Raw genomic sequence first — 131,276 nt, 5'->3', positions numbered from 1 at the left:
AGGTCGCTGTTACTGATTCCCATTTTGTTGAATCCCCACAAAAATGTTGAATGAATATAGCTCCTGCACAAATCAATAGTTGTGAACCTAGAGGTGCTCAGGTGGTTTCAAAGCAAATTACAAATATTCGTTTTGAGTGGTGGTCAACGTTTTTGTTGTGGAATTTTCTTACTAACAGTAAGAAAAACTCACTCAACACATCAGGTAGTGAAAGACCCCCTGCTCTGCAATTTCAAGTTCAAGTTTGGTGATGCATCCACAGTATATTTTCAAATCTTTTTTTTTTTTTTTTTTACAACATCGGGAATACATCCAGATGCAAGGCAAGTGTAATTAGACAGATGTACCATGAAATTATACCAATGAGCAATGAAAGTTTAATCTAAAAAAATAAGTGTGAGTCAGTCCTTCCTGAGGGCAGAAGACTTGTTGCAAAGTTGGAGAAATTTCTGTCACATTGGTAACATTAAAGTCCCCTTCCCACTCTTCTTACTAGAAGTCTGGTGAGTTCCCAGGAGGGCTGGTTATTGGCAAATCCCTCCTCACATGAATTTTCTTCCACTTTATATTATTGAATTTAGTCTAATTCACATTGCTTCTCTTCTCAAGGGAAATCATAGCCCCCTGAGTGATGTTCTGGCCCTTTTCTATCTTGAAAGCATTTCCCAGCATTGCCACTAGCAAATTTTATTAGCAGACACATCCTTTTCTAATCACAGATATTAATGTAAGAAACGTGGTGGGCATCATGCAGTGGGCAAGAAGTGTTGCATGGGGATCAAAACCACTTTATCCATAGCCCAAAAACTAAAATCCAATATTTATTTTCAGTAGCATCAAATATGTTGAACATGAAGGCGAAAACATGATTGTTAGTAGAACTGAGGATCTCAAAAGTAGAATAACTCCTTCTGTGGAAGAAGCAAACCCCTAGTGATCTCAGTAAAGTAAATCGGATACACTTCATCCCAGAACTGCAATAAATGAGTAGATGACTGGGAAGAGAAAGATAAAGCCATTGTGGAAGGGTTAAAAATTAATGCACACTATGGCCAGTGCACTACTCTGACTTCAATAAAGCACTAGGACTGATATTTGAAGTAAGGAAAAGCCAGGAAAATGAAGTCTATATTTTCTTTAACAGGAACTAATTTTCTAGACAATAGATAAATATGACTGGCCAAACATCAGTCACAGAATAGCATGGAAATATTGGAATATATTTCAAACATTTTGCAGGAGCTCTCTTCTACTGTTGCCGATGCCCAGATCACCCAAAGCAAGCAGGTTCCACAAACATATAATAAAGCATGAAAAGGAAGTGACCCAAACATAATGCAATCTCAAATGGTGTTTGCAGATTTTCCAGCAATCACAGGGTAGTAAATAAGAAAAAAGAGAAAGATAATCAGGATAGCAGAGCCATTCTCTTCACTAGCCGTTTTCTAGCCTGTGATACTTCATGAGGACAAACTGGGTTTTGTTACATGGCAGACTGGGCAATTGCATTCCCATGAAGCTGTCGGAATTACTTGTGTTTTATTCCATCCACACTTGTAAGATTGAATGGGGAATCTTGCCCTCTACCTCTAAAAGAGTTTATATTACATCTGCAACCTACCCAATAAATCTTTATATGTTTGTCATGAAAACAGGATTCATCATCTGTATGTGAAGTTCACTATTTTTCCATGCGCTGTTCTTGTGGAAGAAAACATATATGATGTACTATCATTTTTGTTGGTTGTTAGCATCAAACCTTGACCAAGTAAAATATTATCAGGGAAGAGAGTAAAGGGGCATCAGCTGTGAATTAGTGACGACTGTTAAATATCACAATCTCTGTAACTTCCTAGCCCTCAAACAGTAATCTACAGCATCTGCTTTTACTATCTATCACTACTGTACTTCTCTTCAGTATCTTTCCCTTGCTGAAATACTTCTAGCTGCTCAGTGAAAATTAATCTCCACACCAAGGAGGTCTTGGTGGTCATTCTAGGGACTTGATGCCTCAAGTAAGAAAATTACTTTCGTACTGTTCTTTAAAAAGATATGTGTTAGTGTTTTGGAATGGATCTTTGACGGAGTCGACGGGAGACAAGCACATCCGATGATGATCAACAAGTCTCAATTTATTGATATGATAGGCATGCTTCTATAATAGCTTCAGTGCCCCAAGGAGGTATTTGGGACCGTTCCAGATCATCAGGTCTATGGATAATTCTGGATCTCGCTGATGGACCTGCCCTTGCGTAATGCAGTCCATTATTTTCTGAAGAGTGTGCTGTTGTTCCGGATTGCTCCTTCACTAGATCATGAGCACGCAGGAGACTCTCCTATTTTAAAGGCCATTGCTTAACCCACACTGGAGAGCTGGTTTTCCAGGTAATGGGAATCGGGAAAGTCCAGGCAACGGCCACTACCCCAAAGGGTGCTCATTGGTTAGCACCACTCCCAATTGGGCCAGAATGTCCTGCCCTATAAGGCACTGCACGGTAGGTGGCAATTGGACTACTGAGAAAGTAGCTGTTAATTGTTTTCCATCGATGTTCACCTTGATAGGAGGGGAACGACTGGCCAGGGTTAAACCCCCAACCCCGGTCACTGTGGTGGCAGCTGGTTGTAAAGGCCAATGTGGAGGCCAGCAATTAGAACTAATAATGCTGGAATCAGCCCCAGTGTCCAAAAGGCCTGAAAATGACCTCTTTTGTCCTTGATATTCCACCTCCACCTTTTTCTTGGGCCTTTCATTAAGATTTAAAGTCAGTAAACTCAGGCCACCAGTGGATCTGAAACCTTCTTCTCCCCTCTCTTGTTCCCTTATAGGCTTTATCCCTTTTGTCATTTGCTCCAACGGTGCCAATTGAGCACCTGTCCCTTATTAATTTGAATGGGTGGAAAAGGAGTATGCACCATAACCATAATTTCTCCGGTAAAGTCCACATCAATAACAGCAGGTAACACAAATAATCCAATCATAGAGGCAGACGATCGTCCTAATAGCAGTGCACCCACCGCTCGACCTTGTATAACAATAGGTCCTTTAATTCCTGTTGGGATCTTTTGTGGGTGCAATGTCATTAGCGTGATTCCCGCTGCTGCTGCCAAGTCCAGTCCGAGGCTCCCTGTGGTGGCAGGTTGGGGGCAGGGAAGATCGGTTGAGCTGCAGCGGCGACTTGTGTCTGAGCGCGGCCACTGCGATTCGCGCTCCTGCCGGAGTTTCCCGACCTCCGCCGACAAGCGCCCGTATTGTGAGTATCCGAAAGGCACTTTCGGCAACATATCCCTGTAGCCTGGCATTCTCGGCGCATGTGACCCGTGCCTCCGCATCTGTAGCATCGCGTACGGGTTCCCGATGGAGCCGAATCAGCTGCAGCTGACGCTTGAAGGGGTTCGAGAGCAGCTAACACCTGATTTTGTGAAGCCTTTGCCTGTTCCTGTAATCCCAGCCCCAGCTGCTTAATAGCATCTACTAAAAATGCTTGTAACCCTACCGGACCTTTTTGAGTGATGTTAGAGGTACAATTATACATTACACAAGCATCCATTATTACTGACCTATTTCGCTGGAACCTATCTTGGACTTGTCTGTAATGACACAAACATAACCTCTTCCTGTCATTTTTAGCTCAACAGGTCCTCCCCATTCGCCTGAGTCCCAGTCTTTGTATAGTACTTTGATACCTTGCTGGTCCTGGTTATTCAGTCCTGACTCTAGCGATCGGTGATGGATTACAATAGGAGGACTAGTCCTATTTCCAGTTAAATGTAAAGAGTTCAAGACGTAAGTCGCCTTTGCAATTCTTTCACTAGGAGGTAACATTTCTCCCCCCCCCCCCCTTTTTTTTTTTTTCAGTTTGGGGAGCTTTACTTTTAAAAGGTACTAATTGTGCTATTAGACCAAATGCCTGACCATCAAGTCATCTATGAGCTTTTCTCTGAGTAATGGCTTTTTCAATTTTGCCCAAAGTTTGTTGTGCATCACTCATAAAAGTACGAGGTGCTGTTAAAGCCATGTCCTCCCTTAAGAAGATCAAATAATGGACTTAGTTCTGCATTAGTTATACACAAATAAGGTTTAACTCGATTGATTGTTTCCAGGAGCTTTTGTAAATTGTTTTAACTACTATTTGCAATTTGGCTTGCTGGGGTTCAATTGTGGCATTCAAAATTTTCCACTTAAAATATTTCCAGGTTTGAATTTTTTCAGGTGCGACTTGAAGGCCTATTTTCTCTAATACAATCTTTGAAATGGTATTAATTGAGTAACACAACTGCTTTGGGTGATATACACAGGAAAGGAATATAAACCATAGCTTGTATTTGTCCAGTAAAAGCAGAATTAATAACACCAGGTTACACAAAAAGACTTTGCAAAGTGACACTCGAATGACCTACTAACCAAAGCACTTAAACCGTTACCAATAAGACCAAAAGCTTGGAGCGAAACTTTGTGAGCGTTTCAATCCCTTATTATTGAGGAGGCTGTGGAGAAGATCCAAGCAGGAGCATTAACTGTCGTCACATGTCTCCGCTGCATGCTGGGTTGCTGGTTTCCTTGGTTCTTTAATGTTAACGGTTTACCCCCTAGCTTCTTTTATCTGTTTTTACCTGTATGGGAATTCTCAAGGCTGCAAATGCATTAACTTTTCTATTCCTTTGCAGTTTTTCACTCTCAGAGGATACTCCTTTTGGACTCTTAAATCATGTCTTCATTAATATCTGGCTGAAATTCCCTTTACGGTTGTCTGCACTAGGACCCAGTAGTTGCTGATCTGATAAGGAACACTGGAATGCAGAGTGTTCTTCATAAACTGTTACTCCTCTACAGAGAGATAGAGACTCCCAAGCTGAAACAAAACAAAAAACCTTACAGGAGTAAGAGGGAGGAGATGGCGGGGGGGAAACTCACACACAGCCACAGGGCTGGGGTTTTTTCCATTTTTTGGTTTGTTTGTTTGTTTGTTTGTTTTGCCGTTTTATCATCCTGTAGTGTAGCCTCCCACAACACATCTCCGAACTCTCGCCACTCTGTCAGCTCATGTACGGTATGCGGATTTATGAATAAGCCCTTGGCATGCCCATATACTAAAAACCCCGGTAACTCCTTCTGCAAACCTATTCCCTTAACCTGCCGCTTTTCCAGGAAAGCGGTAAATAAATAATATGCTGCTTGCCTTTCCATACCTAATTTGTCAGCGCTGTTGCAGCCCCTCAAGGTCTCAGCAGCACGTATCGGCCAGGCCCGTCTATACGGTCACCCAGAGCACGGCGCGTCCTCAGGCTCGTCTATACGGTCACCTTACTTGTATTCGCACTTATTGCCATCCCGGCTGCTTCGGGACCCGACCCTGTCACCCTGTCGTCGCTCGTCCGTGGTTCAATGCCTGCGTTTTGCTCCGGCACATCGGGGGTCACCATTTGACGGAGTCGTCCGTGGTGTCCGGTCGGTCGGGGTCACCATTTGACAGAGTCGACGGGAGACAAGCACATCCGATGATGATCAACAAGTCTCAATTTTGATACGATAGGCATGCTTTTATAACAGCAGTAATAAGGCTCATACATATTGCAAAAGTAAGGCTCATCATTGGTCCGATACAGAATGTCAGCCCTGCCTCTATTGCTACATTCCTAGGATGTTTGTGGTTTTTCTAGGTCTTGTTTTTACACCCTGTTATTGCCTAACTTCTTGCTCAAGGAGGCTGTGGCCTTGTACAAGGCTGCTATTATTTCACCAGCTGTATTTTCTCATGTCCCTTCTCCTCAAGCCACGTCTCTACAAAAAACTCTCCACAGATCTTCTTAATGTCCTTTTTTCTAAATTATAAACTTAGCTTACCTATTTTTCTGCACTTCACAGATCAGGATTTTTACAAAAGGGATTTATCATTTTCTTACTAGCAGTGTTTGAGTTTGTTTCTTGTCAGTTCTAGCTCGTATTTAAAAGAAAAGTAGAAAGACATAGGTAAAACAAATCGCTTAGGCATACAAGAAGGTGCATTGCTTTGCTTTGTGACTGTAGACAGCTGGGCAGAAGGCTCCTAATTAAACTCATCCATATTGTTAATCTCCATCAGTGTGGCCAGTAAAGCAAAAAGTGCAGAAAAATTGCAAAAGGTAGTACTACCCCAATGCAGTACTCACAGAGGTGTTAGGCAAGTGGGGACTTTGCAGAGGCTTAATAAGGGAGAAATGAAAGGGGAAAAAAGCACTGACGGAAGAGGAATGGGAATTATCATTGCATTTTTGAGACAGGGAAGATGGCAAATTAGAATAAGCTTCCTCAGCCAGACAGAAAGGCTGCTGTTAGCGTGGGTAATAGGATTGAAAGATTAGTAACCATGCCAGTATGCCCTGGGTAGACAGTAGTACTGGAGACAGGTCTTCTGTCTCATGTGCAGGGGTTGAAGTGAATTTCTATAATTCCAGCGAACGACACAGTTCAAGAAAATTCATTACCATGGCCACCTCTTCTTATTAATTTCTCTTGTTTAAAAATTACTATCAGTAGAAATAATGATCATAACATATGGGTTATGTTAGGCACCAAAAAAATTTTGTATGGTACCTACATTTCCTCCCTCGATACATTTTCAAAGGCCTTGGTCTTGGTTATCAGTCCTAGGAAGAGGTAGGAACTAGCATGATACGATACTCCTGATTAGCAGTTGTTGAAAATTTTAGTTCTGATTTTTTCCACTACCACTTAGCTATGCCTACTGTGAATCAATAAAGAAGACATGAAGTGTAAGGGGTTTGATCTGCATCCTGGTTAAGTACACCTAAAAAGGCCTTTAGGCATTGAAAGAAACCTGCTTAATTTCCCTTCTACTGCTATATCAATTTCTTCAACACATTTTCAGTGGGTTTAGATGACTTTTATTTACAGCAGATTTACCAGCAACATGATTCAAACACTTGTTTACTTCTTAATATTTCTTTTTTGTGCTGGCCTGTGTGGGCCAAAAGTCAACTTCTACCAAAAAGTTTGAAAGTACTGATCTCACAAGCATGAATCTAAGCAATTGGTTAAGTGTGGCTTATTTGGAGTGCTTGCTCTCCCACTTTGAGATTTGGGGTTTTTTCATTTCATTTTACATTTGTGTCTGGTAGAATGAGGAGAAAAGAACAGACAGAACAGCACTGGTTGTTAGCAGAAAAATCCTGAATTTTCATTTCTGCACTGTAAGAAGGCATCTTGAGCCTTTACAGCTTTATTGTTCCCCTAAAGGAAGGTCTTCCCTGAGAGGAAGGAAGCACTGTGGAGGGTAGTTTGGGGATACGTACTGGATGCACTGCTCCTGTCACTGAGACCTAGAGTTGAATCCAGACTCTTAGCACTAAGGACGATACGAATAACCCAGCAGTGGCTGATAATATTTGTGGGTCTAAGAAGCTGAAAAGCAGAAGGAAAAAGTCTCATTGATTTTCTGCGGGTGAAATGGAAATCAGCTGAGCCATGACAGAAGCAGAGAATGGTTTGTCTGCCAGAACACAGAGCTTGACAAAGGCAGAGGAAAAAACAGGGAAGATCATGGCTTGGAAACCAAGCTAGTGGAGCTGCAACAGCATATCAAAAGCAGGACAAATATGAAAGACAACAGCCCCAGAGCTCTGAAATACTCATGAGTCAGTGTTGTCTTTATAGTGTAAGTCCTCTCCTAGTCAGTCTGTCTCTGAAGGGCCCTCTCTTCAGGCTGAATACAGAAGAAAGCCACAAGTGCATGAACCTTTGGCTGCTCTGCTGCAGTGATCACCTGAGAGGTTCAGCTAAACCACACCAGCTCTGAGGGGTTTTGTGCTGAGGGCCATCCATGGCCGCTGAATCTTTACATGTGCCTGACACTTACTTCCTGTTACGTTCTTCTGCAATGTCACTATTTCTTTGCAGACATTTAGGGAAGTTTATATTTAGTCTAGAATCACACAGAATCACAGAATCACAAGGTTGGAAAGGACCCATTGGATCATCGAGTCCAACCATTCCTAACACTCCCTAAACCATGTCCCTAAGCACTTCATCCACCCGTTCCTTAAACACCTCCAGGGAAGGTGACTCGACCACCTCCCTGGGCAGCCTGTTCCAGTACCCAATGACGCTTACAGTGAAGAATTTTTTTCTGATATCCAACCTGAACCTCCCCTGACGGAGCTTCAGGCCATTCCCTCTTGTCCTGTCCTCTGTCACTTGGGAGAAGAGGCCAGCTCCCTCCTCTCCACAACCTCCTTTCAGGTAGTTGTAGAGAGTAATAAGGTCTCCCCTCAGCCTCCTCTTCTCCAGGCTAAACAACCTCAGCTCTCTCAGCCGCTCCTTGTAAGACTTGTTCTCCAGCCCCCTCACCAGCTTTGTTGCTCTTCTCTGGACACGCTTCAGAGCCTCAACATCCTTCTTGTGGTGAGGGGTCCAGAACTGAACACAGTATTCGAGGTGCGGTCTCACCAGTGCTGAGTACAGAGGGAGAATAACCTCCCTGGACCTGCTGGTGACCCCATTTCTGATACAAGCCAAGATGCCGTTGGCCTTCTTGGCCACCTGGGCACACTGCTGGCTCATGTTCAGTCTGCTGTCAACCAGCACCCCCAGGTCCTTTTCTTCCGTGCAGCTCTCCAGCCATTCTTCCCCCAGTCTGTAGCGCTGCATAGGGTTGTTGTGCCCCAAGTGCAGGACCCGGCATTTGGCCTTGTTAAACCTTATCCCATTGGTCTCGGCCCAGCAGTCCAGCCTGTTCAGATCCCTTTGCAGAGCCTCCCTACCCTCCAGCAGATCGACACTTCCTCCCAGCTTAGTGTCATCTGCAAACTTGCTGAGGGTGCACTCAACGCCTTCATCCAGGTCATTGATAAAGACATTGAACAGAGCTGGACCCAGTACTGAGCCCTGAGGAACTCCACTTGTGACTGGCCTCCAGCTGGAGTTAACTCCATTGACCACCACTCTCTGGGCCCGGCCATCCAACCAGTTTTCAACCCAGGAGAGTGTACGCCTGCCCAGGCCAGAGGCTGACAGTTTCTGAAGCAGAATGCTGTGAGAAACTGTGTCAAAGGCTTTACTGAAGTCCAAGAAGACTACATCCACAGCCTTTCCCCCATCCAGTAGTCGAGTCACTTTGTCATAGAAGGTGATCAGGTTAGTTTGGCAAGATCTGCCTTTTGTAAACCCATGTTGACTGGGCCTGATCACCCGGTTCTCTTGCATGTGCTTCATGATAGCACTCAAGATTACCTGTTCCATGACTTTCCCTGGCACTGAGGTGAGACTGACAGGCCTGTAGTTCCCCAGATCCTCTCTGCAACCCTTCTTATATATGGGCACAACATCAGCCAGCCTCCAGTCTAGTGGAACTTCCCCAGTCAGCCAGGACCGCTGGAAGATGATGGATAGGGGTTTGGAAAGGACATCCGCCAGCTCCTTCAATACTCTTGGGTGGATCCCATCCGGCCCCATAGACTTGTGGGCGTCTAGCTGGGCAAGCAAGTCTCTAACCGCCTCCTCTTGGATCACGGGAGCCTCAATCTGCCCCTCTAACTCTTGGATTTGTAAACAGAAGGAACAACTTTCTTTGCTATTAAAGACTGAGGCGAAGAAGGCATTAAGTACCTCAGCCTTGTCCTTATCCCCTGTCACTGTTATTCCTTCTGCATCCAATAGAGACTGGATATTCTCCCTCGTCCTCCTTTTCCTGTTAATGTACTTGTAGAAAGACTTTTTGTTGTCTTTCACAGACTTAGCGAGTTTTAATTCTAGTTGGGCCTTGGCCCTCCTGATTTTTTCCCTGCATGATCTCACTTCGTCCCTGTAGTCCACCCAAGATGCCCGTCCTTTCCTCCAAAGCACATAGAGCTTCTTCTTATTATTGTCGCATCTTGAGATCTCCCTGCTCCACCAAGCTGGCTTTTCCCCCCGCCGGCTCCTTTTCCGGAACACAGGGATGGCCTGCTCTTGAGCTGCTAGGGATCTTTTTGAAAGTGATGATCTGGTTGGAACAGTAAAGCTTTCTTTTGAGAGGGAGAAACCTTCACAGTTCCCCAGTTTTTCTGTGTGTGATCAGGAGAGGTTTTTATTATCTTAAGTGCTCCTGTAAGGCAGGTGTATTTGGTTTTATGGAATGAAACTAATTAGTCATATCTTTTTCCAATGATAGCTGCATTATTTCTGCAAAACTTAACCTGTATTAGTGCTTAGGATTCATGCAAATAATACAAGAATGGTAGAAAAAAAAAGAAAAAACAGTATTTTTCCTATCCCTTAGTCTCTATAATACAATCAGGGCTACCATGTACAAATGTAACATACCCGGGGTAAAGCAGGACTCTACTGCATCTATCTCTTCATTGATCAGTAAATGAATATTGGGTGAGTAAATGATGCACAACTGTTGTTCAGCAGTGGTGCAACATTGCCACCATGTGTTCTGCACTAAGAATTGGGGGTTTTGTTTTGCAATGTAGATACAGCTACTGCAATGAATTCTTACTCCTGTTTCCTAAACTGAATCATACATTTGCTCTCACTCCTTTAATCTTTCTTGTCCAAGAGAAAAACACTTTTTCGTTAATGATCTTTTTCTCTTCCTTTTCTAGCTTTCCTTTAAACTCTGTCCATCGTCCACTAGTCTCTCAAGAGATTCAGTCAGCTGGCAGTATACTTGGGAATCTCTTGGGGCACAACTTGAGTTAGGAATTAATGATCCCAGGCCTAAGTGGAAAATTCAAGAACTCAAATAAAACTGGGGCAGGGGGAGTGTCTAAGAATGCTGTTGCCTCTGATATTTTTGCTGAAACTGTCAAGCAGCATCTTTCCTAGAATAACCAAATGGAAATCACATTCTAGTTACAGTGGGAATGATCAGCCATACATGATTGCCTTTATGCATCAACGATGTTTTCAATCATCTTTGACACACTCTTCCATCTTTCAGAAGGGTTAGGTCTTGGCTAACAGTAATGCTGATCCCAGCACTAAAAGAGTTCCCAAACTCTCTGTCTTTGCTGTTCAACAAGATGAGAATATATTTTTTTTCTCTTGACAAAGAAGGATAAACATTGAAAATAGAACCTTCATGAAATCAAAATATAGTAATGCAAATGCATATTGTATTTTTCACTTTGGAGAACATAAAAAGTACATGAATGTATGGCATCTGTGATTATATGAAAGGCAATTTAAATAATAAAAAAACAAAAACATTTTTTTGGTGTAATCCCTATTGATGGGCATGTAGAAAGCTACATTGGACCATTCATGTCACAGAGGCAAAAATGTCTTCATATCAGCAGTGTGGAAAACAAATGCATTTGATTTTTCAGACACTGACTGTCCTCAGTCAATTAAGCCTGATCATCACAGTCAGGGTCACTGAAGCTGCAGTCCCTAGATAGTCCAAAAGACTGGCAGCAACCAGTTGGGACCAGGGAAGGGCAGGTACTGAGTCAGACTATTCTATGTATTGGTTCCCTCAGTGTGCCGTGTGCAGATTTGAAACCTGTCCTTGAGAATGTCAGTTTTTACTGAATTAAGTAGTGCAAACTGCGCCTAATGCTAGGCAATTCCTGCAGCCATTCTGTACACCATCAGGAAACAAATCAAGAAGGTTCTTAATATTATTTTCTTACAGCAATGTAATATAATATCTTTCATGATACAAGAACACACGTTATTTGTGGAAAAAAAAAAAAAAGAAAAAAAAGAAAAGAAATAATGTGCTGTTTCCTATTTGGAATGTTTGAATTAATAGTGTCATTTCAAAATCCTGTTCTTAGCAAATACAACAAACAGTTTCCAGCTTGAGGCAAAAATTGGTTTAAGAAGCAGCTAGTGCAGCAGCTACTGTAGATACTACTACAAATTTGTTATCAATAGGTCATAGCTGCACAAGAGTTTGAGGATCATCTGTCAGTACATGACAGAGAATCACTTCTACTCTTTTCTGTCCAGGACCAACAGAAAATAGATCTGAAGTCTGAATATTCTCATAGTAGGGGGCACTGCTATAGCATGCATTAAATTAATTAAAAGGCTTTCCTTCCTGTCAAAGGTATAATCAAGTAAATTTGCTTCCAAGCATAATCAAGAAACTATTCAAGGAAAGCTTAGCAATATGTACTGTCTTTTCCTGTGGAAATTTAACTGATTTTCTATCATTTTCCCCCTCTGGGATTCAAATGAAAATTGTTGTTCTTTTATATGGCATTGGTCTACTTGAACTTTTATAGGTTACCTGAAACTAGGCCAGCAAAGTACTTCTTTTCACCCTTTCTTTGAGAGATTGTATCAATTATCATTAAAAAAAATGACCCAGAGGTCACAGAAAAATCCAGAGTGCTTAAACAATTAACATTTGAAACAGAGAAACTCTACTGCGAGGTAGCAATTAGTCTCCTCCCCTACTGAATACATAAGCAAACATTTTTATGATTGTTAATAAGATGAGGTTGGTTTGAAGAAACACACCTTTTTGTTTCCTCAGTGCTTGTTACAAGAAGTAAAATTCCATCTGGAAGAGAAATGTTAGGGAAGATGAACTGAAAAGCAAAATTGAACACAGAGTTAAACATAAAATGGTAATCAGTCTAGGCATTGTTATTCTCCCCTAGTCATTTCTTTGAGGAGGACAGGGTGAGGCAAAGCTACATATTTTGGAGCAGAAAATAAGTAAATACTACATTCTTCTCTGCAGAGGCTCTTGATAAGCTGCAGCTCCCTGAAAATATCTGAGAGTATTGGTAGCATTACAACAAAAGACAGCAGTGAAAGTCCACGTATTTGTTGATTCTGATAGAGCTATAGTGGCATGGGAATTCAGGAGGAATTTATGGTGACCAAAAGAAGTTGACGGCACTGAATTTTGTTTCAATTTCATATTATTTGGGTAAGATAAATGATTCATAAAAATAACTTAGCTTGGTAAATACCTATTCAAATTGACAAGTGGGCAATGAAATGGTTTCAAAGGCCTATATTATATAATGGTTTATAGCAGAATGAGGCTCCCATGATCCAAGAGGAGGGTGGTTAGAGACTTGCTTGCCCAGCTAGACACCCACAAGTCTATGGAGACGGATGGGATCCACCCAAGAGTATTAAAGGAGCTGGCAGATGTCCTTTCCAAACCCCGTTCCACCATCTTCCAGAGGTCCTGGCTGACTAGGGAAGTTCCACTGCACTGGAGGCTGGCTAATGTTCTGCCCATCTACAAGAAGGGTTGCAGGGAGGATCCGGGGAACTACAGGCCTGTCACTCTGACCTCAGTGCCAGGGAAAGTCATGGAACAGGTGATCTTGAGTGCTATCATGAAGCACATGCAAGAGAACTGGGTGATCAGGCCCAGTCAACATGGGTTCAGGAAAGGCAAGTCTTGCCAAACTAACCTGATTGCTTTCTATGACAAAGTGACTCGACTACTGGATGGGGGAAAGGCTGTGGATGTAGTCTTCTTGGACTTCAGTAGTGAGAAGGACCTCGGGGTGTTGGTTGACAGCCAACTGAACATGAGCCAGCAGTGTGCCCAGGTGGCCAAGAAGGCCAATGGCATCTTGGCTTGTATCAGAAATGGGGTCACCAGCAGGTCCAGGGAGGTTATTCTCTTTCTGTACTCGGCACCTTGAATACTGTGTTCAGTTCTGGGCCCCTCACCACAAGAAGGATGTTGAGACTCTGGAGCATGTCCAGAGAAGAGCAATGAAGCTGATGAGGGAGTTGGAGAACAAGTCTTATGAGAAGTGGCTGAGAGAGCTGAGGTTGTTTAGCCTGGAGAAGAGAAGGCTGAGGGGAGACCTTATTGCTCTCTACAACTACCTGAAAGGAGGTTGTGGAGAGGAGGGAGTTGGCCTCTTCTCCCAAGTGACAGGGGACAGGACAAAGGGGAATGGCCTCAAGCTCTGCCAGGGGAGGTTCAGGCTGGACATCAGGAAAAAATTTTTCACAGAAAGGGTCATTGGGCACTGGACATAATATTGTATTTAATTGCTATACAGTATGGCAGTTAAGACTAACAAAGACAAGGAGAAAACATCGTAGAAGCATGCCCTGCAGATACATTTTTTTGACAGTGGTTTTGGATTCTGGGAAAAAAACAAACTTTACACATTCCAAAGTAGGATCAAATGTGATGTCACTTACTTAGGCAAAGAGATCAAGGCTGAGCTATGAAGTCACGAGCCACAAATCTACATGCTTACACAGTTTTTCTCAAAGCTTTAATGTGGTTCTAATCTAACATTCTGCTCCAAAATTCTCACCTCTAAATTAAGCTACTTTTTTAAGAGCAGGGGGAAAAAAAAGCTATCTTGCTATCTTAATATGCAATTGTAATGCAACTAGACTGTTCAGAAAAGAAGAACATTTAAGTAACACATCTTTTCTCATTTTTGCAAATGCTGGCAATGGTGATTCATACATGGATTGCCAGCCTGTATACAAATCAAGAGTTGCTAGAGACAGTCTGGAAGTAAAACAGCCTGGCTGAATCCTCTTCACAAGACTGAACCATTGTTTTTAACTTTATCAGAATTGAAATCCCAACATGATAACAATCTTAACAAGTAAAATTTTTCAGACTTCAACCATTCATTTTTACATATCTTATTCTCAGAGGGAAAACCTAACTCCTGGCTCATGGAGCTTTTTTGTTCCTATAGCACATTCTCCAATATTTTTTTCATATTTCTTTTAATTGACCTTAGCAAATCAGCTCCACCTATTTCCCTTGTGGTACTTGCAGAATCTAATACATCTGAACTTCAGCAAGCTGTTTTTCCTAAATTTATCATTACTTTACTTTATTGCATTCTTAATTTCACCACTTCCTTTCAGAGCACCCCAAGTTATGTTTTTTTTTCAGTATCATCTTTGAAGCATTACTTCAATCTGTTGTTTCTGGGGCAGCAAGTGAAAAGTATCAAAAGAATATACATTTCAATAATGGAATTTTGGAAAGTACAGGTTTTCAAACAGTACCAGATGAACACTGATTGGAATATTAGTGATCAGAGCCTAATCCTATCAATTAGTAAATGCTCTCACTTGAAGCACATTGTGAAACACACCCCATAATGGTCTTCTACCCTTGGAGGAGAAGCCAATTGAATTTGAATAGTGAGTTTGCCCGCATATTCACACATTCATACATGAGGGTTGGGGGTAGAAGGGCAATGTTATTCAGGCAGCTCTTTTGATAACCAAGATTCTTATATAAATACTACAAATGAATCAAAAGCAAGACATCAAACATTACATTCAGAGCAGAGACAATATTTGGCTGCTCAGCCAACATCTCCTTCTACTAGCTCCCTTCATCCTGCTCTCAGCAGAAAGAAATTTACTGGGCCATTGTTTCTTGTACAGTTTATTTCAATAATGTTCATGTACATCAAATAAAACTGTGGAATTCAGGAAGTTTTTCACGACCAGAAACAAAGACCCTTAAATAGATCACAATTTTGTTGCCTTCTACAACAAATGCTACTCAGCATTTGTTGCCTTCTAGGAAATGCTACTCAGCTAATGTGAGCTGCCAGTATTTTTGACAGTCTGCATTTTGAAATATGTTAGGTACCAGAATCCTTGGTGGGGTGAGCAGCAGAAGTGTAAGCAGCTGACTTAAACAGAGGCAATTCAGAACTACATTTTCATTCAGTAAGCAGGCTGACCATTGTTTGCGTTTTCCTGATTGTTTGCTTCACAATGCCAAGTTTATGCATGAAATGCTAACAGTGCTTTGATGTTTTGTTGCTCAGACACCAGCCTTCCATCTCTTTTTACTTTAAAATTTTATCCAACTCACTGGATTAATGTAGTGTCTGGTCAAGCCTAGGAAAGCTAGTTGCAAATCTGATGTAAGGAAGACAAAACCAGGAAAAATGCAGTTCAACATTTTTCTCTCAAAGAACAAATATGCGATCTGCAGCAAATCTAAATGGCAGACTCAGCATTTTCAAGTAAATAGTAGAATTTGTCCTCTAGCCGTTATTCTGAGAAGTATAAGCAACATAATAAATAGCATGTGCCTGTTTCTATGAATTACACACATCATATTGCATATTACAAGGTTTTATACATATGGACAGAAAAACAGATGAATTCAAGAAAACATATTCAACTTAAGGCTTAATTGCTACAAGTACACACCTGCACTCCAGAAGCAGTGCCACCAGAGTCCTCAACCACAAGAGCCACAAAAGAACAAACTCTGTTGTAACATATGATAGAAAGAGGCTAAAGCCTTAATTTATGGTGTTAGCATTGCCACAAAATACACTGAAGAATCCTACCCAATTTTTAATCGGATTTCAATGGCTCAAGAGATAACTGTGTTGTAAACCCACATGAATTACGAAATCATTACACTAATTTTTCAGCTGGCATTCAAAGGTTCTCAAGAATTGTCTCAAGTCAATAGAATATTTTAGTATTGTTCACCTTCAAGAAAAAAATATAATTTTTCATTTAATTCTCTCATTTTTTGAGTCCTTTTATAGAATACCATTATCTTCCTATAAAGTGCAGTTATTCCAATTTTTACCTTCCATAGGTTCTTTTCATATAGGCAGGCTCCTGTCTTCTTTAGTTTTTGCAGATGGGTACTAAGTGGTTGCTTGAGAAATGTTTGGTTAGAGATTTTTAAAGCGGAGTATCTACTTCCCCAAAGTTTGGGAATATTCAGATCATAGTGAGCTTTAAATATACAGTTTCTACAGACTGAAATTCAATGGAAAGTTAGATTTAGTGATGATGTTCAGATCTATCTTTGCTTATTATTTGAAATGTGTATGTAGATAGATGTACCAAACAACATCACAGAGCACATAAATTCATAGGACATTAATCAGGGGAATTTTATTATCTGTCCTTTTTCGAAGTGCTGTAAATGAGACAAGTATTTCTGCATTTTCATAAAGCATTAAATTTTATTTCCATTTTAACAGTGGGGCACTGCAATGACAAATAAAGTAACCTGTCCATAAAATGGCAATGCGATTTAACACTTGCTTTTCTTCTTGCAAACTGGTCGTAAACAAGCACTGAAATTATCTTCAGTCTAATTCGTTGGCTCATTTCACAGCCCATTCAGCTGTAAGGTTGGGCTTAGAGAACCTTGCCAGCAAAGCACAAGGTGTCACCTCCAACAGCCAGCATTTAAAAATTTAGGAGACTCATCATCTTTTGAGATGTTCTACAACTTAATACCATTTTAGAGGAAACTTTCTATCTTGTTTTCCCAAGGGATGGTCAGACATTTATCACCTGAGAAAACTGACTGGCAAAGGCACTCACCTTTCAGCTAGAAGGCACATCCGTCCAAGTGGAGCCCAAGACACATATGGCACCCCACACCCACCTGTGCTAACTGACACTTCACCACAAGAAAGCACACCACAGTGGGAATGTGCTTCTTCACCATAAGTGCTCAGCTCTGTGGTGCAGGGAGCTCACCTTCTGAGTCACGGGTTTCCTCACTTTGCTGGGTGGCTTTAACACACCAAGGCTGAAGAAGCCTGTGAAGAAGGACAATAAGCCACCTGTTCAGCACAACCCTAGTAAATGAATATAGTCTAAAGAGTCCCTGCCCCAGCCCTCGTCAGTCATCACTTTTCCACTGCACATCTTCAGTGAAAGAAGTGCATGATGGTTGTAACACAGGTCTCTGCTTAACAGAGGTGAATAGCTCCTCTCAGCTAAATTATTCAGCAGGTTGGAGTGTGCATGGAGCCCTGGTACAAGCCTGCTGTTTCAGCTTCTTTGGTCAGCATGACTGAATTGCCTTGCAAGCTCTTCATAAGGCTGTAGAATATTAAGGTATTAACCTAGGTAGGACCAAGCTACCGCTTAGACTCCTGAGTAAAACCGAAGGTAGAGGACAACAAATCGGCCTGCTATCCAAGCAGACACTTTGATACCAAGTGGCTATTGGCTACACCATGACATACATGAAGTTACTGAATAACTAGAAATTTGCTCCTATTTTTATTTCTGCATTTAGTGTTGCATCACTAAGTGACAGAGTCTACCTTTAGAAGAAAGTGTATGTTTTTACAAAGGCTGCCAGTTCTTTTTATAACAATTCCACAATAAATCAAAGTCCATTTCCAATCCTTGCCAAGATGCAAAAGGAAAAAAAAGACTTTAAAGGAGGTGAGAATCTTTGATAGTTATGTACGTAATCAAGTTTCATTATTAGGATCTGAAATGTAAGTAATATCCTTGTTAAAGAAAAAAGCAATGTTCCAAGCACACACCACAAAAGAGACTCCAAAATGACCTGTGTAGAGTTAGTAACTTAACAGTTAAAGATATGGTATTTACATTCCATTTGCATTGGCTGTGCATTTAAATATTTTCCCATAACAATAGCAGATCATATACATAGCTTTATATCCAATAAAGTTAATTCAGGAATTGATTTGACTGTATATTCTTTCAGCAAAGACTGTAAATTGCAGGTCCTGTCTGCTGTGTATGAATATAAATGGCCTCAGTGGAGTTCTGCCAGTTTATAGTATCAGAAAATCAAGGCTAGAGGATCAAAGGGTCTTTTTCATAAGAGCAGAGATTTAGTTTCCATGCTATCTTCCTCAAAAGGTTCTGAATCATCTGATGAGTACTCCCCCTATTACAATTATTTTCTTTCAGGGCCACTGTGTGTATGCAAGCATATACAACAATACCTTTGTGCATTAACAGAAATATATTTAGAACCATAATAACATCTGAGTCAAACAGATTTATCGGCATCTCTTTTCATTTCTTCAATTTTTCTCTTATTCTTTCACAATCATTTTATCAGCAACTAATTATTGTTCCTTTTACAGTCACAAGGAGTAAAGCTGAGCATTAATGTTATCCAAGCTTGCACCACAGCCAGCCAGGGAAACAACTCCAGATCCCTGTTCCAGTTGAAGGACTCCACTCAGCTGGGACTTCACTTCCCATAACTTAGAATCCATCATGACTGTGGAAAGAAACAGCCAACACCCTTCTGGTTACACCGAAGAAGGCAATACAAACAAGCTTACTGACTGATATGGATGCATATCTGTATTGCATTTAGACATCAATGAAGTCAAGTATACAAAGGGATTAGAAAGATGCATCACATAGCCTCCACTTTCAAAGGGTCCACCCAACATCAGAGATTTTGCAGGTGAAAATCCTTGTCAGTGTGGTAGGGAGAAAATCCTGTTTCCTTCTGCTGCAGCCCCTAAGTCAACTCCAAGTAGCACTCAAAGTTTCCCGTTCCATGTATGAGTTTTGCCTTTAATTCTTTTGGAAAGCTGAAAAAAAAGTTTAGAAAAGACCGTAAATCACAGAATCATAGAATCAGAAAGTGGTTTGTGTTGGAAGAACCTTAAAGATCATCTAGTTCCAACATCCCTGACATGGGCAGGGACGCCTTCCACCAGATCAGGTAGCCTAAAGCCCCATCTGACCTGGCCTTGAACACCTCCAAGGATGAGGCTTCCATGATTTCTCTGGGCAACCTGTTTCAGGGCCTCACCACTCTCACAATAAAAAATCTTTTCCTAATATCTAATCTAAATCTACCCTCTTTGAGCTTAAAATTGTTACCCCTCATCCTATCACTACACTCTCTGATAAAGAGGTCCTCCCCGGCTTTCCTAAAGGCCCTCTTTAAAGTACTGAAAGGCTACTATAAGGTCTCCCTGGAGCCTTCTTTTCTCTAGGCTAAACAACTCCAACTCTCTCAACCTATGTTCATATGGGAAGTGCTCCAGCCCTCTGACCATCATTGTGGCCCTCTTCTAGACCCACTGCAACAGATCCATGTCCTTCCTGTGATGGGGGCTTCAGACCTGAACACAGGACTCCAAGTGAGGTCTCACAAAACCAGAACAGAGAGGCAGAATCATCTCCCTCCACCTGCTGATCACACTTCTTATGATGCAGCCCAGTCTGCAGTTGGCTTCCTGGGCTGCAAGCACATGCTGTTGGTTCACATTGAGCTTCTCATCCACCAGCACTCTCATGCCCTTCTCTTCTACTCTTAATCCATTCTCCATCCAGCCTGTATTTGTGATTGGGTTTGCCGCAACACAGGTGCAGGATCTTGCACTTGGCCCTGTTGAACTTCATGAGGTTTACACAGGCCCATATCTCAAGCTTGTCAAGGTCCCTCTGCATGGCATCCCTCCCCTCCAGCATGTCTACCACATCATGCAGTCATCAGCACACTTACTGAGGGTACCTCAAGCCCAAAGAGTTACAAACCGAATTAACTCCAGCTGGAGGCCGGTCACAAGTGGTGTTCCCCACAGCTCAGTGCTGAGTTCAGTCCTGTTCAACATCCTTATCAATGACCTAGATGAAGGCATTGAGTGCACCCTTAGCACGTTTGCAGACGACACTAAGCTGGGGGAACATGTCAATCTGCTGGAGGGTAGGTAGGTTCTCCAAAGGGGTCTGAACAGGCTGGACCAATGGGCTGAGACCAATGGCATGAGGCTTAACAAGGCCAAATGCCGGGTCCAGCACATGGCGCACAATAACTCCCTGCAGTGCTACAGACTAGGGGAAGAGTGGTTAGAAAGCTGCCTGGAGGTGAAGGACCGGGGGGCGTTGATTAACAGCAGACATAAGCTGGCAGTGTGTCCAGGTGGTCAAGAAGGCGGTGAAACAATTCCAGGTAACTAACTCCATGTACATGTATAAAATTTAACATGCACATACTATATGTTCTTAAAAATGACGACTTGTCAATGGTGAAGAGGAAAATATGTGAAAGCTAATCAAATGAAATTTGGGGTTTTTTTGATCATACATAGGTTTACATGGCACAGGGCCCGCTGGCAACAAAACAACTTCAGCTATCTCAAAGCAGGAAAAGGATTCTCGCTCATGAGTTCATTGGGTTCATCGAGAAGGCTTTAAACTACGTTTGAAGGGGAAAGAAGATATAACCAGGCTCACTAGAGATGAGCCTATGGGTGTCATGCCAACTTTGGGGGTCAAATCTATAGCCCAGCTCAAGTGCAACTACACCAATGCACACAGCATGGGCAACAAACAGGAGGAACTGGAAGACAGTGGCAGCAGCATAGACTTGGGCACCATCACAGAAACATGGTGGGATGACTCTCATGACTGGAGTGCTGCAATGGATGTCTATAAGCTCTTCAGAAAGCACAGGCAAGGAAGGAGAGGTGAGAGGCTTTCAACTATGTAGAGCTCAATGACTGTAATGAATTCAACTGGTTATGGGTAAGGATGAGGTGGGGGCCCAATAAGGTAGATATCCTGATGGGAGTCTGTTATAGACCACTCAACCAGGATGAAGAGGTTGATGAAGCATTCTACAAGCGGCTGGCAGAACTCTCACAGTCAGTAGCCCTTGTTCTCATGGGGGACTTCAATTTATCAGACATCTGCTGGAAATACAACACAGCAGGGAGGAAACAGTCTAGGAAGTTCCTGGAGTGTGTGGAAGCTAACCTCCTGACACAGATGGTAAGCAAGTCTACCAGGGGAGGTGCCTCACTTGACCTGCTGTTTACAAAGAGAAAAGGACTGGTGGGAGATGTAGTGGTCAGAAGCTGTCTTTGGCTTAGTGACCATGAAATTACAGAGTTCTCTATTCTTGGTGAAGTCAGGAAGGGGGTCAGCAAAACCACTGCCATGGACTTCTGGAGGGCAGACTTTGGCCTGTTTAGGACACTAGTTGAGAGAGTCCTGAAGGATAACGTTATCAAGGAAGGCTGGATATTCTTAAATAAGGAAGTCTTAAAGAAGCAGAAAGTCTTAGAGGTGCAGGAGCAGGCTGTCCCCATGTACCACAAGATGAACTGCTGGGGAAGACGGCCAGCCTGGCTGAACAGAGAACTTTTGCTCAGGAAAAAATGGAGTTTAACACTTTTGGAAGAAGGGACAGGCCACTCAAGAAGAGCAGAGGGAGCTCATTAGGTCATGTAGAGAGAAAATTAGAAAGGCCCAGCTCAAATTCAATCTGGCCACTGTTGTAAGAGATAACAAAAAAATGTTTTTACAAATACATTGACAACAAAAAGAGAACCAAGGAAAATCTCCATCCTTTATTGGATGCAGGGGGTGAACACTGCTACCAAGTATGAGGAAAAGGATGAGGTGCTTAACCCCTTCTTTCCCTCAGTCTTTAATAGTCAGACCAGGTATCCCCAGGGTATTCAGCCCCCTGAGCTGGAAGACAGGGACAGAGGGCAGAATAAACTCCCCCATAATCCAGGAGGGAGCAGTTAATGACCTGCTCCACTACCTGGACACTCACAAATGGAGCCAGATAGGATCTACCTGAGAATACTTAGGAGAGCTGGCAAAGGAGTTTGCCAAGCCACTGTCCATCATTCTTAGCAGTCCTGGTTAACAGGGGATCTCCCAGACGACTTGAGGCATCCATCTACAAGAAAGGCCAGAAGGAAGATCTGAGGAACTACAGTTCTGTCAGCCTGACCTCAGTACCAGGAAAGATTATGGAGTGGTTCATCTTGAGCGCACTCACCAGGAACGTACAGGACAACCAGGTGATCAGGCCCAGCCACCATGGGTTCATGAAAAGCAGATCCTGCTTAAACAACCTGATCTCCTTCTATGACAGTGACCCACCTAGTGGACGAGAGAAAGGCTGTGGATGTTGTCTGCTTCAACTTTAGTAAAGCTTTGACAGTATCTTCCACAGCTCTCTCTTAAAGAAGCTGGCAGCTCATGGCTTAGACAGGTATACTTTTTGCTGTGTAAAAAACTGTCTTGATGGCCAGCCCCAAAGAGTTGTGGTGAATGGAGCAAAACCCAGACGGCAACCAACAAGTGGAGTTCCCCGGGGCTCAGTGCTGGGGCCAGTCTTGTTTAATATCTTTATCAATGATCTGGATGAGGGGATCAGGTGCTCCCTCCGTAAGTTTGCAGATGATTCCAAGCTAGGTGGTAGAGTTGATCTGCTTGATGGCAGGAAGGCTCTGCAGAGGGATTTAGACAGGCTGGATGGATGGGCAAATATTAACTGTATGAGGTTCAACCAAGCGCCAGGTCTTGCACTTCTGTCACAACAACCCCTCACCTGGGGTAATGTGGCTGGAAAGCTGCCTGTTGGAAAAGGACCCTGGGGTTGCTGGCTTACAGCCACCTGAACATGAGCCAGTGGTGTGCCAACAAGACTGGCCAAGATGGTCAAAAGCACCCTGGCTTGTGTCAGATAGCAAGAGTAGGGAAGTGATCATGGCACTGTACTCAGCACTGGTGAGGCCACACCTTGAATACTGTATTCAGTTTGGGGCACCTCAGTACAAGGAGGACGTTGAGGTGCTTGAGCATGTGCAAAGAAGGTCAGTAAGGAGCAATTTTGTTCGGTATTTTGCAGCAAAGTGTTCCATTATATCTAACAGAACCATATAATGACTATACCAAATGACATGTATGGAGAATAACGTGGCAAGAGAATCATCTGCCTATGAGAGAAGGAACTGAATGGTTGGATGTATCCCTAATGTAAGGGGAAAAAATGATAATGAAATTAATTTAAAATGCACTTAGAGATTCCAAGCCTGATTTGGCCTAAAGATCATTATGAACAAGTTTACTTCTTACAACAGGATTCCAACAGGCCTGGTCTACAGCTTGTCTCTCTCATACCTTTCCAAACAAAACATACAAAATACGTGCCAAATTAATCACTCAACAAGCCCATGAAACCTTTATTTATGACTGATTGTCTGCAGTATAGGAAATTCTGTACACAGTGGTCTCTAAGACTGAAGGCTTCTTACTTTATCTTTGCTACACATACATATGTTAATGAGATTGTCTCCCGTATTTTTCTTTGTACAGTAGTTCTCAATTTCTTCCCCCTAGATTTGCTTCTAGAGATCTTGCAGAACTTAACTTCTTATCCTTGCCATTTATACACATTATCTGTGTTTTCCAGAAGTTGAATCAATAAATATATCTGCTCAGGAATTTTTAGTTGAATGTTTCCCTGGAAAATTCCACTTGGATCTGAAGCACTTAATTCAAAATATCTTGGGCTCAGCAAAACACTTTGCTGAATTAAAAAGAATTCTTTTTTTAAATATATGTTTTCCAAACAAAAGCAGAATCTCCTATACAGTCAACTGCATTAAAAGAAAAAAAAAAAAACAACAGCACAGAATCGTTTTGAGTGAAGATGTTAAAAACAAATTTCTATCAGCAAGGTCCTATATAGATCAGTTTTTCTATACAACATACTTGTAGTTTTATATCACTCTGTTTAAACGCCTATATCACTCTGTTTGAACACCTTGTCTGAGACCACTTCTTCTTCTGTTTTTTGTTAATCTCATTCTTAAATCCCTATTTGAGATTAATACCATTCCTCAAAACAAATGCTACACAGATGTCAGTGCTATGTGATCATATAGTCCACAAAATTACTGATCTAGAAAATTTCCTTTGGACCATGAAAGCACCTCTCTTTGCTTTTACAAACTGCTAAAAAATGGAGCAGCCAACTAGACACGGTCATTTAATCCAGAGCTTGTGGTCTGGTCTATAATCTGTTTACTCAGGCACTCTTCCCATAGTCACCATGTTAATCACCCACTTCAGAAATAATGGAAATAGGCCAAGGACAAAACGTTGGTCAATAAACTTTAGCTAAGGCAGTTATACCAGAAAAAGACTAATAACACAATTCAGTGTTGTGATGTTAAACGAAGCCTCAATAGCAAAACTTCTACAGTAAGCTGAAATTGAATCATAGAATAGTTTGGGTTGGTAAGGACCTTAAAGATCATCCAGTTCCAACCCCCTGCAATGGCTGGGACACGTCCCACTTGATCAGTCTGCCGCAGGCCCCATCCAGTCTGGCCTTGAACACCTCCAGGGAAGGGGCATCCACAACTTCCCTGGGCAATCTGTTCCCCTGCCTTATGACTCTCATCGTGAAGAAATTCCTCCTTATGTCTAGTCTAAATCTGCCTCTCTCCAGTTTATACCCATTGCCCCTAGTCCTATCACTACAAGCCTTTGTAAACAGTCCTTCCCCAGCTTTCTTGTACATCCCTTTCAGGTACTGGAAGATCGCTATGAGGTCTCCTCAGAGCCTTCTCTTCTCTAGGCTGAACAAGCCCAACTCTCTCAGCCTGTCCTCATATGGAAGGTGCTCCAGCCCTCTGATCATCCTTGTAGCCCTCCCCTGGACCTGTTCCAACAGCTCCATATCCTTCTTATGTTGAGGATTCAACATACTGGACACAATACTCCAGATGAGGTCTCACAAGAAAGGAATAGAGGGGCAGAATCATGTCCCTCAACCTGCTGGCCACGCTTCTTTTGATGCAGCCCAGGACATGTTTGGCCTTCTGGGCTGCGAGCACACATTGCTGGCTCATGTCGAGCTTCTCGCTAACTAGCGCCCTAAAGTTCTTCTCTGCAGGACTGCTCTCAATCACATCACTACCTTGTGCACATTCTCCTCTCCCACCCATACTACCCAACCTTTATTCAACTCCAGAGTCTGCTGTATTTCAGTGCTGCTGAGTGTAAGCCATAAGCTGATGCCACAGTTTAGCCACAGCTTGACTGGCAGCTAAAATGAGCAGCTGGGCTCCCAATTCCCTTCCCACCATCCCAGGGAAAACTAAAACTAGAGTAGTTTTAAGGAAGCAATAAAAACAATGAAGAAAATATTACTAATAGGAAATACTATTAATAAGAAAATAATAAAACATATACAAATATATCAAACTGCATGTCCCCCACTCCGCCCTCCCTGCCTCGATGTTTATGTCAGCACAAATGCTGCAGAGCAGACACAAGGAAAAGGCAGGAAGGCACTGGACTCAGTAACTAGGCTCAAGAGCACACGTATCCAGGGTAAGGGGCAAAACCACAGACCAGGTCCTCATTGGACGTTGGCTACTGAAGAAGAGAGCTTCAGCCTTGTGATCTCTCAGTTCATATACTCAGTATGACGTATATGGGATGGAATACTCTGTTGGTCAGGTTTGGGTCACCCGTCCTGTCTGCCCTTCCTCACAGGTGTGGCTCTTTTTCACCTCTTTCACTTATGGCATTTCAGCAGCTTGATGATAGCCTTTGTTTCTATAGGAATAAGTATAAGCAATGGCCTCTGCATACCAGTACCTCGTGCAATCATTTCTAGAGGAAAATATTGTCTGAAAAACATACAGTTAGCTTTCAGAAAATGAAGTTATTTAGATGAGGCTTAGCTAAAGTCAGAAAACTGATTCTACTTTAGCTCAAACTAGAACAGCTGGTATTTGAAATCACCTCCAGTAAAAAAAAAAATATGTCACATCTGACAGCCTTTCAATGCCAATTCCTTTAATGGATGAGGTCACTATTTTTAACTCTGTGCTGAAGGCTTTTTGTAGCAGTTTATGTTTTAATTATTAGGAGTTACACCACATCAATTTTCATCAACTTAAAAAGCTTAGTGGAGACAGGAATATTTAATTCTCTGCATAATTGAAGTAACCCAAAAGACAGAAAAATCTCCAACATCCCCATATTTATTCATTCATGTAATTCAGGACATTTAAGTCTTATAATGATAGGGAAAGAGTTTATAGATTGATTTGTGAGCTGCTAAAAGTTCTTATTTGCATTACTGAAATAACTAGGTAAAAGGCAGCTTCAGGACTAGGTTTGTGCGGGCCAGGAACTGACTCATTACCAAATATAAGCCAGAGAAGCCATAGTGCTATTCTAAATTCCACCATTTTGGTCTTATGGAGCAATTACTCCAGCCTACCCAGCCTGAGCCAATACAGAATTCACACTGCTCAAGGGTGAATTCCCTACAAAGGAAATTTATGGCTGTTACTTATGCCTTGCTTCACCTGGGAAAAAAAACAAAGTAGCTGAGCACTGGGACCTAAAAATATTAAAGGTCACTGATCTATACAAAAATCCTGTTGACTTTACGGGCACATATAGACCTCTTTAGCCATCATGAATGCCTAAGCAAATCAGTGTAGAAACATATAAAAAGGATGGAAATGCTTCCTTTCTGGCTGAAGGGCACACAAACAAGTTTGGGCAAGCACCATCTTCCCACTTCTGTGTTTTTATAAGGACATGTAGGAGGTATGGTGAAAGGCAACCTCAGGCTCCAAGGCACTTTGGCAGAACAAACAAAAACATCTTGATGATGTCATTTATTGGCAACATACATAAAAACACTAAATAAGAATACAATGAAGAGCTAGATATATTTGCTAAAAATGTAATTTCAACAGGACTGCACAGAATGCCTTTCACTCAGTCTTCAGCTCCTACTGACTTGATATTTGCCCAGGTTTTCTTCTCTCCAGACAATTCTATAATGGCCATCAGCTCAGCTTCAGAGAACTTAAGGGCCAGTGCCACATTGTCATAATCAAATTCTTCATCAAGTGAAAATAGTTGAACATCATACCCTAGTAGCTGTAATGAGGAAAAACAGATACATAAATAATATTGCTGCGAGTGGTGATAAGGAAGCTCAAAATATAAACTTATAATTAATATTTAACTAAACTATTTCTTCTGACTCTAGTACTATCAGCTGATTAAGATCTTTTTAAGTAAAAGAATAAATTCAATTATTCAATTTGACCTGATTTCAGCCATTTAATGTGCCCCATTTGTACCGCACTGTATATGAATATCATTAGCTAATTTTGCTCAAGGCAAGGAATCTAAAAAAACTCCCTTGCACACATTTGTTACATTCCTGCCACTTATAGTGGCAGGGTTATGGTAAATTTCAAAGACAATGGCAGTTATGGTAAATTTCATGGCAGTTATGGTAAATTTCAAAGACAATTCCATATCCTAAAAATTTGTGTTGATATCACATAAAGCTTCGGTGTACATGAGTATGATACTAATGTAACAAGCTTCCCAGAATACAGTTTCAGCAAAGGAAATTCCTGGAATGAGCAAAATGACAACATAATAAATTTTAAGATTCTAATAATTTCTTTTCACTATTTCAGAGATATGGATTTGACTAGTTTGGATTTCCTCCATGCTGAACATAAAGTCTTACTGCATTTGCCAATATTTGCTATGTTGACATAGCATATATCATTTCTGTATTGCTTCTCATTCAAGTATCTTAGAATAAAAGCTCTGCCTATAAAAGAAAATCATGAAAACAACTAACTATAGCAGGCTGCATGCTGATAAGGGACTGCAGGAGGTCATGACACAAAAGGTTTATGGTAAGCAGTTACATAAAATTCATTCCAGAGCTATACAGGAGCTACCCTCACCATGTTTCCTCACTGCCCAAACTGTACAGGAATGCTCCCTGTCCTTTCAGAATACAAAATGTCTAGAAATTTCAACCATGACAAACAGCACAAGGGCTTAAAATAATATATTCTTAAATACATCAGACTTCTGATGAATCCTCAATGAAGCCAATGACTACTGATGTATTTGAAGTTAAGAATACTCATTTGTTTTGCTGAAAAGGAGGAAGAACACTCAGCATCTTATGGTCACTGCTCAGTTTAGAAGGCACAATATCCCACACAATTTCTGGTAACTTTTTGTAAGAAGCTGTATTTACACAGCTAATGCCATCTAATAAGTCAGAGAAGCAGTAGCTGGATTCATCTCCAGTGTCCGGGCACCTGACAGACATCACAGCAAGTACCTTGCAAGTATCTACATTTTTTATTAACAAACTGTAATACTGCCTGATTGATCAGGAAATATTTTTTGTGATTTTGTATAAAATTATCTGTATTGCTTAATGCCCTAGAGACCTGGCTTACACTGGCTTCAATAGATGCTGGAGCACATAACTCGTCCTAGATGCAGCACTGTAGAATATGGGCATTTATAAATGAGAAAAACAAATGTTGTAGATAGATTTGGTCTAGAAAATAGTATTCATTCTGCACGCAAACATTATTTGCTTATGTCCACAGACCATCCAAGGTAAACCATCATTAACTTTTATAAACAGCACATTCAAGAAATGCTTATATGAGACAAAGCCTGCACACAAGCTCTCTGCCCCATTAAGGATGAGGTCAACTCCTTGCCCTCCTCACCATATTCCTGTCTAGGTTCATCTTATAACAGGCAAAGCCTCCTAGAATTCCATGCCAGAAAGAGTACCAGCAACTGGGTAACAAGTGGTGCCAGGAACTGGGGTTCATTACTGTCTGTCCTTCCTTTGCAGAAATACATAACATCTTCAAACATGATGCAAGGTACAAATCTTTTTCAGTCAGTTTGGTGGTAGCAGTATTTGTTACCCTATCTAGAGCTAATCAAGCTAAAAAGAGTTTAAATTACAGCAAGCCTTCACAAAGATTCTAAAAAAACAAATCTATTCTTTCTTTGCCAACACAGTTATGGAAAGGATACATACATTCACTATGATGCTGTGTTTAGCTTCACGTCATTCCAGGAATACTCTATCCGTGTACAGAGATATAATGGAAAACTTTCCTTTAAAAAATCTTGACTCCAAACTGCTAACTGATGCGAAAGTAGAATATACCTAATTTCACCGTTAAGAATTTTTCTGTTACCCACTCATTGCACATTGGAAAAGTACATTCACTCTGCATGTTTATCAGCATGCTTCATCTCTCAAATGAGTACTTAAAGCACTCCGGATTTTTTTTTTTACTTCTTCTCTCAAGAAGCCATTCACTTAAACTGGAGCGGTAAACTCCATGCAGACAAGCTATCTAAATTTTTTATACTGCAAACTGCAATTTTGATCTATTTCAAAAGGAAGACATTTTGCAACAGACAGAACACTGAATACTCTAAGCCAATCAAGTTAATATCTTGCTACTTTTGCCTAAGCTGCTGAGAATTATATGTGAATTTCAGGTGTCTAACATCTAATTGAAATCTTTTTGAGAGCTTTATTATAAATCTGCCAGTTTGCTTAAGATTGCTCCTGAGATTTACTCTCTGAATAAAAAGTAACTTTCATTTACAGTTCCTGTATGTCCAAATTAAAAGGGAAAAAAATTAATCTTCATATTAATAACGGAAGTATTTTGCTAGAGGCTATTTTACAAAGCAACGTTGTAAATAAAATACCTTAAAGCTGACTTTCAAAAGTCTATCAATAATTGGCAACTCAGTTTTTTTGTATTAATCTGTGTGGAGTTACAGTTACCTTAATAGCCTGCCTCTGCCCTTCTAAAACTTTTATTTCTCTGTAATTAGGGCACTCTTATTATTCACTTGCACATACACTCACCAATTATTTAATTATATTCAAAGGAAAAAGATTAAGGTAGTCAATTAGCCAAAAAAAGACAAAGTCTGAGAGTCAGTCTTTAACAATTAGCCAAGTCATACACCAGGTCTTAGCAGAGCTTCTTTTTTCAAACCTTTTTTCAAATCTTTTTTCAAACCTTCCTTAGCAATACATCCAGAGACATAAATTTTCCACTTAAGTCCCTCACAAATATGTCCATAGCACAGACACTTGACACCCTATATGGCACTACTAAGCTTGTTTATTTCTCATTGGGAATGGGTTTCCACCCTCTATGAAAACCAACTAAGCAGATACATTCTGTTGTCCTTCCCTAAAAGATTTGGTTTGATGGACACAGAACACTTTCATTTCAAAGTAGGGATGTCTCCAAGAGGGCAGCTTTGACCTGTTTAGGAGCTTGACAGACAGATTTCCTTGGGAGGCAGCCCTGAAGAGCAAAGGAATTCAGGAAGGCTGGATGTTCTTCAAGACTTCACTCTTAAAGGCACAGGAACAGGCCATCCCTATGTGCTGACAGTCAGGACAGCAGGGAAGACCAGCCTGGCTGAATAGGGAGCTTTGACTGGAACTCAGAAAATAGATGACCTTTGGAAGAAGGGGCAGGCAATTGAGCAGGACTACGAGGGTGTCATGAAGTTGTGCAGGGAGAAAATTAGAAGGCCCAAAGTCCAACGAGAACTTAATCTCACTGATACCATAAACGACAATCCAGCGACAATTTCGGCGACATCCAGCAGCAGGACGGTGAGTACTGCGGTGAGGTGGCCATCTGAGGTGGTGGGGCACTTCCCTGTGACGGGAAAAGCCTAGGAAAACCTAAACGGGACCGGGGCGGGCGGCGCTCGGCTCCTGACACGTGGCAGCGGACGGTCCCGCGCGGTACCTGACGGGAGGGGGTGGTCTCGTCGGCTACCGCGGGAGATTTAAACGGTCTCTTGGGACCACGTCCACTGGGAGCGCGGCGAAGAGAAGCGAGGCAAAGAGGTGCGGAGCACGTTATTACAAAGGGGCAGTTTGAGCGGCAGTTTGAGCGGTCAGGGCGAGCAGGAAGGGCTCAGGGAGAGGCTGGTGGCTCACCATGGTGGCTACCAGGCAGAAGATTAAAACTGCTCCGGGTGCTGCAGCGAGCAGGATGGATACTGCCACCCAGACAGAGCCTCAGTGGGTCCATGCAGCCACGCAGACCCTGGGCTGTAGGCAGTGCCCCCCTCCCACACCAGCCCGTGCCTCTGATACCGGCTATGCTTGTGGGAGCTGTGCACGAGTCGCAGAACTCCTTCACATGGTGGCAGAGCTGAGGGAGGAGGTGAACAGGTTAAGGACTATCAGGGAATGTGAGAGGGACATAGATCTTTGGAGCAGTGCCCTCGCACAAACCCAGCAGGCTGCTGGAGCCAATGCGGCGGAGCAGCTTGATCCTATAATCTGTGAGGCAGGGGGAACAAGAGATGGGGGATGGCAGCAAGTTCCTGTCTGGCGCAGGAAACCTGCTTCCCCCCACCCAGACAATTAACCCCCAGATAGCCCTCAGAAATCAATATGAAACGCTGCAGGAGGAACCTATCCCCCAGGAAGAAGCAGAGGAAGAAGGAGATGGTCCCCACAGCCTGGAAACATTCCCTAGGCTCCAGCATCCTCGGAGGGCCCTAAAAACATCCTCTGTCAAGAAAAAGAGGAGAGTGATCGTCTTAGGGGACTCCCTTCTTAAAGGAATGGAGGGTCCCATCTGCAGACCGGACCCGCTCCACAGGGAGGTCTGCTGCTTGCCGGGGGCATCAGTGAGGGATATCAATAGAAAACTCCCTTCCTTGGTGAAGGAAACGGATTACTATCCCCTGTTAGTATTTCAAGTAGGTAATGATGACTTACAGCGCAGAAAGCTGAAAGCCATCAAAAGAGACTTCAGGGCTTTAGGGAAGATGATTGAGGGCTCTGGAGCGCAAGTGGTGTTTAGCTCTATCCCAATACTAAGGAATATGGAACAGGAAGTCAGGAACATACAGATGATTAATGCCTGGCTCCGAGCCTGGTGTGAGGAGAGAGGCTTTGGCTTCTTTGATCATGAGGTGACCCACCCACCCCCAGGTTTTCTTACTAGGGATGGGTCATACTTCTCTCCAAGGGGGACTAAAGTTATCTCTAAAAATCTAGTTAGGCTCTTAAATAGAGCTTTAAACTAGATGTGAAGGGGGAAGGGGAGGAGACCAGGCTAGTTGAGAATGAGCCTGGAAGTGGGACACTGGCGGCTGAGAAATGGTGTGCTGGAGAGGACCACCAGTACACCACAACAGGGCAAGTGAGGGCGAGTACAAGTGGGGACAGTAAGGATGAAACTGGGTCTGTGGAATTAGTTATTCCAAGGACCAGTCAATCGAGAATGAACTCTCTTCCCTTTATGAGGGCTGAAGGTTCATCAGCCCAGCTGAAGTGCATTTACACCAATGCACGCAGCATGGGCAATAAGAAGGATGAGCTGGAAGCTGTTGTAGGGCAAGGTGACTATGATGTCATTGCCATCACAGAAACGTGGTGGGATGACTCACATAACTGGAGTACAGCTATGTTGGGATATAAACTCTTCAGGCGGGACAGGAAGGGTAGGAAAGGAGGCGGGGTAGCCCTCTATGTCAAAGAGTGCTTTGATACTCTTGAACTGGATTACGGTGAGGACGGGATCGAGTGCCTATGGGTTAAAATCAGAGGAGCCCACAGAAGGGGGACTTTGTGATAGGAGTCTGTTACAGACCACCCAGCCAAGAAGAAGCTGCTGATGAGCTCTTCTATAAACAGCTGGGGACAGTCTCTAAATCTCTGCCTCTTGTCCTTGTGGGAGACTTTAACTTTCCGGATGTCTGCTGGGAGTACAATACAGCAGAAAGGAAACAGTCTAGGAGGTTCCTGGAGTGCATCGAAGACAACTTCCTTGCACAACTGGTTAGCGAACCAACAAGGGAGGGTGCCTTCCTAGACCTGCTGTTTGTGAATAGAGAAGGTCTTGTTTGGGATTTGACGGTTGGAGGACGCCTGGGATTAAGCGATCATGAGATGATAGGGTTTTCAGTTCTAGGTGGGATTAAGAAGGGGGTTAGCAAAACAGTCACATTAAACTTCCAGAGGGCAGACTTTGGCCTGTTCAGAAGGTTGATTAGCAAAGTCCCGTGGGAAACAGTCCTTCAGGGCAAGGGAGCCCATGAGGGTTGGGCGCTCTTGAAAAATGAAATCCTAGCAGCTCAAGAGCAGGCCATCCCTGTGTTCCGGAAAAGGAGCCGGCGGGGGGAAAAGCCAGCTTGGTGGAGCAGGGAGATCTCAAGATGCGTCAATAATAAGAAGCTCTATGTGCTTTGGAAGAAAGGCATCTTGGGTGGACTACAGGGACGAAGTGAGATCGTGCAGGGAAAAAATCAGGAGGGCCAAGGCCCAACTAGAATTAAAACTCGCTAAGTCTGTGAAAGACAACAAAAAGTCTTTCTACAAGTACATTAACAGGAAAAGGAGGACGAGGGAGAATATCCAGTCTCTATTGGATGCAGAAGGAATAACAGTGACAGGGGATAAGGACAAGGCTGAGGTACTTAATGCCTTCTTCGCCTCAGTCTTTAATAGCAAAGAAAGTTGTTCCTTCTGTTTACAAATCCAAGAGTTAGAGGGGCAGATTGAGGCTCCCGTGATCCAAGAGGAGGCAGTTAGAGACTTGCTTGCCCAGCTAGACGCCCACAAGTCTATGGGGCTGGATGGGATCCACCCAAGAGTATTGAAGGAGCTGGCGGATGTCCTTTCCAAACCCCTATCCATCATCTTCCAGAGGTCCTGGCTGATTGGGGAAGTTCCACTAGACTGGAGGCTGGCTGATGTTGTGCCCATATATAAGAAGGGTTGCAGAGAGGATCCGGGGAACTACAGGCCTGTCAGTCTCACCTCAGTGCCAGGGAAAGTCATGGAACAGGTAATCTCGAGTGCTATCATGAAGCACATGCAAGAGAACCGGGTGATCAGGCCCAGTCAACATGGGTTTACAAAAGGCAGATCTTGCCAAACTAACCTGATCACCTTCTATGACAAAATCACTCGACTACTGGATGGGGGAAAGGCTGTGGATGTAGTCTTCTTGGACTTCAGTAAAGCCTTTGACACAGTTTCTCACAGCATTCTGCTTCAGAAACTGTCAGCCTCTGGCCTGGGCAGGCGTACACTCTCCTGGGTTGAAAACCGGTTGGATGGCCGGGCCCAGAGAGTGGTGGTCAATGGAGTTAACTCCAGCTGGAGGCCAGTCACAAGTGGAGTTCCTCAGGGCTCAGTACTGGGTCCAGCTCTGTTCAATGTCTTTATCAATGACCTGGATGAAGGCATTGAGTGCACCCTCAGCAAGTTTGCGGATGACACTAAGCTGGGAGGAAGTGTCGATCTGCTGGAGGGTAGGGAGGCTCTGCAAAGGGATCTGAACAGGCTGGACTGCTGGGCCGAGACCAATGGGATGGGGTTTAACAAGGCCAAATGCCGGGTCCTGCACTTGGGGCACAACAACCCTATGCAGCGCTACAGACTGGGGGAAGAATGGCTGGAGAGCTGCACGGAAGAAAAGGACCTGGGGGTGCTGGTTGACAGCAGACTGAACATGAGCCAGCAGTGTGCCCAGGTGGCCAAGAAGGCCAACGGCATCTTGGCTTGTATCAGAAATGGGGTCACCAGCAGGTCCAGGGAGGTTATTCTCCCTCTGTACTCAGCACTGGTGAGACCGCACCTCGAATACTGTGTTCAGTTCTGGACCCCTCACCACAAGAAGGATGTTGAGGCTCTGGAGCGTGTCCAGAGAAGAGCAACAAAGCTGGTGAGGGGGCTGGAGAACAAGTCTTACAAGGAGCGGCTGAGAGAGCTTGGGTTGTTTAGCCTGGAGAAGAGGAGGCTGAGGGGAGACCTTATTACGCTCTACAACTACCTGAAAGGAGGTTGTGGAGAGGAGGGAGCTGGCCTCTTCTCCCAAGTGACAGAGGACAGGACAAGAGGGAATGGCCTGAAGCTCCGTCAGGGGAGGTTCAAGTTGGATATCAGAAAAAAGTTCTTCACAGTAAGAGTCATTGGGTACTGGAACAGGCTGCCCAGGGAGGTGGTCGAGTCACCTTCCCTGGAGGTGTTTAAGGAACGGGTGGATGAAGTGCTTAGGGACATGGTTTAGGGAGTGTTAGGAATGGTTGGACTCGATGATCCAATGGGTCCTTTCCAACCTTGTGATTCTGTGACAACAAAAAATGTTTCTGTGAGTAAATTAACTACAAAAGGAGGACTAAGGAGAATTTCCATCCTTTATAAGATGCAGAGGAAGACATAGTAACAAAGGATGAGGAAAAGCCTGAGGTACTAAATGCCTTCTTTGCCTCAGTCTTTAATAGTAAGAACAGCTATTCTCAGGGTACCCAGCCCCCTGAGCTAGAAGGCAGGATGAAGACCCCATAATCCAAGGGAAAACGGTTAGTGATCTGCTATAACACTTAGACACACACAGGTCTATGGAGCCAAGGGTACTGAGGGAGCTGGCAGAACTGCTCACCAAGCCACTTTCATAGAACCATAGAATCACTAGGTTGGAAGGGACCCACTGGGTCATCGAGTCCAACCATTCTTAACACTCTCTAAACCATGCCCCTCAGCACCTCATCCACTCGTCCCTTAAACACCTCCAGGGAAGGTGACTCAACCACCTCCCTGGGCAGCCTATTCCAGTGCCCAATGACCCTTCCTGTGAAAAATTTTTTCCTGATGTCCAGCCTGAACCTATTGAGGCTATTCCCTCAGCCTCCTCTTCTCCCGGTTAAACAATCCCAGCTCTCCCAGCCGCTCCTCATAAGACTTGTTCTCCAGCCCCCTCACCAGCTTCATTGCTCTTCTCTGGACATGCTCTAGAGTCTCAGTATCCTTCTTGTGGTGAGGGGCACTTTCAATCATTTATCAGCATTTATCATTTATCTGGCTAATTGTGGAGGTCCCAGTCAACTGGATGTTATCAAATGTGATGCTCATCTACAAGAAGGGCCAGAAGAAGAATCCTGGGAACTACAGGCCTATCAGCCCAACTGCGGTACAGATCATCTTGAGTGTTGTCATGCAGTATGTACAGGACAACTAGGTGATCAAACCCTGTCAGCACAAGTTTAGCAAAGGCAGGTCCAGCTTGACTAACCTGATCTCTTTCTATGAAAAGGTGACCCACTTAGCAGATGAGAAAGGCTGTGGATGTTATCCACCTAGACTTTAGTAAAGCTTTTGACACAGGCTCCCACAGCATTCACCTGGAGAAACTGGCTGCTCATGGCTTGGATGTGCATACTCTTCACTTGGTAAAAAAATGGTTGGGTGGCCAAGCCCAAAGAGTTATGGTGAATGGAGTAAAATCCAATTGGTTGCCAGTCACAAGCAGTGTTCCCCAGGGCTCAGCAGTGGGGCCATTTCTGTTTAATATCTATATCAATTATCTGGATGAGGGGATCAAGTGCACCTTCAGTAAGTTTGCAAGCAACACCAAGTTGGGTGACAGTATCTGTTTGAGGGCAGGAAGGCTTTGCAGAGGGATCTGGACAGACTGAACTGATAGGATGAGACCAACTGTACGGAGTTCAACAAGACTGAGTGCTGGGTCCTGCACTTCAGTCACTACAGCTCCATGATATGCTACAGACTTGGGGAAGAGTGGCTGGAAATCTGCCTGGTGGAGAAGAACCTGGGGATGCTGAATATGAGCTGGTGGTGTGCCCAGGTGGCTAAAACAGCCAATAGCATCCTGGCTTGTGACCAGCAGGAAATGAGAAATCATCATCCCCTTTTCCTTGGAACTAGTGAGTGAATACACACCTCGAATACAGTGTTCAGTTTGGGGCTCCTCACTACAAGAAAGTCATTGTGCAAAGAAGAGCAAGGAAGCTGTTGAAGGCTCTAGAGAACAAGTCATAGGAGACTAGGCTGAAGGAACTGTTTAGTCTGGAGAAAAGAAGGCTGAGGGGAGACCTGAAAGGAGTTAGTGACGTGGGTGTCAGTCTCTTTTCTCAAGTAGCAAGTGATAGGACAAGAGGAAACAGCCTCATACTGGGTGAGGGGAGGTTTAAATTGGATGTTAGGAAAAAATTCGCCACTGAAAGGGTTGTCAAACATCGGAATGGCTACCCACAGATGTGGTTGAGTCACCATCCTTGGAAGTATTTAGAAGACATGCAGACGTGGCGCTTACAGAAATGGTTTAGTGGTGGATTTGGCAGTGTTAGGTTTACAGTTGGACTCGATGATCCTAAGGGTCTTTTCAAACCTAAACAATTCTATGATTCTATTCCAGGTGAAATCTTCTTCTCTTCCTAAACAAGCCCTGCCAAGAGCAACATCAGACTTAATTTTAAAGGCAATAACAATCTGAAGAACTGAGGGATTTTTAAATGGACCTATTAAGTATTGACAGTCCTAAAAATCAGGCCACAGTTATATTAATTAAATGAAGGCACAAATATGCGTATAATTTAGGGGAAAGGCTGCCTTCATCTTGAGTAGTCTGGTACCAAAAAAATGGTTGTTAAAATAATGTCTTTCTTCTTGAAAAATGCGGCAAACCTTAACTGATGCAATAATGCTCAGTTCCTCATAACTCAGTTTCTCAGCTTCTTTCATAACTCAACTTTTCCTCAAATGGAAATGAATGCAGCACTCAGTGGGATCTTCATCTATTTTTCATGAATTATAGTTCAGAGAGTCATATGCAATTCTTTATGAACACTGCAGGCTGCTACAACCCTCCTTCTTCATTGGTTTTATACAGAAGTTATCAAATGAGAAAATTATAAAGCCTCATTCTAGGGGGGTTTGTGTGTGTCAGTGGATACTTCTAAAGGCATAAACCTTGAATTATGTCAATCCTTCGGGACAAGAGTGAGTATTTTTATTCACAGAATGATGGGTATTAGAGCCTGAAAGGTCATTTTAGTACATTTACCTTTTCCCAAAGCAGACTTGTTCTTCATAGTACAGAATTCATTGTGAAGAACTGGGTATAATTGAGCTCAGGAAAGGAGGCACCATATGCAGTGCTATAACATCAATCCTTCACTGGTCACGTGTCATTTATAAACTTGATTTAAGCCTCACAGGACATTAATAAGCATATGAAACTATCAAAACTGGCCCATTTTAGCTGGAAGCTAACTTCAGCCTCTATTACAATGACCACACAGGGAAAAAGAGTGGTGAAGAATTCTCTACAATAGAAATATACCCAAAAGTTAATGCTCATGCTGACTATTTGGATAGTAATTTAATTACTTAAAATAAACCTGTGAGCAATCCACACCTTCTGTTCCAGTTTGAAAAGAACTCAAATTCTGAGGGAAAACAGCAATTCTAAAATAAAGCTTGTCTGATTAAAAGACTCAGGCTCCATAATGCAAACCTCTCCCCACTAGACCTAGACAATGCAGATCCTCACCTTCACCTTGCTACTACTCACGTGCAAGAGGACACATCTCATTTATGATCACAATATACTCTAAAATTGTCTTTTTCTTTTAAATGTCACATTAAATTCACTACATCCTTGTTGCAGAAGATGTTTCTTAAATTCAGCCCAATTACAACTGCAGAATGTTGTAAGATCATGAGATCACTAGAAGATTAAATGCCCCATCATTCTACATAAGTAATGATTTGTTAAAAGGTCAGGAAGTGCAAGTTTTCTTGAATAGTCCATGAGTTACACCAACTAAATATTAAAAAGCCCACACACAGTTTGAAGTATTGATGTACACATTTTGAAAAAGTAGGATTATATAGTAGCCGTGTGCAAGATAAAATGGTATCTATTAAGAGTGTTTATCTCAATTCTTAATGTATTTAAGAATTCACTAATAGTTTAAAAACTAGTGATGTGATTTGTTCACTCACAGCAGTTCCACATACTCCACAGGTAAATAACCTCAACAGGTAAAAAAACCCACTCCAACACCCCAGTGTTTAAAGAAATAAATAAATCTGACCCCTTGGGCTTTCCGGTCTGATGGCTGTGGAACTGACGAGGTTCTGAACTTCAGTTCAATAGGCTTATCAAAAAAGGGTGTACAGTAAGTCATAGTCTGTTCTACCTCTCCAGGGAGAACTAACGATCCTGCTGAATAAAAAATAGGCAACTTCACCCTTCCATTCAATGGATAAATTAGCAAAACCCTGTGTAAAATCCTGTAGCACTCAGACACAGGCAGAAGCTTGTTAGTCAAAATGTGTTGTACCTACTGTTATACAGGCAGCTATCTTTAAAACAGATTCATGCAGTCCTAAGCTAAAATCTAAATTAATAAAGTATACCATACTAAGGAAAAGTCAGACTTGGTTGGAAATAGACAGGTAACTCTTCTTTTGTGAGGACACTGAATTAAAAATCTGAGTGCAGACTCTCCTAACTCAGAGAACACCTGGGATAAGATTCATCCTTTTCATAACAAAGAAGGAAGATCCTGACCAGAGGTGTCTGCAAGTATAAGTTAATTAAATACTAGAAGGAATCTTGGTCTTGTCATTGATTAACTGAGCAGTCTCATTCAATTCTCTTTTTGGTTTCATCACCTGTACATTGGGCATAAAGAATCTTTGCAAAGCATCTTAACGTGACTGTCCCAAAACTTTAACTAAAAATACCTGGTAGAAGTACTCATATTCACTACAATGCCAGATGACTCTTTTGTCCAAGGATATTTCATTATGTTTGTTCCTTCCCAAGCCTTCTGAAAAGAGGTACGTGAGAAGACTTCCCTGTATCTGGTACAGGGGAACATGTAACCTTTCCCCAAGGACAGCATTTGGTCCACAGTTCAGAAACACAATGACTTTCTGAAGCACTTTTCCTTTACTTAAGCAAAACATTCACATTGGGAACAGTGGGTCTGCTTTCTGTGACAGCTCAGAAGGATATGCCTTACGTTTAGAAATATCTTTCAACATTAATTAAACGCAGCTCTTCTACAGCACAGACGTGTCCATCTTGTTCACCTCAGTAATATTTTTATGAGCGAGTTAGGTGGACTATATGTCTTGCAATTTAGTTGAAGAATTATGTAAACCTACCTACTATTTTTTCTGGCTAATACACTAGTTTCTTTACTTTTATACCACATTCTAGTAGCTTGATTTCCTCTTGAAATCTCAAAGTAAATTAAGCATTGCTTAAATGTTAGTTAATGGAATCAGCTAAACGGTACATACATGGGGCATGAAAAGGAAGAAATGGTGATTTATCACTACCTGCATACTTTTACCACAGCAGTAGAGTTACAGATCTCTCATTCTCCTGTAAATCTGCATTTGAAAATAATTATTTCCTTGCTAGGCCTTCGTAAAAAATCCATGATTTAATTCTTCATTTAGTTTTCTTCTATGAATTGTGTACTGTTTCAAAGCCTGGAGAGCTTTGGACTCATAAAGTAGAATGTTCTTTAAATAACAGCTGAATTCATTCCCTTGAGTATCCATTTCTGGATTTTTGTCTTTTGGTTCATGATTCACACATAAGTGGTCCCCAGTTTTCATCCCTGCTCTCTTGGTTGCATATAACTATATCTAGTCACCGATGTGCTTTCAGAACTTGTTCTCAGCAGAGCATCTGATTTTATTCTGCATCAATTATATGAGAACGCTTTCTGAAAAGAACAGTGCAGTCCACAGGTATATATGCCGTATCTTCACATGTTCTGCAACTGCTTTTTTCCATCTTCCATAACTCATGTCAAGCTTATTTGTAGGACAGAAGGAAGATGTGAATGCTCATTTAAAGGTACTGGCATCTTCTGATACTGTTTCAAACTTGTACTCTAAATATATACCCTCACTGAAGGAAGGAAAATAAGGGTATAAACACTGATTATTTCCATACAAAGAGCTTTCCCATACACACACCCTCAACAGACAAATGTGCAGAGAGAAAAGGAGGAGGAAGCACTGTTATGCAACAGGCTGGCAATGGCTCAAAGACAACTCTTAAAAATTAGGACAGCAGAAGAAAATTTATTTTTGCTTTTAGAAAGAAGTGCTTGTCATACTCAGAATATCAATTCAGCTATTTTAAGACTGTTAGTAATGCAAACAATGTTTCAAATTCCCCTCAATCACCCCATAAGAATGTGGTAACTAACCTTTGTTTGCCAGTAGACATGCCAGAAATGAGCTTTGTCTCTCTATCCTGGCTACATGACAACATATAAAAGTCTAATGGGTAAATGCTGCTTTCTCTGATAACATTTAATCAAGAAACTCCTTCATAGAGGAGGATTAGGGAGTTTTGACAGTTTTCCTTCTCAGTAGGAGCTCCCAAAGGAACTGCAGGCTTTTTTAAGTTCTAGCCAGTACCTTACAGCTGGTTTACGCTGATAATACAGCACTGGTGGATGATGATCCTAATTGAGCTGCTACTTATGTTCTCTGTGGGGGTGATTAATTAGCAGCAGGAAAATCTTGGATACTGCCAAGAGCACCATATATAGAGATAACTGAGCAGGCAGTGTTATCAAAAATCTGAGAAGAGATTTTGAAATGCACCTCTCCTCATACCATGATGAATCAACTCCCAGGATGACAGGGCAGTGAACTGTGATGATTTTACTCAAGTCCAACATGTTTTAATGAGTCCATATTTGGAATGGACCAATTCTCTTCCCTTTAGTCCCTCCCTCTGCCAACACACATGATAGACTCACGGCAAGTAATTTCTAAATCTGTGATAGTGCTGTGTTGGGTTTTTTTCTCATTCTGTACTGCTGACGTTAATTATAAGTATGGGGAAAAAAGAATATATTGGCACAAACCTGATTTGAACTTTCAAGAGTGAAAACGTTCAAAGTCCTGCCTAAATCATCAGCTTTACTGTAGCCAAGTGACACCCTAGACAAATGCATTAACAGAGGCTTGACCACTTTCAGACACTACAACTCAGAAAAATGCTATTGATGGGGAGCTGAGGAAGGAGGCAATGACGATGATAAAAGCTCAAAAGCTGTCTCTTCTGATTAGCCCCAAAAAGATACGCCTAGTATGAATTCACCTTGAGGCAGCGTTAAATGGATTGCAGAGACTGGAGGAGAAAAGAAGAGATTCAACAGCTCGGGGGAGCCCTGTACTTGAAAAAAATCCACATAATTTAACTCTGAATCCTCTTCCTCAACCTGTTTTTTTTACTTAAACATAAGCTCTAAATATAAATGCAAAAGCATAAATTACAGTAATTAACATACAATTAATATAATTTGCCTAAAGAATTATTTAAATAGTCAAACAGTTATGTTCAGCCTCAGTTTCAAATTCTGTTGCCAAAACATAGGTCCTATACATTCTCCGTCCGTCCATCCATGGACAAAGCGCAATCTTTTCTATTGTTGCCTTAAACTGCTTACAGTTACAGATTAAATTCAGTGAGAAAGAGTGATTTAACGTTCCAGTACACACATGCTGCCTCTATACAATGCATTAAAGCTAAGGTTTAGGGCAGTATTTGACTTTACCAATCATGGGTTTCTGTGCCAAAGTCCTACAATGCAAAGCATTAGCCTGGTTTCAGGCTTTCAGCCCAGTGCTGCCCAATGAAAACAGCTACAGTGAATTTGCATAGCAACCAAATATATGGCTTGAGTTTTATTTGTACGAAGCAGCTGTATTTATTCACATCTTAAAAGACACTGGACTTAGGAAAATATGCTGGGGGGGAAAGATGAAAAGAAAACACTGGAATTATTCTTCCAGTACATGTCCCAAAAAGCAATGGTTTAGATGGGATGCTTTAACACCTGTTTTCCATCATGCTTTTCACACTGTCAGCTTTGAGCCATTTCCCCTTAAGTGTGAATATTTACTGCATTAATGTACACTTGCTGACTCAGCTAACTCATCTGCCCTTCAAGGCTAAATGAAGTACAGAGATACTGCACTGTTGCCAATAACGAGTGAGATAAAAGCTTGTGGTAATCACACTAGCAAGGTATGACATTTTTCACTGGGTGTCCTACCTTGTTTTGCCAATAGGAAGTCTTAATTCTATCATCTGGTCTGACATACAGGTGGCAGTATTGAAGAAGGCTAGGAACAAAATGTCTTTCAAATTTGTGCCACACTTCACTTAAAACCTAACTGGAATTCTTCAGAATTAATCCTTTATTAAGGTGGCAAATAGGGTATTATCTCATATTACTTTATTATTACAAACAATAGAAGTAACACCATTTTATATTTTAATTTGCATTTTGTTGGTATGGTTTCCACACAGGTAAGATCTCCTGTAATTCTCACCTTATTCAAATGCAGTCTGTTTTACTAGGGGTTTCTAAATGCGTGTGATTAACATTTATTCTTGCACACACATAAATACATAGAAACTACTGTAAGTCTGGAGAGAGACAAGGTCTGACACAGTCCAGGAAGTGGCAAGCTATCCACAAGCTCTGGCAGACTCTTCCTTCCTCACTGCCCTGCTGAGTCTTTTACTGTGCAACTTATTTATCATCATCGAATTCATAGCCTGTTTTGATGTAAAGGTTTCTAACAATATTTCCATGAACTAGATATAGAAAATTCTTGCTGCATCATGATACAAGCGAATCACAGAATCATAGAACCATAAAATGCTTTCTGTTGGAAGGCACCTTAAAGGTCATCCAGTTCCAACACCCCTGACATGGGCAGGGACAACTTCCACTAGATCGGGTTGCCTAAAGCCCCGTCCAACCTGGCCTTGAACACCTCCAGGGATGAGGCTTCCACGATCTCTCTGGGCAACCTGTTCCAGGGCCTCACTGCCCCCACAGTAAAAATTCTTTTCCTAATATCTAATCTAAATCTACATTGTTTCAGCTTAAAACCTTCATCCTATCACTACACTCCCTGATAAAGAGCCCCCCCCCCCCCAGCTTTCCTAAATGCCCCCTTTACAATACTGGAAGGCTGCTATAAGGTCTCCCTGGACCCTTCCCTTCCCTAGGCTAAACAACCTCAACTCTCTCAACCTGTCCTCTTATGGGAGATGCTCCAGCCCTCTGATCATTTTTATGGTCTTTCTCTGAACTCGTTCTAACAGATCCATGTCCTTCCTGTGATGGGGACTCCAGAACTGAATGCAGGACTCCAGGTGAGGTCTCATGAGAGCAGAGTAGAGGGGCAGAATCACCTCCCCTGATCTGCTGGTCACACTCTTGATGTAGCCCAGGATACGGTTGGCTTTCTGGGCTGCAAGCACATATTGCTGGCTCATGTTGAGCTTCTCAACCACCAGCACCCCCAAGTCCTTCTCTTCAGGGCTACTCTCAATCCATTATCCACCCAACCTGTATTTGTGCTTGAGATTGCCCCAACCCACTTGCGGGACCTTGCACTTGGCCCTGTTGAACTTCATGAGGTTTGCACAAGCCCACTTCTCAAGCCTCTCAAGGTCTTTCTCGATAGCATTCCTTCCAGCATGTTGACTGTGCTATGCAGCAATGTGCTGTCAGAAAACTTGCTGAAGGTACCTCAATCCCACTGTCCATGTCTGCAACAAAATTAAATAACACTAACCCCTAGGGAATACCACTGATCACTCTTCTCCACTTGGACATTGAGCCTTTGACCATAACTCTTCAAGTGTGACCATCCAGCCAATTCCTTATCCACTGAGTGGTCCATCTGTCAAACCCATGTCTGTCCAATTTAGACAAGAATGTCATGCAGGACACTCTCAAATGCTTTGCGCAAGTCCATGTAGATTATGTCAGTTATTCTTCCCTTATCCACCAACACTGTAGCCCCGTCATAGAAGGCCACCAAATTCTTCAGGCACAATTCGCCTTTAATGAAACCATGTTGGCTGTCACTAATTACCTCCTTATTTTCCATCTATATTACCAGAATTTCCAGGAGGATTTGCACCATGGTCTTGCCAGGCACAGAAGTGAGACTGGCCAGCCTGAACTATGGGTTTAAGTTTATACCAGTAAGCCCCCATTTTTTTTTTAAAATAGACATAGAACAATGTCCTACAAAGGGAAAAATGGGCACATATGAACACTGCAAAGAAATTTTTCATGTCTGTACCTGATATAGGACTGCTATCTTACTCCTTCTTTCCTGAAATGCCCAGGCTGGAGAAAGAATACCTGCTGTAAACCTGATTTATGTTAGCTTATTATTTTCTTGTGAGTTACAGCCAAGATCCAAATATTCATCAGCTAGAAGTCTCTAAGCCCCGTAAATCAATAGGAATTCTGCTTATACAGAAAAGAAAGACTAATCAAATCATTAATGGATTTAATAGATCAATCAAATGGCAATAACCAAGGGTCTGAGGACTAAAACCCTGCTCTGTAACAGCTTCTTTCAGTGACCTTATGCAAATCCCTTAATCAGTGTGGCTTGGTTTCATTGTGCAGTCAAAGTTATAAGATGAGGCAAATATATTTAATCAATAAAAGATTTTCAATTCTGGTGCTAATAATGACCAAACAAGCACCTATGACAGACAAATAAGTACAGATACTTGTCTTGTATTTACTTTTAGAGGTGAGAGCACTAAAATTATTATAGATGCATGGAATAATTCAACACAACTCAAAAATTCTCATAACCAGAATTCTTAAAGTAGTTCACAATGAATACGAAATTAGTCTCATCTATTTTAGGCCTAGGATGAAATCTTTTTAATAGGTAGGGACAACATTTTCATTAAGTATTTCCACTTTTCAGAACTCTATCTACACTCCTATGTTACTTTGTGGAAAACTATCATTTTTGTAATCAAAATAATTTCAGTATGAAACAGAAGTGTAGAAAAATGTAGAAAAGTTGCCAACAAGAATTGTTTTGTAATTCTGAAAAATCTTGGAAAAAAAAACCTTTACCAGGACACACTATAAGAAACATTCCTATTATTATTATCATCATCATCATCATCTCATCACCTCTTAGAGTGAGAAAATGAATACCTTAATTTGGGGAATTTGGGGAATTTCCTAGTAGTAGAACTGAGGAAAAACACATTTTTTAAAGGAGAAATGGTGTTTTAAACAATACACTTGCATCCAAAGACAATGAGAGTGAATAGGAAGGAAAGCAAAGCCCACCCTCACATCTCCTCATTTGTGTCTATGTCTTCCAAATCTAAGTGCTAGTCCTCCTGCTGGAAAAATTCCAAATAGGGAAATAAATGAAAAAGCATTAATTCCATTTCTTACAGTACAATCTAGAGCAAAGCAAAAAAGTATATCACCTCCTTCATGTTCTGTATTTTCCCCTGCATTTTTCCAAGAAAGTATATGAATATTCTTTGAAATGTGTAACCCAAAGGAAACACTTTCAAGTATAGGATAAGAATTATTGCCAAAATTGCTGCATATCAACTACAGTGATAGAAAAAAAGCTCAAGCTATACAGTAACTCTTAGCAGGAATTTGGTGGGAAGGTGCAGTAGTAAAATATTTTCATAGGAAAAAGACATATGATACGTTACTCTGCAGTTCTGCAAGCTCACTGCATATGGTAGACACATGCTGCAAGCAAAGCAGAGATTGATGCATTTGATACCTGTTGGTTAACTGAATGGGATATATAAAAGCTAAGAATTACTAAATTCTTAGTATTTTATCTGTGACATTGATGCCCCTTCAAAACGGTCGTCTAGACTATCTAAAACATACCACAAGAAAGACCTTTCATATTTTCAGGTAGCAATCTGAATAGATGCACAGGGTGAGAATGAAAGGCTTTTCCCTGCCTACATGGAAATAGTGTTATCATGGAGGATTTACTTTTTCTTTATTATTGTTATTATTTATATTTTTATTATTTTTTCTTTATTTCTTTTTCTTTATTTTTCTTTAATTACTACTTTTACAAAGTAGTCTTCTGTGTTTCTATGCAGTAATTAGTGATGATAGATAATTTTTTCCAACCCAATTCAACACTATTCTTATTAACACTTACATAGTCTTTACATTTTAAAAGTATATACTTACTAACATTTGAAAAAAATCTTGGATGGTGATGTTCTCAATCCTTCTTTCCCATAGATGAGAAAGAAAAGCATCAACAAATTGCCAGTACTCTGTACATGAACAAAGCAAAAATCAGTAATGCTCTACTCATAACCCCGTCTTGAAAAAAATCAAGGTAAACTTCACCTTCACTCTTTCAGGCAGACTGAGATGATTTCCATCAGAACCACCACCTTTCCAGCTCTCACTCATCATTGTTTGTAAATAGATAGGCAGAAATAATTACATATATGAAATAGAACCAAAATCACAGTGAAAGCTCATATTGATTTACACTTATACAACCTTCATGGTATATTTTTTTTTTAAATTGAACGCAATGCTCCTGAGAATAGAATGTATGCAGTTAATCCTCAAATTCTACACAGAACCAGACTGAATCAATGGCAACAACAATGCAAGTAATTATAACATCTATAAAGCACCATTTAGAACAGAAGCATCATTTCCAATCGCAGTTTTTTCTCCCTTTCCCTTCCTTAGGGCAGGCCTAAAGGTTACAGTGGCCAGCTTACTGCATTACAGTCTCCTCCTGCTACGATGCTGTCAATTTTTCTGATGCATTCTATTATTATTTTATTTGTTTCTTAGATAGCTAATGTGACAAAAATGTGCATCTATGCCTGAAAATTTCTTCTGTGGCAACAAAGACAAGAATTAACATATAGAATCATAGAATAGTTAGGGTTGGAAGGGACCTTAAAGATCATCTAGTTCCAACCCCCCTGCCATGGGCAGGGACATCCCAGATCAGGCTGCCCAAGGTCCCATCCAACCTGGCCTTGAACACCTCCAGAGATGGGGCAGCCACAACTTCCCTTGGCAACCTGTTCCAGTGTCTCACCACTCTCATGATCTCATATTCGATTAAATAAAGGATAATGGAAGTTGCACATTGCTCCATGGGGCAGAAAGCCAGTTCAAAGTGGCTGAAGTAAAATACCCAAAGGCAGTCTAATCCAATGAGACAACCAAATTATTCATGAGAGAAATGTCAGAAAGACTCTTGTCATTATTATTATACAGTCAACTGACAGAATGCCATTGTTTTAAAAGCCTTGCTTGATTCCATCTCAAAGGCAAGTGTTAGTAGGGAGGAAAATGACAGCTTGTGATCTTTGACTGAGGATTGGTAGGTCCATAATTTGAAGGCACTTAAATGTGTTGTTCTGTGTATTGCACAAAATGACCTGCTACTTCCTTCTTAATAAAAAGTTAAGGGATTTTTTGAGTAAAAGCTAGATCACAACTTAGTTATTTGTTATTCAGGCCGGAGGATAGAAGTTCTTAACAAGTGAACTCAGATTCCCATCTCACCTCTCCAGGTGATGTCAGTTCTTTTCCTGTCCCTATGCATTAAATGCCTAATTTCATACATTTCAGAAGATTAAAAATGCCCCTGGCCTTCCTACTGTTTACTTTAGGTAGCTGAAGCAATCTACCTTCAGAAAGACAGGATTCACTACTTGCTAAAATTCCCAATAAACAAAATAAATCTGTGCATGCTGGCATCCATACTCTCAAGACTCTTTCCTTTTTGACCTCTACTGTTAACTGCAGTCTTCAGTGAAAGCATCACAAAGGTCGTTACATGGCACCTCAGTTATTAGCCAGATTATGGCAGCTCCTCAGTAGAGCAAATGCCACTGCCAAATGTGATCCCTGCAGGTATCTCTGTAAGCATTACACACATAGGTAGTATTTCAAATATTTGCCTCAGATGGGATAAATACCTCTAACATCTGGACAGTATATCTCCCCGTATTTTCATCTGTTTGAATATAGTGCTTGGACAAATGTAAACTCATTACCTCACTCATTTGGCATCTGTGGAGGAAGAAACACCCGCATTTCTTTGCTTCTTCCCTGTGAGCCATCCTGTTCATTTCTGTTTGATAATTCAGAAGCAGAAAATGTTTTTCTTAGGGAGTCTATTTTACTTCCTTGAATTGTCTTCCTCTGCAAGGAGAATCACACCAGATCAGATAACATTATGTACCATCCAAGGAAAAGAAAAATGTGAATTTCATTAGATCTAATATTGACTTATTTTGCACATTCACTTTTCCCCTCATGCTCACAGCTTCCATGTGCTTCATATACATGTTTTTTGCAAACTTTATCATAAAACTGAATATAAAGTTTGAATGTCAAGTGTGCAGAATATCACCTTCAGTATTCTTCAATACTGAAGAATTAATTGTCTCAAAAGCTCAGACAGTATATGGGAAACTTGATTAAAAAAAAAAACAAACAGAGGTGAAAATTCCAAAAAAAAGCAAGACAGTAAATACGGTTACATTTTAGTTTTCATTTTAAAACTTTGTTTAAATGTTCTCTGAATATTGCACAAAATGGCACATAACATTGACGTCCATGCCTTCACCTCGCACACAAAGAGCTTCTTCTTTCCAGCTCCACTATAAACTCCATAGCAACTGCACACGCTCAGTAGAGCTATTTCAGATGCACATTTTTAGAATTAAAAGCAGAAATCCCCCCTCATTCCTCAACACAAACGCACACAACACTTGCATGTCTAGTTTTAAAAATCCAGCAACAGTGCTTACACTTGCTATCTTAATCAGTGCATATATTCCTTCACATACCTAACCAATGGTATACCTTTTCATCAAGCACAAGAAAGGACTCTGATAATGAACAGCAATGACCTGGTCCAAAACCAGAGTAGTTCTTTTATTTCCCTCCTCAATATCTTGGTATCACCCTGTTTATACTATCAGCCCAAACATACGTCCCACATGTGAACTCCACAATCATTTGACCAAATGCCCATATTGTCTAGATTAGAAGGGAGCACTGGCAGTTCTTGTCAAACCAGGGTAAACTGCCTGGACAGCCGACCCCAGAGAGTTGTGCTGAACAGAGCTAAACCCAGCTGGGGCTAGTCACAAGGGTGTTGTTCCCCAGGGCTCAATGTTAGGGCTAGTCTTGTTTAATATCTTCTTCAATGATCAGGATGAAGGGATTGAGTGCTCTCTCAGCTAGTTTGCGGATAACACCAAAGTGGTGCATTGATCTGCTTGAGGACAGGAAGACCCTGCAAAAGGATCTGGACAGGCTGGATCGATGGGTCAAGGTTAATTTTACGGGATTTTACAAGAACAAGTGCCAGGTCCTGCACTTGGATCACAATAACCACATGCAATTCTACAGGCTAGGGGAAAAGTGGATGAAAAGCTGCCTGACAGAAAAAGACCTGGGGCTGCTGCTTGACAGCTGGCTGAACACGAGCCAACAGTGTGCTCAGGTGGCCAAGGCATCCTGGCTTGTATCAGAAATGGTGTGGCCAGCAGCAGTAGGGAACTGATTGTCCTCCTGTACTTGGTGCTGGTAGGGCCACAACTTGAATACTGTGTTCAGTTCGGGGTCCTTCAGTATAAGAACTGTTGTTCCAAACCAAAGTTGAGGTGCTGGACTATGTCCAAAAAAGGGTAATGAAGCTGGTGAAGGGTCTGGAGCACAAATGTCATGAGGAGCAGCTGAGGGAACTGGGGTTGTTCAGCCTGGAGAAGAAGAGGCTGAGAGGAGACCTTAACACCCTGTACAAGTGCCTGAAAGGAGGTTGTAGTGAGGTAGGTGTTGGTGTCTTCTCACAGGTAACAAGTGATAGGGTGAGAGGAAATGGCCACAAGTTGCATCAGGGGATATTAGGTAAAATTTCTTTACTGAAAGAGTGGTGAAGCATTGCAACAAGCTGCCCAGGCAAATGCTGGAGTCTTCTTCCCTGGAGGTGTTCAAAGAATGTGTAGACATGGCACGTTGGGACACAGTTTAGTAGGCATGGTGGTACTGGGATGACAGTTGGACTGCATGAGCTTAGACATCTTTTCCAACCTTAATAGTTCTATTATTCTATGATTCTATGATTCTGATAACTGGCTGTGTGTCTGCCAGGGCCAGCACCCAGCACTCAGGTGTCCACAGGAACCACTGCCAGAATCTCCACCAGTCCAGGACCACGTGATGAGATGCACTGACAGGTCCTATAATGCAGCCCCCGTATCTTTAGTTATTAAACACCAAATGAAAATTATTGTTGCTAAATACTGGAAGCAGCAGTGCCTGAAGAAACTAGCTCAAAAGCTTCAATCTTTTGTTATTGTAGTGGTAAAACAGAACTGTTTTATACTAAGAATCGACAAGTTTGATATTGAAGACTCAGAAGCCACAAAATTATACTAATGTATTTTAGGGTATGTGTGTATTAGCAAATTATGTAGTCAAACACGTGCAGACCCAGTAAGTAAGTACACAGGTACTAAGTGCCCAATATCCTACCTATGCGCATTCAGAGCTTTTACGTATGAGAAGTAAGAAAAAGCTTCTGGAAGCCATACACTTTTCTCAGCCAGATCAACAGAGAGACAAAAGGCATCATCAGCTGGAACAATAAGCAACATAATTCATACAGCCAACAGGCTTGGAACAAAGATGATATTCTTGCACAAGCCCATGTCCATCTTGGATACCAGCATGGTAATTCTTCTGGAATATAAATCCTTCTTGGATACATAGGTTCTGAATGCTCCCAGTAAAATATTATCACTTTTAGCATGAAAAGACCTATGACACATAGCTGGGTAGTTATAATTATATAGCACACATGAGCTGACAAACTTACTTTATTAGGTTATGTATTTTCTGGGCAGCTGAGCTACTGTCACAGTTAAAAAGTTAGACAGATTAAATGAGCTAATAAGAAATCAAGTGCATTCATAGTATTTGTGCATCATTTACCAACTACAGACTACAGCTAGAAGCACTATCCCTTTTCCTAAGGGATCCATCGTAAACTCCTGCCAGAAACTCTTACCTGGTTAAAACCATTGGAGAGTTACTGGCTTATGGAATATCAAACACTACATTTGATGAAACATTCACAACTGCAACGTGATACTAGATACATGACTGCAAGTGAAGAAAAGAAAAGTTTAAGCAACCTAAAGCATACACGTAAAATGTATGCTGCAGTCAGACTATCAGCTATGCAACCATGTGCGTAATGGGGCTATGCCACATGAATTAGAGGGGGGGACAGTGAATAAAACATTACGCTGCTAACTTCAAGCATAATCCCTCAGGGCCAGTAAGATCCATCTTCAGATGTCTGAAGTAACTGCTTATAACTATAGTTTCTCAATGTGTACATCACATAGCTGGCTCTCTTGAAGCAGTAAATAATGATCTTAAAAACTATTATTAAAAACAATACACACAAATTGTTCTAAAGTTAAAGAAACTACAATCTGCAGAGAAATATCACAGCCGTATTCCTTTGATAGTGTTATGAATGTCAACCTTTCCTCCCCTTACTTTTGAAAGAGAATGTAAAGGAAGAAAGATCACATTCAAGTCTTCACTTCACTGTGCCTTCCCCCAGACTAAGTAATAACTGAGTAATATTTCAAAGCCAGACCAGATGCAGCAGTCAATAACCCACTGTAGAAAACTTGGCTTGGGATAATACACTAGACAAAACAACATAAACTACCAGGTATTTCCTGCATCATTTCAAGTCAATGAATTCATTCCAAAAACCAAAATTGGGTGCAAATGAAAAACAGGCTTCTTTAACTATTAAAAAATAAAATACAGGAAAGCTACTACTGTAGTTTCCAATTTACTTCTTTGTCCTCAAAATAGTGGACTAAGATCCTGTGAATCCCTTAAATCTCCTCCAAATTATGCTTTGATGGAAAACCTGGAACTCATATAACAAAGTCACTTTGTGCAGGACTCCTGAAATAAAACATAATTTTACTCACAATAACATGATAACTGTCTTGCACAGAGGTCACGAGTACCAACTTCATGCTCATTAACTATCTCATACCTTAAACATATCATCAGCAAACAGACGCATTTTAAAACAAGAACAATCACTGTCACTGAAGTGTTTCCATCAAATAATACCCTGAAATGTTCGTAAGACTGTAACATACTGTAGTAGAAGTACCTGTATTTACCTATTTGCAACTGCGTAAACTGTTAATGATGCTCAGTTCATTTACCATAAAGGACTGGAGAAAAGCTAATATCACTCCAATCTTCAAAAAGAGCAGGAAGGAGGACCCAGGCAACTACAGCCCAGTCTGCCTCACCTACATCCCTGGAAAGGTGAGGGAACAGCTCATCCTAGATGTTATCTCCAAGCACCAGAAGGAAAAGAATGTTATCAGGAGTGGTTAACATGTATTCACCAAGGGGAAATCATGCTTGAACGATCTGACAGCCTTCTATGATGGCATAACTGTCTGGGTGGATGAGGGGAGAGCAGTGGATGTTGTCTGCCTTGACTTCAGCAAGGCTTTTGACACTGTCTCCCATAACATCCTTATAGATAAGCTTAGGAAGTGTAATTTAGATGAAGAAGTTAGGTTAGATGAGTGGATCATGAGCTGTATTAAGAACTAGATAGATGACAGAGCTTAGAGGGTTGTGATTGGCAACACAAAGCCTAGCTGGAAGCCTGCAGTGTTCCCCAGGGGTCAGTACTGGGCCCAGCCTTGTTCAACATAGTCATCAATGACCTGGATGAGGGGACAAGTTTGCTGATGACACAAAAGTGGGAGGAGTGGTTGATACACCAGAAGTCTGTGCTGCCATTCAGCGAGACCTGGACAGGCTAGAGAGTTGGGCAGAGAAGAACCTAATAAATATCAACAAAGGGAAATGCAGAGTCCTGCACCCAGGGAGGAATAACTCCATGCACCTGTCTAGGTCAAGGTATGACCAGCTGGGAAGCAGATCAGCAGGACTTTGGAGTCGCGGCAGAGAACAAGATAACCACGAACCAGCAACGTGCCCTGGTGGTCAAGCAGGCCAATGGTAACCTGGGATGCATTAAGAAGAAGGTAGCAAGCAAGTCAAGGGAGGTTATCCTCTCTCTCTACTCTGCCCTAGTGAGATCCCATCTGGAGTACTGTGCCCAGTTCTGGGCTCTCCACTTCAAGAAAGACAAGGAACTACTGGAGAGAGTACAGTGGAGGGCCGTGAAGATGATTAGAGGACTGAAGCATCTCTTATGAGGAGAGGCTGAAAGACCTGTGTCTGTTTAGCCTGGAGGAAAGAAGACAGAGGAGATCTTATCAATGCATATGAATATCAAAAGGTGTTAGACTCCTTTCAGTGTGCCCAGCAACAGGACAAGGGGCAATGGGCACAAAGTAGAACAGAGGAAGTTCCAACTCAACAAGAGGAAAAATTTCTTTCCTGTGAAGGTGACAGAGCACTGGAACAGGATCCCAGAGAGGCTGTGGAGTCTCCTTCTCTGGAGATATTCAAAACTTGTTCCTGTGCAACCTGCTCTAGGTGAACCTTCTTTGGCAGGGGGGTTGAACTAGACTGAACCAGAGGTCCTTTCTAATCCCCATCACTCTGTGATTCTTTGAAAAGCCAAGCTGTAAGAGGAAAAAACAGATTTCAAGGCCAAAAATCCAATTTGTTGGGAAGATAATTTTTAAAGCCTTCAGTTTCTTTTTGATAATTCAATCACAAGCTCCAAGATTTTCTGCAGTAACCCAATTAAAACTTGCAGCCTCCCTCTGCTTGCATACTGCCCAGCTGAGAATGAAATGTAATATTTTATTTTAAAGCTATTTAGCCTGGAAAACCTGTTCTGAGCTGTCTTCCCATTTCCATGTATTTGAAAGCATAAATCTCTCTAAATCAATGCAGTTTGTCCAGCTTTTCATGACAAAAAGCCCAAGTACCCCAGTAAGTACCTGGAGGATTTTAGCATGAGAGTCCTATGTGCCTGTCCATAAGTAAGAGCAGTCCAGGTGCAATTGAGGTGCATTATGCAGTGCTGTTTTAAGAGTCTTAGGGCATCCTGCTTACCCTTCTGCTGCCACCCAAAAAGGCAGTGGATGCTCCACAGATACTGTACCATGTCTGCCAGCCCTCAGCATCTGAATTGCTCATTCCAATCTTACTTTACCAAAGTCCTCACTAATTTCAATGACAGTAATCTCGCAGTAGCACTGACCAAGCAGAGCTCTTCTGCCAAATTAACTTGACCTATACAGCAAATAAAAACTTACTTGCCTAAGTGTGCAAATTAGTATTTGTAACACAATTTGAAAGTCCAACATGTCAAACTGTGGAGAGTTTTTGTAGAGATGTGGCTTGAGGAGAAGGGACGTGAGAAAATACAGCTGGTGAAATAATAGAAGCCTCGTACAAGGCCACAGTCTCCTTGAGCAAGAAGTTAGGCGATAACAGGAGATAAAAACAGGACCTAGAAAAACCACAAACATCCTAGGAATGTAGCAATAGAGGCAGGGCTGACACTCTGTATCGGACCAATGATGAGCCTTACTTTTGCAATATGTATGAGCCTTATTACTGCTATTATAGAAGCATGCTTATCGTATCAATAAATTGAGACTTGTTGATCATCATCGGATGTGCTTGTCTCCCGTCGACTCCGTCATCAAACACCGCAGTCTTCCATTTCTACACCTAACCTCCAATTAACAAGGGCATTTTTGCTACTGAATCCCCTTTCTTTAAAATGCTGTATTTCCCCAGTACAACTCACTCATCCCTTTGGAACTCTTCCTTCTTTCCACCAGAACTGAGATTCAGCTCGTGAAGCCTTTTTCCCTAATGTCTTTGATTTTACCCTAATTAAATAAAAAATAATCAGCAAAAAGTATTTTTTAAAATTCTTTAAAAAAAAAGGAAAAAAATCAGTAATATAGCAATTACTATAACCTGTACTATAATACTCCAATATAATAATTACTCTAAGGGCTTGATTTGTTTCTCGGTAATGCCAATTTCCTAAGGAAATTTCACTACACCATGACGCCAACTAGGATAAATACATATTCCATGAACTGAGGCAAGTAGTCTCAGTGGGACTATTTCTGATTTAAAAGGATAAACTCTTAACTTCAAATTACTATTTTTTACTGCCATGTTTTTATACTTCCCTTACTGTAGTATGTTTAAATACTATACAGGAAAGGATTTTTATGTGCTCCTTCAGGGGAAAGACAAATTACTGTTACTGTCAAGTATATTTCAGCCACTCTCACACACCTGCTTTAGCTTAAAGTACAGCAATACTTCTTCAAAACTAACTCGGTAATTAATTTTCAACAGTCTAATTGTTCTTTTACTGTACTAGCATCTTTCCTTTTTTCCCTTAATGGAACTTTTATGTTGTAGTATTAGTGTTTATTTGTACCAATATATACATCTCAGTTGTGCTTTAGAAGTGTCATTGTTAGAAAAGGGGCTATATTTTGTGTTTATACCACATTCAACCCTGCTGATAATTTAAAAATACGCATTACTCTTCCACAGTTCAACCGTGCTGCTGCTGGATACCTTCTCCATTTGAATATTATAATACCTAAATAAGGCAAATGTGCACTTGACCATTTCAGCAGCCAGCCATGAGCAAAATCCTGCTACTTGCAATAGATTATTATGAAAAATAATCTTTTAAAAATTCAGAAAAACATGACACAAATTTTAGAGCAGATTCTCATCTTCTATTAACCAGCGGAGTCCTATTAAGGGAGCTACAGCTCTTAATATCTACCAGGGATCAAGTGGTATCTATTACTATCAAGCAATACATATTAGATCAGATTTCTAGTCCTAACAATAAAGAGCGTTCATGTGGTGGGAGAAAAAAACAGCTTTGTAAAGGCACAAGCTGTACTGATAGTATTTTGCAATTATAATTTAACAGTGTATCAAGATAGAAAAGCTAGAAGACATTTTCCAGAGGTGGATAAAGGTGGGCCTGCTTCTGGTGGCTTCAGAAAATCTACACTGTCCTTTGTAGAATGCAAATATGTGTTACATTTCAGAAATTATGTTTGAGGGATAGTTTAGGAAGAGCTTTAAACTGTGATATATAAAGGTGATATACTAATAAACCAGGACTTTTCAGAACTGATTCTGAAAACCTTCTGCATACTTGCATTCTGAAAGAATTCAGCACTAGTAGATAGGTAGATAAGCACTACAAGAAACAAGTGAATTGTATATAATTAAAAGCATCTGACATCTCCTACAAAGTATACCTTTCTTAACAAATAAGATTATACAAAGATTACAGCAGGTGGGAACAAATTAATAAAATGTCAGAGAGTCTAGGAGTTTAAAAAATGCTCGATTTTGGATGTTATAATTAAGACATCAAGGCATCTTCAAAAAGGCCTTTCTTTTTATTTATTTAAAGGCAAATACATACTTTCTTGAAAACAGATATTTCTATGTGATTTTGTACTGGACACAGAAAAGCAACACAATTTTATAAACAGTTCACCACTAAACCGGAAGTGAGGTCACTCAATTTCTGTTTCTGACTGTCCTGTCAAGCCACTATACAGCTCTGATCTCTGATGTTGCTTGGTTTGTGTCATTTCCACATCTGGAGAAGAGGACTAACAGTGCTCCTTCTACTCACTGCAATGACATGGAACTTAGCCAACAGCTACATTTAGCACATTCCAATGCCTTTCCAGGTAAGGAGATAAGCTAGAGCAAGAGTTCATTCTGTGTTACTGCTTCTTACAGTACTACCAAATCCAAACACAGCCAATATGCCACTATATGATGGAATCTGTATCAAAGTATCAACAGGAAAAATTACCAAATATTTCCCTTTTCTACATTGTAGAAAATGTAAATTATGCAACAGAATGAAATTACATTTTTTTCCATCAGAAACAATCCTTAGAAATTGTTTAGTAATAATAAGCCATCACAAAAAAAAGAACAAAGACTTGCTATTAGGGAAGCACTATTGTTTAAGGGCTGTCAAAGTTTCCAGGAAACCAAGTGCCTTCGTCCTTTCCTGGTGCTGCCAGTGAGCTTCTGCGCCTTTACGCCTAGTTTTTTTTCTGTCAGTAGAGATGAAGTACTTTGCATAGCAAATACCACTGAGATCTAAGGACAAAAAATATCCACGAAACAGATAAGATATGATTTAAAAAAAAAATTCTGCTGTTTGCGTCTCTTTGTCTGGGGGTTTTCTACATTTGGGTGTACTGTATCATATGTGGTTTTATACTATATTGAATGAAGGTTTCATAGAGATAGGTACCAAATCTATGATCAATAGAAAACTGCAAATTTTTTCCTCCCAATCAGTTCTTTCCAATGATCCGGCACAATACATCAACAAAAAGCTCTGAATTGATGCTGCTTCCGTATTTCATGCCCTGCTTAAGTTCCCTGGTGATTACAGATTAATTTAATTAGTTTTATTGAACCACCTCGTTGCTTTTATTGGCAAACCCACTCATAAGAAGGAATAAGATGTCTCTTTGGGTTAGCATTGTCCTACTGGTCCATTTTTAAAATTAAAGTGAACTTACTGACATTTCTTATATAGTCTTCTGCTTTCTCCTCTTAAGACTCACATTTGTGAGGTGCTTCCACTGACACTCATATAGGAAGCTTAAAGTTGTTTGTTTCTCCTAAACATGGTTAACAAAAAAAGGAAGCAGATAGCTACCATCAAATAGACTGAGAACTAAATACATTGCTCAGCATTCACTATGGAATTAAATTCATCTGATCAAAACACAGAATATGGCTCTTGCATGCCACCTGGAAGCAGAGAAGTAGTCAGCCACCTTCGAACTTCCTTTGCTTAACAGCCTGCTTGGCACAGAAGCATAAAAACAACAGCACTGAGGCTACAAGGAATAGACCCAAATCTGCTTAAGATGGGTCTGATCAAAGTCCTCAGACTTCAATACACTGCAAAGCAATGTGAGATATATGAAATAGAGCAAAATTAACAGCAGGAATGGACTGAACTTAATCCTAGTGGTCAAGTGCCCAGAATCATGATAAAATAGTGAATCTAAATCTGGGTTTGGGTAAGAATTCTATTTGTGGCAGCAATTTTCTATGCAGCTGACTGATCCAGGATCACATATTTTTAAAAACAGGAGAGGAATAATTTAAAATCTAGTTGAAAATTTTGAAGCTTGAACCATCTTTTTTCTGGGGGTGTCTGTATTTTTTGTAGAAAGTCAGAGATATTTTATGCTCCAGTGAATTTCCCAATCTTCCTCTGAATTTAGAAAAATGAGCAGATGTTGCCTTCTAATCTTGGACATCATGGTTGTCTCCAGCAGATTTCAAACACTTTAACACTCTTACTAAGATCTGAAAGACCTTCTTGCCCTGAATGGTAGTATTTTTAAAAAGGGGGGTCTGGGTCTAATTCCGTGAGATTTTGTTCAAAGTTGTTCTAGGAAGCATTTAGTTTTGAAGATACCACTCACAGACCACATCTACAGAAATCTCTGTCATCGATTCCTTTGCAAATCCAAGTCTTCTCAGGCTTTTTCAACTGCACAGTCAAGAAATCACTCTTAATTTTTCTTTGGACTTAAAAAACATACTGACATTGTACAACCTCAAAACAAATGTCATAATTGTTAGTTTTATACTCAAAGCCAAAAGACCCAACTAACAAAATTGAATATATAACTTGGCAGAAGCATAAGGGGATTCAATGATTCTAAGACGAGTACAAATGAATGTATTAAAATAAATTACTAATCAAATTATTCCTCTTACCAATATCTTTGCTTTGGATTTCCACATGACATGGTGATTTTTTTCCAGATGCTGAAAACTTCTGCAAAGCTTTACAATGAGCATGAAAAAATTCATCTTTCTGGACCTGTGCTCTAATCACTAAACTATATTCCATGGGTTCACCAGCTCTTTCACCTATCTATTCATTTTGTTCATATTATTTTTTTTTTACTAAAAACCACACTTCGGATGCTGTACACAGGAAAATTAAGAAACTTACTAGAATTCAACCTAGCCCTTAAGTATTCATCCATTACAGAATCAATAAAACAGATTAAGAAAGTTCTCAGTTATAAATGAATTACACAGAATTTAGGAGGACCTTATTTTGCCTCCAAAAACTTGTTCTACTGGAGCTAAGAGAACATCTTTTCAAATAACACAAGGAAGAACAGGATCTCTATTCTTAGTCTATAGAGTACCAAAGGGAGTACCACAAATTTATATATAAGAAGACAATATTCTAATAACGTAATGTAATTTTCTTGAACCAGTGAAAGTCAGAGTTTACTTGACAGTTACCGGAGTATTTTCACATAAAAGTGAAAACTTCCGGAGCCTATTAGCAGATAGTCTTATTAAGCTATCATAGCTGCTTAAAAAAAAAAATAAAGCCAAATGTCTATTTTTCAAATACAAAATTAAGCAACTACGAATGTGATATTTTACAAAGTATTTTGCAGTATTCTGATGCTAAAATGCCTTCTACTTTAAGTGGAACTTTTGCAGGTCATTAGTTTATAATGCAAACTAGCACCTTTGGGTATTTTTAAAGGAAAATAAAGGTGGGAGGAAAACAAGCTGAGATGTTTTGTTTACACCAGAACAGAAAACTGCATTTCTAAGCATCTGATTCAGCTATAGCTCTACTATCTCTACAGTTTTAGTGGCAGACGCTATAGTGACAATGAAAGTGACTGAAATACATGCTGAAGCTGTTTGCAGGTAGCATCATGATATGCAGCATACTTCTAAAATAGGAGGTTACCCGCAATGTATCAATCATACATGAAGATGATCAGAACCTAATTTTCAATTCTCTTATCTCTTCCCCCAGTATCTCCTTTCTCTTCTTTTTATTGGGAGGAGATAGAAGTTTGCCACGAGAGTATTTCTATGGCAACTTCAACTCCCCAACTAGTTTTCTGCTCAGTGCCTGTGACTTGGTTAGTTCTGCCTGAAGGACAAAGACAGGACAGTCTTCTGAGCGCCAATCAATGGAGCATGCCACATGCTATAACTGAAAAATACAGTGCTTACAGTGCTTCTTCAATAAGATGAGGACATCAATTTTAATGCAAAGCAGTGGTAAAGAGAATTGTAAGTATTTTTATGGTAACTGACAAAAGAAATATAACTAAGCTACAGAATTGGGATCCACACCTGAACTGTCTGTAATTCAGCAATGCTCAGATTAAGGTTAAGCCTCACCTTTTACTTCACCTGCAGAGCATGAGACTTTTTCAGTCTAATCATCCCGATCTGCTGTCCTGACATGCCTTCATCCAATTTATCTATTAGCTTGGTGCACACGACAGAGTAGTACAACATACCAGTGTTAGTAAATCTGTGAACATATCCAAATTGCACACTCCTAATTTTAGGCCACGTAGTCATATTAAGTATTTCCCTTAGGCTATGAAACTCCTCCAGTAAAACAATGCAGGACATACTTAGGAAAAACCTATCCTTCCAAACAGTGCACACTCTCCCACCTCCCTTATGCAAGCAAAACATAGTAAAACACCCGTAGAGACCTACCTCAGCAGTTTGTGAACCACGCTAAGGAAAGTTGTCCTTTGAGATCCTACTGCTGACAGGAGAAACAAAAGCACCACAAAGATTTGCCTAGGGTCACAAAGCTAGAAAGAAGCAGAACAACACTAAACACTACTGTTCCTCTTTTTAGCTTCCTCTCTGGCTGCAATTTCTAATGGGAGATTTGGGAAGTTACATACCTTTCAAAAGATAAGCGAGTGTACTTACAAACTCTTCATATGACTGCTCGTGTCTATTAATAAATTGATCAAGGACACAGTTGTTTAACAGTTGCTCTCCCATTATCCAGACCTTGACAGTCGAACAGGTGCATTTGCTTTAGTAGGCTCCTCCTGCAACAGAAAGGAGTTGTATGTATCTGTAGGCAGAAAACCAACTAACTGAACAGTCCCTAATTCATATAGATGAGCATCAGATTGTAGCAAGCAGTTCAATTCGGTGTCAAATTTTTCTTCTCTCTTTGTGAAGTTCTGATCTCATCAGTGGGACTTGACACAACATTTCTTCCAAAATTCAAGTGGACATAATAATTCTAAGTACAAAGGGAGAGATTGTGATCATCTATGCCTGAAATGTATGTCCTTGGGTAATATGAGTGCCAGCCTCCCTCAATGATGTTCATTCCCCCTCATTTTAAATTGTTCAGTCTTACAACCTCTGCCTTCTTTGTAGAAACAGTGACATCACTCACTAGCTTGCTGGATTTAACAACTGGGACACTTGTACGTTCAAAACCTGGACTGAATTCATCATTCTGCAAGTCCACTGCTCACTGTACCACCAAAGCCACTAAATCCAGATTTTGGAGGGTATGATGGAACCAGGCAGCCATGTAGGAAGGCGAAGACCACTCCTGAAAATGGAACAAATGCTGAGAGCTAATGGAACCACATAAAGGCTCTTCTGGAATTTAAAGCTCCAGTCTTCAGCCACATAGCTTCTTTCCAGCCCATCTTCATCACTTAGAATCATAGAATAGTTAGGCTTGGAAGAAACCTTAAAGATCATCTAGTTCCAACCCCCCTGCAATGGGCTGGGACATTCCACTAAATCGGGCTGCCCAAGGCCCCATCCAACCTGGCCTTGAACACCTCCAGGGAAGGGGCATCCACAACTTCCCTGGGCAATCTGTTCCCCTGCCTTATGACTCTCATCATGAAGAAATTCCTCCTAATGTCTAGTCTAAATCTGCCTCTCTCCAGTTTATACCCATTCACCTTGGTCCTACCCCCACAAGCCTTTATGAATAGCCCCTCTCCAGCTTTCCTGTAGGCCCCCTTCAGGTACTGGAAGGTCACTATAAGATTTCCTATGAGCCTTCTCTTCTCTAGGCTGAACAAGCCCAACTCTCTCAGCCTGTCCTCATACGTGAGGTGCTCCAGCCCTCTGATCATCCTTGTAGCCCTCCTGTGGAAAAGCCACTGAGTTGGTCATACAGGATTTGCCCCTGGTGAAGCCATGCTGGCTGCCATTAATCACCTCCCTGTCCTCTGTGTGCTTTAGCATATTTTCTAGGAGGATCTGCTCCATGATCTTCCCAGGCACAGAGGTGAGGCTGACACATTTGTAGTTCTCAGGGTCATCTATTCTACCCTTCTTCAACAGATTCTAAGGGAAGTAATGGCCCTGAAACAGCTCTAAGTGAAGTATGGTGAAGTTAAGCTTGCCCCTCACTTATAAAAGCTGTGTAAACACATTTTAACAGCTGTATGATTGTAAGTAGTTAATAATCTTACAAGTTTTTCATACACATAGGACCAAACCACTAGAAGCAAAAAAACACAGGTGACAATGCAGGCACACTTAACTAACACACTGTCTCACACAGTGCCAACTTAACTAAAAAAATGTAAGTGACAAGACTGCATATATAAATGTGATAAAGTCATAAGAATGCATTGTACACCAAGTGCTTGATTTTCATGTTTTCCCATTTTTCTGCTCTTGATTCATCCCAGTATTAAGATGTGTCTTCTGGGAACAAGAACTTAAATCCTCAGTAAAACTTCAAATCAGCTACACCAAGGAGAAGCAACCAACCTGACTTTAAAGTTAAACAAGATCAAACAAGAATTTTTCAGAGAGCAGCAGGGAAAAAAAAATGTCAAACACTAATTTTGTTGGATGGCCAACTTGTAAAGATGACTAACGGTCTAAAGATATCAAAATACATGCACACTCACATGACTTAAAGTTCACTAAATGTTTTACAAAAAACAAACCAGTATTAATCTCTCTGGTGGACTGATCAGGCAGAACATAATTTACCAGACTCTGAAGTAGTATGCAAATTACTGTGGTTTCAGAGGGAAGCAATGCCTTTTAGTCCCTGTTACTGTTCCATTATTATAGTCATGATTTGAGGTAAATTTCATTATATGAAAGACTGCAGTGATCTGTAAGGCTAGTGTCAACAAATAAAGAACTATACATTAATTCAATCAAGAAAATGGTAATAACAGCCTTTTGTTTTTCTTTGGCACCTGGCGACTGGGATCTCCAAGTCATAGAATCATAGAATCACCAGGTTGGAAAGGACCCATTGGATCATCGAGTCCAACCATTCCTAACACTCCCTTAAAACACGTCCCTAAGCACTTCATCGACCCGTTCCTTGAACACCTCCCTGAGCAGCCTGTTCCAGTGCCCAATGACTCTTTCTGTGAAGAATTTTTTTCTGATATCCAGCCTGAACCTCCCCTGGCGGATCTTCAGGCCATTCCCCCTTGTCCTGTCCTCAGTCACTTGGGAGAAGAGGCCAGCTCCCTCCTCTCCACAGCCTCCTTTCAGGTAGTTGTAGAGAGTAATAAAATCTTCCCTCAGCCTCCTCTTCTCCAGGCTAAACAACCCCAGCTCTCTCAGCCACTCCTCATAAGACTTGTTCTCCAGCCCCCTCACCAGCTTCGTTGCTCTTCTCTGGACACGCTCCAGAGCCTCAACATCCTTCTTGTGGTGAGGGGTCCAGAACTGAACACAGTACTCAAGGTGCGGTCTCACCAGTGCCGATTACAGAGGGAGAATAACCTCCCTGGACCTTCTGGTCACACCGTTTCTCATACAAGCCAAGATGCCATTGGCCTTCTTGGCCACCTGGGCACACTGCTGGCTCACGTTCAGTTGGCTGTCAACCATTACTCCCAAGTCACTCTCCTCTGTGCAGCTCTCCAGCCACTCTTCCCCCAGTCTGTAGCACTGCATAGGGTTGTTGTGCCCCAAGTGCAGGACCCGGCATTTGGCCTTGTTGAACCTCATGCCATTGGCCTCAGCCCAGTGGTCCAGCCTGTTCAGATCCCTCTGCAGAGCCTCCCTACTCTCCAGCAGATCCACACTTCCACCCAGCTTAGTGTCATCTGCAAACTTGCTGAGGGTGCAATCAATGCCTTCATCCAGGTCATTGAGAAAGACATTGAACAGGGCTGGACCCAGTACCGAGCCCTGAGGAACCCTACTTGTAACTGGCCTCTAGCTGGAGTTAACTCCATTTACCACCACTCTCTGGGCCCGGCCATCCAACCAGTTTTCGACCCAGGAGAGTGTGTGCCTGTGTCTCCTGTGTGCCAGGCCAGAAGCAGACAGTTTCTGAAGCAGAATGCTGTGAGAAACTGTGTCAAAGGCTTTACTGAAGTCCAAGAAGACTACACCCACAGCTTTTTCCCCATCCAGTAGTCGAGTCACTTTGTCATAGAAAGCAATCAGGTTAGTTTGGCAAGACTTGCCTTTCCTGAACCTGTGTTGACTGGGCCTGATCACCTGGTTCTCTTGCATGTGCTTCATGATAGCACTCAAGATCACCTGTTCCATGACTTTCCCTGGCACTGAGGTCAGGCTGACAAGCCTGTAGTTCCCTGGATCCTCCCTGCAACCCTTCTTGTAGATGGGCACATCATTAGACAGCCTCCAGTCTAGTGGAACTTCCCCAGTCAGCCAGGACCGCTGGAAGATGATGGAAAGGGGTTTGGAAAGGACATCTGCCAGCTCCTTCAATACTCTTGGGTGGATCCCATCCGGCCCCATAGACTTGTTCGTGTCTAGCTGGGCAAGCAAGTCTCTCACCGCCTCCTCTTGGATCATGGGAGCCTCATTCTGCTCCTTTAACTCCTGGGTTTGTACACAGAGGGAACAACTTTCCTTGCTATTAAAGACTGAGGCAAAGAAGGCATTAAGTACATCAGCCTTGTCCTTATCCCCTGTCACTGTTGTTCCTTCTGCATCCAATAGGAACTGAATATTCTCCCTAGTGCTCCTTTTCTTGTTCATGTATTTGTAGAAAGATTTTTTATTATCTTTCACAGACTTAGCCAATTTGATTTCTAGTTGGGCCTTAGCCCTCCTGATATTTTCCCTGCACAGTCTCACTTCCTCCCTGTAGTCCACCCAGGGAAGCCTGCCCCTTCCTCCAAAGCTCATAGACCTTCTTCTTCTTTTTGATGCATCTCAAGATCTCCCTGCTCAACCAAGCTGGCTTTTTCCCTCACCGGCTCCTTTTCTGGAACATAGGGATGGCTTGCTCCTGAGCTGCCAGGATTCCATTTTTTAAGAGCACCCAGCCCTTTTGGGCTCCCTTGCCCTGAAGGACTGTCTCCCATGGGACTTTGCCAACCAACCTTCTGAACAGGCCAAAGTCTGCCCTCTGGAAGTTTAATGTGACTGTTTTGCTAATTCCCTTCTTTATCCCACCTAGAACTGAAAACTCTATCATCTCATGATCGCTTAGTCCCAGGCATCTCCCAACCATCACATCTGCCACAAGACCTTCTCTATTCACAAACAGCAGGTCCAGGAAGGCATCCTCCCTTGTTGGTTCACTAACCAGTTGTGTGAGGAAGTTGTCTTCCACACACTCCAGGAACCTCCTAGACTGCTTCCTTTCTTTCTGTACTCCCAGCAGATACCTGGAAGGTTGAAGTCTCCCACGAGGACAAGAGGTAGAGATTTAGAGACCATCCTCAGCTCTTTATAGAAGAGCTCTTCAGCTGCTTCCTCTTGGCTGGGTGGTCTGTAACAGACTCCCATCACAATGTCTGCCCTCTTGTGGGCTCCTCTGATTTTAACCCATAAGCACTCAGTCCCTTCCTTATCATAATCCAGCTCAAGGGTATCGAAGCACTCTTTAACATAGAGGGCTATCTCACCTCCTTTTCTACCCTTCCTGTCCTGCCTGAAGAGTTTATACCCCCCCATAGCTGTACTCCAGTTATATGAGTCATCCCACCACATTTCTGTGATGGCAACATCATAGTCACCTTGCCCTACAACAGCTTACAGCTCCTCCATCTTATTGCCCATGCTGTGTGCCTTGGTGTAAATGCACTTCAGCTGGGCTGACGAACCTTCAGCCCTCATAAAGGAAATAGAGTTCATTCCCAGTTGACTGGTCCTTGGAATAACTAACTCCACAGTTCCAGTTTCATTCTTGCTATCCCCAGCTGACTTTATAAGACCTTTATAAACATCAATGAAATAAACTTCACAATAGTCCCATGAGGAAGAGCAAACAAACATTATTTCAAATGACAGATAAAAAAAAAACTGAGTCACAAAGAGTTTAAATTATTTATATGCAAATTAGAGGAGGGGTGGCAAGAAGGTTTATATTCCTTTACTCAAAAATGCTCTACGAAGCTGGAAAATTGAAAAGCAATACGGGGCAACAGTTCTATCCTTAACCAAACTGAATGCCAGCTTTCTCAGTGCCACATTCTACAGCCACTAAAAAAAAAAAGAAAACAAAACACCCCACAAAAAAACAAACAACAACCACAAACAAAAATAAAAACAACAAAAAAACCCACAAGAAAATTCCCTGGCTATTTCATACACAGGAAAAGATTACTTTCTCAAGACTAACAGCTTTTTGTACCAGAAAATGGAACAAAGTTTTACTCAAGTCAAAGCAGTAAATCCAGAACAGCTCTCCAATATAGCCAGTGTAGCATTACAGGCAGTAGTATATAAGAACTGCTATCAACTATGTCAAAGGTATTTATCTTGGCTCAAGAAAATAAAATAACTTGTAATTCACAGGTAATGCCACATTTTTTCTTCCAAAGAAAAAAAAAAGAATGTATTTTGGAATGTGACTTCACTAAATTATTCATATTTTAATAAACCCTAAATTGGAAAAGAGTGGAGAAAATCCTATTTGTCATTTTGGTATCCATCCTCCATTGCATTTTAAGAGAACATCACAGGGTTGCTTAAAAAAGTCCAAAGCAAGAAATGCAGAAGAGATTACTGAGGTGATAGTCCAACCAACCAAATCTTCTCTTGCACAACTGTTATTTTCATCTACAGAATCATCACCATGGAGAGTAAAAATCAGCTAGGTCCTAATAAAAGCTTAGGTTCTGTCAGAAGTACAGCCATTCACTCAAACAATAGAGAAGAAAGACTGGCAGCTAAAACTACCTGTCCCTCCCTGTTTTCAGTTATTTTGAAGAAATGCAGGGTGCTATTGCACCATCCTAAATAAAAACAACTACAGCGAACAGCATTTGGAAAACATCTACTATCGCTGGAACCAAACATACAGTTACAATGATGGAACAACAGAAGTGTTCCGAAACATATCTCAACCTGTCAAGGTTTTTCTACTTCTCATTTTCATTCCACTTTGGTTTTCAACTGATTCCTACCTACTTTATCACTGAGTCTTAAATAGACACCATACTGTGTCAACTACAGAGAAGTTTTGTGATGCAAACAGCTGAAACCAGGCTGACCAGGAGATTCTCACCTTTGCTAAGGAGCTAACCAACAGATTCTACACAAGTAAAAGGCTTCAGCAATCATCCGATATACAGGCTCAAGGCAATGACTTCTTCGAACTGTCATGAGAAAAAAATAAAAAATGTACAAGAATGGACTGGAAACACCCACAATTTATTAACTGGATACAATCACACCTTTATGAATGAAATGACTGCATTGTTCTGCTAAAGAGTAACTACTACTGATATCAAAAAAACTTATCTTTCCCAAAAGGCATCAAACTAAACTTGAGGTTTCAAGGAAAGTAAGGCAAGGATACCTGATCTTTTCCCCATGCTGGCTCTAGATAGTTTTAGAATCAAATATCAGTAAGGGATGCATTCAAGCAGCAACTATACTTTATTTTGCATTTCACTCCTGCTCCTCCATCCAAATTACCGTAATGAGATTTCTTGAGGCAATCATTCATAAAGACTTGCTTATCAGCAGCAGACTGTGCAAAATCAATTTTATTTCTCAAAATCCATTTCTCTTCCCAGCAGTTTAAGCCAAAGAAGAAATCCCTCCATGGAATCACAGAGGCAGGTCAAGTGATATAAGCATGATTTCAATTATGCAGTTTTTAGTTCTACTAAACAAAAAAAAATGTGGTAGAATATAGGCTTCCTGTCTAATGATGCATTTCTGAGTGCTTTATTAGGTTTTTTGTAAAAAAAATATAATACAATATAGGCAAGGGAAGAAAAAACAAGATTCTTCATTTTCAAATGGAAAGAGAAATAAGCTAATCCTCTCTACAAACTTATTAAAATGTTATATAATTTTATTTTTCTAGGAAAAAAAATATGCTTCCCTAGTGCTTCTGGCATAGGTTAAAATCAAGTTTCCAGACTATGAATCTGCTCTCCCAAAAGTCATTCTCAATAAAGCCAGAAATATTCAGAAATGTTTATTTATAGATCATTCATAGGTTCTGGAAAAACATAGATACACCTGTTCTCAAGATTTTATAACCTATGTCTGTACAAATCAGGCTGAACATAAATACATTATTTTTACATCTTATACCCTGTTACCACTGGACAATGCCTGATCTTGCTCCCCTAAAGAGAGGGCACAGTAACTACACCTATCACAATATTTTCAAAGGGATCTTTAATACTTCAAATGTAGCTAACCTCTCATAAAAGCAATCCTACTGCCTTACAACCTGCAATACAGAACTAAGCACAAGCACTTCTATTAACACCTCTTATCCACAAGGGTTTAACACATCAATCTGCACTAAAGAACGATTCTGGAGACTCAACACAAAAGTTGTCATTAGCGATGGGGCAGGCTGGTAAAGGCAACGCAGAAATCGTCTCTAGGGGGTAGTTTGCTCACAGAGTAGGTGTACAGGCAAGTCTTAAGTGTGCAGTAAGTTGTCAATGGACTAAGTACAGAATCAGAGCTTGTTACTGCCTCCCTAAGGACACTGAGAAAGTATACTGTGATTCAGGACATTAGAGTCACCTCTCCGGCCTGGGCCAGGAGCTACACAATAGCATGCTTTTACAACATCCCAATCTGCCCCCTAGACAGCAGTACCCTAAAAGTCACCCCATGTAGTATATGTATCCTTATATTTGTGTAAATTTTGCTCAAGAAAGCTGGTCTAATTACACACAAAATGAGTGACCTAGGTCCTGTATTATCAGCTAAGTTATCAGCGATCAGCTAAGGTAAACTCAGTTTGAAGAGCAAAGATTAGTAGTATTTTTTGAAGAAAAATATGTGATTTCCACTCCTTGCTGTGATACTACCATTTTCCACAACAGTGAGTGGAGTATTGATTTGCTACAACATTACTACAGCAATGAAGAATCGGGTACCACCTTTGCAAAAGGAATAAGCCTGTATCAGACAACTGCAATCAGAATCAATTTAAGCCTGCTCCCAAAAGGGCCGCCACTACCTTTGTTCCCTCTTCACTCCTCAGCTTTTCATTCCAGCCCATCTCTTGGACAGATAAAATAAACTACCAATATAAAACCCGAAACTAAACTAAGCAAATACATATGTCCTGTTTTAAATACATGTTTTCTGATCTGCCTTACAGCCATACAATTCTGAGCAACTGCAGAAAGGGACAGCAGGAACATGAGGTGTGAGCCAGGGAAGGATGCAGGACTGCCACTTTTGGCAGATTGTCATAGCTGTTTATGTAACCATGAACGCACAGCCTTATCAGGAACACCACTTACAAATGGCCCAGAAACCTGTGCTTCCTCCATACTAGCAAAAGTAGATATTACTAGAATACTCACACCCAAATTACTGCTAGAGCTGGAGCGTGGAGAGCAGATCATCATCCCCCATAGTGCAGAGAGGCATGTAAAGCCAGAACTCAAGGCTATCTTCAACCAATATTTGTTAGCTATGGACTGTGGTTGCTACCTTGACATCCCACAATGGCACTACAAAAGTGCACCAGGGTGATTCTGGGCATTCCTGCCCTGAGAAAGATAAAACATTTTCAGTAGGACAGCACAGGAAGATTATGCACTTTCCAAAAGGCAGCCAACTGTTTCCTTCTTGTCTAGACATCTGCAAAGTTACAGTTAAAAAGGAAAGTCTTCCCTGCTTTACCACCCTGCCCTACTTTTCTCCCATTTCGTCCCTGCTACCCAACACCTGAAAGGACGCAGAGCTCCTGAAGCAAACCTGACAGCAGCAAGCTCTGGCCAGGATCAGGTGTGGGTCAACTGAAGTATGGGAACAAACTAAAAGAAAACCTTTCAATTACTAAGGATAAAAACTTTCAGATGAGGTTTCCTGCAGTGACTCTCAATTCAATGTGATCTGGAACAGCTAATATCAATTAAACCAACCGGATGTTAGACAGCTGCCTTCAAGAGGAGGCCTTAGGAGGACACACTTAATGAATCAGCCAATTTGCAAGGATGGGAGCTGCAACTGCTTGCATTAGTGCACTACTGAGTCAAAAACACGTGCCTCTTATGCCCAGTTTTAAGGGATATAGCCACGGGTTTTAATTCAAGCACATTGATCCTGTTTGATTTCAGTACAGTTAAACTCATACATGATCAGAAGGTCATTCTAATGAATCTCCAATGGCTTCAAAAGCACTGCTCCTATTAAAGACTACCTGGAGGCCTATGACAAAGGTAACATTTTCCGTGCACCAAGCACTCCTCTAAAACACAGCAGCCACTGTCCCCTGGACTGCGATCGTCTTTGGTTTGACAGTCAAAACACAAAGCTGAATTCAATCAACTATTTTAGACTTGGCCTCCAAATAAACCCCTATTCCCTACATGTTAAATACTGTTTATTCATGGGTTTAAATTAGATAGAAAATTGAAAACTGTAGGATGCTGGACTCCTTGTGCCGTTTTTTCACAGATTTCAGCACATAGTCATGGATAAATATCCAGAACATTTGCATTCTAGCAGACTTAGCCAACACAAACAAGTAAGGCAGCCTTCCCTTTAACTGCTGAGCTGGACTACATTACTGCAACCTAAGGGGAGCCAGCTACATTCCACCTCAGAGATGACTGTGTTTTACTGGCAGAAAATATGCCAAAAAGCCTGGAAATATCTCAACGCAATCTGGAATAATTTGGAATGATTTGGGATGAAGATGATGTAAACCACATTATTTTAAGTAAGTAATTGCAGAAGAAGAAAATCAAGTTAAAAAAGGCATTTCCAGAAAAGTGAGTAGCCTGCTAAAAACATGCTACCTACGTCTACGTTATCAAAACAGAATTTGTGAAGGAAAAGTCTATTGTTTCATTTTCGCACAAGTTCTCTGCCAAATAAATACAGATTGCAAACCCAAGATATTTTTGCTATGACTGGACAGCTCTGAACATTATTTTCCTGCCTTGTACTTACACTATTCTGAAGCTATTTGCTGCAAGTTCCTTCAAAGTAGTTTGTCACTGACAGTTAGAGAAGACCAGCTTGGAGAGACCATGTTCTCATCCAAAACTGACATGCTGTTGCCAACAAACTTTAATTTCTCTGTCTTCTCAGCCACAGTAAATGGAAAAAGAAAATTCTAAAGATAAGCACATCAACCGGCAGAAGGAGAAGAAAATGAAAGTAAAATATTAAATAAGACACAATTGGGGGTTGATTTTTTTGCTTAAACATTTGTAACTCTTTTGCCAGATCTTTGATCACAAACCCAAACAAGGATCAGATTATGTCAAACACTTGGATAGGAAGCCATCAAATATGATCTAGATGCTACTGAAAACAGAAATAAACGTGATCTTATTGTCCTTAAATTTGGGGGAAGTTAAGTTCCTCAGCAGTCAACTGTGCAGTACAGTCTACTTTTATATTTGTTTCAGAAATAACAGGCCCATATGGATGTTAAGGCTGTTATATTTCAGATGAGAAACACCACCACATCCTACCAGCATTACAATTATTCAACGTCTTAAGACCATTTTCGCAGACATTCAGTATGAATACAAAGAATACATTCAGTATTCTTTGCTGTACCAATCAAATTACATTTCAAGCTCTTTCTACTTCTATTCTCACAGCAGTTTCAAACGAGAGATATTTCTAAAATACTGTGATATTGTAACTCAGGAGTGGGTGAAGTAAGGCCAGGAAAACAAAAGAAGGAAGCTATGAAGAGTGAGTTGTTTTCCAGGTTTCTCTGTTTATTTGCTGTCCTATGTTATGCAAGTGACTTCTCCTCTGTGCCCCAGCGCCGCTGGCTGTTGAAAAGGTATGTTCCCAGAGGACTATTTTTTGTTGGAGAAAGCACTGTGAAACCGATGCAAAATGCCACAGTTTTTGCAAAGTTTTTTTTTTTTGCAAAGTGCAAAGTTTTATTATTTTTTTAAGATCTGATCAGAAGGCCACTGAAGTAGAAAAAAGAAATTCCTAATGACTTCAGTGGTATTTGAATTGGACTTTTAGTCAGCCCTCACTCACTTCAGTTGCATGCATTTGTCATGTCCTTTTGTCTTTTCAGTGTTACTACATACTTGTAGCGGAACACTCCAGGGAAAGCAGTAGTACACCAATCAGCAAGAGTTGTTTTCTTCTACTAACTATTAAAATTATTTTTTCTTTGAACTCAAAAATTACTTCAGGTTACATTTTTATATTTCAATAGCTCTGAAATATTTCGAAAAAGATCATCAGCTTGTCAGGTTTAGCAGTGTAAAAAATTAAACTATAAAGGGGCACATACTGCAGACATTTACAGTCTAACTAACAGGCTGGCTGTTACCATCACTATCTGTCACTTTGGTCTGGTTCTGTTGCAAAGAGTTAAAGCTTCTGGAAGCTGGTGGTTTTCTTGTTGTGCTTCTGAAGACAACAGAGGAAAAGGAAAAAAAAAAAAAAAAACCCAGTCACAGGCAGTTAGTCACAGTAGACCAAGTTCTCAGGAGCACATCTGCAAATTAAGCAGTCCCCTCCACCAGGCTGTCTCTCCGTGCCACAATCATCCTGTGCTGTCAGAGAAGATTTCTCAAAGTGCTCATATTCACATCCCAATTATATATTCTATTCATATAGAAACTTTTCAGAGGACGTAAAAAAACCCTATCAGCCAGGTACGTCTAACTTACTGTTTTGCCCTAAGCAATCTTGGGTGATACGCTTAGCGAATGTTTTGAGAAATACTATATAAAGATCTCCTTCCTTAAGCCTGTTTATGGAGGACTTCAAAGCTCTGTGGGTGTCTAGATGAGATTTTGATTGTGAAGAATCTGGGAATAGCACTTGCTTTTCAGGTGTATGTTTTTTAATTTTGCAAAGGGCGAGCCTGCAGGTAGGAGAAAAAAAAAAATCTACCATATTGCAAAATATGTATAATTCTACCACAGATATCTGTGTTCACTCCAAATTAAAAATAATTGGAAGCTACTGACAGAATTTAATAGTTACCAGTGTTTACCAACTATTCTGCAATCGATTCTCTCAGTGTCTAGCCAGTTCTGTTCAAATACCCCGTCTTTGTGCAAACAAAAGGTGCTTTAGTTTTCCTACAGTTCTTAAGATGAAATCATTTGTTATCTGGTAGTGTTAAAATTACTGTGAAATTATTATGAATATAGTATTTTTTAATGTTGACATATTAGTATGAAACATCACGCTAAGTAACAGCACTGATTATTCATTGTTCTGCTATTTAAAATGTTTTTGTTGCCTAATCAGGTAACAGGCACAGCACATAGGTGAACAAATATTACATAGGGTCAAGGAGAATAATAAGTAGTAAATACAGTTTGGGACTGACTCAGTGCCTAAACACAGTAATTTAGTGACATTTTATAAACCTTGATTTACTAGGACCTACGGGAGGCTTGCTGCCTTCCATAGCTGGAACTAGAAGATAAGAAAACAAAAAAGGCATCTGAAATGTCCCTTGATGTTTAGGTGCCTGAATCCTACACCATTTCTAAAACACATTCATCCTATACTTCTCAGTGAACACTTAACATAGTTTCTGAAGCAATACCCTATACAAAAAAATTGTAACTATGCTATCTATTTCCATACTAAGCACATTCCAAATTACATTAGACAATGCTTTTAAAAAAGCACTTCCTCTCTTCATTTGATCCTTCTAGAAGTAATCTCCCAAGGAATCTAAGTCTGAATTCCTTGTTATCTATTCTTGTCATATGAATAACTAAAAAGTTAATAAAACCAGCTCAAAATACTGTTTGATTTTCAAATAAAACAGAGGATAATATTAATTTTCTTCTTTCTGTTAGCTTAGCTTCTAGCTCAGATCTCTACAGTTCACTTATCAAATACAGTGGTTATAAAAGTAATGCTGAGGTTCTCACTTATTTGTATAATCCCTGGAGTTGATTTTTTATAAAAATAACAAATAGGAGGAAGTATGACTCAAGTAACCATAACTGGCAATTATGGTTAACATAACTGGTGGAGTTTACGTAACTCCACCCTTCTCTGTTTATCCATCTTTACTTTTCATAGTATCTTTTCCCCTCTGTCTTGTGCTGCATCACAAAAAAACATTTTTCCATTTCCCTCCACATGGCACTCATACTAATTCAACTCAATAGTGACTGGTTTTGAGCATAAAGACATAAAAAAAAAAAAACTTTAAACTTCTTGTTATAAGCTTAGATTTCTACCTTTTGGCCTCCCTGAAGCTCCTTAGGATCAGATGAGTGGCCCAAAGGAATCAGCACTGATGGAATGTTAGAGTGGAGGTCAGCATAGCCACAAATCAACCACATTTATTAACACCATAATTAGCATGAAACAACCTGGAAAACCAAAGCAGTTTCAGCAAGTGCCTAAGGAGATACTTTCGTCAGAGAATCTAGGATAAATATTCTGTTGCTTACTGAACTGCTTGCTTCGGTAAAGTTCAAGAAATATTAAAAGATACCAAGGAGGAAGTGTGTTTAAGTGTGTTTATTTCTACGTGTCTATCAATCTCACCTTTTTCTTTCCTCCACTCTATCCGCAACAGTGTCTTCAGATAGTATACTCTTAAGAACTGAGTACTGCTTGATACTTGGGAAATAGCTTGTGACACTGTGGTCACTAATTAACTGTCATATTCAGAGATTCGTGAAGCATATGTAAGAATATAAAATGAATGCCAATATTTCAATTACATTTTTTTCCATTTTTTGTACTCTTTTTAGACTTAAAATATAAAACAGCAGTCAAATATAGAACACCAGTATTACAAAATATAGAACACTAACTTACAGATGTGCTTGTAGAATCTTCAGTATAGGAGACATATTACTTTTCTAAAAATCTAGTATAAACAAAGAAGCTAAGTAACCACACAATATGAAAGAAAAGACAAAGGAAATCTAATCCAGTAAATCAAACAGTGCAAGATCCTATAACAACACCATTTTTGAATGGCTGTAAGAAACAAGTAGCAGAGATTCCTGTTTAGCATATCATCTGAAGGTAAATAACTTGGTAAACATTTCTTCATGCAAATAATAAGAACAAAACTTGCTGTGCATACTGACATGCTCAGAACACGGATTACTAACTTAATTAACTTGTAACTGAACTGTACCTACAATGTAGTGCTTCTGAAACAGAATCTAAAATGTAGAAAAAACTACCACCTTCAAGGATGAGGCATTAGGACTGTCTAGACAGCAAACAGAACTTGACAATAATATTTGAATGATTCCACAATATGCAAAAAAGATAAAATATTCCATGGACTATTTTTAAAATCAATTCAGTAGTGGCTATGCTTACTCTGAATGTGTGCTCTGGCCTAAGCGCATCGGACCAGGCTTACCTACCTTTAAAAGCATTTAATGGCAGGTCTACATTTGGTCTACAGCAGTTTGCATATCAGGCAGTACAGGGAATATGCACTGATGACAATTTGATGTAATCAACGCCTTCAGTTCCTATGATTTCACAGTGACTTTCACTGACACTATGTTGTTACAGAGTCTCCAGGTTTTGATGTCACATAACTGGAAGATACTGATCCTTCCTTATTAAAAAATCCTTATGTGTCTTGGTTTTGTTGTTACAACAAAATGAAAAGCAGAAGCAAGGAAAATATGAATCCTAAAGATTTCAAAACAAGGAATTATATTTTAAACTGTAAAAGTTTGGTTGTTTTTTTTCCAACCATTGTACATGAAAGCTAGTTCACACCTTTAAATTCTAGGGCCTTGGCAAACGCTGGGACAGAGAACTTGGGTATTTACTAAAAGGCACAACTCCACCATTACCAAAGGACAATGCCAGTGAACCTGGCAGTTGTTTCCCTCTATGGTGTCTGTGCTCTCCAAAGTTATTCACTGTTACTATCCTGGCTGACTACATAAATTCTTCTAGACTTTTTAACAAACAGATAAAAATTAAAAGATACCGCCTGAAACTTGCTCATGAAAGCATGACCAACAGCAAAGACAAAGAATTTGATCACACTATGACAACACCTGGCAGCGAGACTACCGACCCACACTTATGCCGAGCACGCTGTTCAGCACAAGGGTGCGAGTTCACCCCGGCACTAATAGCTTCTGCCTCTTGATGCTTCAGCGATACCTACAGCGTTAGATACACAGATGCCATCAAAACGTCCTTAGGCAAGTCTTGATGTTTTTCACAAACCTCCAAAATATTCAGCTGAGGTCTGCGTCCATTCACGCACGCACTTGGTTGCGCTCCCCGACCAGGAGGCAGGACGTCCCGAGGGCCTGGATGGGGAGGGGAGGGCTGTCCGCCCGACCCCACTCACCCGCCGCCTTCCCGCTCGTCCCTCCTGCCCTGCGTCCTCCCGCTCGGACCGGAACTACCGGCCCCAGCAGCCCGCGGAGCCGCGCGCCTACGCGCTGCTCAGCCCCTCGCGGAGCCGTGCGCGCACATGTCTATGCGCTATAGGTCGAACGGTCCCGCGGCGCTGCTGCGCAGTTCTCGCTTGATTCACGCTTTGGGTTGCAGAAAAGGGTCTCTTTTTTGGTTCTTAGAAGCGTGAACTGAAAAGCAGCTTTAGTACGATTTATCTAAGTACTGTTAAACAACTCTTATAGGGTCTAAAGTATGTTTCATCTGTTTCTTTTGCGTTTTTTTCTCAGCTGTTGACCACAGGATGGCTCAGTCAGCAGATGAAATGTCGCTGCAGGTGGTATCAGCTGTCAGTAATTCGTCGTTGCTGCAACCGGGCTTCTCGCTCCTGAATTTTGATGGGCATGTTTTCTTTTTTGGGCAGAAAGGATGGCCAAAGAGATCTTGCCCCACTGGTGTTTTTCTCCTCGATTTAAAGCAGAATGAGTTCAAAATGAAACCTGCCTTCTTCTCTAAAGACTCGTGTTACCTGCCCCCCCTCCGCTACCCTGCTGTTTGCATGCTCAGAGGCAATGCAGAGTCTGATGAGTACCAGTATATCATTCATGGTGGGAAAACGCCTAACAATGACCTTTCTGATAAGATTTACATTATGAGTCTGGTAAGCAAAAACAGCAAGAAAGCTACTTTCCAATGTGTTGAGAAAGACCTGAGTGGAGATGTCCCTGAAGCTAGATATGGGCATACAATTAATGTAGTTCATAGCCGGGGAAAAACCATGAGTGTTATATTCGGAGGGAGATCATATACTCCTCTTGCACAAAGAACCACCGAAAAATGGAACAGCGTAATTGACTGTTTGCCATCTGTGTTTCTTATTGATTTTGAGTTTGAGTGCTGTACATCATATATCCTTCCAGAGCTTCAAGATGGACTTTCTTTCCACGTTTCAGTTGCTAGAAATGATACAATCTACATTTTGGGAGGCCATTCACTTCAAAGTAACACCAGGTCCCCCAGCTTGTACAAGCTAACAGTTGATCTCCCATTGGGCAGCCCAGCTGTGACCTGTACTATCTTGCCAGGGGGGGTGTCCGTGTCAAGTGCTATAGTGACTCAAATCAGTGATAGCGAATTTATCCTTGTCGGGGGCTACCAGTCTGACAACCAGAAACGGTTGGTGTGTAACACAATAGTTCTGGAAGATAATAAGATAGAGATTGTTGAAAGGGCAAGCCCAAACTGGACACCAGATATTAAGCACTGCAGGATGTGGTTTGGCTGTGATATGGGCAAAGGTTCTGTATTGCTGGGCATTCCAGGAGCCAACAAACAGTTAATCTCAGATGCAAACTACTTCTACATCTTGAGATGCAAAGGAGCAGAGGAAGACAAGGAGGAAGAACTGACAGCACAAATTTGCAGTCAGACATTTACTGAAGACCCTGGAGACTCCCTTCCATTTGAAGATTCAGAAGAGTTTTGTCTTAGTGCTGAAACCAATAGCTTTGATGCTGATACTGATACTTACAATGAAGATGATGAAGAAGATGAATCAGAAACAGGTTACTGGATCACCTGCTCTGCCAGTTGCAATATTGACATTAACACCTGGGTTCCTTTCTATTCAACAGAACTTAACAAGCCTGCAATGATCCTGTGTTCCAGTGGGGCTAGCCACTGGGTCCACGCACAATGTATGGATCTCCCAGAGAGCGTGCTCCTGCATCTCTCAGAAGCAAATGTAAAGTACTTCTGCAATGAGCATGTTGAACTTAATAAAGGCCTACAAACTCCCAAAAAGGTGGTGCACCTGAAAAAGCAGCCTATGAAACCATTGCAGAAAAAGATAACCATGAAATTAACAACACCTGTGAAAAAGTCCTTTTTTGAATAGATTTACACTACTGATTTGTATTCACCTGGGAGAAAATGAAAATGCAGTCAAAGACAGCTAGTAATGGTGGAAACAGAATGGATTATTGGAGTTCAAAGAGATCTTTTTATTTACTTGATTTCAATTATCTCGATATTTTAGTTACATTTCAAAGCTCGTGGATTTATTTTGTTTCTTATGTGCATTTTTGTAATATCTAGATAGGAGCCCCATCATAGAGGGCATTTTGCTAACACACAACCACGTACTGGTAACTTTGTGCTTTAATTTATGCTATAACTTACTCCCCAGTTATCCCCAGTTAGTTGAATGGAACTGCCCATAGAATAAGACATTGTCCCATATACTGAGTGTTGTTAGCATCTGTCCATAAAGAACATTATATCACCCATTTTCACTTTTTTATCTTGGTGAGTAGTTCTATAAATATTTAGCCTAATTTATAAATGCAGTGTTCCATTTTTATTTTGGTATAATGAAATAAAATTAGACTAATTACTCTGGTTTTAAACTAAAGTGGTGGCTTATTCCCTGAAGGTCAGTTTCCTTCAGGGACTTCCATTACGTAAAGCATACTTATGGAGCATTTCATTCTGGATAATTTTTTTTTTGCTTTGAGATGTATCAAATGATTATATGACAATTTGGGCTACAGTTGTGGAATATCATCTCATAGTATCACCTCATTGCTTTTTTAAACCACTGTGCTCAACAACTGCTTTGTGTTTGTATTTTTAAAAATCTAGTAAACTAATAAAGTTTTAATAGAAATTACTGCATTTTTTTCTCCTGCTCTTGAGGTAAATCAAACACTGTAAATCTAAAATTCTACAAAAGGACAGGATGTGTCCATCTGAAGTCTGATGAGGGGTCTAGCTTCACCGCTGCCCCATGCTGTGAGTTCCCACTGACTTCAAAAGTTTTTCCTTCTGATGAACAAGACTTTTACCATTTACTCTAGATCCTCCACTACACATTTCTTTCTCTGACCACCTAGAGTGACTGTGTAGAGTGTGAAAGCTTAAAAGAGCAAGCTGTAGCTCAGAGTGACTAATTGAGCCAACAGGCCAATGTGAGGGTGGAAACAAATGCAGCTGGCAGCTCAAAGCATGAGGAGAGGACTGGATTCAGATTGAAGAAGACATTGTCAAAGTTGAATAGCCCAAGAGTTTACTAACTTTTTTTGTAGAATCTTTTATTGCCTGTTTGTGAAGCCCCACCATTTTCGGCTTTACTTTCTATCTTTTTTACAGCTCCAAACATCTTTTCAAAAAATCAATACCATCTGCTCAACATTTGTGAGCCAACAATAACAGATCAGCATTCACAGTCCCGCTCACCTGCTGGACCCCTGAATAAAAAAGAAAAACAGGAACAGGTGTCAGCCATTTGATCACTATGTGCAGACCCCAAGCAGCCACTCCTTTACAAAGCAGCACATGTGGTGCAGTATTTGGGTCAACACAGGCAGGTATGCACAGTACTTAAAACCTTCACAACTCAAGCCAACAGCGGAGGAAAGTAAAGGGCAACCATAAAAAGCTTCCGTTTCCAACCTTTTCATGTGCTGATGGAGGTTGTGTTTTGGGTATAGCTTGTAAATAGGAAATACATCACCCTGACTCCCCACTCATCTGTGTGGAGTTGGTATAAATTCATAGATTTCAATAACAGCTTCCCATTTCCTTTGTCATGCTACTTTATATAACCTCAGAGCATAGTGTTGGACTTTTTTCCAGGGAATAAATTAATATCATGTCCATGTAAAATCCCCTCAGACTGGTGAAGTACAACAACCCCTTTTATAGGTCATTCATAGGTCTTGCTCAGCTGAATTGTCATTAAAATATACATAAATCATACACTTTTCATAGACGTCATTTACATCAACAAAAGAAAATCCACACCAAAATTAAAGCCACATCATCACAACACCAGCAAAGAGGAACAATATGCTCACACAACAAAACTTCACCCCTCATCTCTTTGCTGTTTTATGAGAAGAAAAGACTCCACAAAATTATGGAGTTCCCTGGCAATGTCCTGTTCTCAGTTTTGCTTGTTGGCTCTCCTAAATACTGTCATTATCTCAAATTCCTCAGACCTCACTATATTGGTCACTTTATGTGACCAATTTGTCTGCTAGTGCAGACGGATAAAAGGATTGAAACATTTTCCAAAGCGAAAGCTTGACACTGGCCTAGCAGAAGCGAAATTCAGCCTGAGGTGAAGTGTAGCTGCTCAGGCACTGGTAGTCTGGTTGCAGTATGTTGGGAGCATGTTTTGAGTTTCCAGTACAGAGTCCTGCAGCTGTAGTGACTCCTTGAGCCCCTAGGCGCAGAGAGCAGGTACGCTCAGCATTTGGCAAGCACAAGCACACATTCGGCCCCTTCCAATTCTTACCTGACTTGTTGTTCTTTACTTTAAGGCTGTGGCTATGAAAAAAGCAATTCACAATCAGACTTTAGTTATTAGATTCCTTATCAGCCTTATAATGTTACTGTATTGTTTATTTCAGCTGTGTTTTTTTTAAATGTATGGTTTATTTGAGCAGGAGGGATAGGTTGCTTGCTCGAACCATGTCCCAGCCTCACAGTGAAGAGCAATACAAGCAGCATTAAATTACAGCTCAGAGACTTTAGTCACTGCAGAAAGAGGTAGTCAAAGTAATATATAATATTACAAAGGCCTCAGACTTAAAGAGATAAATGAACATAATCCTGTAAAGAAGACACTGACAAAGCATTCAAGACTGCAGAAAATACTTAATTCCCTGATAATTCTGATTACAATTCTGAGTCATGTACTTCTTAGAGCATTGATTGGCTCCAAAACGAGCTAATTCAGACAAGATGCTTCTTCCTTAGGCAGGTTAGAATTAGAAGATTAAAAAAAAGTAGCTTTGAGTGCAGAAGTAAATCTCTATTGTATCTGCATCCAACTGGCCTATGTATTTTGTACCCACAGCAAACAGCATCATGATTCCCATCCACATTTTAGTAACACTATGTGATTGTCAGATTTTACAGGAGTAATCTACGGATTTTAACACTGTGAAAGTTGCTTGGACCCTGACGTACCTACAGGAAAGGCACAGCACAAACTTTAGTGGTAGCACTGAAGCATGTGTCACAGCTCAGGGTGACTCATTGCACTAATAGACCGTGAAAAGGAGCAGAAATAAGGCAGCTGGGAGTCCCAAACAAAAGAAAAAGATTGAATTTAGATTGAAAAGGAATCTGTGAAGTTATTTACTGCCAGACTAACTATATTAAAAACAGAAGATCTAGTTTCTTTTTATTCATGATTTGTGGCTATAGCTCTCTCCATGTTTCCTACCACATCGTATTTCAAACAAGACTACCTTCTGGGAAGGAAGTCTCTGAAAATCAAGCTCCAATTTGATGTCTCTACTTGACCTTTGAAAATTGTGACACAAAAGAACATTTTTTCTTTTTAAAAAGCAGACTGTAACCTTATAAACCTGGCGAGAAGGCCTTGTGGGATATATGACATTTGGAGGACACTTGGAGTTCAGCAATCATAAAATGATAGAATTCTCAGTTCTAGAATTAAGAATGAGGGTGAGTAGAATGGCCGGCTTGGACTTCCAGAGGGCAGGTGTTGGACTGTTCAGAAAGCTGGTTGATAAAGTTCCTTAGGAGGCAGTCCTAAAGGGCAAAGGAGCCCAAGAGCAATGGATGCTCTGTAAGAGGGAAATCCCGGCAGTGCAAGAGCAGGCCATCCCCATAAATGAGCCATTGGGGGAAGAAAACCAGCTTGGCCGAGCAGAGAGTTTTGGGTGCATCTCAGAAAAAAGAGAGACATATACGAGCTTTGGAAGAAGGGGAAGGCATCTCAGGAGGATTACAAGGATGAAGTAAGATCATGCAGAGAGAAAATCTGAAGGGCTAAAGCCCGACTAGAATGTAAATCGACCAGTTCTGTGAAAGAGAATAAAAAATGTTTATACAAATATATCAACAACAAAAGGAGGGCTAAGAAGAATCTCCATCCTTTGCTGGATGCAGAGGGAATGATAGGATGAGGATAAGGCTGAGGTACTTAATACCTTCTTTGCTTCAGTCATTAATAGTAAGATGTTCTCTGGGTACTCAGCCTCCTGAGCCAGGAGACACAGAGGGAGAGCAGAACAAAGCTCCAATGATCCAAGAGGGAATAGTTAGAGACCTGCTTGGCCAATTAGACATTCACAAGTCTAATTCACAAGTCTAATCCCAGCCAGATGGGATCCACCCAAGGCTATTAAGGGAGCTGGCAGAGATGCCCACCAAACCCCTTTCAAATATTTACCAGCAGTCCTGGGTGACTGGGGAAGTTCCACTCGACTGGAGACTGGCAGATGTTACATCAATTTAAGAAGGGCTGGAGGGAGGATCCAGGGAACTAGATCCTGTCATTCTAACTTTGGTGCTGGTAAGGTCATGGAGCAATTTATCTTGAGTGCTATCACACAGCACACACAAGACAACCAGGTCATCAGGCCTGGTCAACATGGGTTTATGAAAGTCAGGTCATGTCAAACTAACCTGATCTCCTATGACAAGCTTACCCGCTTAGTGGATGAGGAAAAGGCTGTGGATATAGTGTACCTGGACTTTAGTAAAGCCTTTGACGCAGTTTCTCACAGTGTTCTCCTTGAGAAACTGTCTGCCACTGGCCTGGACACATATAACCTCTGCTGGGTAAAAAACTGGTTGGATGTCCGGGCCCAAAGAGTCGTGGTAAGTGGAGTTAAATCCAGCTGGACGCAAGTCACAAGTGGTGTTCCCCATGGCTCAGCGCTGGCTCCAATTCTGTTTAATGTCTTTATCAATAATCTGGATGAAGGGATTTGGTTTGTGGATGACACTAAGCCAGGCAGAAGTGTTGATCTGCTTGAGGGCAGGGAGGCTCTGAACAGGCTGGATTGATGGGCTGAGGCCAACACGATGAGGTTCAACAAGGCCAAGTGCCAAGTCCTGTACTTGGGACACAACAACCCCATGGGGAAGAGTGGCTGGATAGCTGCCCAGCAGATAAGGACTTGGAGGTGTTGGTTGACAGCCAGCTGAATATTAGTCAGCTGCATGTCCAGGTGGCCAAGAAGGCCGACAGCACCTTGGCTTGTATCAGAAACAGTGTGGCCAGCAGGACTAGGGAACTGATTCTGCCCCTATCCTCCGTATTGGTGAGGCCACACCTCAAATACTGTGTTTAGTTCTGGGCTCCTCGCTAGAAGAAATACATTGAGGTGCTGGAGCGTGTCCAGAGGAGGGCAGCAAAGCTGGTCAAGGGGCTGGAGAAAAAGCCTTATGAAAGGCAGCTGTGGGAACTGGGACTGTTTAGCCTAGAGAAAAGGAGGCTAAGGGGAAATGTTATGACTGTCTATGACTATCTAAAAGGTGGTTGTAGCGAGGTGAGTGTTGGTCTCTTCTCCCAGGTGAGAGGTGATAAGACAAGAGGGAATGGCCTCAAGTTGCTCCAGGAGAGGTTCAGATTAGATATCAGGAAAAATTTCCTCACAGAAATGGTTTTCAGACGCTGGTACAGGCTGCCCAGGGAGGTGGTTGAATCACCATCCCTGTAGGTATTTAAACCACAGGTAAGTTAAGTCCTTAGGAATATGATTTAGTAGTGGACAGGTGTGGTTGGACTCAATGATTTCAAAGGTCTTTTCCAGCGTAGTAATTCTATGGTTCTATGATTCTGATTTCTCAATACATACACGTATACAGGAAGAAGGGGAGACTGGCTGCTTCCACAAGTATGCAGGAATTCCTTATGTGGTATTGATTGTGTAATCCCTTGTCCACTGGCTCAGAATGCCCATCTCCAGTGGAAGAACTGGGCACTGAAAATACTTCTGTTGACTTGTGTCCCAGTGCTGCTGGAAAAGTTGCTAATTAAATCTTTTGTAATGTGTCTTTTTATATTATGAACAATATTATGCTTGATACAAAACACAGAAAAGCTCCCAGTGTTAGGAGTTGCAGCTGGTCAACTGAAAATCATGCCATGTTCAGTCACCTAAAACAGTACTCTGAAGAAGACTGGTGACAGGCCTCATTATTCTTCATCTGATCCCAATTCTAATAGTAATACATGGACAGTAAAATTCAGTCAGTTATTACAGATCTACAAATAAAGGAATTAAATCATCCTAATTTACCAGGAAAGTCTCTGAGGCTTTTGTTGTTTTATATGGGTTCTGTTTTTTCCATCGAACATTTTTTATTGAAGGTCTGAAAGATAGCTGAAAGAACTAAGTTGGTGATATAAGGTCCAGCCATTAGAAGTCTAATTGCACAAGGAAATCAGATTAATTTGTTCATTATTAATCAGTTGGTTTACTGAAGCGTTCTTACTCTGAGATATCAATGCAGGGAAGAAAGATTTTCTGAAGTGGAATAAAGGGTAGCTACAAATCATGAACTGAAAAGTATATTGGAACTAATCTTTGCAGCGCAGTCTATGACAAGGAGCCAAAAGCTGATGCAAAGGATGCACAGAAGCCAGTAAAGAGGCTTAACATATTAGCATGGATGGTGCAAGGCTGACTTTACACAAAAACTGGGATGGTATTTGTAAATGAAGCAAAAAACATTTACAGACTAAATAAATCTCTTTTAAAATTAGTTAAGATTTTGTCAAGCAGTTGCCTGTGATGGAAGGCGCTGAAAAGACTGCTGAGACTCACAGAGCAATCTTCATTTGTGTTAATTTAGTGAATTCCAGAACAGGGCTGGAATCACATAATCTCTGGTTATCAGAGCAGCCTAAATATGAAAAACATCCACAATTTGTATGAAAAATAAGACTGTTACTTTGAAATTATGTTCATAGTTGAAAAGCTAGTAAGAAATATAAAGTCAGGAACTTTAATATTTACAAGACCTTTATCTTAAACAGGTTTCGTTAATTAAGAAACCGTAATACCATAATAAAAAGTAAAATTATGAAGCCATGTGGTGAGACAAAGCACAGAACTCAGTGTAGTCAGAAATTAGGATGCTGTACATATCTAGAATTTGTTTCTGAACTACCTGACTAAAATTCAAAGTTAATTGCTTAAATTCAATAGACTCATTCCTGTGAGGAAAAAAAAATACATGAGACCAGAATCATGGCTTTTAACGTAGTTCACAAGATGAAGCCCTTGAATAAAACCAAAAAAGCAAGACACATAATGTGGTTGTACAAAACTACAGTCAATACAGTTTCAGAACAAGAAAATTATTTACCATGAATTACTGAGGGATTTGTACCAAGTGTTAACATAAAAAGAAATGTGAAGGTTAGAAAGAGCACCACGAATAAGTAAGTGTCTCCATTTTTCTAAAGTCTCTTCAAAATCAAAATGCTTAACAATTGACTGCATAACCAAATGATGCACTTGTCTGCAGTCAGAATTGGGTTTGCTTTCTGATGCATGGCTGTGTGCATGCAGCATTCTTATGTCTATTTACAAAAGCTTCCCTTTCAGGTACCTACCCTCTTAGTGCTGTTTGTTCTAATGAGTTCAAAACTCACAAAAAGAGTCTCTTGATTTATAAAAGATGTCAACAATGGGGGAAAAGAAGATGAAGTGATTCAAATATAAAAAGAAAAGGAAAAAAATAGTAGTAGTTTTCTATGTCAGCTATCATGCCCAGGGGTCATAGAATATGAAATGTGTCTTGATGGCTTAATAATATTTCACAAAATAATACTTTCACATGTCACTTCATTCCTCTGTCCCTGTCCAGGTTCCATTCAGTCTGATGAGTTATCCTAGGATATAAGCCTTGTCATGAGAAATCATACATTTATGGATAAAACTTACTCCACCCTTTTGAAGGCAGTGAGATGAATCACTTGCTGTTACCTCAGCAGGTTATTAAAGTGAATTTAGAATTTTAAAATGTCAGTGGAGCCACTGAAATTACATGCACAAAATGAACAAGGTCTGGTCTGTCTCTCCAGAGGCACATATGTAAATCCATAAATGGGTCCAGTTTATTTGGGGATTAAATTCTTTCCTGTGAAAAAGGCAGCAAAAACTCTATATCACTTAAATTGAGTGAAAATCACCATGAAGTGAGTAAAGATTGTCAAAGTGGGCCTGAGGTTATTCAAGCAGAGTCAAGGATAAGAGATAAGGTAATACAGTTGTCCCAAATACATGTACGGAGAAAAAAGAAAAGTGTGCAACTTTTTGCATAATGAAATATATGTTAACCAAAAATGCAAACTATATCTGCATTTACTGGTAAAGGATGCTCTTTATACCTGATGTTTATACTCGCTGGAAAACTTGTCTGCTTTTATCGGCAATGAACAATATTTACACAAATCTGAGATTTATGCTGTATGGGAAATACTTGCTTTATTCAAAGAATTGAAAAAAATAAATCTAGAAAGGAGCATGCAGTTAAGTGCAGATGTACATGGTACAACATACAAGAGATGCTAAAGTATCTATGACTGCTTAGAAAAGTAAATGTTTTAAGTAACAAGCATTATTTCCAACTAAAAAGCACTATTTCCAACAGCAAATGTTGATATAATGTTAAACTATGTTTAAAGATACCATATAAAAACAAAATTCTAAACTACAGAATACTTTCAAAAATAGTATTTTAATTAATAAAATCAAAAGAAATAATAATCAGAATAACACTAATATTGCTCATTGCTAACACTTAACTCTTTTTTTTCATTGTCTATAAATGGTATATACCAGATCCTCAAAGAAATAGTAAATAACATGAGCAAGATACTACTATACCTAAATTCTTTGTTTTTCACTTAAACTCACAAAACAAATTCTGCTACATTAAAATAAAAACAAAAAAGTGGATCCTTTTAGATCCATGCTATAATAGTTTCCACATTTAAGCTTGTTTCAGGAATATTACTCCAAACACAGTAAAGCCCTAGCTACAGGTGCAAATCTGAAAGGCTAGATGATTTGGGGGCATCTCAGGTAGTTTTGACTATATTTCATAAATGTATCATTTAATTAAATTCAATTAATTTTAGCATATTAATATACTACATACCACTTCAGAAAGGCAAACACCCCCCAAAAAGTGGTTCACCTAATATAGTATGGAGAAATGCCAACTAAACATTGCTGTAATAATGCAAAATACAGTATGCTGTAATTTCAAGACAGTTCATTACTTTTTAACTAATCTTGTTATGCCAGCTATCTTTGAAGTTAATTAATATCATGCCTCTTTTTCAGATTTGGAAAATGAGACTGTGAGTGTGGTGTATCTTATGTGTGTAAAAGCTCAGTATCAGATACAGTCTGGGCACATCAACAGTTGTCAGCAAAATATCCTAATAGAGATGATCAGAGCACCGGCCTGTATCTGATCAAGGTAATATCCATCTCCTGAGAAATGGGTCTGCAGCAAATAAAGTGATGCGGTGAATCTTTGGGTCTGCTAGTTTAATGACAATTTACTGGTGGCTTCACTGAGGCCAGGAATTCACCCAATAAAATTCTACTAATACAAATTATGCTATGTACTGAAGTTACCGTGGAAATCTAAAATGTTTATGAAGCAACAAGCTACACAGTAGAGCTTGAATGTACTTTGTATAATGAGATAACCACAAAGCACTGTAAATCCTGATTTATGAGCACAAGTTTGCATTTTAGAGTAAACAGACTCTGAAAAAAGAAACCTTAAAAAAATTCCAGCTACCTTTCCTATGCCTTCATATAGTAAATTAGCATGGCAATATCAACATCTGCTCCTAAGCAATACTACAATATAAATGTTAAATAAGAATATTTTTTAAGGTTTGAGAGCTCTAAGATTGCATCTTCAAGTCAGTAATTTGTACAAAAATGACTGAACTTTATCCCAAACAATTACCCAAGTGTCCTAGTGGATAATTTTTACTGACAAAAGACAAGGGACCATCAAGAAAATAATCAAACCCTCCTAAAAGGTAAATAGCAAAATAGTTTTAAAAACACAAACAGGACAAATAGCCATCCTCCCTTTTTCAGCAAGTGTCATAATTCTCCAGAATCATACTCATTCCAAAATACTACATTGTAGAAAAACTTGTTTACTTTGGCTTTCTCACTTATAAACAACCCTCTAAGATCAACAGATACTGAAAAACCTACTTTGCAATTTGTTTCTGCTTTCACCTCATATAACAACTCATAAATGCACCACTGCATTGCCCCTCAGAAACTCCCAGCAATTGTGGTGTTTATTAAACATCACTCAACACCTTATTAAAGGTGTAAAAGGGAGTGTAAAAACGATCGTTTCACATCCCTGTATCTCTACAGACCTGGAAAAGTTGCCTCATTGCAGGAAGACAGCATCACAAACGTAATGCAAAATGCACGTTATGTTTAGAGTTCCACTGAATCATTGCTTTCCAAGACCTCTGAGGAGTCACCTAAACTGTCCTCTGTGTCAATGGTGAAGCCCTGGCTCTTTAATGTTTTATGAGCATTCATGAACTTCTGGAGGTACTTAGAGGTATATAGCCAGTGATGCTTCAAGACATCCTCCATCTCATAGCATTTGGACTGCCTGGCATTCATTTTTCGGAACCTCCTAAACAGTTTGTTTCCAGATTCATTTCCTTCACTTGCCCAGGCCCCAATGGACCCATCTCTCTCAATGATTTCGGGAACATGAGCAAGGGTTTTGTGGAAATAATTTGTAATCTTGCCTTCATATCTATACTTGAACTTTGTAGATAAGAGCTCAGCAAAACGCTGTGAATTGTAGCTATACTGGCACAGCAATTCTGGACACTCTTTGGCAGGGCATGAAGATCGCCACACTGGCTTCATCTTGAGATAAAGGTCCATTAGTTCTCTTAGGGCTTCATGCCTTTCCTTACACTTTATCAGTTCACATACTGCCTCTACTGTCTCTTTGGACATGAGCTTTCTAGCAAAATTTCCACTTATCTTCATCATAGGCTTCAAGTTCATTTTCTTCCTGAGGTGTCTGTCAAGTGTCAACTGCCACCTCTTCCTTTCCTCTTTAGACACATCAGGATTCTTGTAAACTTCACCAATCTCCATCTGGAAAATCCTGTAGAATTCTGTTGCATTGCCAATGTCACAGTGCAATGCATCTATGGAAGGCACGGTCTCAATAAAAGGTTTGGCTGAAACACCCTTCACTCTGTCACGGAGTTCATCAACAGATTCATGATATGGGTTGGATCTCCATATTTCATATCGCTCCAGATTTTCAGCATGGCTCCTGGTTATGGAGTGGAAAACCAAATTCTGTGATGCCTCCAGGCGGGTTGCATCACACAGGGTACAAATGTAAGTGGAACCTGAGGCCTCCAGCCCTTCCACTTCTCGCACAAGTTTCTCATCATATCCTGTACCCCTAAAGATGAATTTAAAAGTTCTCAGGAGGCCTCCCATTTCAAGTAGCAGTTCACTGTTTTTCATAGCTTCTCTTTCTGCTATGAGGGGGCTCAGAATTGCTGTCAGAGTTTCATGATCCGATTCATCAGCCAGCATAAGGCACAAGGGCTTACAACACAACTCTGAATTGGGCTTTACTTCTTCAAAGATCCTCTTGCTTTCATTCCCATATGCTATAGCAACGTTCATTACTGTGAAAGAAAAGCGAACAGCCTTCTCTGGTACAGCAGGCCCACTTCCATGCTTCTCACTGACATCTCCCATTCCATCACAGGACTCCTTTACTACCACAGTGAAGGGACCACTCAAACAGTCATCCAGTTTTTTTGCTTTCATGCCTTCCAAGATGTCCTCCTCCATGTCCTTTAAGGCACAAACCAAGGCTGCATCGTATCGAAATCTCTTTGCAATTGTGTCTACTGGATAGTCATCAATTGATAGTGGCAATCCTGACAGTCCATCTATAATTCCCACTTCTGTGTTAATGGATACATTTTTCAAGGGAGGTTTCCACTCAAATGGATGATAACCGGGTAGGAGGGCTTTCTCAGCAGTGCGAAGAGCATGCAGAGGCTGGAAGATCTGCCTGCCAGTGACAGCTTTTACTGTTCTATACATTTTATGATATTGGCTGCAGCTGAGAAATGTGTTGACTCGTATTGCCAGGCAGACAGCAGGGTGAAGTCCAGATCCCTTTCCTTGCATTATAGCCTCCAGTTCATCTGCTTGTCTGTGTTCATTTTTTGCTCTTAAAGCTAGCAGGAACAAAGTCATGCATACAGCCTTTATATCACCACCCTCTTCTTTCTCAGCAAAAGCCTTGACTTGACGTTTCAGTTCTCTCAAACGATGTTTCTGAGCTCTCCTGGTCAAAGACAGGAGATGCTGCCTTGGTCGGCCACCTTTATTTATGTGGCTGTAGAGCTCTCTCTCTTTCGTTTCTTTGTGGCTAGAGAGGTGTTGGCCATATTTTCCATGCAAGATCTCTTCATCACATTCCTTTACAGGGCACCTTACAGCCAGGCTATCAAGGATGTTCAGGAAGGATTTCACTGGGGTTACAAGATCTGTAGGGAAGCAAGGATACCAGCAAGAGGGGCAATAGCTGCCCATAACCTTGATACATTTAAGGATACAAGTTCTGCAAAACAAGTGCCTACATGTTGTTTCCACTGGATCTGCCAAAATATGTTCACAGATCAGACAAGAGATGGATTTAATGAAATCTACTGGGTAATCAACTGCAAGTAGATTGGCACTGAGATGTATATTCTTGCAACTGACAACCTCTTTCATTAAATTTTTGTTGTTCATCTGTGCTTGGTTCTTTACACCTCTGTTTATTCGAGCATGTTCTGCAATGATCTTCACATGTTTGCCATATTGCACACTGGGTGGCTGGCTTTTTCTCTTGAGTCTCTGACTGGTAGTGCAGCACACGTCACACTTTGGGGAGTGGGGTTGCCACTCCATTGTGCTGTTCCTAGGAAAATATACTTCACATGGAGTATTACTGAATTTTCTATGGATAATACTCCAGCAGTTGTGACAAAATCGAGTGGGATGGGTAGTATCAACATCCCCTCGCACATCAATCTTAAAAACCTTAGCAATGAGATCTGGCCAAGAGGTTGCTTTTTTCTCTTTCTTTCTCAGAAGCCACAGAGTTTCATCATCCACTGGGCCATGCACCGGATGAGTTCTCTTGAAAAAAACAGTTTTAAATGAAACTCCACAGATGCGGCAAAGTTGCTTCAGATTGTTCTGATGAGCTTTATTGTCTTGCATTTTCATGTCATTGGCATCTCTCTTGAGCATGTGCTTATTTCCCATTAAGTCTATCTTTTCTCCTCTTGGCACTGCTTCTTTTTTATGCGGTATGATTTCTTTTCTTGAAGCAGCCACTTTTTCTGCCTGATCTTTGTTTATGTGCTGGCTGTCATCACAAGATGTTTTTTCAAGTGACCTCACTTTAAATAGTTTGAATTTCCATTCAGAAAATTTTGTATATGGATGCTGAATTTCTTCAGGCAGATCCATTTGTGATGCTACTAACATCTGCAGTCTGGCAGAAACCAGATCACCTGAGAAAGAGCAAGAACCTGTAAGTTAGTTTATATTCCAAAATTAATAGTAATACCATGGTTTTAAATGGAATCCTAATCACTCTAACTGAGAAATGCTTTGAAAGTGAGTTACTCATCCAAGACACCTACTGCATTGAGAGGCTCAGACAGTATTCACTCAGTATCTCAGATAAGTACCCGAATGTGGTTTGCCTTTGATCCTGAGGCATCTACATGTCTTTTAATTCATTGATGCACTTCACATAAAGCCATTAGTCATCTCATACACATATCTAAATCTACCCTTTCCTTCTTATACCTCACTGAGTTTACTGTCAGTAACACCACTACAGGCACTACATTCTGAAAGTTTGGTAAGTTTTTAATATGAAACTGGACTCAATTGGTGTCTGAAAGATAGAATTTTTTCTGCGTCATGCTATATCATCTAAATCAGCAAGGCCACTGCTCTCACACCAGTTGTTAGTCCTTGATCTGCTCTGAAGTGCCTACTACATGCCATTAAACTTGGGCAGAGAAGCACATATTACTCAATCCCAGTGTAGACATTATTCAGGCCCCAGTTTTGTAAGGTGCATGATGACTGTAAGTAACTCCATTAAAGCAGGAGGAGTGTATCTTCTGTTGATGCAAAGCACTGTAGTTCCCTGGATCCTAAAGGAGATATGGCAATTTATAGTGGCTGCGGATTTGCTGTAGAGGGAATATTTATACATTCTAAGTTAGTAATTTGTTTAAGTACCCTGCTGAGAACACTCTCTGTAAGGATTACTGGCACTGGAAAGCTGAAAATGTCTGTTCAAATTTGATGCCAATTTTAGCTTTCATAGAGATGCAGCCAAAAGTAATATCAATATGGTTGCCATGAAAATATGGTATTGTATAAAAATAAACACAAGACTTCCACTTCAAGCACTGAAACTTTTTTACTACTGCATCAGATTTAGAAAACAAAATTTTGTAGAAACAACAAAAGTGACTTTTTTCATTTTTCATTACCTGGCTATGAGAAGTACACAAAGTAAACAAACAGTATAGAGAAAATTCAGTTTTGTGTTCTGATTTATTTTATCTCTAAAAAGTTATCTGGTTGGTGTGAGCAATAAAAATGAGGAAAACTATACTTTAAGACTATAAACTAGAATAAGAAATGACGCAGATATTGCTGTTACTTCTCTTACTGATTATAAAAACACTTAGCAATTCACATAAATTGCTAGAAATCTCAGTTCAGTGTCTACTCAGAAAGTATCCTTCATAAGAAGCACACCCAAGGCATGGTCTAAAGTGATGATGCCCAGGGTGCTGCTGAGATTATTTCATTTATAACCTTTCAATAAAGCATCATTTTAGTACAGCCTGTCAGAGCCCATTGGGAAAGGACTGCATGCTTTGATGAAGTTTCAGATCCAGAATGACATATCAATCTGCTCGGCTTTTTCCATAAAAGCTGTGTTTAACTTCAAAATTGTTCATTAGGGCTTGGCAACTAAAATTTAGGTTTGTTTTCTCCCCATTTCATTCCACTGAAAACAAGGTACCCATCTGCTCCCATTTTGCCTGTATGCCTGTATGCATCTGCCTACATTCCTCCATCTGACTGTCTATAATGCTAAATATCTCTGTATGCACTGCAGTCCCCTGCTGTCCATCACCAATCCAACTTAGCAACCTGCTTACCTCTATTCTGGTATTCATAGATCTATGATGTGCATCTGTGCCCAGATGTATTCAGTGCATCACTACTGTCTCACTTTCTTGACTGCATCCTGTGGCAGACTTGGTAAAATCTATCCACTGAGCAATAACCTGTGTGCCCCTGAATAGTCCTGTGTTCCTGTTACATGAAGAGTAATTGAATAACCCATTGCCCTATACTGTCCACAGATCCTTTTCTTCTACATAACACCCTATACAATTTTGTGTAATTTCACCATCACCAGCAGCACTTTCATGATCTTTAAACCATAAGCAATGTGTCCTCTAAGTCATTGTAAAGAAACAGCCAGCAGCAAATACATTTAGAGTAAAATAGGTAATACTTTCTCTACTCTTCTAACTCTTTGACTAAGAGCCACCATAGTGCCATACTCATCTCCAAACCCATGAACTGCCATTAAATGCCAATTCCAATGAATCAGACAGAGTTTAGCCCTGCTAAAGAAAAGTTCAAGCTATTGGGTTGGTGGTTTTTTTCCTCTTTCATGAACACGCTCTGCAAGAAACGAATGACAAAGAAGGCCTCTCAGGTCAGCCCTCACCTTCCCAGAGATAATGGATGCCAGCAGACTACTCATCAAACGCTTTTAATTGCCTACCTCCCAGGCAGTGGAGATTTCAACAGTACTCTTGGGAAAGCTAGAAATACTCCAAATACTAGGAATATTTCCTGCTACTCATGCTAAAAATGCCTGTGTTCCGTTATTCTAGTTGGGGTTCACACTGAACAATCTTTCTTATCTCTGCCTAACCCACTCAGACTCTTATGGAGTGAACCCCAGGCATGAACCCTCAGCTGTGGTTTTTTAATAGACATCGACAGCTGTGTTTGGTATTGCCTCTTTTTATCTTTTAGAGGGAAGCAAAAATCCCTTTTCTTCCCAGATCACAATATTTCATACATTTCTGAAAATGAGCAAGATTGCAGTACTTTTACTCACATCAAGGAAGACCTTGCATTATCGATAGTCTCACCAAAATGAACAGAACAACCTCTGACATAAGGAAGCACTTATCAAATAAAATCATTGACCTGCATATTAAACCAGGAAAAGGAACATTCGGATGTTCTACAAGCATCTGGGATGTTGTAATTAGCACTGCCAGCCTACCTTTAACTCACTGTTTGCAGAGCTGCTGCTATATCTGCCCAGTTTGCTCCAAATGTCAAGCTTTCTTGCTTTCTCTCCTGCGTGTTCTCACTCTTTCTGGGTTCCCTCTGCTTTTAAAAGACACTGCAGTGCTGTTTATCTCACTTATCCCTGTCCCTCCAAGCTCCCAGTACCACCCTGTTGCTAACCAGAGGTTACCAAACACAATACAGAACTCTCAAATCCAGGTGGCACCTGGCAATTTATGAGGCTTAACCACAGCATTCATATAAACAAGGTTTTCTTGTGTGAGCCTCCTGGGCTCTGACATAAATATGCAGACTCTCTCTAAGGAGCACCTGCTCTGTCTTTTAACACAACATTTTGCATTTGGCTTTCTTTTTTTATAATTTCAGGGCTGATTGTTAGCTCTCCGAGAGGAGAACCTGCTGTTCACACCACTGTCCCACATCAAAGCTGTTTCATTGAAGGCCAATGGCCCACTTCCTCAGATCAACAGCAGCCCAAGCTTCTGGGGTTTGGGTGAACTGACAACAGGAATCACTATGGGAGTCCCCTCTTCTGATACTAGTAATTAATTTTCAAGCATATTACCTCTTTGGTGGTATATATCCAGAGTCTTGAAGGCCCTGGGCTGAGATGACAAATCAACAATATAAAAGATATCTATACACATATTCAGTAACTGGTAAATAATACACCAGGTATAGGCCACAGGAGGCCACAGACAGTGGGCAGTAGAGTCTCTTTTCTGGAGAAGTCCAGTCAAACGCTTAGTTTCTACAGAGCAACTATCTCTAAAACTGACTCAAATTGAAAGAAACCAAATTCTGTTACACAACAGCACCCTGAAAGCTTTCAGTCTCCACACAGAACACTGCAAAACTTGTAGCGATCTATCAAGTCCTTTCAAATGTGAACATAAGTTCACACTCCAGAAGCAGGAATTTGCAATAGCAGCATAGCTACATAAACACCTACCCGAGCATTTCCTTTTCTCAGGAGACACTGTGATCTTACAGGACTCAAATTCATTTCCGATTGGCACGCTCTTCCCTGACAAGGTGGCTATAAGGGAGGCCACTGTGTTTTCACTGTGACGCAGGATATCCCAGTTAATGCGGCTTCTCCCTGACAGCATCTTACACTCCAATGGTGGCAACCAGAGGGAAAACAGAGCAAAAGTTGTAATATTTGACATTTGCTATAGCTATAAGAAGTGAGAAGATTCCCTCTCTATTATCTACTCTGATCTTACACTGCTTCCCATTCTTAGAATCGTAGAATCATTTAGGTTGGAAAAGACTCTTAGGATGATCAAGTCCAACTGTAAACCTAACACTGCCAATTTCATCACTTGAGCATGTCCCTAGGCACCACGTCTACACATCTTTTAAATACCTCCAGGGATGGTAACTTCCCTGGGCTGCCTTGTTCCAATGCTTGACAACCCTTTCGTGAAGAAATTTTACCCCATATCCAACCTAAACCTCCTCTGGTGCAACTCAAGGCTCTTATCCTATCCCTTGTTACTTGGGGAAAAAAGAACAGCACCCACCACACTAAAACCTCCTTTCAGTAGCTGTAGAAAGCAATAATGTCTCCCTTCAGCCTCCTCTTCTCCAGACGAAGCAATACCAGTTCTGTCAACAGCTCCGCATAGGATTTGTATTCCATACCCTTCACCAGCTTCATTGCTTTTCCTGGGACACACTCCAGCACCTCAATATCTTTCTAGTACTGAGTGGCACAAAACTGCACACAGTATTTGAAGCGTGGCCTCACCAGTGCTGAGTACAGAGGGACAATCACTTCCCCAGTCCTGCTGGCTACCCCATTTCTGATACAAGCCAGAATGCCATTGATCCTCTTGGCCACCTGAGCACACTGCCAGCTTATATGCAGATGGCTGTCAACCAGTACCCGCAAGTGCTTTCTTGCTGGTCAGCTTTCCAGCCACTCTTCCCCAAGCAATTTTTGTATGATGACGCCATGGAGAAGTATTTATTCCTGAGACTGTGCACCACACAGGAGGCTGACAGAACCTCGGTAACCAAGTATAATGTTTCATGCTAAAGCAAGTAATGTATGGAGAAAGTAAACAAAGTTTGGGGGCAAACCCTAATATCCATGCTCAAATTCTGACTCATGCAAAATCCTAATGTGAAATGAATCTCAATCAAAAACAACTGAATGGAGGTGTCAGGGTAAAGTGGAACGTAAATCATAGATGTTATTCGAAGCAAAGGCAATGTGGGACAAGGATGTCATAGCTGAGGTATTTATAGACCTCTGAGAGCATTAGACAATTAGATCCTGAACCCAGCTCTCCTGCTGTCACTGTTTTGCCCGGACTTCCTAACAACATGTCTATTTTTACTATTCACTCTCTAGCATTCGGAGACACCTTTTCAAAAATATATCAGATTGGACAGCAGAACCAGATATCAATCAAAATCAGGTCCTTGATATTGTTAGTATTGAGGCGTTTGGGCCTCTTTGAAAACTAGCTTAGCAAATCTCTCCCTCTGGGGTGCTTATTCAAAACTTCATCCAGGTAGATGGCTACCTGCCCTCTTTCCCCAGGAGCCTGAGTTCCCATGCAAGCAGCACTGTTCATGTAGCAGCTTGGTTATCAAAGGAGCAACACGAGCGTATGTCAGCCCAGTGATGTGACTTACTTCCCAAGTACTCAAATCACCTTGGAAAAAATATTGTCTTACAGGGATACTGCAGGCACCTAAAGGTTTCAATTGATCTTAAATTGCCACAGCTTTTGTTGCATTTTATGTCCATATGAGCATAATTGCTCTGGAGTCTGAGCTGCACAGGTCCAATAATGGAAAATGTTCTCTCTGTGCAACTGGCACCATCAAGTGGAGGAAAGCATTTTTGCATTGTTTTCTGTTACATCATGGGCATTGATACACGGCTATGGACCTAAGCTTCACATAAACCATACAGGTCTGGAAGCTGCTCTGAATAAAGGAGTCTTGTTTACACTTGGGATAAGAACTCCAGATAAGTTCCTTGAGTTCTCAGTTAAAATAGGCTGAACATCAGTGCTTTGGGTACCTTACAGATTATTAAAAATAGTATTTTTCAGCCTTAGAAATCGCTCCATCATAAGATATCTGTTCTATAAAGCTATGTAATGATAAATTTCCCCATATTGCAGCTAATGAAAGTAACATACAATTTGTCCACTTGTCAGGAGAGAAAGGATAGCTCTGAAATTCAGACAGTTGTCCAAGAAAGGGTCCACAAAGAGGGTTTTTTATTACTATTTATTTATTCTTAATATAAGTGTTTCTTTTTTGTGGTACTTTGGAGCCTTATCTAATGACCCAGCCATCTCTCTCCTCTATGTCTCAGCTTCTTGGCAAGTTCTAGGAAAAAAATGTAAGTATGTTTTGGACAAAAGCAGTGCTTGAAGTGGTATGTTAGGGTCTGGTATGCACCTTTGCTCCAGAAGCAGCATCCTGTTTGCCTGTGAGCCCAGCACTCAGAAGGAGATGGGCAGTTTAGTCATGGCACCAGCTCTTGGTTTTCAGGACTCAGGAGTGAGATGTGAGGCCAGAGACACAGAAAATCACTGGAAAAATGTGCTGCTCCCCCCAGTTTATATGCATCTAAATGCTGGGAACATAAGTGTTCATTAGATTTAAATATGTGTTAGTCGGGGATTCTTGTCAAGAAAACTCACTGATGCAAACAACCAAATTCCCCTTGTGCGTTTTTAAGGAAATGAAGCTGTCTTTGTTTTCACACTGTCCCAGTTTTTCACTTCCTTAATATTGCCCGTTGTCGCAAGCCACCGGGAAGTGTGGCCCTGGGGGAAGCGGAGCGCCTCGCATTGGCGCCTGCAGGAGTCCTCTTGGGTCAGCTGAGGTTGAGACAGAAAATTATTTCTGTGAAAAATTTGCTTTACATTGAGAAATGGCTTTTCTTTTGCAAATCCCAAGCAATTTGCAACTGATCCCAAAGCAGGTTGCAGTGTCTCGCTTGGAACAGCGCTGACAGCCGGAGCCGAGTGAATCCTGGCGTTATCCGTAACCGCACCAAGCAGCACAGAGTGGCAACCGACATGGCAGTAAAATTCAGTGCTGACACAAAAGCTGGTGACGGTTTTATGCATTTTTTATGGAAGGGATGACAGCTTCGGTGGTATTTCCGCAGCTTTGCGGGGCTGCCTGCTGCAGGCTGTACAGAGAACGACGCCGGCTCCCGAGGGGAACCACTCACCCTGCCGCCGTTCCCCCGCCGCGGCGGCAGGGGGCGCTGCAGCGGACGCGGCGCGTCGGGGCGGCCTGCTTGGTTGGGGCGACCGTGGCCCCGCCGCCTCCCGAGGAGGAAGCGGAAGCGGCGCTTGGTGGGGAGCGCCCGGCGGGGCCACGGCGTGGCGGTGAGTACGGGCGGGGCCGTCGGGGGGACAGCTGTTCGCCGGCCTCTGTGAGCGAGGGGCTAGGTGGGTTGCTGCGGGGCCTTTCCCTCCTGGGCCGGGGCCGCCGGCTTGGGAGCGGGGCGCTGTCCGCGCTGCCGGGCGACGCCGCCGTCCTGCCCAGCCCCGGCGCGAAGCCCTCCGGCTCCTTCCCCGAGAACGGGGCTGGCGGCTCGGCCGGCGTAAGGTCGGTGCGGAGGGCTTGCGCGCGAGGAGCGCGGTGACGGGCTGAGGCGCGCCATCCGGAGTTGCTCCGAAATTGAAACTGTGCCGCCGTCTGTACGGCGAGCTCGGCAGCTGAGAACTCGGCCGCGCCTGGCAGCAGCGGGGCTCAGGTGCGCTGGGTGTTGGGACTGTTCAGCCTGGAGAAGAGGAGTCTCTGGGAAGACCCTATAGAGGCCTTCCAGTACCTGAAGGGGCTACAGGAAAGCCGGGAAGAGACTTTTTATAAGGGCATGGAGTGATAGGATGAGGGGGGATGGCTTTAATTTGGAGGAGGGAAAGATTTAGATTAGGCATTAGGAAGAAATTCTTCAAAATTAGGGTGGTGAGGCACTGGCACAGGTTGCCCAGTGAAGTTGTGGATGCCTCATCTGGGAAAGTGTTCAAGGCCAGGTTGGATGGGGCCTTGCGCAGCCTGGTCCAGTGGGAGGTGTCGATGTCCCTGCCTGTGGTGGGGGGCTGGAACTGGATGATTTTTAGAGTCCCTTCAAACCAAACCATTCTATTATTCCATGATTACCTGCAGGGCGGTGAGGGGAATCTGCCTGGAATGGCTTTGTTTTGCTCCTTAACTGTCCGGGGTGTGCTGTCAGACAGCAGCAGGAGCACTAGCAACGGGGAGCTTCCAAGTTCTAGTCCAAAGTGTTAGTTCTTGTGCAGCCTCCAGTACATTGCCTTACAAATGGGCTCTGTTTTGCCAACTATAAAATGGAAATACTAAATAAAGTATTAGGTAACATGTTAAAGGCCTGTGAGGATAACTTGCAAGAGAGGTTACTGTTTCTAATCCGGGTGGCTCTATTTTCTGGTAGAGACTGACAGTACTTAATATTTTTGTGGTAAACTTATTAACACTAGTAATAATTTATTACTTCAGTAGTACTTTACATCAATTTCATCTGCTTTATATAGGTCACACTGAGTCTTTTCACACTTAAATGGAAATCTCAGCTGTAGGTAGGAGGAAAATGATCTAATTATATGCCTTATACCCAGTAGTTAAAGCTAGCTGAAAGTATTTATCTCTGTTTGCTTCTAAGATGTTCTGCATGTTGTAGAGCTAACTGTGAACAACATGGACTTTGTTGTGACTTGGATACCATTGACAGAATTATTAAGAAAATATTGATTTGAAGCTTTTAGAGGGAGAGGGAACAAAAAGAATGGAGGGAGACAAAGTTACTGGTTGCACTAACAACTTGTTTAACATCTCCAGTGCATTTTACCCCATGTGCCCCAATTGTGCTAGCATTAGCAAGCAAGTTGCTTTGTCTTTCCATGGTATGAGAGGGCCATAAAACTAGTCCCACAAGTATCAGAAGGAAAAACGTCACAGAAGTATGCACTTGGACTATTTTCGTGGGAGGTGTCACTTTAGGCATAATTCATCTGAATGTTCCACGTTAACTTCAGCTTTTCATAGCAGATAAATGTTTGTGAAGCTCAGTCAGGCTCCATCAAATGAGAAGTTATCAACACAGAAAAATCATTGCAGTACTACTTTCTGTTTAAAAAATGGGCTACTATATTTAAGAAGACAATGCGCACAATAGATGCTTATGCTGATGTAACTTCAGAATGAAAAAAAGTCATAAGTGAACATGCTTTTTCTTCACTTGTTGAACTTCAGTGAGGTTAGTATGTCAAGAGAAGTCAGTTTTGGATCTCGGGAGCACAGATTACAAATATTAAAAAGTTAAACAAATATTAAAAAGTTTTAGATCTAGACTAAAAACTAATGATATAAGATTCTGAGTATAAAGCATGTCAAAAAGAAAATAAAACTAAATATAAAGTAGACTGAAAAGGGCAAATGTTGTATTGGTTTTAGAATGTGTGCCAAATTCACAGTTTCTTTTCCCGAGGTCTCAAAGAATTTTACTAATGACAGATACAACTTTAATGCTTATTGAGGTCCATGGTAATCAAATCTAGCCTGGAAAACTGTGCATTGTGGAAATTATCTTTATTCATAGCCATACTACTCCTTGCCTCTTTCTGTCCTGTTATTGACTTTGTCACCGTAACAGCAGCATCTTAAATTCTCTGCAGATCTGCTGAGGGCTATAGAAAAGCAGAAAGTATATCTAAAAGTGTTCTCAGTGTGCAAAAAGTTTTCTCAGAGAGCTAAGAGAGCAGAGTCTTTGCCAATAGTATTGTTCTTATCAGTAATAGTGCTTTACTTGTATTTGATAATCTGAAAAAGTCTCAGTGAAATGTCTCTAGAAGTTAATAAAGTGAAAAAGGGATTGGGGGTTTTGGGTTGTGTTTTTCATTATGGAAAATAAAAACATGGAATATTTTGGTGTTAAATACAGTATAGTGCATTTCCACTGCTCACTAAAATTGAATTTGGTTTTGCATACTTAATTAGGATAAATGTGGACATAACTGGGCATATGCCACCATCTTGTGTCCTAAGTAACACTTAAGCATAAAAATGCATATGTGATTGGGGCCCGACAGCATTCTCTCCAAGCAAAGAGAAATGACCTGGAAAGCTTCAGAAACCCCCAAAGGCCTCTGTGCTGTAGTGGCAGTAGCTGTTGGTGTTGTCTAATGAGCTTTTAATATTGTTGTTCAATTGTATTTGCTTCAAACAAATATTCTTATTTTAGGTCTTTAAGTTCACATGTTAAAGTAAGAAGTATAGTGGCTATTGAAAAGACTTGGATGTCATAACAGTTACCGCTATTAGAATAAAAAGAAAAAAATTGATTAAAAAATGTTTGCAATATGCGTGTAGGCTTACAAGAAACCGGAATTTGTTTTTTGCAGTTATGAGTTCTGCCTGAATCTCCTGTTGCTTTATCCTGTCTAGCCATTTGATAGCTTTGAAATGAAAGTGTTTTATAGGTATTAGTTAAAAAGAACTTGCATAATTTTATATGTTCTGCCTGTTTGAGGCCACAGTGATCATAGTTACAAACCTCATAATGCAAACACGGGTGCTTATCAGTTGTCAGTAGACCATTAATTAAGATACCTGGGAATAAATATTGCAGGTATTGCTTCATAAACAAATTATCTAGAGTCACTCCACTGTTCTGTCTGTCTTTTTGTCTTATGACCCAGAAATCCATATGGACAAAACTGTTGTCAGTGGGGTGGGAGAAGTGAAAATTTTGGCCACTTTTTCTGTCTATGCTGGCTGCATGCTGGCCAGGCTGCAAGCAGATTAATTATGTTTGTGAACTTCAATTAAGAAATAGGATTTGGAATAGTTTTTTGTATTGATTTCCTTAATTATATGACTACTCAATGTGAATTTTCTAGGAAAGAGTACGTAGAAATTAATGGCATTCAATACTTACTGATTAGTATTCAAAATGTTCCATTTTGTGGTAACTGATGTACTCTGTACAGTGTTCTTTACCTTTGTAAATGCTCAAAGGTATCGTTTCATATTTCAGTGTAACTAGGATACAGTGTCTACTTTTATTTTCTTCCTATTACTCTAATTATATCGTAATTTTCCAGGCAATCTGAAGAAATTTTGTGATACCAGTGATATTTTTTGTTTTTCTTCTGGGTTTAGAGAAGTTTCTGAACTAATCCCGTGGTACTTTGGAGCATGAAAATCAGTAAAAGTCCTACCTCAACTCCATTATACTACAGGATATATACTCAGAATACTGAGTTTTGTTGCATGCATTAGTTTAAAATATGAGTGTGTTTTAGTTCTGTTTTGAAATTGGTTTTGCCAATCACAAGGTACGTCATTCTTGCAGGAGTTTGCTCTTCTAGTCTGACTGTAGTATGTCAGATCAACCTAATCACTATGCAGTGCAACAGTGCCAATATCAGCATAGCACAGGTTGTTTACTGAAGAAAGATGTCATTGTGGTTTAATCTTAAAGTTGGAAGAGAAGTATGGGGACTCTTTGTAGTCCTAACTGTGTCCTTTCTAGGTCATGAAGGTTGGATTCTTAGAACATTCCAGTTTTCTGCAGCACAAATAATGATCAAACAAATTCTGTCTACTACCATTTATGTTGTCAAGTTGTACAGCTGCTGCCTTTGGGTACATTGTATGTGCAAGCTAAAAACCATTATCTACCTACTCAGCAAGTCAAGGTGCATTTCCAAATGTTGTTTTAAGGCTTTCTCTGCTTGGGAAACACATGAGTTAGAACAAGAATTGCCATATAATCTAGTTTAATTTCTGTTGTTCCGTGATTTGAAGGCTGGATCTTATCCAAACAAAAAAGGTCATAGATTCTATGGTGTAGACAAGGTATTATGAATTAATATTTGCATGTTGTTGTTCTTCTATTTGACCCAATTTTGTTTAGTGCACAGGAAGAATAGCAACTATTATCACTAGGAAGAAAAACTGATGTGGTTTTGGGGGTGTGTTAGCTATGTTTTACTTAACTGGTAATCTATTTTGTGATAAAAAAGAAAGGGTAACAATTTGATGTGAATTTTGGGATATATACTGGTTTGCGGTTTAAAATCCATCCTCTTCCACTGGGGAGTAACATGCAAAATTGCTACAGTAGGTTCACAAATTGTCTGCTCCACCTTCAAGAGGGGAAAGACCTGTCATCAGCAGCATTCAAAGCATACTCTTCTCTAATTGGTTTTGCTTTAGCACTGCTCAGTTCAAGAAGACAGAACTGAGCAGTGCTAGAGAAAAACCAGTTTGAAGATTACTACTCTTGAAGGTTAAAGTAAGTGCCACAAGGAACAGGAATAATTCCTACGACAGTAGTTACAACTTGTAGAGAAATTGTTTTAAACTATCGTGGAGTAATGGTAAAAGTGGCCTTGGGTGATGGTCAGACTAACAGCAGTATGGATTTCAATTTGGAAAATTGTGTGTGTGTGAAGGAAGGAGGATTTCCTTCACAGATAAAATGAAGTATAAAACGTAGAAAACATGAACAGAACTAAAAATTTTGTTTCTGTAAACTAAATTTACATACCTGCTATGTCTGTAGAAACAGTTTAAATGGACAAAGACCACTTGCACAGCACTTAAACGTACAGTGTTCAATTGTCAAGATTATACTGAGTCAGATCCTGGCTTCTTCCTTGTAAGAAATGTGTTTCAAATAGTATGTTTTTTTTCCTAGGAGCAGCCCAAGGGAAGAGTTGCACACTTCTTTGCAATTAACGTGACAGCTGAATTGGGGTAACGCTGTTATATTTTCCTCCTTGCAACTTCCTGAATTCCTTTGTGACATTACAGAATGGATATATGTTTCTCTTCCCTTTCTTAATCTCACTAAATATACCCTCGTGGCTTGGAATAATGTGATTTTTTCAGTTCTAGTCTGGCCTGTGGATTCTGATGTCCAGCATACCAGCATTCTCACTCCATTGGCCCATCTTAGTTCCTGTGATTTTTCATTAAATAGAGCCTGTGAACTAATCATCTTCTGCAGAGGCTGTTAAATAAAAGTTATGTGAGTTTAACAGTAGAAACAAGCTGGTTTTTATCTCCAGAGAAAGGACACTTATTGATGGCTGTCTAAAAAAAAATCTTTCTGTCACAGAGCATCTTTGATTCTTCTGCTTCCATTTGAAGTCATTGGGGGAACTGCTTAGTTCCATGGGATTAAATTGATCATTGTTGGACTGTGCCTGAAGCAATTGCTAAGAATTTACATAGTGTTTAGTTTGTATTGCTGTTGTGTTGAGGAGCCTTGATTATAAAGCCTGTTGTAGTCGATAATGTATAGGAATAATACATGGGGATACAGAACAGGAATACAAGTAAATGTTCATCAGATGCAGTTAATTCTGTGTAAAGTGAGCATTGCGACCGGTTTGGGTACAACTCTTAAGGTGTCAAACTGTGCTTTGCAACTCTGTACTTTAACAGTGTTCTGGAAATGTCAGGAATGTTACTCTTCAGTTACTTCTCATACCTCTGCATATCTCAACAAAATGGAAGGTAACATATTTACACCACAGAATAAAAGTTCTATTTTGATTCTAACTATAACTGACCTAAATATGGTAACTTTGGTGGGTTGATTTTGCTTGATAGGTCTGCTTGGTTTTTTTTTCTTTTGTGGTCTGGATAACTGGCAAAAAAAAAAATCTTATACGCTGTTAGTATTGCATTTTGCATGAGTTCAAAATATGTTTCCAGTAACTGGTAGTTGAGGGTTTGTGTTATTAGTATTTCTGTTGATATAATCTTCAGTTGTCATATGATAAATACCCAAATAAAACTACATGTATGTCTTCCTCCTGTCCATGAACATTTATTTAAAATTACTTGTGATATTCAGATTCTGATAAAGGCAGGAAAAAGTTCAGTTATGTGAGCTTATGGTCAAGGTAAGCCTGTTCATTCTGCATCCCTTGCTGCCCCCAGAGCCGGTAGTAGTGATGCAGATCAACAGTCTTCACAGTTCAGCTCTTGATTAATCCTTACGCTTCCATCCCAGATGAATCTGGCCTTAGTGGGCTTGTTTTGCATATGCCTGGCTTTGTAACCCTCAGTTCACTCATACTACCTTACACCTGGTGATAACTTCATTGTTTCAAATAAATGTCATTTAATGAATACTAACCACAATGGGGTTCCAAGAAAGCAGTTGTAAGCCTTAAAAAGTCAAGGGAGAGGAAAATTTATTGGGCTTTTAGAGTTTACATTTGTTGTTTACACATTTCTTCAAGGTTCCCTCATTCAGTGTAGAAACATTGTCAATCTGTTTAGGAATACCACCGTTTTCTTATTTCATATCTGTGATTTGAACCTGCTTTGTGAGAGGGATTTTAAAAGCAAGCTTTAATACGCCATTCACTGCTCTTCGGGGAAATGTTACTTTTCTGTTCTTGCAGTGATATTCCTTGTCCTTCCAGCCAGCTAGACTGGAAGAGGGAAAGGAGAACAAGAACTATGCGTACTAGGAAGTATTAGCCTTATCTCATGTGTAACTTGATACTCAATTTAAAGTCTTATTGACTGTTTTAAAATGTGTGCTGTATATTTGAATTTCTTTGCAGCACAGCACCTGCTTGGTTTGGGTACTTGGACTTGCATTTTGTTTGTGGGCATGCACCTAAACTGATTTGAAACCTATACTATGGAACACTATATACAGAAAATGTTAAATAATATCTGTTCACTGCATAGAGAATATGAAGTTGACTGATTGTCTTCCAACAACACTTGAGTTTGTACAGCATTTTTCATGCAGATTGTATTTGAACACTTTGAAAGTAAATAATACTGGGGGGGTAAAGAGGCATTTTCAATAAATTTATCAAGGAGAATGAGTATTCCTTTTCTTACAGAAATCAGGTAGTCAGATAAAGGAGATTACAGAAAAGTATGCCTGAACTAGGCTGACAGGATGCAGTGCATTTTTGTGTACGTAACAAGAGAAGTAAAAAAATATAGATAAGAAACTGGGATGAAATAAAACCAATGATTTTGAGTAGAACCAAATCTGCACCACTGTAAAATTTGTTCTTGTCTTGAAAGGAAGGTCTTGGGATATTTTAAATTAACACATCTTTGTATCATCTTGCAGAGCGTTTCTGTGTAGCCCTTGATTAGCTGCTATGAGCTTACTATATAGTGGTAACAGTTGTGGAGCCCAAGACGCAGAAAGTGGCTGCTGTGCAGCTATGGCCAGTGCCTGCAGTGCTGGAGCAAAAGAAGACAGTGTAACTGTCAGCAGTGGGACTGGAAACCCTCCAAGTTCTTTCACAGAGGAAACACAAGGATATGATGTGGAGTTTGATCCGCCCTTGGAAAGTAAATATGAATGTCCAATCTGTTTGATGGCTCTTCGGGAGGCAGTGCAGACACCATGTGGACACCGTTTCTGCAAAGGCTGCATTGTCAAATCAATAAGGTAAAGGAAAAATTATGGAAGTTGTTTTTAAGAAGAAGCAGAGCAGTTTAAGAGCAATGTAAACTGAATAGAACTGCTTAAGGTGTTTTACCAGTGAGTGCTAATAGAATTCTGGGAATTTATAGTTCATTAAAGATGCTTCCTAATAAGCACAATGGATGGCCAAAATGGTTTGAGTTTGGAGGTTGCATGAGCCTTAGATAGTTTGCCATTTATACAAATTTGCCCAGGTTATGAATCTAAAAATTTGTTTGAGTAGACATTAAGTGATAAGTATAAAAAAACAAAAACGTAGCCAAATCTTTCAAATAAATTCTATTTTCAGGTCAGGATTATAAAATCTGTCTTTTCCCTATGATTGTTTCTCTTGATAACTACAAGCAACTACAGACGACGTGGTTTCTTGATGCAGATATGGCAATTCATGCTTCTAGTTCTGTACTTGAAATCAGCTGCTTCCTTGTTGAGCTGGAAGACAGTGTAATGAGGGCATAGTCTTGAAAATAGTGCTGAGAGAGAAGACTAGGTGGCATATAGGGGAGTGGGAATGAGATATGAAGGCAAGAACAGGCTGGGTTCATAAAAATGAATGATTGAAGGAGCAAGGAAGAGCAAAAAAGTACGCTGGTAGACTGTACTTCCCTCAAACCTGGAGTACTGTCAGCAGTGTCCCACGTGTGTCAATGAGTATTGCAACACACTGATAGAAGGCTAGATATTATGCTGTAGGGTTTTTCCTTCTCAGCATAAACCAGACTTTTTCTCCTCAATTGCTCACTTAGCTTAAATGTCACAGTATTCTGGTAGGAATCTAAATATTTAGTTCTGTGTGCCCTGCATATAGATATGGTTAATTTTCAACCTTATTTTGCACACCTTTGGGTAAAGATCATTAAACTGTCTTCAGTGTTACCATACAACCTTGTTTGTCCCAGGCATTTGTTTTTGAGGATGCAAAACAGACAGAGCTTTCTTGATTGGTTTTCCATACTATTTATCCATAATTTATTCCATTTCTTTTTCTCCATGGTCCGTCATTTGCAGCTCACTAAATGGATAGTATGCCAGCACCAATGTTCTCTGAATACAGTATTTTTGGGGGATTGTGGGCTTCTCTATAGTTTCTGTTGCACTTTTATCTGACACTACTATATTTCTTCATGGCATCCCTTTTAGATCAAGGAGGGAAATGTTGGAGTCGAGTATGGGAAGACAAACAATTTCACGTCCCCTACTTATGATAGCAAAAGAGCAAGCTATTTTCCTTTCTAGTGAGTGCATACATTTATTGTGTTTGTTTGTAAGCACAGTTGTTATTAACATTTGTTTCATCAATATTTCTGAGAAAAGGATGCAAATTTATTATCAGGGAAATTCAGAATACCACCAGTGTTCACCTGTGAAAATGACTCACCTGTGGATTCCGCAGGGGAAGCTGAGAGATGCTCAGTTCTCCACTAATCATATAATGAGATCACCCTGCTCCTAATCCCTTGCATTGTTCACTATGTTCCTACCTTTGTAAGAAAAGTCTATCAGGCCTTACCCAACTTCATCACTTAATGCTATTTGCATCAGCTGGGCACATGGAAGGTGGCACAAAAACCCCAAAACTGAACCAGCTTTGACTGTAATCCAGTTCCCAAGGTACATGCAGTTGGCTTTACTTTCTGGTCTTTGTTTTTTTACATTTCAACCTGAATTCTTTCAAAAGGTTGATGTACATAATTTTAACCATGCTTGTAAGCACTGAATTAGATGTTTGTACATCTAATGTAAAGGCTGTTACATTCTGGAATTCCTTACTTGCTCTCTCTGAACTTCCTCTTTTTGTTGGCAGTAGCCATTTTTATTTTCTTCTTTAACTTTCTGGAAGAAAGAAGACTTTAAACCTTTCATAGGAGTATGAATCCTGAAAGTAAATTAGTCAGTACTTAATTATACCAAGCTTTAGAAATGTCTATTCACCAGTCATTTCAAAGACAACAGAATTTCAAGCTTGAAAACTGAGGGGAAAATGACTAAACTTAATATTACAAAAAGTGTGTGTCTCATTTTCCAGTCCTTCAGATCCTTAACACTAAGGTAATAATGTTTTCTCATCCTTCTGCTGACAAGCTGCACGGTTATGCTCATTGGTTAGAATTTACCACAGGACTGAGTCAGGAACTGCAAGGAACCCATGCTCAGTACACATCTTGTAGCAGGTAGAGAAGCTTTCTTCTTGAACCCCAGACAATGGAAAATGGTTTCTCTTTCCTTACTGTACTTGATTTCTATAGATAGTCTTGATTGTTTCACACCTGAACTCAGGTAGAAAAGCATTTTTCCACCCTGGAGACTATAGATCATCACTATAATATTTCAAGAGTGTCATTAGTAGTTCATTCCTCAGTGAAATCTTTCTTTGGAGTGCAGTTTGAGTGAATGCTTATGAAAACAGAGGAGGAAACTTAAAAGTGCCAGACCCATCTGAATCCCTGAATGGCTGAATTGCATGCTTGATTGGGATCCATGGATCAAGTTATTGATTTGGAATATGTAGTGTTTACAGTACCGTATTGGTTGGTGCCATTGAGAAGCTTCTACAAAACTAAAGTGGAAAAGGAAACTGATTTTTACATTGTCTTAAGTGCTGGGGTTTTTGCATTGTCACAGCCTTTATTTGATCAGGAAAAAAATACATATGTGTATTCCATATAGCCCCGTCTAGCTCAAGTAAACATAGAGATTAAGAATTTTAAATGATGAAGGATGGACAAGCAGGTTTTGAGTAGTTGCTTCTTGTGACTTAAACAACTGTAATTGTCCATGTTGAAGAAGTTGTGGCTACAAGCAGGAAAATATTTTAAGAGGCTTTTAAAGACTGGAGTCTTAGATGTTATGATGTGAGTGGCATGATTAGACTAGATGGATTTGATCACAGTAAGTGTTTACCTCCCGGGAAGACATGGTAAGACTTTTTAAATAAAGCTGTTTTGAAGTTCCATGACTTGTGGTAGTGTATAAGCTTATCTACCTAAGTAATTATAATAGTTTACAAAGATTACTGTCTACAAAGTACTTGATTAGAAATTTTAGAGGAACTAAGTTCAGATGCAGTAGCTAATTAAAATTCACTCTAGTCTTTCTTCTCCAATCTTAGGTCAAAGCTGGCTTAGGCCTTGTAGCAGATTTCACCAAATATCAGAACCTCTGTTGGAAAAGCAGAATTATGAGCTGACAAGGTGCAACAAGGAAAGCTTCGAGGGCTTAGCGGTTTGTCAGATAGCTGCTATGACTGCAATTAAAGTGTATGCCAACTGTTTCAGCTTCTGAATCACAGAGCAGGATTTTTCTTCAAACAAAATTATTCTAGCTTTACTTTTCATACCTGTAGTTTAATTTCAAGGGAAATTACAGGAATATTCATTGTGTTTTGTAGCAGATGATTATTGTTTCACGGATAGGGTTGTGGGTGGTGCAGCCCAACATGTTAAAAAATTGCAAGATAGGGAAGCCTCCACTGTAATGTAAGTAATAATTGGGATACATGAACTCAACTCTGTGACAGGAAATGTCTAGCAACGTCTCTTTCTGTAGATAGATCTAAGCAGCCATTTAAACGTAACCCCACTACTTGCACATGGTCTTTGAAGTCTGTTTAATATACTACAATAAGTTATTGCTCTTTCCTTACCATAATCATTGGGAAATTGCTGTTCATTCTTACTTAACCCTTTATCTGCATTTTTTTAAACTGGGAATCTGGTAATCTGTTGTTGTCTTTTATTATACATGGTTAGCTTTTCTATGTAGAAATAAAGCTGCTGTCTTACCAGTAGGTCTACTGAACTACCATTATGTTTCACTAAACAGGGTATTTGTAATCAAGTTATACCTGTGAAAACTGGTTTCCTGTAGGTTGCCTGTGAAGTGAGGGAACGTTTTGGGTTGTGACGAAGATCAGCATCAGCACAGTGTGTCTCGGGGAGCTATGAAACAAAGTTGCAAACTAGTATTTTGGGTTTTTTCACTTGTTTAGGTATAAGTCTATCAGACTTGTGGTGAGCTAGTTCTTGCAAGCAAAACCTGGGAAAGGAAGTTCATTGTCTCTTTCTGAATTCTCAGGATTACACTCACTTCCTCTAGCAGTGTTACTGGTGAAGGAGTTGCTGAGCAATTATTTCCTTATCCAACAAAGAACACAAAATTCCCTCCTCATCTCCACAGCCTACAAGATTCTACTTCCCCTCATACTTGCAGTCAGTGACACTGATCTTGCCTTTGATCTTTGCACCACAAGTGCTCTCTGCTGCATATATTTTTCCATTTTAATGCTGTTTCCGTTAGCACTTCAGCTCAAAAGCTTTGATCCCTCATGCCTCTATAACTATATTACTTAATTGTAAATAGCTATGTTGATCTACTGCTTTCAGAAATGAGCTGATACTGGATATTTTTTAAAGGAAAACTTGGTGAAAGTGATCCCTTTTTTCTTCCATTTCTAATGATTGTTGTGTTTAAATGCCAGTAGAAAGAACCTGGTGAAGTGGAGCAGACTTTTAGTTCTCTTGTGCGTGTTGCATGCACCCATGTTCCACCATCAGACCCTCACCAGTTAGTACTGACTTCCGCCCCGCTGTTAAAATGGCTTCAGATACAACACTCATTTCTAAATACTGTGTAATTTTCATGGTTATTAGCGATTTTTGCATCTGGAGTTTTTTCACCCTTTGCTGTGTAAATAAATGAATTGAAGGATTACCAACAGATCAAATGGTTGTGCAACAAAAATAGCAAAATGTGCTATATGAAAAGTAATGTCAAATAGATGAAGTGAATCTGGAAAAAAAAAACAAACAAAAAACTTTTTTGCTTTTTCTCTCAGCAGTGATCACTTTGGCTGTATATGAAGTGAGAAAGGACAAAAGGAGAGAAGGTCCAACAATCTTTTAAGGATTGTTTTGAAATAGAATTTGAAATATTCTTTGGTGTTTGAGCTATGTAAAGTACTTACAGAAACAGGACTGCAAGTTTTTGTTTTCTTTACATCCCCCTCAAGTTTATTTCCAGACTACCTGTCATGGCATATAGTTTTCCAAATGAAAACTATAGAGTTAGGAAAGTGGTGTTCCCAGTCATGCCTCCTTTAGTGAAACATGGCTATTGTCAATTTCTCTGATATACATTGCATACTTTCTGGTAATTGCCACAGAAATGCCATTGTTTTCAGACTTTCTTAATGTATTATAACTTGGGCACTAATATCTTGCCAATGGAAAAATATTTTAAATCAAGGGCAAAGGAATCTTGCAATCTCTTTTTCCTTTCTCTTCTTTATTGTAGAGATGCAGGTCACAAGTGTCCAGTAGACAACGAAATTCTGCTCGAAAATCAGCTTTTTCCTGACAACTTTGCTAAACGAGAAATCCTTTCATTAATAGTTAAGTGTCCCAACAAGGGCTGCAGTTTGAAGATGGAGCTGAGACATTTAGAGGTGAGAATTAGTTTTGAAAATATGGAACCTTGTTTTCATGGACAAGTAAAACTTCAAAATAACTTAACAGAGATGATCCTACCTCATACCTGTTTATGCTAATTCAATTCGTTGCTCATTCAAGACTACAGCTACATGTATTTGGTTTTATTGGTGAGTCTTTAATTAGGAGATTCTCAAGTGAACATCATAGTGCATAGAAAATTGTACTAATGTGGCTTTGTCTTTAAGATCATTCATGTTTGTCTTTTGATCAGCTGTATTTGTACTTCACACAAGTTCCCTGAAGTCAATTTAATATTTCCTCAAAACAGCTAGATGTATTAATTGAAATAGTTGTTTTGGGAAATAATATACAAATTTAAAAGGATAAACCTGAATTTTTACCTGAGAGCATTCTAAAAGCTCTGAATACTTATCTTAGTAATCCTCATCTTAGTAATGGGACAATAGGACTTTGGTAAAGTCAGTGTAAGTGTATAGGTTTGCCCAAAGGAAGGATTGCAATTTGTCGCTCTTGTACCGTGCTTTATCTTGAAAACTTATAAGAAGGTAGTACCTGTTTGTATTATCAAATCCTTCTTTTGTCCTTGTTCAGGACCACCAGTTGCAGTGTGATTTTTCCACTGTGGAATGCCCACAGTGCCAAGGAGCCTTCCAGAAGAACCATCTGAAAGAGCATATGATGCAGGAGTGTCCAAGGCGTCAAGTCTGCTGTCCAAACTGTGCCACAGCTATGGCCTATGAAGATAGAGAGGTACTTAGCAAGAATCTCAGATTTTCAACTTTCATTCATGTGGATTTGCTTGTAAATGGAACTTAAGGGGTGTTCTTAAAAAAAAAAAAAAAAAAAAAAAAAAAAAAAGTGGTTTTGGTCTAGGAGAGCCTTTTGTGCTGCACAGGTGAGAAGTGAGAAGGTGTAAACTCAGGACATTAGTCTAGTACAGGCAAAAGCGAGGGAAGACTGTGCTTAAATACCAACTTCTTTGGAACCCTGTAGTGTGAAGACTTGTGTAAGATCAATGGATTTTTTGCCTTATGATGGGAGAGGCCAGTATCTACTGCCAAAGTAACACATAAAGCATTATTTACATTTCCAGTTTTTATGCCTGACAGAAAGGATGTGTCAGGAGAGCTTTTGAGGATATCTGCTAACACACAAGACCGAGATAATTTCTGAATTCTCCTGGCTCTGCATTTTTTCACTTGGGTCATAGTGAAGATAGTCCTTTCCTTTTCGAGTTTCCATTTCTTTATCTGTGTATGGATGTGTTTTATCTCAAGGGCTATTAACTTTATGATATCATATCATATCATGAATTGTCAAACGAAAAATACCTCATATAGTCCGACAATACATAAAACCCTTCAATATAGTTCCACATGAATTTCAGAAACCTCTGGAGAAATTCAGACTCCTTTGGAGCATAAGAACCTTAGGAAATAAGATACCTGCAAATTTGAGACTCCTGCATGAGTCCAGGAAAAAACAGTAATTATAGAAAACATGCTGTTCAGGGTAAGGGGATTGTCTTTCATTCACAGTTGCATATAGCTAAATGCAAAACTTGGAATGTTAATAAAACTTTGATGTCTTATCAGAGATGATTATCTTTAAATTGTGTAACTATTCATTGTTTCCTCTTTTTCTCTGTTTGCTATCTAAGCTTCATGACCAAACCTGCCCACTCGCCAATGTATTTTGTGAATATTGCAACACGGTGTTCATTAGAGAGCAGGTAAGAGGTTACTTTTCTCTGTATTTAATCTAGGTTGGATGTTTTGTATTTTCATGGCTGCTTTAATCTGAGATTAAACTGAAATGAAACAGTTTGTCTGCTAGCTAATAAATCTCCACCTGTCTCTCTCTCTGAAAGTGTTGCATCCAGTACGGGTGTAACACACTGTTAAACGATGCCCCAGCTTGCAATTGCAGTCTGGTAAACTGGGATTTTTGGCTGCAAATCATGTTGTTCAGCTATAGTGCTTCTTGACAGGACCCATGCTGCGTATTTTTGATCTTTAATGGAGGATAAAGAACACCAAGCTGCTGCGAGTTGTTATGGCTGCCCTTAGAAGACAAGGCTTTGATTTAGGCAGAGAGGGAGAGCATTTGTTGTTGGAAATCCACTCTTTGAAATTCACTATCAAACTATAGATGCTGGGTGGAATTCTGCTTGTCCCTTACTATTGTAATTGGCCTTATTATTTCTTTTATTCAGTAACTTATGCCATTGATGGGAAAATGATGCTACTTAATTTGCAGCCTATCTCTGTTTGAATGGGGTAGCAACAATATTAATGACTTGTGTTAAAATAAAGAAGGATCTTGTCAAATTGAAGAAATACTCTGAAAAAACAGGATTGAGTTCAGTAAAGACAAAAGTCTTGTTAGGTGGAATAATGAACTGCAAAAATAGGGAACAGAATGCTAAATGAGATAATGGTTTAGAATTAATGGCTGATCTGTATTACTCTGGTGTCCGAATTCATCAAGATACTTAAAGAAGGCAAACATACTGGCTTGTATAAACAGATATGTTGCCGCTGAAATCAGAATTATACTTTACTGTTTTAGGGTTTGAAAGGCCTTAGCTAAACCTGTCCAGCTTTTGAGGTGGGGATGGATAGAGAACATCCAAGGCAGTGATTTAAATGGGTCCGGAAAACATAAGCCATAAGAAAAATTGAAGTAATTTGAGCTTTTGGAGGAATAAAATAATCAAGAGAGACACAAGTATATACGAGTTATGCTTCAGAAGTGGAGGAAATGAACTGTGATGTAGCTTGAAGGATAGGCTAGAAACAAAAGGCATTTGTTCTAGCAAGAAAATCTGAATGCTTTCTGATGCCTAACATAAGAACAAAGGCAATGAATTGTTAAAGTACATATAAAGAGGATATAGAATTTTTATAATCAGCTAACATTTTTCTTCAAAACTTCCATGTTTCTTTGAAAAAATACATAGGTATAAACTGATCTGAGTTCCAGTACCTATTCAGAGTCTCTCCAGCTGTACTATTTTAGGATATTATAAAAATATTTCTTGATGGAAAAATTAATTTTAAATCTGATTTGGTTTAGATGCCTAACCACTATAACAATGATTGTCCTACTGCCCCAGTGCCATGTTTTTACAGTGCCTTCGGATGTCCTGAAAAGGTAAGCCTTTTATTGGAATAATGAATTGCAGACCATCTGTATAATTTTGTTTGGGTTTTTTTAATTTGTTTTCCTGTTCGTGTCTCATTCACTGGCCCAAATCCTCAATGATTTGTGGGGTTTTTTTTGTTTTGACTTTTCTTAATTCTAAAACAGGCTGTCAATTATTTGCTTGATGAACTTGCTTTCATTAATCTGTTAGTGTTTTCTCAGTTTGCATGTCAATAAAATACCTTCTAGCATTTCTTCCAAATTGTGACCAAATACAGTTATAGCTCTTAGAGTTCACTGAAAAGAAAACCTGATGGTGCTTTAAATTTGATTAAATTCTAAAATTATTTATTTGGGATATTCTTATTTCTGGTTCTTTAATAACTTTTTATAAAAATGGACCTTTTCCCTTCATTATTTCCAAATCAGTTTTAATACATCTTTGTATTTGATACTTTGGAGCGTTTTAGGAAATGGATGAAGGGGAATACAATGCTGACTTACAACATAGAAAAATACTAGATGTTTATCACTAACACATTTTCACCATGTCACTATTCCAAGTTGAACAGTATTTGCCCATTTGCATTTTAACTTTTTTCATTTATTGTAACAGTGATCTTAAATTTGGAGCCCTCCCTTGGTGAAGTGCTACTTTGTTACCTGTCCTTGATTACCTTCTAATTTTTCTCACCTAACAGAAGCAACTAGTGGTTTGGTTTTATTCAGAGCGACATTTTTAGTTGCAGATACTTTTGATATGTTCCTAATCCTGTATCTCTTAAATTCTAGATGCAAAGGAAGGAACTGGCACGACATATGCAAGAGTTCACTCAGGTTCACATGAGAATGATGGCTCAGAGTTTTCAGAATATCAGTGTTACTGCTACAAATCCTGTACCCTTCATCAGTGGCCTACCCTTTGATCCTGCCCTCTTCTCACACGTCTCACATACTGCATATGATTGTAATCCAGAAGTTGAAAACTTCAAAGAAACTATTCAGCAATTGGAAGGTCGTCTGGTAAGACAAGATCACCAAATCAGAGAACTCATCGCTAAAATGGAGACTCAGAACACTCATGTTGCAGAACTCAAACGTACTATCCGAAATTTAGAGGAAAAGATTACTGAAATGGAAGCGCAGCAATCTAACGGTATTTATATCTGGAAGATTGAGAACTTCAGTGGACTTCAGAAAGCCCAGGAAGAAGAGAGACCTGTTGTGATGCACAGTCCTGGCTTCTATACTGGAAAGCCTGGCTACAAGCTGTGCTTGCGTCTGCATATCCAATTGCCAAATGCTCAGCGTTGTGCTAATTTCATATCTCTGTTTGTCCACACTATGCAAGGAGAATATGACAGCCATCTGCCCTGGCCCTTCCAAGGCACTATACGACTTTCTATTTTGGATCAGTCAGAAGGCCCTGAAAGGCAGAATCATGAAGAAGTAATGGAAGCCAAGCCAGAATTACTAGCCTTCCAGAGACCAACAATTCACCGCAATCCAAAAGGTTTTGGTTATGTGACTTTCATGCATCTGCAAACCTTGAAACAAAGGACCTTCATAAAGGATGATACCCTTCTGGTGCGCTGTGAAGTTCTAACACGTCTAGATTTAAACAGTCTCCGCAGAGAAGGATTTCAAGCTCGCAGCACTGATGGAGCTATGTAGTCTGTAAGTCTTAACCAAAGGAATGGAGCCACTAGTCATGTTCTTCCACCATAGCTTGCAAGTGTGCTTCATCATCCATATAGGGTGCTTTTGTAAAAGATCATAGTTGGCAACATAGCTGATCTTCACCTGAATGGAACTTTGTTGTTGCTGGTATACTTTTTTCTGTATGAGGTCATGTGTTGACATATTCGATGTTGTTCTCTATTAAAGTAATAAGCTGGTTCTGTAGTAAGCTAACCAAATGAAGCATTGTTAAATAAAACTACCTACAGGAGTATCCTATTGAAGTACCTGTATGTCTCAGTTCGCGAAAACATATGTCATATCAGAAAAGCCCAGTAAATCTTTTCACCTCAGAGCCTTAGAATAGATACTGTAGCCAGGAAATAGCTAAATTAATAAAGATAAGAGGGGTTCTGTTTGTTTTTCACAGAGATTGGGAAAGTTGCGACTTATCTACAGTTTTGAATTGGCTATGCTGCTTTTGAAATTCAAAGCCAGGTTAAGACTTTGGTCACATCACCTGAGGTCAGGGTATGCTTTGACTCTTCCCTGCTTCAGAGTTAGCTTCAGGAAGTTGCATGTTGATGTAGAGTTGACACTAGATTTTCTTAGAGATGTGGTAGTGTTGTTGAGAAGGATAAATGACTCTAAGCTGAGTTCACTGAAGAAATATTTGTAATGGTGTCTGAAAGTGCCCCCCCAATTATCTTTATTTTGATAAATCTTTTTCCAAGTCTGTGCACTGGATGCAGAATGTCAATCACCGTCACCAGAGAGATAAAGTGTAGCACTTGACTTTTGCACTGCTAGCATCTCCTCCTAGTGCTAGACATTTTTCAGATTGTGAGTGGATACATGAGCAAAGGGATGTACTGACTAGATAGGATAATGCAGGATTTGTTTTACTCTTGTTGAAACATGAAGTTCTTCCAAAGCTGAAATTGTGACCTCCATCTCTTTGAGTCTTCTCTTGATGTTCTGTGTGATGTATGACCTATGTTGTCTCCTACGACTTCTGAGTGGAGACCTGGCCATATCAACATCCAGCTGTTGTGGGTATTTCTTGTCCTATTAGGCAACAGGAGCTGGGCCACCCTCAACACTTTGGAGGGGAAGAAAAAACTATTAATTAGACAGCGTGAGGAAAAATTGCAATCCTGTTTGTCCTTAGGAAAAAATTCTGGCTCTCATAGTTATTAATTTACCAAACACTAGATCCACTTTGTCAAGAATTCATGAGCTTCCTAAAGTTGCATGTATTATTGTTTTCTATACTGATTCTTCCATATATATGTTAGTTTTGACTAGTCAAAGCTAGTGCTAAAAATGTTAACTTGTCGTGGTGTTTGAAGTTCTGAATCTTGGCTTTAAAAGGAGGAAAGAAAAGGTTTTTTCACCCCATAATTTAAGTATACCAACTGACACCAAAGAAAGAACTAAGCCATACATAAGCATGTGTGTATTTCTCCAGGCTAGTGAAACAACCTAAAAGCTTGAGACACTGCAACTCAAAAAATATCAAAGAGTATTCCAACTATTAATATTGGCCTCAGCAAAGCAATCCCATAGTCATCTTCAGTGGAGAAAGCGCATATGCTTAGTATATACAAAGTTAATGAAAGACTACTATAGTATATTGATTTGGGAGGCTACTCTGCCTGCCTGCATGAGATTAAAAAATTCCAGCCTACAACTTTGTTCATCAAATCCAGATGAGTAAAATTTATTTTGCAGATAGAGTGTACTAGTTGAAGAGGGATTGTGTTCAGTGGAGTATTGTCGCTACTGAAACATGAACTTCCTGGCAAATGCAGTCAGTCTGTGACTTGTTTAGTGTATTCTATGTCTTTAGAGGACAGATGAGCATATATTGCTCAAAACAGGAAGAGAAAAAAAACCTGCCTTTTTTAGCCTCAAGTAGTTTTTAGACTGAATAATCTCATCCTATTAGCTGAATTGTTTCAGAGTGTCTTCAGTTAGAGCATTCCAAGTAGTTAAACCATTCTTAACCAGGAGCTTTTAATGTACGTGACAGTGCCCAGGCCCATTATATAGAGCAGGCACTGTAATTCTGGTTCTCCAATAATTTTCAAGCTCTGTTAGTCTTCATGTTTTTCCAAGATGTTCGAAGAGTACCCTTCTCTTTTCTTTTTTTTTTTTTTTTGGTGGGGGGTGGCAGAAGAAATGCTTGTAATTTGGAAGCTTCTTCCTGCCACAGTTCCTTTCTCAACCACAGTGAAATTAACAACAGTGTCCTTAGTATGCCTTCTAATAGCTTATACCCAAGACCCAGTAACCACATTAATGCATTCTTTCCTTTTGAAGCTTTGCATTATGGAATGAATTTTTGCTTTGAACCGTATCTGCTATATCTGTTCTACTTTTGAGAAAACTCAGTTTGGTGAAGGTTCAGGAGTTTAAATGATTCAGGTTAACACTGTACAACACAAACCAATAGAAAGTTACTGCATGTATCATACTGTATTGGCCACAGTAATATAAATTCTTTATTCTCTGCTGCTATTCTACTGGTTCTGTATTTTAATATTACAAAGTAAACTCTGATGCTAAGTTACTGTAATGCCTGAGTTTTACATGGAAAACTTTCACAGCTAATTTGCTAAGTATCAGTTAAATCTTTCTGTCGTGAAAAGTTATTGTTAAAATGTTTATTCATCTACTTGTTCCATTTTCCCTTTTCTTCCCTCAACATCCAAGCTACTCTTTATTTTAACTGTAGCTGCAGAGCTTTCTCTTTCAAATAAGAACGTCATCTTCAACAACGTAGACTCATACGTTCTTCCATTAGCTAGCAGCTCGATGTATAGTATTCATGAATATTATCTTTTTTCAAACTTTTGTCAGGTTAGCACAAGGAGATTCAGTCTATATTATCACCGAAAGAGCCTTTTTTCTTTTCTCCTTTATCCAAATCTGATCGTTTCTTTTGAGAAATTGTTTTACTGTGTTGGATTGAGGTACAATTGCTAGAACTACTTAAATGGAAGCAGAAAGGTATGCAGTGTCAAGAGTGGTCTCTAAAACAAACATGAAGAAATATGGGGTTTTAACCAGATTACTGCGTAATTTCTTCAGGAATAGGATTCTTAAATTCTGTAAACCTTGATGCTTTGCAGCATTACTGGATCCCAGGGTGGTTTAGAAAGTCACTTAGCTTCTCTTACAAATTTATGTTGTCTTGAATGTGTTTGAAGTCAGCCACTCTTAGTATGTATATTTATAAAGCTGCTGTGGCACAAGTTTTCCAATTAATATATTGCAAATTTATTTTCTTTTTGCCTCCAAGTGTCTTCCCCTGCAGGGCAGGGAAAATTATTTTACTAAAAATGTTGGTATGTAATGTAATGTAAATGTGAGAGCTCGGATAATGTGAGATGTATAGGCTTGTTTAAGTGGTCTCGTGATATGCCTGGTCATTCTTGCTATCAAGGCATTAAATTTGCTAATAAGATAAAATCAGGGTGGCCTTTCTGTTTTTATTTAGAGATGCTTTCACATCAAATACATGATGATGGATGCAAAAGATTATTTTGGGGTCAGTGTTAAAGGTTTGTATTGGTTTGCATTTGAACAGAATGAAAGTATTCCTGTTCCCTTGGATAGATTGTTTAATATATTCCATAATTACTGCGCAGCTATATTTCTGACAGGATTTTAAAAAATAAACTTAATTAAACTGTGTAGTGTATGTTGCATCTTTATTCATATGAAGGGATATTCTGGAAGATTAACTGATACTTGACCTCTGTGGTAATTTCTCTGTCTTGTGGGTTGGCTGGGTTTTAATGAGGAAGACCATGTACCATACAGTACCAAGAAGGCAAGAAATACATTTAAAGATAAAAAACATCAGTTATTTATAAAGGGTAGTGATAACTGAATTCATTGCTAGAAGACATAGCTAGCATAATTGACAGTAGACTAATTGTTCTCATGATCATACTGTAATTTAAGATATAGCTCTGAAAAACACTTCACATGTCACCTCTCTGGCCACATTCTGCTTGTTTGTTGTGTTTGTCACAAAACCAATTATGGGTTGAAGCTTTGTGCAAGATAGCAGAAAACAAAGGTATCCTCTGTCAGTAGGAGACATAAGTGTTCACTTCATGGCAATCTGATCATTTATCTCAACCAAAGACACATTCTGAATCTGTTTTTAAACAGCACCTGTGGTAAGGAAAATCTTGATCTAGGACTCCATGCCTGAAAATGTTGAGGAAACGTAGATATTATGTCTAGTAAATCCACTAATACAGTGCAGTTAATGTCAAGTTAATTATGACTGTATCTTTCCTCCAAATTGGTCCTAATAGCTTCCATGAGTAATGGAGAGGAAAACATGCTCAGATACCAGTTATCTGTTGTGATAATTCATTTTTGATGCTCCATATTTTTTACATGGATTAATAATAGCTTATTTTAAAGAGAAAGAATGGGCATATGCAACTGCACCTTTGAATGGAAGGTCAATTTACAGAAATAGATGTCAGCAACATGAAAGTATGTTCATGCCCATGTAAATACAGATGTCTCGTGTATCCATATGTTTATTGGAAAATAAAAACAAGCAATAGTCACCACTGGTGGTGATGTTGCCACCACCAACATCAACAATCTGAAAGTCTTAGTGACCTAGAATACAAGCAGCATTCTGGGCTAGTCCGTTCCCCTTAGCTATTATTGGTGAATGCTCCATATTCACCAGCGAGCTTTCCTGAGCACATTCCTGTCGCAGCTCCCCAATCTATGCTTAAGCAGAATCCTAAACATCCAGTGCAGTGACATGTCAGCAAAAGATCCAATTCTCATGCAGCTTTCTAGAAAACAAGCAACTTCCCTCGGTTGCTTAAGCAGAAAGTTTTTCTAGTGAACAGAGAAATCACAGATGAAGAATCTATAGTACAGTCTCCTTCTAGTGGCGATTTGCAGTTGGTAATAAAAGCGCTCCCGGGACAAACAGCTAACCAGAAGGAGCATTCTGGGCTGCAATTGGTTAACTTTTCTAATTCAACAAAGGCCTTTATGAGCACTTTCTTGTCGCATCTCCCCAATCTATAAGTAAGCACACTCTTGTACATACAGTGCAGTGACAGTTAAGCAACAGATCTGATTCTCAGGCATCTCTCTAGGAAACAGAATCCTAAACATCTACTGCAGTGACAGGTCACCAAGAGATCCGATGCTACTGCAGCTGTCTGGGAAACAAAATCAAAAGGTTGCTTAGGCAGAAAGGTTTTGGGGTGAACAAGGGAATCACAGGTGAAGATTCTGTAGTGCAATTTTCTTCTACTGGCGATTTGCAATCGGCAACGAAACTGATATCGGGACAAAGAGTTAACGAACAGCAGCATTCTGGGCTAGCACGTCCCCCTTAGCTGCTATTCGTGAATGTTCCCAATTCACCAGCGAGCTTTCCTGAGCACATTCCTGTCGCAGCAGCCCAATCTATACTGAAGCAGAATCCTAAACATCTAGTGCAGTGACAGGTCAGCAAGAGATCCGATTCTCATGCAGCTGTCTAGGAAACAAGCAACTTCAAACGGTTAGTTAAGCAGAAGATTTTGCTGTGAAAAGGCAAATCACAGATGAAGAATCTATAGTGCAGTATTCTTCTATTGGCGATTTCATAATGCAATGAAAGCTCACTCGGAACAGAGAGCTAAACAGCAGCACCGTTCTGGGTTAGCACGTACCCCTTTGCAGCTATTGGCGAATGTTTCCAATTAGCCAGCGAGCTTTCCTGAGCCGATACCTGTCGCAGCTGCCCAATCTCTACTGAAGAAGAATCCTAAACATCTAGTGCAGTGACAGTTCAGTAAGAGATCTGATTCTCAGGCATCTTTCTAGGAAACAAGAAACATCCTACGGTTGGTTAAGCAGAAAGTTTTGGCTGTAATTAGGGGAATCACAGATGAAGAATCTATAGTGCAGTGTTCTTCTATTGGCTATTAGCATAATGCAATGATAGCAAACCCGGGACAGAGAGCTAAACAGCAGCAGCGTTCTGAGTTAGCACGTTCCCCTTAGCAGCTATTGGCGAATGTTCCCAAATCACCAGCGAGCTTTCCTGAGCACATTCCTGTCGCAGCTCCCAATCTATACTGAAGTAGAATCCTAAAATTCTAGAGCAGTGACAGTTCAGCAAGAGATCCGATTCTCATACAACTGTCTAGGAAACAAGAAAATTCAAATGGTTGGTTAGGCAGAAAGGCTTGGCTGTGATCAGGGGAATCAAAGATGAATAATCTCTACTGCAGTGTTCTTCTACTGGCGATTAGCATAATGCAATAATAGCAAACCAGGGACAGAAAGCTAAACAGCAAGAGCGTTCTCGGTTACAACGTTCCCCTTAGCGGCTGTTGCCGAAAGTTCCCAATTTACCAGAGAGCTTTCCTGAGCACATTCCTACCGAAGCTACGCAATCTATACTTAAGCAGAATCCTAAACATAGCCTGATCACAGCAAAACAAGCAACTTCAACGGTTGGTTAGGCAGAAACGTTTTGCTGTGATCAGGGGAATCACAGAAGAAGAATCTATAGTGCAGTGATCTTATATTAGCGATTTGCATATTGCAATGAAAGCACACCATGGACAGAGAGCTAAACAGCAGCAGCCTTCTCGATTAGAACATTCCCCTTAGCAGCTGTTGCCGAAAGTTCCCAATTTACCAGAGAGCTTTCCTGAGCACATTCCTACCGAAGCTACGCAATCTATACTTAAGCAGAATCCTAAACATAGAATGCAGTGACAGTTCACCAAGAGATCTGATTCTCATACAGCTTTCTAGGAAACAAGAAACTTCCCACGGCTGCTTAGGCAGAAAGATTTTGCAGTGAACAAGGGTATTCTATTGCCGATAGATTCTCATGGAGCTTTCAGGGAAACAAGCAACTTCCCATAGTCCGTTAGGTAGAAAGGTTTTGCAGTGAACAGGGGAAACACAGATGAAGAATCTATAGTGCAGTGTTCTTCTATTGGCGATTTGCAATCGGCAACGAAAGTGATATCGGGAGAAAGAGTTAACGAACAGCAGCATTCTGGGCTAGCACGTCCCCCTTAGCTGCTATTGGTGAATGTTCCCAAATCACCAGCGAGCTTTCCTGAGCACAGTCCTGTGGCAGCCACCCACTCTATACTGAACCAAAATCCTAAACATCTAGTGCAGTGACAGGTCAGCTAGAGATCCGATTCTCATACAGCTGTCTAGGAAACAAGCAACTTCAAACGGTTAGTTAGGCAGAAAGCTTTGGCTGTGATTAGGGGAATCACTGATGAAGAATCTATAGTGCAGTGATCTTATATTAGCTATTTGCATAATGCAATGAAAGCAAACCCGGGACAGAGAGCTAAACAGCAGCAGCCTTCTGGGTAGGCATGTGCCCCTTAGCAGCTATTGGTGAATGTTCCAAAATCACCAGCGAGCTTCCCTGAGCACATTCCTGTGGCAGCAGCCTAATCTATACTGAAGCAGAATCCTAAACAACTAGTACAGTGACAGGTCAGCAAGAGATTCGATTCCCATACAGCTGTCTAGGAAGCAAGCAACTTCAAACGGTTAGTTAGGCAGAAAGGTTTGGCTGTGATTAAGGGAATCACAGATGAAGAATCTATAGTAGAGTGTTCCTTTATTGACGATTTGCGGTTTGCAATGAAAGCGCTCCCGGGAGAATGAGCTAACGAGAAGCAGCTTTCTGGGCTAGCACGTTCACCCGTAGCTTTTATTAGTCAATGATTCCAATACATCAGCGAGCTTTCCTGAGCACATTCTTGTCGCAGCTCCCCAATCTATACTGAAGCAGAATCCTAAACTATAGTGCAGTGACAGGTCAGCAAGAGATCCGATTCTCATACAGCTGTCTAGGAAACAAGCAACTTCAAACGGTTAGTTAGGCAGAAAGCTTTGGCTGTGATTAGGGGAATCACTGATGAAGAATCTATAGTGCAGTGATCTTATATTAGCGATTTGCATAATGCAATGAAAGCAAACCCGGGACAGAGAACTAAACAGCAGCAGCCTTCTGGGGAGGCATGTGCCCCTTAGCAGCTATTGGCAAATGTTTCCAATTCACCAGCAAGCTTTCCAGAGCACATTCCTGTCGCAGCTACCTACTCTATACTGAAGCAGAATCCTATACATAGAATGCAGTGACAGGTCAGCAAGAGATTCGATTCCCATACAGCTGTCTAGGAAGCAAGCAACATCAAACGGTTAGTTAGGCAGAAGATTTTGCTGTGAAAAGGCGATTCACAGAAGAAGAACCAACAGTGCAGTATTCTTCTATTGGCGATTTCATAATGCAATGAAAACTTTCCCGGAACAGAGAGCTAAACAACAGCAACGTTCTGCTTTAGCACCTTCCCCTTAGCAGCTATTGGCGAATGTTTCTAATTCACCTGCGTGGTTTCCTGAGCACACTCTTGTCGCAGCTCCCCAATCTATAATGAAGCAGAATCCTAAACATAGAATGCAGTGACAGGTCAGCAAAAGATCCTATTCTCATGCAGCTGTCTAGGAAACAAGCAACTTCAACGGTTGGTTAGGCAGAAACGTTTTGCTGTGATCAGGGGAATCACAGAAGAAGAATCTATAGTGCAGTGATCTTATATTAGCGATTTGCATATTGCAATGAAAGCACACCATGGACAGAGAGCTAAACAGCAGCAGCCTTCTCGATTAGAACATTCTCCTTAGCAGCTGTTGCCGAAAGTTCCCAATTCACCAGAGAGCTATCTTGAGCACATTCCTACCGAAGCTACGCAATCTATACTTAGGCAGAATCCTAAACATAGAATGCAGTGACAGTTCACCAAGAGATCTGATTCTCATACAGCTTTCTAGGAAACAAGAAACTTCAACGGTTGGTTAGGCAGAAACGTTTTGCTGTGATCAGGGGAATCACAGAAGAAGAATCTATAGTGCAGTGATCTTATATTAGCTATTTGCATAATGAAAACCCGGGACAGAGAGCTAAACAGCAACAGCCTTCTGGGGAGGCATGTGCCCCTTAGCAGCTATTGGCAAATGTTTCCAATTCACCAGCAAGCTTTCCAGAGCACATTCCTGTCGCAGCTACCTACTCTATACTGAAGCAGAATCCTATACATAGAATGCAGTGACAGGTCAGCAAGAGATTCGATTCCCATACAGCTGTCTAGGAAGCAAGCAACTTCAAACGGTTAGTTAGGCAGAAAGGTTTGGCTGTGATTAAGGGAATCACAGATGAAGAATCTATAGTAGAGTGTTCCTTTATTGACGATTTGCGGTTGGCAATGAAAGCGCTCCCGGGATAATTAGATAACGAGCAGCAGATTTTTGGGCTAGCCCGGTCCCCTTAGCTTTTACTGGTCAATGATTCCAATACATCAGCGAGCTTTCCTGAGCACATTCTTGTCGCAGCTCCCCAATCTATACTGAAGCAGAATCCTAAACATCTAGTGTAGTGACAGTTCAGTAAGAAATCTGATTCTCAGGCATCTTTCTAGGAACCAAGCAACTTCCCACGGTTGCTTAGGCAGAAAGGTTTTGGGGTGAACAAGGGAATCACAGATGAAGAATCTATAGTGCAGTGTTCTTCTATTGGCGATTTGCAATCGGCAACGAAAGTGATATCGGGACAAAGGGCTAACGAGGAGCAACGTTCTGGGCTAGCCCGTTCCCCTTAGTTGTTATTGGTGAATGTTCCCAATTCACCAGCGAGCTTTCCTGAGCACATTCCTGTCGCAGCAGCCCAATCTATACTGAAGCAGAATCCTAAACATCTAGTGCAGTGACAGGTCAGCAAGAGATCCGATTCTCAGACAACTGTCTAGGAAACAAGCAACTTCAAACGGTTAGTTATGCAGAAGATTTTGCTGTGAAAAGGCGATTCACAGAAGAAGAACTAACAGTGCAGTATTCTTCTATTGGCGATTTCATAATGCAATGAAAACTTCCCTGGAACAGAGAGCTAAACAAGAGCAACGTTCTGCTTTAGCACCTTCCCCTTAGCAGCTATTGGCGAATGTTTCTAATTCACCTGCGAGCTTTCCTGAGCACATCCTTGTCGCAGCTCCCCAATCTATACTGAAGCAGAATCCTAAACATAGAATGCAGTGACAGGTCAGCAAAAGATCCTATTCTCATGCAGCTGTCTAGGAAACAAGCAACTTCAACGGTTGGTTAGGCAGAAATGTTTTGCTGTGATCAGGGGAATCACAGAAGAAGAATCTATAGTGCAGTGATCTTATATTAGCGATTTGCATATTGCAATGAAAGCACACCAGGGACAGAGAGCTAAACAGCAGCAGCCTTCTGGGGAGGCATGTGCCCCTTAGCAGCTATTGGCAAATGTTTCCAATTCACCAGCAAGCTTTCCAGAGCACATTCCTGTCGCAGCTACCTACTCTATACTGAAGCAGAATCCTATACATAGAATGCAGTGACAGGTCAGCAAGAGATTCGATTCCCATACAGCTGTCTAGGAAGCAAGCAACTTCAAACGGTTAGTTAGGCAGAAAGGTTTGGCTGTGATTAGGGGAATCACAGATGAAGAATCTACAGTACAGTAATCTTCTAATGGCCATTTGCATAATGCAATGAGAGCACAACCGGGACAGAGAGCTAAACAGCAGCAGTGTTCTGGGTTAGAACGTTCCCCTTTGCAGCTATTGGCCAATGTTCCCAATTTACCAGCGGGCTTTCCTGAGCATATTCTTGTCGCAGCTCTCCAATCTATACTTAAGCAGAATCCTAAATATAGAATGCAGTGACAGCACAGCAAGAGATCCGATTCTCATACAGCTGTCTAGGAAACAAGCAACTTCAAAAGGTTGGTTAGGCAGAAAGGTTTGGCTGTGATTAGGGGAATCAAAGATGAATAATCTCTACTGCAGTGTTATTCTACTGGCGATTAGCATAATGCAATGAAAGCAAACCCGGGACAGAGAGCTAAACAGCAGCAGCCTTCTGGGGAGGCATGTGCCCCTTAGCAGCTATTGGCAAATGTTTCCAATTCACCAGCAAGCTTTCCAGAGCACATTCCTGTCGCAGCTACCTACTCTATACTGAAGCAGAATCCTATACATAGAATGCAGTGACAGGTCAGCAAGAGATTCGATTCCCATACAGCTGTCTAGGAAGCAAGCAACTTCAAACGGTTAGTTAGGCAGAAAGGTTTGGCTGTGATTAAGGGAATCACAGATGAAGAATCTATAGTAGAGTGTTCCTTTATTGACCATTTGCGGTTGGCAATGAAAGCGCTCCCGGGATAATTAGATAACGAGCAGCAGATTTTTGGGCTAGCCCGGTCCCCTTAGCTTTTAACTGGTCAATGATTCCAATACATCAGCGAGCTTTCCTGAGCACATTCTTGTCGCAGCTCCCCAATCTATACTTAAGCAGAATCCTAAACATCTAGTGTAGTGACAGTTCAGTAAGAAATCTGATTCTCAGGCATCTTTCTAGGAACCAAGCAACTTCCCACGGTTGCTTAGGCAGAAAGGTTTTGGGGTGAACAAGGGAATCACAGATGAAGAATCTATAGTGCAGTGTTCTTCTATTGGCGATTTGCAATCGGCAACGAAAGTGATATCGGGACAAAGGGCTAACGAGGAGCAACGTTCTGGGCTAGCCCGTTCCCCTTAGTTGTTATTGGTGAATGTTCCCAATTCACCAGCGAGCTTTCCTGAGCACATTCCTGTCGCAGCAGCCCAATCTATACTGAAGCAGAATCCTAAACATCTAGTGCAGTGACAGGTCAGCAAGAGATCCGATTCTCAGACAACTGTCTAGGAAACAAGCAACTTCAAACGGTTAGTTATGCAGAAGATTTTGCTGTGAAAAGGCGATTCACAGAAGAAGAACTAACAGTGCAGTATTCTTCTATTGGCGATTTCATAATGCAATGAAAACTTTCCCGGAACAGAGAGCTAAACAACAGCAACGTTCTGCTTTAGCACCTTCCCCTTAGCAGCTATTGGCGAATGTTTCTAATTCACCTGCGAGCTTTCCTGAGCACATTCTTGTCGCAGCTCCCCAATCTATACTGAAGCAGAATCCTAAACATAGAATGCAGTGACAGGTCAGCAAAAGATCCTATTCTCATGCAGCTGTCTAGGAAACAAGCAACTTCAACGGTTGGTTAGGCAGAAACGTTTTGCTGTGATCAGGGGAATCACAGAAGAAGAATCTATAGTGCAGTGATCTTATATTAGCGATTTGCATATTGCAATGAAAGCACACCATGGACAGAGAGCTAAACAGCAGCAGCCTCTCGATTAGAACATTCCCCTTAGCAGCTGTTGCCGAAAGTTCCCAATTCACCAGAGAGCTATCTTGAGCACATTCCTACCGAAGCTACGCAATCTATACTTAGGCAGAATCCTAAACATAGAATGCAGTGACAGTTCACCAAGAGATCTGATTCTCATACAGCTTTCTAGGAAACAAGAAACTTCCCACGGCTGCTTAGGCAGAAAGATTTTGCAGTGAACAAGGGTGTTCTATTGCCGATAGATTCTCATGGAGCTTTCAGGGAAACAAGCAACTTCCCATAGTCCGTTAGGTAGAAA

General features: G+C 40.6%; 4 protein-coding genes across 6 annotated transcripts; 2 read left to right on the top strand and 2 right to left on the bottom strand.

Moving 5' to 3' along the window:
• Nucleotides 1-27,243: 27,243 nt before the first annotated feature.
• On the bottom strand, nt 27,244-77,659 carry IFTAP (intraflagellar transport associated protein). Its single transcript, XM_054068846.1, is given in 8 exon segments — nt 27,244-27,282; nt 27,284-27,412; nt 39,236-39,392; nt 46,331-46,377; nt 47,381-47,454; nt 49,066-49,213; nt 61,850-61,974; nt 77,430-77,659. Coding segments are annotated over 7 exon segments (669 nt in total). The 5' UTR covers nt 61,925-61,974; nt 77,430-77,659.
• Nucleotides 73,849-79,847, top strand: RAG2 (recombination activating 2). The gene is made up of 2 exons (XM_009557572.2): nt 73,849-73,950; nt 77,956-79,847. Exon 2 carries the CDS (start codon nt 77,970-77,972, stop codon nt 79,560-79,562), a length of 1,593 nt encoding a protein of 530 aa, XP_009555867.1. The 5' UTR covers nt 73,849-73,950; nt 77,956-77,969; the 3' UTR covers nt 79,563-79,847.
• Nucleotides 79,848-89,934: 10,087 nt separating this feature from the next.
• On the bottom strand, nt 89,935-93,039 carry RAG1 (recombination activating 1). The gene has a single exon (XM_009557568.1). It carries the CDS (start codon nt 93,037-93,039, stop codon nt 89,935-89,937), a length of 3,105 nt encoding a protein of 1,034 aa, XP_009555863.1.
• Nucleotides 93,040-100,209: 7,170 nt separating this feature from the next.
• TRAF6 (TNF receptor associated factor 6) lies at nt 100,210-122,397 on the top strand. 3 transcript variants are annotated; one of them, XM_054067793.1, is made up of 8 exons: nt 100,213-100,304; nt 105,644-105,702; nt 108,062-108,388; nt 113,717-113,867; nt 114,466-114,624; nt 115,535-115,606; nt 116,953-117,030; nt 117,814-122,397. In XM_054067793.1, exons 3-8 carry the CDS (start codon nt 108,093-108,095, stop codon nt 118,693-118,695), a joined length of 1,638 nt encoding a protein of 545 aa, XP_053923768.1. In that variant the 5' UTR covers nt 100,213-100,304; nt 105,644-105,702; nt 108,062-108,092; the 3' UTR covers nt 118,696-122,397. The 3 variants fall into 3 exon arrangements, with proteins under 3 accessions (XP_053923769.1, XP_053923768.1, XP_053923767.1); XM_054067794.1 differs by lacking the exon at nt 105,644-105,702 and having other exon boundaries at nt 100,210-100,304; XM_054067792.1 differs by having other exon boundaries at nt 100,216-100,304; nt 105,644-108,388.
• The last annotated feature ends 8,879 nt before the right edge of the window (nt 122,398-131,276 follow it).

This window comes from Cuculus canorus, chromosome 5, assembly GCF_017976375.1.
Source record: "Cuculus canorus isolate bCucCan1 chromosome 5, bCucCan1.pri, whole genome shotgun sequence".
NCBI lineage: Eukaryota > Metazoa > Chordata > Aves > Cuculiformes > Cuculidae > Cuculus > Cuculus canorus.
This window is presented reverse-complemented; position numbering and strand designations above follow the sequence as displayed.

Bases quoted from the DNA above. Each gene is read 5' to 3' on its own strand.
- RAG2 (XM_009557572.2), top strand. From the start codon at position 77,970: ATGGCTCAGTCAGCAGATGAAATGTCGCTGCAGGTGGTATCAGCTGTC.
- TRAF6 (XM_054067794.1), top strand. From the start codon at position 108,093: ATGAGCTTACTATATAGTGGTAACAGTTGTGGAGCCCAAGACGCAGAA. The intron at 113,868-114,465 runs GTGAGAATTAGT...GTCCTTGTTCAG, and splicing joins TGGAGCTGAGACATTTAGAG to GACCACCAGTTGCAGTGTGA. The intron at 114,625-115,534 runs GTACTTAGCAAG...TTGCTATCTAAG, and splicing joins TGGCCTATGAAGATAGAGAG to CTTCATGACCAAACCTGCCC.
- RAG1 (XM_009557568.1), bottom strand. From the start codon at position 93,039: ATGTTAGTAGCATCACAAATGGATCTGCCTGAAGAAATTCAGCATCCA.